Source organism: Stegodyphus dumicola, chromosome 7 (assembly GCF_044657685.1).
Source record: "Stegodyphus dumicola isolate Sdum_Otavi_A_Nest chromosome 7, ASM4465768v1".
NCBI lineage: Eukaryota > Metazoa > Arthropoda > Arachnida > Araneae > Eresidae > Stegodyphus > Stegodyphus dumicola.
In genome coordinates, this window is record NC_140774.1 from 152,103,534 (window position 1) to 152,247,712 (window position 144,179).

The window sequence follows — 144,179 nt, forward strand, 5'->3', positions numbered from 1 at the left end:
ATACAAAAAGCTCTACGAATGGCGGATGTAAAAGATTTAAAAAGCGCTCTAGTGTACACCATGAAATTCGAGGCAGCCCAGCAAGCCACTCGTCGAGACCGCTACCCAGTCAGAGCTGCTCAAGTCCAGGAGCCAGGGGATCAAGTCACCGCTCGTCTAGACGATTTAACTAGACAACTGAACGCCTTGAGACGGAATATTGGTGAGAAGAAACCGACCGTTAAGTGCTGGAACTGCGGTGCTGAAGGACACATACGACGAAACTGCAGAATACCCCAGGGTACGGATGTTAAGACCGCTTCTAACAAGCAGCAGGGAAACTAATTAGTGGCCATCTCGCGGGGCGGAGGTTGCCAGATAATGAAAAGCCCCAGTTTAAAGCGCTTCAGATTTCTGCAGTGAGAGGCGGCAGTAATGGACTTTTCATAATAGGACATATTAACGGAGTCCCCTGCAATATGACGATAGACACAGGAGCCAACGTTACCATCATCCGAAAAGATTTGGCTCAACAACTGGGAAGCAAACTTATCTGGACGCCGCCCTGCGTTACCCTACAGACTGTGTCCGGTGAGAAGATCGACATCAATGGGAAAGTAAATGTTAACATCACGTTTGGAAGTGCCGCTTACCATCACACGGCATATGTAGCAGAGATCACTGATTCTTGCATACTCGGATTGGACTTTCTAAGGAAATACAATTTTTCCTTGGACTTTAAAAATAACGAATTGCATTCTGCGTCTGAGGACATAACGTTATTTGGAATTAATAATGAAGAAGTTAAATCTGTCCACAGAATCATAGCACAAGACAATATCACAATACCGGCAAGAACAGAAATTTTACTCCCTGGATCTATAGCCGAAAACAGAGATTTCCGCTACGGCATCATAGAATATCCCAATAACTGTAAAAGCCCGAAAGGAGTACTAGTAGCCTCAACACTCGTCGACCTATCGAGAATGGTTATCCGGGTGAGAGTTGCCAATGTAACTGAGAAGGCGAGAGTTATTAAGAAAGGCGACGTGGTTGCAGCATGTACTCCAGTAACCAGCGTTGAAAGAAAGAGCAATATCCAAGAATCTGTGTCCTCATCAGAGAGCATTACATCGGAGTTATTGCAGAATGAGCAATTGAACGATGAAGAGAAGAATGCTGCCGATTGCGTCATCAAAGATCTTCAAGTTGTTTTCTCCTGCTCGTCTTCTGACGTGGGTCGAACTAGTTTGACACAACATAGAATAGATACCGGCGATCATCCCCCGATCAAGCAACATCCAAGACGTCTACCGTTTGCTAAACAGGAAGAGGTGCGAACACTGTTAAAAGATATGGAAGAAGGCGATGTCATCGAGCCTTCAGCGAGTCCATGGGCATCTCCCATCGTTCTCGTCAGAAAGAAAGACGGCTCAACAAGATTTTGCGTTGACTATCGCCGGTTGAATGAGGTTACGAAGAAAGACAGTTACCCTCTTCCTAGAATTGACGACATTCTAGACACTCTTTCTGGAAGCAAGTGGTTCTCAACACTTGATTTAAAGAGTGGGTATTGGCAGGTAGAAATACAGCCTGAAGACCGAGAAAAGACGGCATTTACTACGGGACAAGGGCTTTGGCAATTCAAGGTGATGCCGTTTGGACTGTGTAATGCGCCGGCAACATTCGAACGTCTTATGGAGACTGTTTTGAAAGGTCTTTCCTACGAAGCCTGCCTGATATACCTGGACGACATCATCATCGTCGGAAAGAGTTTTGAAGAACATTTAGAAAATCTTAGGAAGGTGCTTCAGAAACTGAAAGAAGCCAATCTGAAGCTGAGTCCCGCTAAATGCAAATTGTTCCGAAAGGAAGTGACTTACCTGGGACATGTCATCTCTGCAGAAGGTGTGCGCACGGATCCTGAAAAGGTATCAGCGGTTAAATCCTGGAAACGTCCTGAAAATGTCCATCAGCTGAGAAGCTTCCTAGGGCTTTGCACCTACTATAGGAGACTCGTGAAGGACTTTTCTTCTATCGCAAGACCTCTTCACAAGCTGACAGAGAGCAACCAAAAGTTCTTGTGGACAAAAGAATGCGAGGATGCATTTAACAACTTAAAGGAGGCTTTAACATCTGCTCCAATCCTGACGTATCCTCAGTTCGACCGACCATTTATTCTCAACACCGACGCGAGTAATGAAAGTGTTGGTGCTGTTTTGTCCCAAGAAATAGACGGCCAAGAACGTGTAGTGGCCTACTGGAGCAAGTGCCTGTCTAAACCGGAGAGGAATTATTGTGTCACCAGGAAAGAGTTGCTCGCCATAGTCAAAGCCGTAGAACAGTTCCATCACTATCTATATGGCAGAAAATTCCTGCTCCGCACCGATCATGCATCATTGACCTGGCTTTTAAATTTCAAGAATCCTGAGGGTCAAATAGCCAGGTGGATACAGAGACTCCAAGAATATGACATCACTATCCGTCATCGTAAGGGATCATCACACGGAAACGCCGACGCCCTGTCTAGAAGATCTTGCCAAGAAAGCTGCCGATATTGTTCCAGGGTGGAAGCGAAATACGAGCTGCTGACTCCGGTCGCAAGACAAATTACAACATGAACATCGGCTGATCGAGAACCGTGGAGTGATGATGAAGTCAGGAAAGACCAGCTGGAAGACCGCGACATTAAACCGATAATTGATTTAATGGAGTCATCAACCAGAAAACCTACCTGGCAGGACATTTCTATCTGTAGTCCTACAACCAAACAGTATTGGGCACTCTGGGATTCACATCACATTCGAAACGGCGTCTTATACCGGAAATTTGAATCGGATGATGGGAAGACGTTCCGATGGCAGCTGATACTTCCAAGATCCCGCATTCCTGATGTCCTTAAAGAACTACATAACAGCCCTACGGGAGGTCACTTTGGAATAATGAAGACCTTACAGAGAGTTCGTGAGCGCTTTTACTGGAATAATGCAAAGGATGACGTCCAAAAGTGGTGCCGATCCTGCGATGCCTGTGCAGGTCGGAAAGGACCGAAGAGACGCAGCCGAGGCAAGCTGCAACGTTACAACGTAGGGGCGCCTTTTGAACGTATCGCCTTTGACATCTTAGGACCTCTGCCACGAACTGCTGATGGCAACAAATACATACTCGTTGTCATTGATTACTTCACCAAGTGGCCTGAAGCGTACCCTGTTCCTGATCAAGAGCCTGTCACAGTAGCTGAGGTAATGATACAGCACTGGATTTCCAGGTTCGGAGTGCCTCTTCAGTTACATTCCGATCAGGGAAGGAATTTTACCTCGGCAGTAATCAAAGAACTATGCAAACTACTCGGCATTGACAAAACTCAAACGACGCCATTGCATCCCCAGTCGGACGGCATGGTAGAGAGGTTCAATCGAACCATCCTTAACAACCTCTCATTAGTGGTTTCCAGAAACCAACAGGACTGGGACAAGAAATTACCACTCTTTTTACTGGCTTACCGCAGTGCTGTCCACGAGACTACCGGCTATTCTCCATCACAAATGCTCTTCGGTCGTGATCTTCGTCTGCCTTGTGATCTATTGTTTGGCCGCCCTCCGGATGCTCCTTCATCGTCTGAGGAATATATTCAAGATCTCCAGGCCCGGTTTGAAGTGATGCACAACTTTGCACGAGAGCGAGTCAACTAGGCGACGGAGAAGATGAAGACCCGATACGACACAAGAGCTACTGAACATCAATTCCACGAAGGAGACAAGGTGTGGTTGTGGAATCCGACTCGACGGAAAGGACTTTGTCCGAAATTACAGTCACCTTGGGATGGCCCGTACACAGTCCTAAACAGGCTGAATGACGTCGTGGTTCGGATTCGTAAGTCTTCGAACTCTAAACCTAAAGTCGTTCATTACGACAGGTTAGCACATTACTATGGCCATAGTACATAATGTAAATAATTGTAAATAGTATAAGACCATGGTCCTTTTTGTTTATAAATGTGTATTTGATTTGATTTGTATTTAGTATTTGATTTGCATTTAGTATTTGATTTGTATTTAGTATTTGATTTGTATTTATTATTTGATAACATTTGATTTGTTCAAGTTAGTTATTGCATTTATTGTTTATATTGTTTGATATTGTAATGTAATGTTTATGCCTCAGTTGCATTTATGCCACAGTTGTAAATTTAGCTTCCTGTCCAGGGATTGTACTGCCCGGGACGTGCAGTCCTTGGGAAGGGGGCAGTGTTACGAATTTGTAATTTGGTATTTAAAAAGCTAATATTAGTTCAATTATAAATTAATTGGTTTTATTTCTCGCGCAGTTCAGCGCGTGACGAATATTAAAAGAAAGCTAAGCCGGAAAATTGAAAATACAAGAGCGCGTGCATTAAATAAATAAATATCTCTTTTTGATTTAGAGAAAGTACTGGAAAATTCTAGCGCGTGATTTTAAAATCTTATAAAAGGAGGAAAACATCTCAGTTTGTAGTAGTTGCTTAGTTTGTTGTTGTTTAAAAAAACTACTGTTGTTGATTGTAGCGAATTCGTGGATTAGCGTTCTTTAGCTGTTTTGAATTACGTTCTATTGAACATTTGAGTAGTTAAAAGAAAACTACTGTGAGATATTGTAATACTGCGTGATAATTTGAGAAAATTTAAGCATTTTTGTTGTGATAATAATAAATTTTTGTTCATTTTTTTTCATCGGACTTGTGCATTCATTTCATAACGAACCCGTACGCACGCAACAATATGTTTCATTTTAATTTGTCTAACAGTGCATTTAATAATTGTTACCATATATTGTGCTTAATAATTCGTTATTTAGATGTAATTTGTTTACATGTTGTAATTCTCAGTAATGTAAACTGAATTTTCCCGCTTAATTTGTTAACGTATATTCGCGCTTTTATTTCTTATTTAAAAAAATTAAATAAACAGCATTAAGGAATTGTAAAATTTCTTCAATGTTATTTGCAAACACTTGCTATATTTTTTACGTATGTCCGTGTTTCTTTGCGTATGTACGAATGTAACGTATGGTAAATTCTGAATTGTTTTTATTCCTTAAAAGTGTAACTAATATATCCTGAATTTCAGTCTTTTTCTGATCGAAAATTCGTACAGTTCCAAAGTGAAGTGCAGAATTTTATAAGTATAACATCTTACATTTTGAATGCAAACACTGCTTCACATTATTTCGTAATAATTATTTACATCTTCTCCATCTATCCTGTATCCATTTTTTCATCGGGTTATTTATCAATAATTCCTGGTAGAATTAGAAATATATTATTAGAAAAGGTTTTTCCTGTATCATCTGCAAGGAACAGAAATTTAAAGCGATGAATTATTGGAATGAATTTTAGCCAGCATTTGAAGTTATTTAGATTTCTGTTGCATTAAAAATTATTTAAAAGCTGCATAGAAATATTATTTTGAAATGCAAACATTTTAAGTGCCAAAATTAAAAGTATTTAAAAGGTAGCTATTGTCATTGATGATAGATTAATTGACTTGTCAAGGGAACCAAACCAAAACTTCAGTACATAAACAATATATTTTTTATTCTGGGGGGTGAACATTGTTATTAATGGTGATATAATCAAATAAATAACAAAGAATCTGCAAGTGAAACATATTTTACCATTTCTTTGAATTTAGATATTTTTCCGAATATTCCAAGCATTTAAAAGAAATATATTTTACATATTTTGTAACTGTGAATGTATTCGTAGTTCTGGAAGTTCTGAATATCTGCAGAAACACATATTTCGGTCTATGACTTAGCTGGCTTAGTTAAGTTAAGAAATAAATTTTTCCTTTAATATTAACAAATGATTATATATTAATAAAAAATTGGTACATTTGTAATTCCCCCCCAAAATTCTTTAAGAGTGGCAAATACGTACATAAATTTGATTCCTCCCCAGTATGTGTGACGAGTACGTTTCATTAGACTTCATGATTATTTTGTAACAGCTCTACTTATTGCCAAAATTGGGTCTTTATGCATATATATATGTATAATGCATACAACATACATGCAATTATGATAGCTGTTAATATATCATAATTGACTAAACACTACGAATACTGTTTCTCTTTCAAGACATGTACTCTCAAATGTTTTCATAACAACTTCTGTATTTATTTAGGAAAAATTCTACTGATAAAATACTACACACAGAAATATTTTTAAAATGGTGTTTAAGAATGCTGTTGATTTTTCAGAGACACAGTAACAATTTAACTGGTTATAACCTTAACAGAGCAGAGATGTCAAACAGAAAAAGAAATGCCATTAGAAATGCTCAAATGCCAAATTAAAATATTTGATCATAAAACAAATGCAATTACAGTTAACTTATTTTCGAACTTGAAGATTGATTATCAAGTATAAGTTAATGTTTAATAAAAGAATTTCATGAAAACAACCTAAATTTGAAGTACAATGAAAATAGCTTAGTACAATGATTTTGTCAATGTATTCTTTGTTTATTTATGGGAAATTAACAGAATGTAACCTATGTTATGAATATAAAGGTAATTTTTATTTTAAACTCTCGCTAATTAAATATAAAACAGTTACAAAAGTCTGAATATTTGGTGTAAAATTCGATTTTTCATTATTAAGATTAAATGCCTTTTCCACCGATTACTTTTCTTGATTTAATAAATCTCCTTTTGGTCTTTCTTACACCTTATCCGAGTTTCACCCACTTTGGTAATATATACTGTGTGAGAACTCTGGAAAACTTAAGCGACTTCTCGTTATGTTTTGGAAATTACAACAGAGGTTTGGAATAGATGTAAAAAAAAACCTTTTATAGACTCGGACAAATTAACAGAGTGCACAGCTTGTTCATACAGAATCAGCTAGCATTTATGGCGTAAATCAAAAGTAATGAAATGAATTCACCTCATTTGAATACACTCAAAATTAGCATCCTGGCAGGAAAATGGAAAGGAAGAAAGAAAAGCTAATTATCATAAAATAGCTGGTTAATAAAAATAAATGAGAACTCTACAACCTCAATTCACTATTTTAATTTAGCCATTTTCATTTATATATATATCGAAGTATGCATTTGTTTTGGTGTCAATAAACTTAATTCTTTCATTTTTTACCCGATTACATAACATCACATGCAACAGCTGTAAATATTAAAAACACATGCATATATCCAGCAGCATGTTAATTTCTTTTGAATATATGGTGTCTGTCATCTACAAAAGAAAACTGTAAATTCAAAATATAAGATGTGAACATAGGTCTTCTGTTGGATAATATAAGAAAGTCACACTTTCTGGTATTACTATTATTTTTTATTATTTGTAGGACCTAAGGTCCAACAAATAATAAAAAATAATAATTAAAAATTAAACATTGTGTAGAGAGTAAAAAGCATAACGCAGAAACTTGTTGAAAAATTAACATGTATATCACTTTGCCTGAATGTTATGGTCAGAATCCCATTCTGTATAATAATATATGCTTTTGACATTATTAGGTATTGCTAATTAAATTAACATTTAAATACTTCAATGAAATATTAAGAAAATGAGAAAAATTATGAATACTACTTACTATATGATATGAATTTTTTTAAAAGTGAGCTAATTAATAAACAAAGAGCAAAATATATAGTTCCATATTCCTTACGCTGAAGTCTACTTCATGCTGATTATATCATCATTAGTTATGAGGGCAGAACATTTGTGGTCTTCACCTTGCAAAATCATGAGGAACATTTTAATAATATAGGAAAATTTCATATAATGGCTAGTAGCTGAACTGAATGAAATGAGTATTTTAAATTCACTAGAAATTTAGGGTCGTGTAATGTTTAAATATTTCAAGTTTTGGAAGAAACTATTTAAAATGTCTTCTTTTTTGGAGGTGGGTTGCTTTAACTGCTTTTGGGCTACAGATTCCAGCCATATAATCTCATAAATAGGATTTAAAGATTAATTTTTTAACCCAGGCAGATCATATTTCTTCATATGAAATTATTGTTCAAAATTTATTCACTGCCCTACTTATTCATTACACACAGTATATTCATATACTAATTAATCATATATTAAAACAATATTCAAATACTAATAATTAAATCCTTAAAAAATGTTCCTCTATTAAAAGAAAAAACATTTTAAAATGTCCAATTGAGCAGTATTTATTTTAATTCAAAATATGTCACTCTTGTATTATTTTTCAAATTCGCTATTAATACATGAATTAAGTAAACTCAAGTATTATTTAGAATTGAGGATTAGTGATATGGGATGTTTAGAATGTTCAGGGTTTTATGGAAAAGTACTACTGAATGGTAAAAAGGTTTATTAAAATTCAAATACAGTAATTCAATGAAGTAATATACACATATAATTAATATACACAACAAACAATTAGTATGAAATGCATGACAGAGCAAGAATGAAAACATACATGAATTTACAATAACATAAGTTGCAAAATAAACAGAATACAGGAAAACTCGCATAAATTTACAATAATACGAAACAATTAAGTGTTATGAGTAATAATATTAGTCAAATTTTTCTTTATAGTTAAATCTTCATTTTCATTGCTCTTTTAATATCTTGTGTTGGTGGTTGGCCTGCACGCATTCTTTAAGCGATAATCTCTGTGGCACTTCATCAAACCCTAAATTGTTGAAACAAACATTATCAAATGCTAACTTGTAATGACATTAATACATGCATCATAACAAATACACAATGAATATTAAGGAAATGTTAATGTACCAATATTTCTTGTTTCAGTAGTATCAATTATTGAAATATCATAAAAGAGGAATTAGACATTTTTGATTAAACATTCAATTATACATCTATCAATTTCAGTGTTATAGTGTGGCACCAGGGTAACTATGCGAGACACACTAATCCCCTCGAAGATTTCTGATTTACAAAATAATTTTGGCAGTAACTTGTAAAGGCTAAATAATATTATCAAAAAGATACAATTCTTAAGTAATTATGTATATTTTGCAGAAATACTTTGGAACTGTTTGAGCTGGTATTCGTGAGAATCCTTAAGTAATTTTTTGAATGCAGAATAGTTTAACTGAGAAACAACAGAATGCAGCCAAATGATATCCCTAAGTATTATTTCATTTCACTTTCTAATGCATGCATAATAGCATTAATTAAGAATTTAATAAAAACATTAAAAATAATTACATGAAGCAAGATCTCTAAAATTTCAAAATTGCATATAAAAATCTAGTTTAATATCTGCAATACATTTTTAACTCATCATATTTTCATAAATTTAACTTTACAATCTAAGACTAATTACAATAAAGCATACTTTATGACACAAGAATATGAACTTCCAGATAATGTGTATCATTTAGTCTGAGATTAAAAACTATGCTAGGAAACATTCTGGAAAACCATATTTAATACGTTTTAAACTATTTTACTTTCCTAGATAATCTCATCAAAATTATTGAATATTCATCAATCTTTTGATCGTCAGTTTCTGTTACCTGCCAGCGAGGTAGAATGTATTCACCAAGACACAAAGAATATGTATTATATACCTGTAAAATATAGAAAATACAGTGGCTTTGCTCTGCGCGAGCATGCAACCTATAATTAACTTACTGCAGTTTCAGGATCTTATCCTAGACCAGTACTTTCGAGAACATTCTGGCATGTTATATAATCGCTAGTACACATACTGAATACGTGCCATTTTTCGTCAGACTGCTTTCTTCTACCGCTGTTACAAGACCTTGCAGCTGCTCCTCCCATCTTGTTCTTTCCTTTGTTAAAGCAGATATGACGTAAAGTCTAAATTTAAGCTTACTTAGTTTAAATCAATATTGAATATATAATTTTGAGAATTTCATCTAAAGGCAAAATGATCTGCTGAGAGAATTGAATAAAGATGTGGGATCTAAAAAGGTAAATCCTTCTTTGTCGTCATTTTGCAACCTTCTATCCAGCCATAACAATGCCTGGCCATACAATGATGTAGTTATATTGTCAAGCTTTGGTCATTCCTGTGCCTGCCAAAATATTACATATACACGTATGAAAATTATTAATATAAGCTACATAATGTAATATTAATAATTTTCATACGTGTATAATTTTCTAATGATTGTTTTGTCACAGTAATTACAATAAAAGTCTGAAATATTGCCATGTCTTGCAAAATATCAACTAAATCTGTACACAAGATAAGAAATATCAACTAAATCTATACACAAGAATTTTCCATTAAAAATTTCTGTACAGACCTGATAATCATTATATATTACTGCTCTTTGTATAATGTACTGAACTGTAAAGCTCCAGGTATACAAAACATTTCAAGACACTCGATATTTATTCTGTTGCAGAAGCAAACTGTTTATTTTCAATATATATAACAATAAGCAAAGATGATACGTGACAAATCTTTCAGTTCTATAATTTTTATATCTAATATTCAGTACACTATTATGCTAATAAGCAATCTTTATTCTCAAATCCTTGCATTATATGTTGGTGATTATGGGTGGTCTATTATTCATCTGTTTTCTTATCCGTCATGGCGACTACACTAAGTCTGTTAATCAAAGCTCAAATGTATGCCTGTCTCGTGTAATTTTAAAGAAGATTGAAATATTTAAGATATTTGAAGGAAAGATAGGTTAAATTACATAATAATTATACATACTTTGCCTGTGTGTTTAGAGTCAGACATAATATTCAACAACTAATATGCTTGAAAATGCCCAAGTGGGATTTGAATGGCTTCAATAACATATACTGGAAAATTAAATAAAAGTATTATAAAAATATTGCGCCCATTTGGATGGCTTAAATAATAGTTGTGTAATCAAAGAACATTTTAGGTTTGATACTAACTAATTAATTGTTTTTTTTTATTTTATCTCTTTGACCTTTAAAATGAAGAGGTAATGTTTCTAGTTGATATTATGTGAAAACCTGAAAAGCAAACAAAAACTACACTAAATCTAAAAATGTTTCCAAAGTTCACACATCTGCAAGAAACTAATAAGGGCAACAATGCCTGATTAACTGAATTTGTTGGCAGATGATGATTCAAATCTGAATATAGAAGACATGTAAACAGTATAAAAGCATATCAAATTTATATCAGTGTACGAGTCATCATATGTGTGAATGAGTGCATACTATAAATTAAGTACAAGTCTTACTCTGAACTATTTAGTATGCTTATACACTAATTTTTGCATTTTCTTAATTCATATTTTTAATTAGCATTATTACAAAATTAAATAATATCTGTAATAATTGTAACTGAAACAATTGTATTTGAAATTTCACCTCTTTCATAATAGCCACAATTTCCTAGTACATATTCATTAGCAAAGCATACAATTAAGTGCTTCACAGTATTATTAACAGTAAGGATGCTATCACACGTTAGTTTGTTTCGGAAGAATAACTGTTTGGCACAATTTTTCTGCTTTGTCACAACAGCCAATTATCATAGATCACTTTGGGGTTAACATGGGAAACTGGTTCCCCATTACAAACAAGCTGATAGTTGATTGATTGAAAACGAACAATTTGCAATTTTTTTAGAAAGGAAGGAAAACGTTGCATTTCTTTCTTTCAATAGTAAAACAGGCAGAAAAATTGTCCGAAACAAGTTGTTCATGTGAAACAAATGCCGTGTGATAAGGGTCTCAGACATCATTACTTACATCTAACATTTCACTTCCAGAAACAAGGGTCAAAATTTTTCAGCTGCCATTCACTGTGCCAATGCCTGAAATTAAAAAAATCATTTTATAAAAATCTTTAAAAGGATGATTCAAGTATTGAAAAATCTTAGATCATAACTTGGTCATACACACAAAATATATTATTTTTTATACCAATAAAATAATATGTTGTTCAGTGCTGAATGAATTATTTAACAATAGGAGAGGGTCAATGGTTGTGAAATCACATCATAATAATAAGAGAATTTATAAAAAATGAAATAAGGGGTTTTATTTAAATTTTATTATTTAGTTAAGAATAATTATCCTACTAACTTTAATTCATATATTCAACTCTGAAACACACTTTCTACAACTTATCTTTGGCTACTATAGTCTGTGTAGTCAGCTTGACAGATACAGTCAGCAAATGATGATTGACAGTCATAATTGTTATCTTGTCGTCCTGGTACATGTGCAGTACATGTACATGTTTTCCTACAACTTGCATGATTGCATACATACTTTTTCACAGCAGAAATATACAATTTTATGAAGAACTAATTTGCAATAATATATAGTATACATGAAAACAATCCAAGCATACTTTATATTAAAGTGCAATTTTATGTAATCATTGATGAAAATTACATACATCAAAATATACTTTATTGTTGACTTTACTATTACTTTAGGATTATTAAAAATCATCATCAATTCCTACATGCTGTACAATCATCTGCCTTTTAAAAATAGAACTTGTTACATTTAATATTTCAACAGGTTTTTCTATTCAATAGATATTTGATAATATAAGGAGTTAAGTAAATTTGAGCTAATTATATTTTATTTTTACCAATTCTTTACAGTTATACCACAATTCATTACATTATTTTATATTAACTTCAACCAAAACATTTCAGCATATTTTGAGATAAAAGACTCAAGTACCTTGCATCAGTTTTAGCTGTAATAAAATTACGCTAATAACTTTCTTCTTGAAGTTTCTCGAAAATGATGTTTCTTTTCGAAAAAATTAAAACAGTAAGGAAACAAATTTCTTAAAACATCTTTCTTAATGCTACATTATATAGAAATTTAGGAAATGTTAAAAAATGTTAATGAACTGTATATGTGTTAAAATACAATATATCACATATTGCACATATAACATATCAAATTTACTGAAATGGGAAAATATATACATACCTGAAAGCAATCTCGCAATAGCATTTGGTTTGAAGCTCGCGCTATCCACTGGAGCATCTGCATTTACGCTACTTCCTTTACCCATTTTGTGCACTCTTCAATCGAATTCAAACTTGATCGTATCGTTCAACTTTCCAGTTGTTGGAGCAGTACAGGAAAAAAATCTAATTTTACACAGTAATTACTTTACATTGCACATATACTTTACGAAGACTTAAACGCCGGATTTGTTTACAATCAGATGGCGGTACATCTACCACATACCGTATTTATCCTCTTTTCAAATCGCGCCAACATAATAATTACGCCAAATTTGTTTCTGGGCATGCGCAGTATGCGACATTCGTTTAACACTGTTCAACTCAATGTGCGGTTTGCCATTACGCGTCCGGGGTTCGAATCTCGGAGAACAAGCTAGCTAGATGGGCGTTTTTGTGGTTTTCCCCATGTGCAACATGTTTACGAGCCAGTTACCCTTAGGCATCCACACCCTTAGGCAGCTAGCCCTCGAATGCTTTTCTGTAATTAAATAAACCAAGCCAAACTAAACAGCCAGTAACTGTCTCTTATTACCTAACGTCAAAATAAAATTACATTTCTTTTCGTTTCATTTTATTGAATTATGCTTTTAAAAATTTTTCTTTAATTTATTCGCTTTTCATGTGTCTTATGAATTTATTTAAAGATATTTTAATTTTATTTTATTTATTAATATTTTACTTACCTTCCATATTTTATTTAATTTTATTATCTGTTCATGATTTATTATTTTATTTACCATATTTTTTTTAATTATGTTTTTCTTCAGCATTTCTAATGCTCGGCACACTGTACACTCACTTTTAATTTTAGACATTAAGTCCTGATCTAATCTTACTTATTCGAAAACATCATGTGTAGAAAACAATAATTTTTTATTGACACTTTCATTCTAAAAGACGAGCGGTATGTGACATTGCATCATGTGGAAAGAATACATGGAATATGGAGCACAGACGCTGCCGAACAACTCAATCAGAAGTTCCCCAAGGCAGCTATTGCAAGTGACGTGGAAAAAAATTGGAAGACATTAACATCGTGAGTTTTCTCGACATCTTTTTCTCAGATAATAGGGAAAAGGTAGAGGGAAAAAACAGCGCTTTCCAATAACTGTTAGCTGAGCAACTGTCGCCGGAAGGGATAGTTTGTTCTGAACGTACCTCTTTTGTTCTGAAAAGTTGCCACTTTTAATGGAAATGTCCAGTAACTATTTTGATTACATTCTGAACTGAATAAGTACTAAACGCTGCCTATCCTGGGTATCTTAAAGAATTTATTCAAAGACTTTCTAGTAAAACCAAAATTGCATTTTTTAATTACTTAACGGGACATGAGATAAGAGATTTCGTAGTAACAAGACATTAATGCCCTGGATAAAGAAAGGTAAATATTTTAAACAGTGTTTCTTCTCGGTTGCGTGGAATTGGAAATACAATAATAATAAATTTGGGAAGATATATGGTGAAATAAAAAAGCCAAAATGCCCCAACATGGTGGCCCCCGAGCGGTAAAGTCGCTGAACACTGGTAGCTCGGTCCGAGGTTCGAATCCCGCGAACGGGCTGGCTGCATGGGCGTTTCCGTGGTTTTCCCCATGTGTAACGTGTATACGAGCCAGTTTCCCATAGAAAGTCCTCCACGAAGGCATCCCCTCGTGTGCTTTGTCATAATTAAATACACCAACGCCCCAACACGGCGCCGAAAATTCGTTGTATGACTTAAGCGGAAAAGTACAGAGTATTAGGTTTTCCGAAACCAGGAAAAATAAAAAATCATCTGCGTCTTTGCTAGGGTTCGAAATGGTGACATGTGATTGTTCAATTTGGGCACCACAGTAGAGATCGTGTTAGGTTATTTGAATGCGACAAAGCACTCGTAGGCTATCTGCCTAACAAGAGAGTTGCTTTCGTGAAGGACTTCTTAGGGAAATTGGTTCGTACTCAAATTAGGCCATGGAAAATCCTCGAAAATCAACTAGGGAACCAGTATGTTCGCCTCCGAGATGTTCGAGTCTGTGGTGAAATACCAGTACTCATCAGGTTTTAACCGCTTGTTACCATGACGGCATGAATAGAAAAATGGTATAATTCATTATATTCTGCCAAACATACGGGAAGAATGGGGAGAAGCAGTGGAGCAACTGAATGCTGTGATAAATAATGGTGCACTATATTTTTATTTAAAGAAACACACTAAAGAACATTAGGGTTTTTTTTTAAGCAAGAAAAATAAAGAAACAGCAGTGTCTTCTCCTTGAGTCACAGAGCTGATTTCTCTCTCTAAGTGGGCATGTACTTTCAATTACACCACAACAGCATACATGGGGGAATAAGCTTACCAGCTAATGGTTAAAAATTCTGTCCTCTCTAAACTTCCAATGCCAGTTTTTCTATGAAATAATCTTTTAAATATAGAAGGGGAAAAAAGTTCGAATTCATACTAGGCAAAAAAAAGAGGTCATTTAAATGGCTTCCTTGCTAATCATTTCAGCGAAAGGCAAATACACAGCTTTCCCAAAAGTTCAAAATTTTATTTTCGTTCTTTTTTGAGCTGAAAAAGTACGTTACCTCCCAATCCATTCTAAAAAAGAAAAGAAAACAAAGGAGTAAAAAAAAAATTATTAAAGAAAAAGAACTCTTCTCGACTTAATCGTTTTGTTACTGGAATAAATCACCCGATGTGCAAGTACCTTCTCGACGACCTATCACGCTTGTCAAAGCTTTTTACTACCCAAGAATTTTTTCATTAAATATCACAAAAACATCGTTGGAGGAGAAAACACCAGCGAAAAGAAAATGGGAGACACAAAGGCAAATAAAAGTTTTTACGTATTGCTGGTGGTGACGTGCTTCGTCGCCAGTGCGAGGCAAAGTCGCTTGGCGAAGGCTCATTCTTCATCAAAATTGGGTTTCTGTGCTTTCTTGCAATTGGAGCAGGACACCATTGGGGATTGGAAAAGAAGCGAAATTTTCTCTTCGCCGTTTCCCAACTCATATTGTGTTGGCAAGAAATAAAGGTCATTGATGCCACCGTTACGGTGGAAAATTTCCAGCAACGCCCCTCCTTTTCGACGTGTGTATGTATCCCAGAGGTTCGCTTTAACCGTCACTAAAGTGAGAAATGTCGTTTACAATAGCGTCGCTCTCGTTTTCTATAGTCTTAGTCCTCCCGTGAGAGTTACCAGGCGAAGCAAAAACTAATAAAAAGTTTTTAAAAAAGATATTTTTGAAAATGGTGGAATAAGTTTGTAAAATGATCCTGCAGGGTAAAAAAAGGTACCCAGCAAAAAATGTTCCAGTTTTTGCGTAAGAAGTAAAATGTAGTGAACTCTCTTTAAGAAGACTCCTTCGTTCCTAATGTTTTTGGTCTTCTTGTGGAAGTGGTCATTTTAGAGAAGTGATGTTCAATATTTATGTTCATTTATATGTCCAGAAATGCTTATCTTTCAGCCGGGGGGGAGGAATAATTGCCATGAGAAAGCTCACTATGTAGTTATATGAAGGTAGAGGTAGAGGTAAAAAGAAGTATTAGAATTTCATAATTGCTTGTATAAGTGTGGTCTCACGGCACTAAGTGTTCAGCTCCGCCCCAGTTTTTGATGGAGATTCGACAGTCTGTCATTCTTCTTCCTTTACCATTAAATTGCTAGAGAAGACTTTCAGCTCGCCGGTACTCGAAACACCACCATCCCTCACAAACACTATGCACTTACAAACATTCAAGTTTTTCCTGGATTTGAACCCCGGTCCAGTTATACGGCGGCCATCATCGCTAACCATTATAATGATTAAGGCGGCTATAGTTACAGCGAGTCTTCTTTTCAGGTACATTTACGCACCCTGCGGTATCGGGGTATATTTGATATATTTACCTATCACGGTAAGCTTACATGCGACATCACTACACATTTATATTTATTGAAACAATATTCTATAAACAACACCTTTAAAAAATAGTTCTAGTCACGTTATCATTGGTAATTTTATTCTCTAATGCGGCCACCTCCAAAGAAACTAAAACCTGCAGTCGTCTTTGATCATTTTGCTTTTATTAACTTTGGTATAACAAATATTAAATAATGTATGAAATAAATTTAAAATAATTAGCTGCTTTTCAAAGAATTTTAAGTGTACTGCTGAGCTGACGCCACAGTCGGAGCTACCGTTGCAGACACCCCAGGAGGCAGAATTTATGGGCGGTAAAATTTTGAGAATTTAGGAAGATATTGGGCGGCATAAAAGCCGCAAATATTGCACTGGGAGGAAAAAAATATAGCGCCGGCTCTGTGTATAAGAACCCCAAATACCCGGACAAACTAGATATTCTGAAATTCCGGATAATTAAGTTGTATTTCTCTGTAGGATGACACGTATTTCTGAACGCAACGGAGATAATTTTATTTCTTCCTTTTCTGTGTTTTATTTTAACAAAGTTTACGCCGTTTGAAAAGGACTATATTTTTATGCTCAACGAAAGAAAATTTGCAATCTGAAAATTCCTGAATATAATGTAACATAGAGTTTCTTAAGCCGCGGGACCTGCAGCAACGGGTCGCAAAAAATTTTAGCAGTTTTGATATTTCTTTAACTTATTCTAATAATTTGACAATTACCAAATATTTTTACACAATGTATCTGAAATTAGATAAAGACAACACAGAAAAAGAAGAAAAAAAAACGAAAGCGTTCCGACGCATTCTTTTTATAATATAAACGTTCATTTTACTTGCTTTGCAAGTGACGCTGTCATTTCCTCTGTTACTTATTTAAAATTGTCACATTGTTCTGTGTCCTAAAATTATAAATTAAAGTTAATGACCTAAAACTGCTATAGTGTAATAAAGTGCAGGTGGGAAAGTTGACAGTTTCACTCACGCGTGTGTCGGATTTGCGCAATGCTTATGGGGTTCCCCAAAATTTCCGTAAATATTATGGGGTCCTGGGGTCGCGAAAAAGTCTCAGTGATAAAAAGGGGTCGGGACTGAAAAACGTTTAAGAAGCCCCTGATCTAACATATTACAAAAGAGTTCGCCGTGCCGTTATAAACATTTCAAGAAATTTTAAAACATAAAAACCTAAAATTTAAAAATCTGAAGTCTGATCATCATACTTAGATTCCATTTTAACCTCTAAGATAGCTTTAAACTAAAGAATTAAGTCAAGACTTTCAGTTTAAGAATTTATCCCCAGATATTTAAAATACACATCATAAAATCCTGTGTTTAAAAACAGCTTCTGAAATTGAGGAAATTAAACAGTAAAGAAGGAAAATTTGTTACAATATTATTCCAATCTAAGTAAACGCAGAGAGGAGATATTTGCGTTTATTTGATAAGGAAAATACTTAATTATCCAAGATACAGCTGTACAGGATTTTCACTGGTTCACGAAAAATTAAAAATGTAGAAAGAGTTCTTTAGAACAACAATCTCGAGTGATAAGAAAAGCAAAATTTGTTATGGTAATTATTTCATCACCGTTAGCGGCACGTGGAAACAGTTTCACTTGTTTCATACAGATAAGTGTTAATTATTCTAAGTATAGAATGAATTTGTCCTCCCGTTAGTAGTTTCTTTGTGCGCGAAGTTTCCGATAAATTTTCCTGCAAGTGAAGTAATAGTAACAGCATTTTGCAAAGACACAAAATTCGTGCTATGACAAAACAACATCTATTTTGAGGCGTTTACAAATCTTCAGGGAAAGCAAATCGAAGTGCATGAAAAAGTAATAAGTACCTGAAGTTACGCTCCATATTATGAAAAGAAGGAAAAACAAAAAAGAAAACCTGAAAGGTTTCAGATTTTAAATTACGTCCAAGGCGGCGGTTTTTAACATTTTTTGTGTTAACTAAATATCATGTTAATCGCACTTAAGCCATAAAATTCAGTTCAACAGCAATATCGCAAAATAATTTTAAATGGAGCCTATCTTTAGAATTTCCGATACACAGTCTCACGCGCTGGAGATAAAAATGTTTTTTCTATACACAGTTGCCATTATTCGGTTTGAAAACTTTGAGTTTGTTAATCAAAAATTCGTTAAATATTTACAAAATATGAAATCGATAATAAAACAAATTCCAAATTTCAAATTTGGGCTTCCAGATGCCCATATTCGCAGTAGGATTACGTCATTCAAAACTTGATTGCTCTAGTTACCGTTGTTTTATCACAGTGCGAAAGACATACATACATTTATGCAGATTCTTCATTATTTAATTTCTTTAAATATAACTTAGGGCGATAGGTGGCAACAGTTTGAAAAGTGAAACGGACATTCAGAGTGATTCGACACAAAATCGTAAAGCGAAGCCAAGTTTCTTAAATCTATTTTTTGCAGAAAATAGTTCTTATAGCTAAAAATTATATCTGAGTTTTGAGCAAAATAAAGAGTCTAATTTTCGTCTTTACTTTCACCTCTATTCTATATGGATATGATTATGGATGCCGCAGTGATATGCAGTCACTTAGCATCAAAATGTCAGAAAGAATAATATCCAAATTAAAAATTTTTGGCCCCTCAAAATGCTGTTTAGACTAACAATTTTTGAGAGGAAATAAAGGACACCTTCATAATAATGTACCGCCATAAAAGTCGCGGCACCTTTATGCAACTCAGCCCTCTCCAGCCAGTCCAAAACAGAAAATTTTACGAGGATGTCTTGGTATACATCCTTATAAGATCACTTTTGAACTTTAAGAATCAACCTTCATAACAGAGCGGGCACTTTCATATCCTGCACTGTTATGCAAGTAGGATTCTCATTTTCTTTATTGATTATAATCGAAAATTAAAACTTTGCTGTTTAACAGTGCGAAAGCATGGAGGAACCCAAGTTTCCTTCAAGTCCAGCTCTGATCTTCATTATAAGGGTGTTTCCACCTTCATGCCGAAACACTTTTGTGAAAATTTCTGTCTTGGTTAGAAGTAGCCAACTGGCATGGCATAAAGATGCCAGTCGGCCACTGGCTGGTCAGTAGACTTTATGACTGAGCTGTTATTGAAGCGGTCCCTAGAAAACTTAGGTTTCGCGCACTATCATTTGCCGGAGCTCATATATTACTTGACTAAGCACTTTGCCGTTTAGTTAATTTCTGCGGGTACTTATTCTTCTAACATCCAGTGCCTCCCTAAATTCTAAAAATTTTACCGCCGTTAAATTCTACTGCTCAGTGCCTCACCTAAATTTTAGAGCTAAATTTGCTGCTCGGTTCTTCTTTAAATTCTAAAAATTTTGCCGCCGTTAAATTCTGCTGCTCAGTGCCTCACCTAAATTTTAGAGCTAAATTTGTTGCTCGGTTCTTCTTTAAATTCTAAAAATTTTACAGCCGTTAAATTCTACTGCTCAGTGCCTCACCTAAATTTTAGAGCTAAATTTGTTGCTCGGTTCTTCTTTAAATTCTAAAAATTTTGCCGCTGTTAAATTCTACTGCTCAGTGCCTTACCTAAATTTTAGGGCTAAATTTGCTGCTCGATTCTTCTCTAAGTTCTAAAAATTTTGCCTCATTTAAATTCCGCAATACATGTGTTGCCTCATGCATTGCTTCGGCTCTGTATATTTATTAAAACTATTTATAGAATAAAAAAGTGGAAACATTTTACAATAAAAATACTTTTCTGAACAGCAATGGCGCTAAACCATGTTCCGTTATTATTCTGCTATAAGTCATTTCCGTTCAACTCCCACGTATTTTCTTCGGTTGCCGTTAGCAACGGGAACTGCGTTTGGTTGGACATCGTGATTGACCGCTTCCTCTTTCTGAGCCACTGCCCCTACTTTGTTTAAATAACGTCTAATGAAAGACACGTGAATGTCTCTTTAAGTCACATTAAATGCACGTTCCGGGGAACATTATTCCAAACCCCAGTATGAAACTTAACAGAGTGAAATATAACGGAAACTAATTGAAGTAATACAGCAAAAAGAAGTATCGTAACTGCATTCAACAACAGGAAAGAAGTTAATGAATTAAAAATAAAACATACCCAAACTTTTCTGTTTGATGGAAACCTTAAAATTAGAGATGAAATATTCTAATTCTCGAATCTTACTAATCTTGTAGAAAAAAAAAAAAAAAACCTGCTTTTCGAAAGTTTGAATCTTCAAATAATCTAAATAACCCTCCAATTTTCAAACAGTCTACGCTGTTGACAAAATTTTAATAAAAGGATTTTAACGGGACTCAAAGCCCCGTTAACGTATGATATTATCATTAATTAATGATATTATCATAAATTAGTATACACACTTATTATCAATAATTGGTTATGCATTACTTATTTAACTGTTGCATTTGTTGTATGTTCAGATAAAAATTTTAAGATGAGGGGACTGAAACTTCGAATCTTGAATCTTGAAGAAGATTCGAGATTCAAAAACTCTAATATTTTCATGATTTTTCCTCATTGGAATATTTCAAGTTCTTATCCAAAAACTGTCAAACCATTAAGCACGTTAACTCGAGAGTTTCAATTTTACTGGTGTTCAGTGGAAGCGATTATTAGAGAGACAGGGAGTTGCGGCATTGTTGGAATTTTAATACACAAGAATCACAAATTCTAATCTCTTACACAGGGTCGTTCCTAGCAGGGATGCAAGTACGCTGGCGGCGAAAATCAGGAGCGGCCGGACTCTCACGATACCACGACTAAATATTTTAAACTCATTGTAAGTACTTGTCATATGTAAGTACTTTTTATACAATTTGTCATATGTAAGTACTTAGTGAATATGAACTAAAATTTTATTAATCAAAGAACAGTTCTTTTTTTAATTTTTGGGGCGGCAATCCTAGAAAACGCAAGCAGCCAATGGTCTAGAAACAGCCCTGCTCATGCGACTCCTATGTTCCACAGTACAAGTGAAATTTTATGTACTTTTACATATATAATTTTGTGTGTGTGTGTGTCAAATCTTTTCAGTTCTCTGGACAAAAAATGTAGTGCTCCATATTTAGTTTTTATAAGAGCCAATTTTTAAAATCTCTTCTCCCCCTTTATGCTTGCTTTTGTTTAAAAAAAAATTTTGATGTGTACACCACATGACTTCTTTTTATGGAATAATACGCATTTTTTCTTGCATTTCATTTCAACTTATTGGATTGAATTAAATCTACTTCGCCGATACCGCATAAACCATAATCGAATAAATGCATTCTTTAAAATTCACTCTATTTGTTTACCATAGCGACACTATAGCGCTAGGTTCCCTTAACAGTATTATATTTCGTTCATATTATAACTCAGAATGCACAAAATTTGTATCATTTAAAGAATTATCTAATCGTTGCCACATGTTCTATCCAAATACTATAATAAAGCTAGAACGATGTATAAAAGAAATTAAGCAAACAAAACAAAAAAGAAACCGTTTTTCACAGACGATTGAGTATTTCTCATTCAATTAATTCAGATCTCACTTCGCGACAAGCCAAAAATACATAAAAACTCAAAATATCTGTATTAAAAATTCGAAGTAAATCTTAAACACGTATTTCCTCGAAAAAACTCCAGAAAGGATTAAGCTGATTTAATTCGCAATAATAAATGAAAGCTTTATCTTTCTTGTTGCGAAGCTAAATTTCTCTAGATTGGCAACAAATCCCTATCCTGCTGTTTCAAATGTAAACAAGCAATGGCCGCCATCAAAAAAAAATATTAGGTTTAGCGGCACTTAAACAACTTTAAAATTGTTGATAATTCGAAAAATATTGCATACAGATTTACTAAAGACATAAAAACCTTAATCGGAAGATAAGAACAACATAATTCAATCATTTTTAAAGAAAAAAAATTTACAATTTACAAACATATAAGAGTAAAGAAATTGAGATCACTGAGCTGGGTAACAGAAAGGATATATATATATAAATATATTTATATACGTTTGGTGCGGCCGATTGCAACCAAAATACGAGGTGCACATCTACATGTTATAGCAGTCCTATATACAAAATTTCAACGTTCTGAGGCTACTCGTTTTTGAGTTATCCGAGGTACGTATGCACGCACGTACGTACATACGTTCGTACAGACGCCACGAAAAATTCTCTTCAGAATTAATTTTAAAGCAGTTTTATAATTTTTTTGAAGGAAAAGAGTATTTTATTCTGTCCTTACGTACAGATATCACGCAAAAACATCGTTAAATTGCATTCGATAGCGGTCAAAATGAATATTTTCGTTTGAAATATGCTGCGTGAAACTTTTCGCGATTACAATACTTCCTTTTTACTTCGTACCGGGAAGTAAAAATGACAATGAAATATGCCAATCTCTTAAAAACAGTGACATAAGATATATGATGAAAATTTGTTGCCAAACACATATTTCTGAAAAAATAAAACAAGGTTTTTTTTTTTTTATTTTTATTTTTATTATTATTATTATTATTATTATTATTCAAGAAGAAAAATTTAATATTTGGGGAATTTTTTAAGCCTTTAAAGTGTTTCACATATTTTAATTTAAAAAAGGTTTTTAATGAAAATTCTTCTTTGATGTGTTATCTAAAATTTTCAATATTTTTTTCCTCTTCTGCCAGGTGTAAAATAAATTTCTCTATTGCAATGAAATTCACTAAAGAAAGATATAATGCACATTTTCCCTCAATTAGGTTCGCTTTCGTTTATTGAAATTACTGCAGAGCTCACTAGGGCTATCTGCCTAAGGAAAGGGAGCCTTCGTGGTGAATTTTCTAAGGAAAACTGGCCCCTTCAGGGATTTCGAACCTCGAACCAGTTCAGTGACTTTACCACTCAGCCGCTCGTGGGCCCGCTGATCTGGGAATCCAGCGTTACGACTCAAATCATTCCTTTAATCCTGGGATTCCCAACCCTTCTCTGGCATTGACCCCTTTTTAAAGAAATATTTCCTTTAAAATTTAGTATTTATTCGGCGTGTTATTGTGTCTTAAATATTTCCTTTATCGACGTCTTTACATTTTCTGCGTAATATACAGCATAAATATAATAGAAATAATTGCGCATAAATCAAGATAACACTTAGACTATGTAGATTGAAATGTATGAAAATTGAAAAATGTTGTTTTATTACATCTATGATTTAATATGTTTTTATTATCGCTATTTTCAATTTTACAAATATAAACAAGTTTTCAGAAACAAAATAACAAATTCTAACTGTACAAAAGTGCGATTTTAATGAATGTGATGGCTGCGCGTGATTTACAATTGCATTTTTTAAATATGTGGGATAGGACTTCGATCATAAATATTCAATCTCTTTCTTGACTTCCATAGTAAATTATTGAATAAATTAAAATCAGCTTTTACTAGATGATTTAATAACGTTGTTCAGTAACGAAGTTTTTACTTTTGGGATATTTCCCTCGGATGATTTTAAAGTCCAAAACTTAGCGTACAGATGTGTTTTGAATACGGTTTGTTCTTGAAAATTCTCCTTCAATGCAATCAACTCTTCTTGTATCGTAATAACAAAGCTAAGTATATCGTATTGACACTGAACATTCTGACGCGTTCAAATTTTCAATGTCTGAGAAACGAATATTAAAGACTTTTTCTAAATTTTTCGAATGACTTGTATGTAACTATGCAGTATCTTCTTAAGATTCTTCAGCGACTCGACAGCCCAAGAATTTCATTCCAGGCTCATCTGCTCCTGGCTACTACTAGTTTTCCAATTAGTGACCTTTAAGTCTCTCTCCAGACATGTCTAGCCATTTGAGTTTCAGTCTCTCTCTCTTTCGAGTGCCTGTTGGCTGGTATGTGAATATTTTTTAGTAGTTCTATTTTCGGGCATTCTGATCAGGTGACTAGTCCATCTTTGAGTGCAGGTAAAATTTAGGATGTCTAGACACCAGTATGTCCTGTAGATTTCTGCATTGATTCTTATCCAGACGCTGTCTGTTTTACCATGCTTCTCAAAATCTTTCTATCAAAGACTGCAAGTATTTCTTTATCCTTTTCAGCCCACCAGCGGCCGAGAGGTAACGTCGCTGAACACTGGTAGTTCGGTCCGAGGTTCGAATCCCGCGAACGGGTTGGCTGCATGGGCGTTTTCGTGGTTTTCCTCATGTGTAACGTGTATACGAGCCAGTTTCCCTTAAAAAGTCCTCCACGAAGGCATCCCTCCCTTAAGGCAGATAGCCCTCGAGTGCTTTGCCGTAATCTAATAAACCAAACTAAACCAAATTATCCTTTTCAATCAATGTCCAGGTTCCAGCGCCATGTGTCAAAACGGGTGTAATTAAACACTTGTGAATGCTATGAATATATTTATTACTGGAGGAGTTCAAACAACAAGAATCATCGTGATATTCATACATTTCTAGGACTAGTTTTGAAGGTTTAATATAGGACCTTCTTTAACCTTCTTCTTTCCATCATTTACACTTCTGCAGCTGGAAAGGTTTTCTATTTAAACCTTCGAAACTAGTCCTGAAATTTATGAATATTACTCTGATTATTGTTGCTTTAACTCTCCAATAATCGTTATTCGGAGTGTTATTTTAACTCAAACAATGAATACATATTAGCCAAATAGAATGTATGTTTTTTAAATTTTATTAATTGTGTCGCCATCACATCAAGCCCGGTTGCCTACTTTAAGAAAATAATTCTATCACGGTATTAAAAATGTCGGCTATCGACGGCCAGTCGGCCCCCAGGAGGACAGTACCAACCCCTTGTGAACCCCTGCTTTAGTTTTTATTAAACAGAATATACTTTAAAACCGAATTTTGTCTCCGTTTTAAAATTTTTCTGCGTTTCTGCGTTTATTTCCGATTCCACTGAAGAATGGGAAAAATTCCTTGAAAATAATTGCCATAAACTTGTTGCAAAGTCTCAGTCTGTAAAGGTACTTTTAACTATAAAAAGTACATCGAGTATAGTTAGTTTTATTAATTATATATAAAGCGACGTTAAAGGGGATAAGAAGGTCACCGCCCAGGGTTACGCACTGAATAATCTCCATTTTGTGTACTACTAAAAAGTATCTTTGACCAATTTTCTATCATGATTTCGCTATTTTATTATTTTAAGGAGGGCGTTGAAGAGGTTTTCCTCCAGGGCGCCAAATATAACAAATCTGGCGCCGATTGTATCAAGAAATGCATATGGTAGTGGTTTGATAGTGGGGCGGACTTCTAATTTTTTTATACATATAATAAAATCTACATATTAGTTTTCATTAGTATTTACTTAATAAATAGGATTCTGCTAAATATTCATTTATTGGAACTTTGAAATTCTTATTTCTAAAGCAAAAATTTCACAAAATTTGAAGCAGACATTATGAAGCAGTCAAGTTTAAGAGGATTTTTTGTTTAAGTATGACAAAGTACTCGAAAGCCATAGTGACTGGCTTATTAACAGTAACTGATCCGTCTTTAACTTACACTTAGAAAACACATATGTTTTATGGTTTCCTTACTCCGTGTTAGTAAACTTCAACATATCTGAATTCATATTTTTGTTGAAATGTTCAAGTGGTTTTACTCTTTGGCGACATCTAAATATTAGATTTCATTAAGAGTACATCTGAAGGCTTTATAAGTATGTGACAGAATTATAAACTTAAAAAACTGGGCATTAAAAACCAATGACTCAGTCTCTTTTCCGGTCCAAAAACTATAAAATTATATTTCCGTGGCTTAAAGTTTTTTACATCTTCTCTTAAAAAACACGAGCTGCAACCTTTGGAATAAAACGCAGAGTGCACTTTAACATTCAAAACATAAAGCTATCTTCCTCACGAAAGTGCAAATCAGCTCTGCAATCCTTTGTTTACGTCTTCAGAACGGCTATTTTGAGATTTTTATGACAGTCTGCTTGCTATGCACCGAACCCTAGAAATATTCTGACGTCATATACCACACTGTTTCAGTGTTTATAACTTCATATATTGCGTAAACTGTCACTTCTACTGTAAATCCACCATCTTCCCACACGTTGCGATAACGGCATGATAACTCCAACTCGGAAAATATCATTTCTGGGAATATGAGCATTTGATAAAGATACAGTCATGGTTACAAGTCTTGGAAAAGTAAATAGCAAAAAAATTGGGTATTTTTTACGGTGTGGCTGATAACTTCGAGTACTGTCCTTGAGAATTTAAAGCTCTGATAGTTCCAAAACAGGCTGTGACTTAAGGGTGTGTCTGACTGTTCGAAACTGTTCTACAAAAAGGCAAATTTCACGGGATGCACTGCAATCAAAATAATGAAATAATAAGCAAACTTAGATACATTCAAATCTAGTTTACTTGAAAAAGACGTTTTTTTCCTCCCTGCCTCAAATCTGAAAGAGAAAGAAAAACTGGGTTTTTGTTTTAAAAAGTTTTCGGTAATGACATACTGTGAAATCTCGATTCACGAATTCATTTCATCCCTGAAGGTCGTTCAGCATCCGAAATGTTCGTAAACCGAAGTTATTTTTTTCCGTAAGAATTAATGTTAAATGGATTAATCCCTTCCTGGACCACAGATATTTGTCTATTAAACTTTGCAACAGTACTTTGAGCACAAGTTTATAACCCAAAACCAATAGATATAATTAAATCTAAGAAATAAATAAACGCGTTATTAAACAGATAAAATTGACAAAAATTTAGTTTTATTGTGTTCATATGAAAAGAGTCGACTTATATGAAGAAGAGTTGACAAGTGAAAAGTGATAAACAAGAGAAAACGAAGAGGTGTTATTGTTTGAATCATACTTCACTTCCATAACAAAAACATCATGTAACTGTTTTTAGGAGGCATCTTCTTTCGCCTTTCCTTTTCTTCTAAGTGCTACTCTGCTTGAAACTCACTGAATGTCTGTTTCACTAAAAATTTCTACAGTATGGTTTGTTGTTGACCATGTTATAAGGTATTTTCTCCTTCTTTCCAGTATGCCTTCGTGGTGTAACGGTAGCACACCCTGGATCTCGCAAATAAGAGATCCAGGGTTCAAGACCCTGCAAGGGCACTGCACATTTTTCACATCTCCTGCTTCAGGATAGTCTAATGACTCTAGAGTGGCCCCCAAACAAAAAAGTGATGGGCGATAATTCGTCACCTCCAGGATTTAGCGATTGGGTACCCTAATTCCCAGTCGCTCTTTAAAAGGGAAAATATATAAGGTATTTTCTCCCTCCTTCCAGCATGAATTCGTGGTGTAACAGCAGCTCACTCAACACATCTTCGAGAGTTCCATGTTCGAATTATGGTGAAGGCATTATATATTTTTCACGTCTTCTTCTTCAAAAAAACCTACTAAATTGCATCAATTAACTATCGATGAACTTCCTATTCATTCTTTTGCAGTAAAATGTTTTTTAAAATGTTGCTAAAGTGATACGTGGTATTGTCACTGAAAATACTTTTGCTGCAATTGATTTATCATTGAAAATGCTTTTGCTGTAACTGCATGTTGTAGCATGCGATTGCTTTATCAGGTGTGCTATCGTTATGTGAAAATTTTGCATCTAAGCTCATTTTCCACGAATTTTACAAATTAGAGAACTAGGATTATCTTTCATACTTCCTCTTCTTCTGAAGACATTTTGCCACAATCGTCTTTTATTGCGGCTTCTGAACTTGTTGCCACCCTTACCTGTCGGGCTCATTTTGTCTGCTCACTTGTCCACGTCTTCACTGTTAATTTCCAACTCTATAGTTTTACCTATAAACAGAATATCATGGATAACTAAAAACATCCTAAATATCAAAGTCCGTACCTGCAAGTCCTACCTCATAAATTCCTCCAGGCCGAATTCGTGGTCCTATCGGTTATTTCCTACCAGGCATTTCTGTTCAGAGTTAAGCAGTGGAAAATATTAAAATGGTGTTTCCAAAAATCTCCTGAGTGTTAATTCTTTATCTCAGTTATCTGAATACATCTTTTAAAATTATATGTTATCTACTCAAGTGTTCGTAAATCGAGACACTATTAGTCATGTGAGGTGTTTTCTATTGAGATAATTTGTCCGTGGACCGAATTGTTTGAGAAGCTTTCGTGATCGAGACTCTACTGTACTTAATTAACTATTGGTAATTATGTATTAGTTATTTTTTTAATTAATTAAACGTAAATTTCTAAAGTCATTTATTCTTTTTCGGGTATACTGTTTGATACAAGTAATAGCAAAAGTAAACGAGTTTTGTGGTAATTTTTTATCGTTATTGCTATTATTGTAATTACATGACTGTATAATTTGGTAATTATGCGTAAAATTAACAGGAAGGCAAAAGAGCTCAGTATAATAATCACCAGTAATCAATATAATTTTCAAAATTTGCTAACATATTTATGACAATATGTCGCCTACTAAATTACATCAATGAACTTTCTATTCATTCGTTTGCAGTAAAATGGCCACATCCACTTTAGCCAGTCTTATTTCAGCCGAATTAAAAAAAAACTGTCCGCTTTCAGCTGCTTTTACATTCTTCCGAAGATTATTCAGCCCACCAGCGGCCGAGCGGTAAAGTCGCTGAACACTGGTAGTTCGGTCCGAGGTTCGAATCCCGCGAACGGGCTGGCTGCATGGGCGTTTTAGTGTCTTTCCCCATGTGTAACATGTATACGAGCCAGTTTTCCTTAGAACGTCCTCCACGAAAGGCATCCCTCCCCTTAGGCAGATAGCTCTAGTGTGCTTTGCCATAATTAAATACACCACACCGAAGATTATTCTCTGTTTTTGAATATAATAAAACCGTTCCATTCAACTAAGCCTTAAAAATTATTTAAGGGTATAAATTAAAGATTCGTTCGTGGGGGTGGGGAACTGTGAAAAAACCAACCGCATCTGAGATTACCCATGTGAGGTTTTTCCTAATCGGAGTATCTGAGGTGCCTGTAATAGTGGAATTTGGAATAAAGTTCCTGCGCACACAGGCCTACCCAACAGTATCAAAGTATCAATTCGTTCGTTTTGAAATTCAGAGGATAGTTCCTTTTCAAGTAGCACTATGAACTGTAAGAGGAACAATTTTATTTGATTCTAAAGCTGAATTAGAATATACGTAATATTTCATTGAGAGGAAGGTAGACATAAACATTTGTTACCTCCATGCTAAATCTACCCGAGTGTACCACAAGGGGTAAATCAATACTGTTACTAAGAAACAGGTGTCACGAACAGCCAAGCCTTAAAATAACCTGAGAATAATGTTTTAGCCGTGGTATCAAGTGAATTCCAATCAGCTTCTGCTAGCCAATAAATCTTTAAGTGTATTGGCTAGCAGAAGCTATCATCAATGGCTTTAAGTGAAATATAAGCTTCAGATATTTGAATTCAGTTTTTTAATGGCGTTATCTTGTTTGCTGTGTCAGATTTCTAGTACATTTGAAGTTCTGCGCTTTTCGCGATAAAAGTTCCATTGACAAATCACTGATTCCCATCTCGCTTCGTCGAAGTTTCCAGAAGGTACATGTGCTAAGGCAGCATTCATAAAAACATCCTCTCTTATTCCTTCAGCTTATCCGTTACTAAATATTAGTTTCTGTATTTTTTCTCAAACACATTTTAATAAAAATTTCTTGATCTATGGCTAAAGTAGGATCTTTACAGTTTTCCAGCTCTGTTTCGTTACTTTTGTTTGGGAACGGGAGGCATTCAAGATTAATGTGGTATAAATTTTTACAACCAGCTCAAATGGGAACGATTTAAGTGTCGTATAAGTTGGTAATATAGCTGCTGTTATGTTATCATGTTCTGTTTGCATTAGCAGATGCAAAGTTTTGATACCGCATACGAATGGGGAAATGCAGTAACGGAAATATGTTTATATCTTACAAATCATTCATCCACAAAGCTTAATAAATTTATAACCCTTCAATAAAATCTCCAAGCATATTCATAATGTTTTGTAACATGCCTAATACAATAGTTTAGGTCAGAGGTTCTCAACTTTTTGAGTAATGCTTAGCATCTAAACAAAAACTGAAAAACTTTAGTACCATCACTACAAAGTACTACTACCAGGACTCCTCTTGAACAAAGCTCAGATCACATAAATTTACAAGTGTTAGAGAAAAAATTCAATAAGGATGTTGGAGTTTTAATTTTTGAATAATATTAATAGTTAAAAATACTTTGCTTCTTTGTGTACCACCTATTTTTTTTTTTTTTTTTTTTTTTTTTTTTTTGTACCACCGGTTAAGAACTCCTGGTGTAAGTTATTTCTTTTAATTCAAAATCCAGTGCAGTTTCTTGCTTATCTTTGAACATATTCCTTATCAATAAAAGCGGCCTTGACGCCTTCAACAGAATCGTTTCCTTTCACGTCAACGCGCAAGTATCCTAAACCCCAGAGGATTTCTTCTCATATGGGAAAATGCTCAGCAGTTCATTCTTTCCTATTGTGTAAAAACGAAATCTTCTATGATGCCATTTCCTTTCTTTGCTCAATTTTTAATTTCCTTTGCTAATGAAAATTGTTTCCTCAGCGTTTCATTGGAGCTGTTGAGATAAACTTCTGATATCAATCATAACACAACAATCTCAGCCAGGCCTGAAGGCAGGTCTGGATTAACCATTAAGCAATACAAACACGTGCTTACAGTTAGTGCATCAAGTAAAGAGCGCATACAAAAGCTCCTAAGATTTGCAGGCAATAAGGAACCAAAAAATTTCCCATTTTGTTTTTACCAAGGAAGCTTAACCAAAAACCCAGAGAGGGAAAAACTAGCGCAATCATATGAAGAAGCAACAAAATCTTTCAAGTGCTTAAAACCTCTGAAAGTCTGAATCCTGTTCTACCTGAAGGAAAAATTAAGCACTAGCCTAGGAATCTCAAAGGGGTATTCAAATGTAATATGATGTCCGGTATGAGGTATCCACTAGGCAGTTTTCCAGCAACACACTATTGACAGAGAACGATTTCGACATTTTCTAAAACATCATCGTCTCGAAAACTTTTTAAATCCAATTGCTCTCTCTGTCTGATGGATCTCTATCTTCTACATCTGCTCCTGCAAGGATTGCATGATGGATTTGCAAGTTAATTATTAGAATAGTAAGGAGCAATGCTCAAGTAAATGTGATACATTTTTATGATAAAATCATATTTGTTCCCGTTAGCCTTTGTTGACTGAAAATTATTTGATATTAATAAGATAGCAATTAGACATGCTGTGGAAGAGGGAAAAATACTGCGAATTCTAGAAAAAAAAACTATTCAATTATATTTTCATTTCTATTTTGTTCGTTTCTACTTAGACAGCAACTGATGAATTGAAAGCTTTATGAACTTTCAGAGAGTAATTTGTCCTATCTAAATATTTGTTGTTTGTTTAATTGTGTGAATATTTTGCAGTGAGCAGCAGTGTGACTTAAAATTGCATCATCAGTACTCCAGGCCAGAAACATTTTAAGACTGCCTTTACTGTTCTTCACTGATATTAGAAGTGGCAACCCTATACTAGGTTTCATGACGTTTATATACATCGAAAGTGTCTAAATATGGAAGTGGATAGGCTTGCATTTCGATATTTGTACGGTACTAATGGAAGCAACTAGTACATTTTGTAACGGCGGGTGAGGAAGACAGCTGTTGTGAAGAGCTGTAATACGTTACAATATGCGCAATATGAGGAAGCAATTAGCTGTACTTCGGTACTGCAATGATAGATGCATTTCAAGGAGATAATATGAGAGTGATTTACAAAGCACACTCAGGCGGGTTATACATGACGGTTATGGACTTAAAAATTACTCACCCATAGACAGATAGTAATTATTGAAAATCACTATCTTGAAGCTATGAGGAAGAAACTAATGAATTTGCTCTAGAAATGCTGGCTTTGCTGACCCACAATGTCCGGCTCCATGCTGCTGTTGTGACACTGGAATTACTGTCTGAAATCTATCTATCAATAGAAATCTATCTATCAATATCCTCTATATATCCTAGACTTAGCGATATGTGATTTATAGGCGATATGTTTATTATTAAAAAGACAACTGTGTAAGAAGAGTTTATGAGATCTTTAGATGTCTCTTCAGATGAGGTAATCAAAAACGCTATGTCGTATCGTTAAAGAGGATGCCACAAGCAATATATTTCATGCTTTTGAAGTGTTTATGAAACACTGTGGGAGAAGAGACATTAAATGCGAAGAACTCAAATTTAGAAAAGAAAAATAATACAGGCACCTTTAGTCGTCTGATTCTGAGTAAGAGAATCAATCTTAAAACCTTTCAATCTTAAAACCTTTCAGTAATTTTATAAAATATATGTATATATATATATATATATAAAATATATGTATATATATACATATATATAACCGAAATGATAAAAAATTAAATCGAATGCAGATTTTTGGGAAACGTACACATTTTTTATCAATGTGAAATTTTATGTTTAAAGGCTTAAAAGATATGGAAATTGAAATACTAATACTTAATTTTACATTCATAATTTATATTACTTTGTAAAGAATTATGAAACTAACATATAAAGTATAAACTATGGACAGAATATTTTTCAAATCTTATATTTTATCTTATATGTTTGTAAGCAAAATAATAATAATATCAATAATAATTCGGTAAATATAAAGGATGCGTAAAATACCCTTATATGACTTAAGATATAATCGATAAGTGTCTATTTTTAATATTAAAGAGTGCGAAAGAGTTGAATCGAAGACAAATAACTGATAACCTACCTTACGGTATTAGTTGAAGTAGTTTCACTGATAAAATACCTAGAGATATCATGCTCTATTGACGTGTTTCCCCTTTGTATTACGTAGGCAAATCATTATTTTTTTAATCATACATACAAAATAGAAAATAACTCTTATTTGCTCAAATCGTTCGATGTTGGATGTTTATCTTGCGCATATATTTTAACAACTTTAATCTTAAGTACTCTTCATACTTATCTTTTCGACCTGTCTTATGATTTCTAGATACATAGCTATTTTTAAATTGTGAAAGTGCAAATTTGTCGTTTCTATACGCAATGCAAACTTTTGAATTTTTTTTTTTTAATATTTTGAAACAGATGAATAATTTATGCGGATTTAAACTCTATCGGAATGTGTACATACATTTAAATACACATCTACAGAAATCTGTGTTTTGTAACTTTTTAAATATGCAGACACTGCACAAGATATTACTAGCTCAGTGCACCTCAATAAGGTGAATGTCGTAACAGAATGAGTCACGTGGATTTTTGGTTTCTCAGTGTATGTGAAAGTTATCTTCAAATTTTATTGATTCTGGAAGCCTTAAAACCTTTTTTTTTGGTGTGTGGGGAGCTTTTAAAAAAGTTATAGTTTTTCATTTTTTTAAACAATCTCTATTATACTGAGAAAAATAAATGTTAAAAAAATATCGAAAATATCTCAATGTTGCAGTTTGGACTAATTTTTATTTCATATGCTTTTTTATGTTGAAATGAAAAGAAAGTCATTATCTCTTTACTACTTTACTCATTGAAACAGATCTGACTTTAGCTTATTTTAAATAACAATAACGACATAAATAAAAACTATTATTTAATTAAATTTTCTAGATATGCAACCCACTCAAGCATTTTTTTCGAAATAAATAATTTTTTAATACTGAGAATTAAAATGTAAAAAAGATCTGCAATCTGTTTTCATTTAAAATTACAGATTATTAAATTATAATTCATAATGAGCAAGACTTTAATTTTTTAAACAGTTCGAAAATTTATTTGTAAGTTGGTTAAGACGTTAAGACCATGGAATTGTCCTGCAAAAGAACTGACTTTTCTCACGTTTAAAAGTAAATGACTTTTTTAAATTTTATTTTATTTATTTATTTATTTATTTTAGAGCCTAAAAATTTCGTTTTCAATCATTTCGGCATCATTCGTTTCAATCATTCGGCTAATCAATTTCGTTTTGGCATTTTGCGTTGATTCGCTACAAGCGTTGTTTCACATTTCAGTGTGTTGCCACCAAATATTATCGCCCTGTATTGTATTTAAAGAAATTAAATAATGAAGAATCTGCATAAATGTATGTATGTTTCTCGCATTGTGGTAAAACAACGGTGCCTAAAGCCATATTTTGAATAATGTAAGCCTTCTCCGAATATGGGCATTTGGAAGCCCAAATTTGGAATTTGTTTTATTTTCTATTTCACATTTTGAAAAATTTTAACGAACTTTTGATTAGCAAATTCAAGGATTTCAAAGCGAGTAATGGCAATGTTGTACAGAGAAAACATTTTTATCTCCAGCGCGCAAGTATTGAAATTATTTTGATATGCTCAATTTAAAATTATTTTGCGATATTGCTCTTGAACTGAATTTTATAGTTTAAGTGTGAAGAACATAATTTTTAATAAATAAAGGTAACACACAAAATGTTAAAAAAGAATTCCTTTGGACGTAATTTAAAATCTGAAACCTTTCAGATTTTTTAAAAGTATTTTACATTTTTTTAATTTTTTATTATTTTAATTTCTATATTTCATCTATATGCTTGATAAACAATTCCAAAATTAATTATAAGGCGGTCAAGGCATAAATACCATGGAATAAGGTCATCATAAGAAATTATTTCTTCCTTGTTTAACAAGAATTTCATTCTTCTGCTTTTTATATTTTATTCATATACCAGATTACACTAAACTAATAATTTGGCTGCTGAATTCTTCAATTCTATATTATATTACGTAGTTACTGAATTGATAAATAATTCAGTTGAGTTAAATTGGTTATATTTCAGCAATTTAATTAACGTTTGTATTAAAATCAATAAGAATACTTTAGATTTTCTCTTTTTTAAATTTCTTTCAGAAACACAAGATCTGGATATAAAAGGTATAAGTTCGTATTTGGTACAACATATACCAAAACTAAAATAAAACGTGCAAAAGAGTGAAATATACATTTTTGTTTATACAATTTTGAGTCAAGAATGTTAAATAACAAAACTATTTTGTGAAATACTTTACATAGGACGTACTTTGCTTGAAGCATATGTAATATCTTAGCTAATTTGGAAGTCATTGAGAGCTAGAATATTGAAGAATTGTGTAGCGACTTATCGCAAAGTTCTAATCAGTAAGAGTCGAAAGAAGGGTTAAATTTACTCCCCCTTTATTCCAACACAAGTTAAAGGAATAGATGGCCCCTTCTAGGGCTTACAATAAGCCTCCACTTGAGCTTTAACTCAAGGTAGAAAATAGGAAACTAATCTAATACTAACTAAAATAAAACCAGCTCAAGCTGCACAGAATTAACTAACACAGTTGGCCCTTATTTGACATCACCGGCGGATTTTAGCAGGCAGGTAATAATACGGTCGAACAGTAAGATTTGACTATTAGCAATAACGTGGCCGGAAGGCAGAACACGCTCTACTAGGCTCTTCTACTGAAGTAGCGTCTAGGATTTAAATTTTATAGGATTTCTTCGACCTTCCGGCCTTTGTTGCTATAAATTTACACAGTCCCTAAGGTAATCGTACTTTAACCCGTAACAGGGGAGGCGAAAAAGTTGAACATAGCAGGGCACGTGCGATCTCAGAGACCGCGCATTATAATAAATTTTTAAAAATCGTCTAATTAAAATATCATCATGATATTTCACTTAGATGTTCTTTGAACATTTTACTCTGAAAACAAAATAGGATTTTACACTTTAAAGTGAAATTAAAGCTTTCCCAGAAAATTTCCCCATAGCCTCAAATTTTTCGATGAAAATCATATGCTGCACTAAATTCTATAAAACTAAAAATAAGAATGCATCTATTTTGAATTAACTATTTTATCTATATTAGTTAATATTCAAAGCAAATTTTAACCGCAGAAAATTGTATGTAGCACAATACAGAAAAATTTTGACAGTACCTAAAATATCAGTATCTCACTGATTTTCTGATAGTAAACAATTTAGTTTTCGTCTTCTTTAGCATATTCATTGCATAACTTTTGCGTGCATTCCAAACAAACAGGGTCTTGGCAAGGTAAACATAAATATACTGTTTTTCTTTTCTTGCTTGGGGGGCACAGACGACATGTTTTTCTTGATTTTAATTTTGCTTCTTTTGCGCACTGCTCCACATCCTTAGACTCAGCTTCTTTTCCTAAAATCCGCTTTATCGTCAGGCGCAATTCTCGATTTGTTCTTGGATTTTTCCCTCTCGTGTGTAGTAGTGGTTGGACTAATTCTCTCGCTAATTCTTTCGAAAGCACTATTCTGGTCATAACAGGGTTTTGGTTATAACCTTGGTGCAAAATGTATGCGTTTACTGTACTCATATCTACTAACCGGTAGAAAAGAGCCATAGGCCAACCCGTTGCTCTCCTACTACAGGAATGGACAGAACATTTTTCATCTAAAGCATCAACACCACCTTTGGTTCTGTTATAAAAACCAATTATTTCAGGTTTCTGTGTTTCCGAGTCTGTTTCTATTGAATGATGCAATGATGACATCAAAACCACTGCTCACATTTTTTGCAGAAATTTTCTTCACAGTCATCTTCTTCACTAAAATCACTTCCAACTTCGTCTAGAATTTTTTTCAGTTCTTCTGCATGACGTGGATCAGAAGGATAAATGAATGTCCGCGGACCTAACTTCAGAGCCATGTGTTCACTGCTGCCGAAAATTGTAACACTGAGAGGGAGGTGAGGTCTCACAGACCGCTCTAGAAGAATTTCAACAGATACACTTGCCAAAGCATACCGATAAGAAGGGGTCAGAAAGAAGGTCACGAAACGGGAAGCTAGGGGAAGAATCCATTCACTTGGACAAAGCATGCAATAGGGGTGATGGGAGGAACATGTGGCGCGGTCCGTCAGACCGCACGTCCCCTGCGTTACGGGTTAAAATATTTGAAAATCCACTAGGTAGATAAGCTATGCACGTCGTGCTGAGTAACTGTTCGTAGTGAGTAAACGGTAACATTGCTTTAGTAATTTGGTATAGTAATTGTATAGCATATCCATACCGATGAATGAGCGTAACGCTTGAAATAGAGGCCGCCATAGCCTTTTTACACAGTGAAGATGCAGTTACACGTATGATAAAATACATAATGATGAAATAAACTTGGAAATAAAATATATACAAGTCCTGAGTAATTTTAAAGTTCGCTTGTGTACGAAATGTAACGTGAATTTCTATTGGCAGTTGAACAACCAGTTTACGTCTTTGAATTACGCAAAATATGAAAAATCAAAGCAATAATGGCGTCATATTAACCGATGTTTCTAACTGTTTCATTTGGGTGCGCGTCACATTTTAGGTAAATTTTTTCAAAATGCTTGAAGAATTAATTCACTATTAGTCTGTCTAACATTTATTCATTGATGAATAACTGTATTCCTTACAAACCACGGTGAATCTGTAATAATACGGAAATGCTTATTTTGTAACTGTTAAAATTTGTGCTATTTGTTCTTGCTGTAGGGCCCAGGCGGATGCTGCGAAGAGTAAAATAGGTCGAATGGCTTGTAAATATAAAATTCTTTTTGTGCTAAGTTTAAGTTTCAACTTTTTTCTCAGTGTGAAATATATTGACATGAAGGTCTACTGAAGTGATCCACACTTCAGCTTAAATACTGGTTTCTACCTCATTTACATAATCCGTAATCTTAAAACCTCATTCTGGCAGGGAAACGTATATAGGAAACGAGAAAGTAAAGGAAATGTTTGTTCAAAAATAAAAATAACTGTAACAAAATTAAAATAAACCATACATATAATTTGCGACATCTACTACCTTGAGAAATGTTACAAGTAAGGACGAGAAGGAAAGGACTGTATAACAAATTGTTTCCCACGCTTTCAGTTTAGTACATGGCACCATGTCTACCTGTTCTTCTAACGACGAACAGGTGCTCGAAATTCTGTCACTTACTTTGTCGAAACCACTTACTTTGATCAAACCGCCTACTTTTATCGTACGCTTTGATCAAACCAGAATCTTTGAAATTGCCTGAATGGAGCGAAAATGGAATAAAACAGAAACGTCCACAAATGAATGGTCTAGTGTTGGGCCCCCTTGCAACTCAGAAAGTTCTGTTTAGAAATCCAAACAATAGTGTTAAAATTCTAATTCATTCTGAGTACTTTCCTTTGTACGTCTTCTAAAGAACCCTTTCCAGAAAGTGCATATCACAATAAGCCACTGACGTCAGTTGGTAAACTGAATTGTGCACGTTCAATTTCTGTTTACTCGTTTGACGTCATGAATTTTCTTTTGGACCATTTCCGATCGGAAGTTCTGCCAACGAAAACCTCATTAACGGAACGGAAATATTTTCCACGTGGGAATTAGTTTTTGCAAGCCGACATGAGAAACGGAACTCGATTAATAATCTAATTCCAGGAATAAAAGACTAAGAAAACTTAATTTGTATGTCAAAGATTAAACGTTGTTTACTACGGCAGGGATGGACGATATAAAGCACCAGAAAGTTACACTTAATATTCTGCTTCTTGTGGCCACTTTGTGACAAAGAATTTATTCATAAATTGGTCACCGTTAAAAAACATTTCAAAAGTGTAATTGGGGACGCTGTCAATTCCCAATTTATCGAGGAAACGAAGTTCATGGTTAAATCCAAACCATGGTTAATACAAATGTAGTTACAAAAACGGTGAAAAGAGGATTAATTTAGGTATTTTAATAAGAGTAACATACAGAGGAAGGAAAAAGAGGAAAAGAGCGAAATTACATGAAAGAAAACGAAACGATGAGAAAATAACGTGATTAGTTCCCTGTTATAATTAACAAAAAATGTTATAATTAAAGATACTATTAACAGATGCGATTACCAAAGATAAGATTAACCGAAAATGTTATTATTAAAGACGAGAAAGAAAAAAGGAGAATACGAAAAGAATACAATTAGTTCTGTATTTTAATAAACAGAAAAATATTACATTTAAAGATGCGGAAGAGAATACGAAAGAATGCGATTAGTTATCTGTTATAATTAACAGAAAATATAATGCGCAAAGAGACAGAAAGATATGATTAAGAGAAAATACGAAAGAAAACGTGAGAATACGAAAAGAATGCGATTAGTTCTCTCATATAATTAACAGGAAATATTATATGTGCATAGAAGAAAAGATTTGGTTATTAAAAATATAATTAAGAAAAAATATTATAATCAAACACACGAAAGATAAAATGAAAGTACGAAAAGAATGTGATTAGATTCTAATCATCACATTATAATTAACAAAAATTAATATATTATTTAGAATTATTCGCTTATATAGATGCAGGAATGTGAAAAATAAGAGAAACGCATAAGAGCTATCTACCTTTCCCTCCTTTCTTTTTTTTCTGTGGGGGAGGAGGAATAAATTAATAATTAAAAAAAAAAACAGTTTTAAGAATTCTTAAAATTTTTCTTCGACTTCCACCATTATAAAACTTAAGAAAAGGGGGGGAATACATAAAATTTTACATAGGTATTTGAGAGATTTCGTAGATCAGTGGCAAATGCTACGACTACTCAGAAAATATTAAAATGGTTTATAGGATATTATAAATCATGCAATTTCCACCAGTAATTAATTAAAACGAGCTAATAGCTATAAATGCTTTCAAAATATTCTCTATTAAAACTCACTTTAAAACAGACCTTCATTTAACATTCATTCAATGCTTCTCGATTAAACTGAACTCTCTTTTGCGAAAATTTTCGAAATACTCTACCTTAAATGTGAAATATCTTAGTTTGCGTGCAAATTGAATTCCATAACGATCTTCATAAATCATTATTATGCATGTTTAAATTTGATTTCGCAGTGTCTGGAAAATTGATTTCGCCTGTGCATTATCCAATAACAGCAATGGGTTTCATAATTCATTTACAAAGAAAGTTTTAAAATTAATAATCGCAAATGTTCAACATAGTACAGAAATGGGTTTAACGTTAGATAGCTAATAAAACATAATAACACAATTAATAACAATTAATACGTGTCTGCAAATTAGGAATTGGCAACACAGACATGATTTCCGCTTCGATATAATCTGAACATGATACAATATCTCGTGACTATTACTTCTCTAAGATGACTACTTTTGAAGGTTACTAATATTTTTGAAAACATCAACAAACATCGACTTTGGCGACATCCGACTCAAATTAACTGGAACTTACATTGTCATCTTATAGAAGATTTTAGCCCAAAGGGGCGTTAGTTCATAACTGCTATTAGTCCCGAAGCGGCATTTTGCGTTGAATCACTAAAAGTGCTTTATCACTTTTCAAATTGTTGCCACCAAATATTATCCCTCTGTATTATATTTAAAGAAATTAAATAATAAATGTAGGTATGTTTCTCGCATTGTAAAAAAACAACAGTATCTAGAGCCATCAATTTTTGAATAACGTAGTCCTTCTCCCGAATATAATCACCTGGCAGCCCGGACGTGGAATTTCGAATTTGTTTTGTTGTCTCTTTCATATTTTGGGAAGCTTTGACGGATTTTTGATTAGCAAACTCAATAATTTCAAAACGACCAACGGCAACATTGTACGGGAAAAAGCGTTTTTATCTACACCGCCCGAAGCTGTCTATCGTAAATTCTAAAGAATTCTTCTGTTTTTAAATATTTTTAGTCCAAAGGGACATTAGCTCAAATACTCTAGAAAAATGCATATGTGTCTAAACGGGGGGGGGGATGCTCCTTTGGGCGTAATATAAAATCTGAAAGATGTCAAATTTTTAATATTTTATTTTGTGATTGCTTTGAATAATTCTGACAAACACTATTTTTAAAAAGGTAATTTTGTTGTTGAAATCTCCTCTACCAGAATCTTTCCAAATTGTTTCGTTATATTATGTTATTCAATCAACCATATAACGTTCAAACTCCTCAACAAGTGTGCGAAAAATAAGGTTTTTTTTCTTTATGTGTTTTTTTGTATAGCCAATTTGTAGAGATTGCCATTCAACAAACTATTATGATTTTCTTAACAATTTCTTCAACAAAATAATAAGGCTTTAATTTCTTTCAAATTTAATCAATCTGTAATTATTTATTAAACTGAGGTTTATAAGGTATTTTTCCCGCCTTCTTAGCGTGCTTTGGTGGTGTAATGGTTTGCACGCTGGGTGAATATTCCAGAGGTCTGAGGTTCGATTCCCGACGAAGGCGTTACTCATTTTTCAAGCCTCTTGCTTCCAAATAACCTAATAACTCTACAAGTTTTTAAAAGTAATAAATATGCATTGTTTAAATATTTGTTTTAAACAATGCAGTCAATTGATATAAACTAAAATACTTTAATTATATACTTCAGTTGGATATTTTAATTTAATAAAATATCCAACTGGTAATTTCAATAAACATTAATTTAATATTAATTCTTATTAATTTAAACTTTCTTTTAAATTAATAAGACATATTTATAATTCCTATATTCTAAGTATCTGGTATAACTTTTTTTAATATTTTATCGAAAATAAATGAGCAAATAATTAAGATGGAGTAAGTGCTTTAAAAGTGCATGCAATATGCAGTGTATTTATATCATAACTGATTACGTATGGATCAGATGCTGATTATGATCTATGAGTTACAGATATAAACTGCTGATGTTACTGATATGGCAGTTAATATAATTAACACATATACTGTGAAAGGTTTATCCAGCCAGTTCACTGTCAAATCATTTTCAGTCATTTCGTTAAACAGAAAATATTCGGGATCCGTCGGCAGCTGCAGATAGTACCTTAAATGGACAATAACATCTCTTCATGTCTTGTTCTCAAATCCTCGCTAGGGTTCTGTCATTTGAAATCATAATCCTTTATTCTGTCGTAAGGGTGGATTCACTTTTTTGCCAGTTGACTATTGTTTAAAGAAACAAAAACCTTCTTAAAGATACCGAGGCATAAAGAAGACCACGCTTATGAAGAGAAATTTCTAACTGGATTTTTCTAACTTCTGAGAATGGGGTAGATTGGAATTTTCACGAAAAGAACAGACTTGTCACCAGATTCATTACACAGATTCCAAGAAACAGTTTCACAAAGGGAAAGAGAAAAAAATTGCAAAATTAGAATACCATAAAATATTTTTATCCGAACAGGAGACATACAAACACTTATACGCATAAATATGTATTGTAATCGCAAATAATGCAGTAATTAAAATGTACTTGTACTTTTTGCCCGCATAGACGATGTTAAAAATTATTGCAGTATAGCTATTAATAAACTACTACATTATTTCAAAGATAAAGTTCTACTTCAGGAGGAGAGATTGTTTAGTGTTTGTAAAGAAAATGATCGTCGGGATGTCGAGTAATGGGAAGTCGAATTTTCGGAAATGTACTGTATATGAAAGTGCCAGCACCTTTATGCTATAGCAACATTAAGCAAGTAAAATTTTGATTTTCTTTGCACAGTAGTAAACTAAAACTCTCCTTGCATAACGGTACTCTGGCGTAAAGATGCTCGCGCTTTTTTGAAAGCTTGGTTTTTTCCAAGTTAGAAATTGGTCTTTATAATGATGCTGGCACATTTATACTGGGGAACTTTATCAGGTTCTGTGTTCCTCCTTACTTGCTTTGGGAACATTAAATGTCCTGACTCGGAACAGGGAGCTTACTAAAGTTCAATGAATTTGGGAAGTAGACAAAACACACAGGAAGGGTATACGAAACCCCTTATTTTTCTCTCTTTACAATGATTTCCGGACTTCGGAATACAGAGACCAACCACTTGTGGTCTGAACGTAAGAATATAAAAATATTAACTAAACTCTAACTAGACTTAACTTTGGATTAATCAAACAAGTGCCTACTCCAAGATTGGCCATATATTTAGCAAAAAGCCGTATGTAGTACAGAGAACTGTTAACACTACGATACGTTTAAAATTATCAAGAGGATTAAACCTCTGGCCTTGAAGGCAACCAGCAACCGAGTAAAACTGCTATGGCAAGCGGCCTGCTCCTAATTACTCCTTCCTCTCTCTTGCTTGGCAAAAAGCCACAACTTAAGTACTTGGCGTTCGCAAGACAAATTTGCATAAATAAGTTAAAGCTTTTAATTCTGGCCGGAAGTAGAAAATAAGAAGTGATAGTAAAGATTTAAAATAAAATAAACGTTAGTAAAACTTAAGATCCTTACAACTTTTATAAAGGTTTTTATATTTTCGAGGAGTGGTCGTTACGACAGTAGACTATTATGAAGTGTTCCCATTAAGACAAGTAGCTGTTAGATAGTAGTTAAAACTATTAACTATTCAGGACATGTTCCATTCCACCCCTTCTCCTTTATGAAAAAATCTGATGTGTACACCACATGACTTCTTGCACGGAATATTAAATTATACGCCTTTTTTCTTGCATTTCATTTAAACTTATTGAAAGGAATTAGATCTACTTCATTGACAGCGCATGAGCCACAATAGAATAAATGCACTTTTTACAATTCATTCACTATATTTATCTATCATAGCGACAATCTGGCACTCACTTCAGAGCGTTACATCTCAATCATTTTATAGCTTAAAATGCACAAAAATTATAGCATCTGAAGAATTATCTCATCGTTGCAACATGTTCTATCCAAATGCTATAATAAATCTAAAATGATGTATAAAAGAAATTAAACATAAAAAAGAAACTTTACAGGCAATTCAGCGCCGCTTACGTAATGCGCATACGCCATTCGTAAGCATTCTCCTCTGTTCGAGAGAAACTGGCGACAATATTTGCTGTTAATACGAAACGCTTATTTCCTCGAATTTCATTAGACATATACTAGTTCTTATTCAATTAATTCAGTTCTCACTTCGCCTCTAGGCAAAAATACATAAAACTCCAAAATATCTTCATAAAAAATTGAAAAATATAGGGAAAAAAAAATAAAACACCAAATGCAGTTAAAACAATCAAAAAACAGTTTTTACAATTAAAATTAGCGTTTCTACGCAAAAACAACCGATTCGGCCAGCAGGCAATAAGGTAGATTTTTTGTTACCCAAAATTTAAAGTATAATAGTCCCACTTGGCAAAAAGACACTGAAGGTGCAGAAAACGACTTAATTCACTATTCTGCTAAGTTTCAAATGTAAACAAAGCCTTTCCAAAACAATTCTTCTAAATTTCAAATGTAAATAAATATAGCTGCTATGGTAAAAAAAAAAATTAGGCTTAGCCGCACTTAAACAACTTTTAAATTGTTGATAATTCTATTGCATGCAGATTAAATGAAGACATGAAAACCTTAACCGGAAGTTAAAATAACATAATGCAATCATTTTTAAAGCAAAATATGCGCAATTTAGCAATATATAAAAATAAAAATAATGAGCTCACTGAGCCAAGTTACAGAGTGGGTCTATATACATATACTTATATATGTATATAGACCCACTCTGTAACTTGGCTCACTGAACCTTTATACTCTTAGACGAAAAAAAAAAAAAAAAAAAAAAAAAGACTCACCAAGGAAGGAGTTATCCGAATGGGACGAAAATCGGTAGAAGTGATGTACATGTACAGAAAAATAAATGATTACAGTTTGAGAAAAATTGCATGATTTATTGAAGGGACAGAGCTTCACAAAGTAAAAAAGTCAGGAACGCGTTTGTCCACCTCTGGCCCTTATGCAAGCAGTTGTTCGGCTTGGCATTGATTAATAGAGATTGCGGATGTTCTCCTGAGGGATATCGTGCCAAATTCTGTCCAACTGGCGCGTTACACATACCGAGCTGATTGGAAGGCCCTGTCGATGATGCTCCAAACTTCGTCGACGTACCGCTGTGCTGTAAGGTTGCGACGGATGACAACCAAAGGGGTCCTACTATGAAAAGAAATGGCACCCCAGACCATCACTCCTGGTTGTCGGCCTGTCTGTCGGAAGACAGTCAGGTTGGTATCACACCGCTGTCCGGAACGTCTCCAGACTCGTCTTCGCTGGTCATCGGGGCTCAGTTCAAAGCGGGACTCATCACTGAAGACTATTCTACTCCATTCAGTGACATTGCAGTGCGAATGAGCCCGACACCACTGCAAAAGGTCTTGACGTTGTACGGAGGTCAATGCTAGTCGGCGCAAGTGGCGCCTTGACCTCAGCCGTCTTTCTGTGAGCCGTCTATGAATGGTTCTTGCGGTCACTGAAGCATTAGTTGCACGTACAATCGATGATAATGATGCATCTGGGGCTGTGAGTACCGCTCTGACGATTGCTCGGTCTTCACGTTCTGTCGTTTCTCTAGGCCTACCGCTTCCTTCTTAACGCTGTGTGCGGCCATGGTTCACCCATTTCTGCTGACAACATCGTCTGATAGTGGCATCGCTCCTACTCAAATGTCGAGTTATTCGCCGATAAAACCAACCGGCTTGAGCCCAACTACACGACCTCTCTCAAATTCTGACATCTGCGCATATCGTTCGCGCACCTGTATGCGAGGCATAGTTACTGTCTACCAGGGTACACGGAATGAAATTCATGAAAAATTTATGACCTGGAATCGTAATTTCTCCTCTTAAATATCCTACCAGATGCGCTGTAGCGACAACCGTTCACTCATTGGCAGCCAAAATGTAAAATTATGCAATTTCCGTCGAAACCTGCATGCATATGAATTTGTGTCCAATTTGCTTTATATCTTCAGGGTGCGTGGCCTTTTTTTTTTTTTTTTTTTTTTTTTCCTAAGAGTGTACTTTTGGTGCGGCCCGATTGCAGCCATAAAGGAAGGTGCACAACTACATATTATAGGAGTCCTATATACAAAATTTTAACGTTCTGAGGCTACTCTTTTTTTTTTTTTTTTTAGTTATGCGAGATACATACGTACATATATACAGAAGGCACAATAAAGAGTCCTTTATTTTTGCCTAACGTACAGATTTCACGCCAAAACAGCCTTTATTTGCATTCAATAGCAGTCAAAATGGATGTTTTGGATGAAATATGATACCCGGAATTTTTCGTGATTACAATACTTCCTTACAAGGAAGTAAAAAGGGCTAAAAAAGTGCATTACGAAAAGCTGAATGGTCAGATCGCAGTGATACCAATTGCTCAGTCACTGTGATTCAAGCGTAGCCTACGTATATCACGTAAGCCTCGGATTCAAGTCAAATTATTTGAGATTTTTATCACTGAATACAAAATACACATAGCTTGTTGAAGGCTGCAGATATTGAACATTAAACGATAAAATAAAGTAAAATAATAATAAAATTATGAACATTATAAAGTTTATATGGATTTTATGTTAATGAATTTCATTATAAAACGCAACAATAACCTTTTGTGTTAACAGCACTGCTAACTCGTCTGCTAATAAACAGCTGAGAAAGAATCTTGAACAAAAAAGCATTTTTAACTTACTTCATAGCAAGCCGTTCGTAACAACATTGGCATACGTGAAAACAATGCGCGATTTTGACAAATGAATAAGGAAATTTCATTCCATATGGAGCAGAAAATGCTGAAGTTACGGTATTAATGCCAGCAAAGATTAATAAAGTTTTAGATGTTAAAATATTACATTTTAGAATTATTTAAAAGGAACAATTTCATATTAAACTGAGAAAATTTTGAAAACGAAAATGAACTTTTTGATAAATTAACAAAACTTAACAGATTCGATTGCAAAGATATTTTTTTATCAAAATTTCTTAAGCTTATTCGATTGTTTAAATTACATAAACGAAATATATGTGATGTTTCACTTGATAATGAATTAAGAGCAGATCTATAAGTGATATTCAATTCAAATAAACATTTTTATAACTCATAATTAATAATAATAATGCATTCATTTTATAATACATTTTTATAATAATAGTTATTACAAGCTGTGTTCCAATAATAATTATTACAAGCCATATTCGGAAAGACATTATTAGTAATGAACGGTTTTAGCCTACTGCTAGTAAGGAGTTAATGCTCATAGGGAAAGGAGTTAATGAATTCGATTAGAAAAAAATCGTTTGTATGAAAAAAACTGGTACAATTTTTTGAAATTAAAACAATATATATATATTTATAGAATCGTGCTAGATCCTTTTCTTTAACTATCATTTTTAGCGTATCATTATTTTGCTGATTATTTACTTCCAGCTGAAGGTTTGACAGACGATCCTCAGTTGAACTTGAACAGTCAAATGGACTTTGATATACGGAAATATCTTTTGCAACCTGTATTTAAAAAAAAAAAATAAAAAATAAAAAAAAAAAACTGAAAGGTTTCAGATTTTAAATTGCTTCCAAAGGGGCTTTTTTTTTTTTTTTAACATTTTGTGTGTTTATTAATTAAATATCATGTTCTTCGCACCTAAACCATAAAATTCAATTCAAGAGCAATATCGCAAATTAATTTTAAATTGAGCATATCTTCAGAATTTCCGATGCACAGTCTCACGCGATGGAGATAAAAATCTTTTTTCTGTACAAAGTTGCCATTGCTCGCTTTGAAATCCTTGAGTTTGTTAATCGAAAATTCATTAAAGTTTTACAGAATATGAAATCGGTAATAAACCAAATTCCAAATTTCAGATTTGGGCTTCCAGATGCCGATATTCGCAGTAGGATTATTTCATTCAAAATTTGATGGCTCTAGGCACCGTTGTTTTATCACAATGCGAGAAACATACATATATTTATGCAGATTCTTCATTATTTAATTTTTTCAAATATAATGCAGAGTGATGATACTTGTTGGCAACAATTTTAAAAGTGAAACGGATATTTAGAGTGATTCAACACAAAATCGCAAAACGAAAACAATAGTCCCTCAGGAACAAAACCCCTTTGGACTAAAAAAAAAAGAAAGAAAGAAAGAAGTAGATTACAAATTTTTATCTCGTAATTACTCTTTTTTCATGCTACTTATTGAAAGAATTTTAGACAAGTGCCGATAAGATTGTTTTAGAAGTCTTAAAGTTGTGTTCCGCAAAACCCTAGAGTTCGAGGTCACTTCTCTGTAAGTTCTCAAATCAAAATAAAAAAGCTGACTACCACGTGGATTTCTACCACGTGGATTTGAAAGAAGCTGATTACCACGTGGATGTGAAAGAAGCTGATTACCACGTGGATTGCAAAATTAATTATCTAATTTAACAAATTAAATTATGTACTCGTTTTATTATTTAATAATATTATTATCAAAAACTAATGTGAAGTAAATCGTTTTTTATACGTGAAATGGGAAAAAATTAAGGATTTTCTTTTCATTTTCCATATTCGGAGCAAGCAACACTGGTATATTTTCCATGCCATTTTTAATAATTTTTTCATAAGCGTAGTAGTGATTTCACTAAGAAAAAAAAAATAGTTTTAGGAGTTCCAAAAAAGTTATCGTTCAAGACTTCCAAAAAATTTTTAGAAAAATTTTGTTTCAGAGTTCCACTAAAGGATATTATAGTTTTAAACTTTCCCGAGTTTCAAAATTTAAAGAAAATATCTACGAAATTTTTAATTGTTAACACATTTTATTTCAGGCTAAAACGAAAAGAATTGTTTGATAAGGTTGTAAAATTCCAATCTTTAAATTACAGCTAAAATTGAGGAACCTTAAGAACTGGTAAGCGAATAATCGCTCAGTTCAGAAGACAGAAAGCAGGACTTAAGAAGGGTTAAATACCCTTTACTATTCAAAATAAATTTAACAGTGGACTCCTTCTTGGAGTTTACAACAAACCCTCCACACGGGCTTGAACTCAGGAATACTAAGAAATAAAACTTAACTAAACTAAAAAGATATAGCAGAAGCTATCAAGATTCTAACAGATTTGGCCCCTTAACGCTAAACGGCGAAGCTATAAAGGGCCTAAAGTACGGCCGAACGTAATAATAACTTAAAAGAGAGTAGCGTAATGGGCGAACGCGTACTGTTCAGAATCTCTAGCTCTCTAGCGAAGTCAGTAGAACTTCAACTTTAAATACTTGCTTTTCCTTCATTTGCATTTAACCGCGCTTTCAAAAACACGTTCTGGTAGAAAATTGTAAGCTGAAATTAAGAAGTGACAGTAAAGTGGCTTAAACTAAACATTAACTGTTATAAACTTAGGATAAACTTTACAAGGTTATTTATGCGCTTGCTGAGCTTTCGGTTTACCAGTCTGTTCTCAGACTTACTCCTATTTACACAACATTTTTCGTCTCTTTAACTTTGTTTTTAGGTTCTTCTCTTTCTTCGCACTTAAAATTCATCAGTAAAATCAACAACTTTAAAAACAGTATCGTTTTAGAATTCCCGCTAGAGTGTTGTCATACATTTAAGAAAAACGTTATGTATGATACTTTTCTGAGAAATGCGTTTAATAACATCACATTTCTCAGGAAAACACTCAAGTCAGTTCTCTTTACACTTCAAGTCAGTCTTCTTTCTTCACACTTAAGCAAAATCCCAAAAGTAAGCAGCAGATATTTATAATTCTCGGTGGAGTGCTAAGTGTTGTCGTTAATTATTTTTTCAATCTTTTCTCGGTTCATAATATCAGTGTTCAATTTTCTCTGAAAGATGACTTATATTACAAGTTTTGTTTTTATATTATTAACTATTTTGCTTTTCAACTTTATTTATTAAACATCATTTTCTTCGCACTTACGTCCCATAAAATTCAACTGCAAAATCTCAAAATATTGAAAAACAGCGTATTTTTAGAATTCTTAGTAGAATGTTAAGTGTTGCCATAGATTTGTTTTATATTTGTTACATTATTTTTTTTAAAAATAATATATGGCAATAATATTTTCCATATATTATCCAACATATATATTCCAACATCCTTTTATTTCAAAAGTGATAAGGATAAATAAAGGAAGGATTGTGATTAATAGCAGCTCTGGTGCTAAGAAAAGGGCGAAAGAAGAGGAGAAAATCTTACATAAAAATATTTATACTAATTCCCCGCAACTCCGATATAACTTTTCACAAACATTTTTGTAAGAAATGAAAGTCTTTACACTATGAAGCACAATTATCCAAAATAATCCAATTTTAAAAGGTCTCTTGTTCTAAATTTAAAAATAAAAGGAGGAATAAATAATGATTGAAATGAAAGGAAAGGTATTATCAAAAGTTTTGATAATTCTGTTTTGATAAAGAATAAAGTTTTGATAATTTTGGTTTCCTTTAGATTTTACACGAAACACATCATCCATACGAGAGAACACGTCCTTTGTTACATTTCCATAACAACTCCAGTAATAGAGAAATCTGTACTTTAAGAAGTTCTTTGTCATTATTTTCTTATCAGTAGTTCTTTGTCAACAGTTTCTGACCTTTAACGCATAGCCAATGGCAGATGTCCTATGGCATTATATTTGCTGATGTAGGGCATCTGGTCCAATCAACTAGTCCAGTGCAATTGATAAAACCCAAGATAACACTTGGTCAAGAAGCGTTTCTAGTTTAACTAATCTGCACCGCCCAGCTCAAGCATTATTTCACATCCAGCGCTCATAGAAGCATCTATTTCACGACTGCCAGAACACAGCATACTAATCGAGGCATAAAGTGGAACTTGGTCAAGAAGCCTATTTTACACGTATTGGTAGCAGTCTGAAAACTCTGAGTTTATTTTTTCCAGACAATGGGTAACCAAGAATTTCTTTACTATCAGGTATGCTAGCGGTTACATTCACCTGAAGGCAGGTAAATAATTTTGAAAATCTTGTTTAGCTATAGTTTGATATTTGTGCTTCGGTATCAACAACTATTTTTCTTAAGTGCATTGCCTTATAAATGAATAACATATAACAAACTGGCTATTCAATGCCGTTAAGAATATAAAGATAAAAATTCTGGAGCGTTTGCAAAAATTATTTATGTACTTGTTTATTAGTCCAAAGGGGCAATTTTCCCAGAAGGACTATTAATTTCGTTTCGACATTTTGCATTGTTTTACTTTTCAAATTGTTGCCAACAAATATTATCGCCTTAAATAATGAAGAATCTGCATACATTTATATGTATGTATGTTTCTCGCATTGTGATAAAACAACGGTATCTAGAGCCATAAAAATTTGAATAACGTAATCTTTCACCGAATATGGGCATCTGGTAGCCCTAATTTGGATTTTGCAATTTGTTTTATTATCGATTTCATATTTTGTAAAACTTTAACGAATTTTTAAATTAACTATCTCAACGATTTCAAAGCCAGCAATGGCGATGTTGTCCAGAAAAAAAGCATTTTTATCTCCAGCGCGCGAGGCTGTGTATCGGAAATTCTAAAGATAGGCTCATTTTAAAATTTTTTTGCGATATTGCTGTTAAAGTGAATTTTTATGCTTTAAGTGCAAAGAACATGATATTTAATAAATAAAGATAACACGCAAAATGTTTAAAAATTTTTTAACGTAATTTAAAATTTGAAACCCTTTTAGATTTTTACTTCCTTGTACGAAGTAAAAAGGAAGTATTGTAATAGCGAAAAGTTTCAGGCAGCATAGTTCAACAAAAATATCCATTTTGACCGATATCGAATGCAATTTAATGATTTTTTTGCGTGATATCTGTACGTAAGGACAGAATAAAATACTCTTTTCCTTCAAAAAAATTATAAAACTGCTTTAAAATTAATTCTGAAGAGAATTTTTCGTGGCGTCTGTACGAACGTATGTACCTACGTGCGTACGTACGTCTCTCGCATAACTCAAAAACGAGTAGTCTCAGAACGTTGAAATTTTGTATATAGGACTGCTATAACATGTAGATGTGCACCTCGTATTTTGGTTGCAATCGGCCGCACCAAACGTATCTAAATATATTTATATATATATCCACTCTGTTACCCGGCTCAGTGATCTCAGTTTCTTTACTCTTATATGTTTGTAAATAGCACATTTTTCGCTTTAAAAATGATTGTATTATGTTGTTTTTATCTTCCGGTTAAGGTTTTTATGCCTTTAGTAAATCTGTATGCAATATTTTGAGAATTATCAACAATTTTAAAGTTGTCTAAGTGCCGCTAAGCCTTTTTTTAATGGCGGCCATTGATGTTTACATTTGAAACAGGAGACTAGTGGATTTGTTGCCAATCTAGAGAAACTTAGCTTCACAACAACAAAGATAACGCATTCATTTATTATTGCCAATTAAATCATGCTTAATCCTTTCTGGAATTTTTTCGAGGAAATAAGTGTTTAAGATTTACTTCGTAATTTTTAATATAGATATTTTGAGTTTTTATGTATTTTTGCCGTCTCGCGAAGTGAGAAAATTAATTAAATGAGAAATACTCAATCGTCTGTGAAAAACTGTTTCTTTTTTGTTTTGTTTGCTTAATTTCTTTTATACATCATTCTAGCTTTATTATAGTATTTGAATAGAACATGTGGCAACGATTAGATAATTCTATTCTTTAAATGATATAAATTTTGTGCATTATGAGTTATAATATGAACGAAATATATAAGTTAACTATTATATAATCATTGGATTATATAACAATTAACTTAGTTTCCGTTATATAATTATTATATAAGTTAACTGTTATATAATTATTAATACTGTTAAGTTAATCTAGCGCCAGAGTGTCGCTATGGTAAACAAATACTAGAGTGAATTTTAAAGAATGCATTTATTCTATTGTGGTTTATGCTCTGTCGGCGAAGTAGATTTAATTCAATCCGATAAGTTTAAATTAAATGCAAGAAAAAATACGTATAATTTAATATTCCAATACAAGGAAGTCATGTGGTGTACACATCAGATTTTTTTATTATTATTATTACTAAAGAGATGATGTTGTTTCGACTTGCGAAGCAAATCGGTGTGAAACTGTTGTCTCAGATATTTGAATAACCAGGTACACTTGTTATTCACATATCTGAGATGCCCTTGTTTTGTCTTCATTCCAATTTGTAAAAGAATGTTGATGTTTTCAGAGATCAATTATTTTACTAATATGTCACTATTGGTATTAATGAAAAGAAGTCTCACCTTTCTAACACTATACTATATTTTTTCAGTTTTAAGACTCACTCCTTTTTTTTTTTTGTGCAAATGTCACTGAAAATAATTAAATGCTGATATTTCGGAACTGCAGATGTTCCCACAAAACACTAATTTAAATAAATGTACAATTGTTGTTGAAATCCGTCTTATAATATATTTGCTAGATATGTTTAAAATTTCTTTTTCATTTGTTGAATTTGCTTGTAATGAAAGCGTTTTATCTCCTTTCCTTTGTTAATGATACTTAATTCAATTTCTTTTTGCCGAGTTAGAGCAAAAGTAAACGTTCAGTTTTGTGCGCCGAAAAATCCACCTTCTGAAACGCTGATTGCATTGCTTGTTTTTTCGTAGAAACTATGCTTTTAATTGTAAAATAATAATAATAATAATAATAATAATAATAATTGTATTAACTGTATTTTGTGCTTTATGTTTTTTTATATCTCTCAATTTTTAATATGGTTAATTTGAGTTTTGGGGTATTTTTGCCTTACCGTGAAGTGAGAACTGAATTAACTGAATGAGAAATATTGGAAATAATTTTAAATAAAATGCAAGAAAAAATACATATAACTTAATATTCCGTACAAAGAAGCCATGTGGTGTACACATTTTTTTTTTTTTTTTTTTTTTTTTTAAATTCTGAAATTTCGAGAATTCGAATTCCCCTTACCCTATAATGTTCAAATTTTGTCAGAACATATAGACATGTTTTGTCAATATAGTTAACTGCTCTGTTCACGGTACGAGATGAGCATTTGCATATGCAACAGATTTCGAGAGTAAAATGGCAAAATTTGTCTTAACTGTAAAACTTACCTATAGTTAATTGGCAAAATTCTTAGTTTCAGATCTGCAATGTGGTTTTCCGTTTTTAGTTTCATTTAAATGATAAATACTTATTTTCTTTACAACTGCCTCAGTGGTTACTGTTTTTATCTTTTATTAAAAGATAAAAATTTAAAAATCTATGTGTGATTTTGTAGTACTGTGGAAAGAGGTAGCACCTGAAACACCAGATTTTAAACATATGTACTCTTACATTCAAGCATATGAACACCGAAGCCAGAATATTTAATTTAGAATCTTTTTTATGTATCTTATATTTTGAGAGGATTTTATATTTAAAAATATTCATGAAGTTAGCGCTTTTAGCCCAAAAGGGAAATTTACCCAGAAGGGCTATTAATTTCGTTTCGCCATTTTGCGTCGAAAACTTTAAAAGGCTGTATCATTTTTCAATTCGTTGCCACCATATATGATCACCCTGTCTTATATTTAAAGAAATTAAGTAATGAAGAATCTGTATAAATGTTTCTCGCATTGTGATAAAACAACGGTACCTTGAGCCATCAAAATTTGAATAATGTAATCTTCCATGGAATATAGGTATGTGGAAGCCCTAATTGGAATTTGAAATTTTTGAAATTTGTTTTATTATCGATTTCAGATTTTGTAACACTTCAACGAATTTTTTATTAAAAAAACTAAACGATTTCTAAGCGAGCAATGGCAACACTGTACGGAAAAAAAATAAATAAATAAATAAAAAATAAATAAAAAACGTTCTTATCTCAAGCCCAATAGTGCGTTAGACCAAAAGAGCTATTTATTAGCCTCGCAACAGCATTTTGCATCGAATCACTATAAATGGCTGTATAACTTTTCAACTTGTTGCCGCCAATCGCCTTGTATTATATTTAAATAAGCTGAATAATGCAGAACCTGCATGCATGTTTGTATCTTTCTCGCATTATGAAAAAACATCGATACTTAGAGCCGCCAGATTTTGAATAACATAATCCTCCACCAGAATATGGGCACTTGGAAATCCGAATCTTGAATTTCGAATTTGTTTTATTATCTATTTTATATTTCTTAACCTTTAATGAATTTCGATTTATAAATTCAAAAGATTTCAAAGCGAGCAGTGGCAACAGATTGTACGGAATAAAATATTTTTAACTCCAGCTAGCGAGATTGATTCTCTATCGGAAATTCTAAAGATACGCTGTTTTTTAAATATTTTTAGCCGAAAGGAGCGTTAGCCCAAATGCTCTCAAAACCGTGTATGCGTAAATGAAAAAATAAATAAATAAAAGAGCTCCTTTGGGCCAAATATAAAATCTGAAACTTTCAGATTTTCATTTTATTTATTTATTTTTTCTTTAATTAATGCAACGAAACCTAGAGAATTTTTCTCAAAAAAACATCGAAAAAGATCAAGAAAGGAGCTTAATATTAATGTCATAGGGCATAGGATAGACTCGACTCATAGCCGAATTAACCATTAAACAAAATAAGCACATGCTTAGGGCATCAGGGAAAGGGGCACAACAATTTCCCATTGCCACTTCTACCTGCTGCTAAATCAAGACTCAGAGAAAAAAGAAAGAAGAAAAAATTAGTGAAAATGTATGTGAGGGCACCAAAATCTTATAAGTGCTTAGGTGTTCTAAAAGTCATAACCCGGTTCTGACTGGGCGGATTAAACATGGTGAATAGTAAAACAATTTTGTTCGAATTATTAGCATGGGCCCACTCGTACGTACATAAAAATAAGCATTTATTTTAAATATATAAATTCATTTTTGTTCTTTTCATCAAAATTAGAAAAAAAAATGCTCAATTCTTGTAACCTTATACAAGTATTTTTACCCATCAAATTATTCTAATTTTATTCAAATTTAAAAAACTATTCTTTGATAAGAGCTTATCAAAGAAAATCAAAATTTTATTTTAAAGAAATTCGATTTGAAGAATGGGGAATCTTTGCTAATTTTATCATACATATATAGAAGTAAATAATTTTTATTTGAAATAAATTTCGATTTTTTTTTTTCCCCCGAAGGGGAACGGTTTGCAAGTTCACATAGAGTGCTCCAATTTTTTATAACTTACGATAAAATCTGAGATATTTTTAATGCACTTTTATCAAGAATTATTTTAAATAGTGAATAGAATTTGACGATTAAACTATTTTGAATTAATCTGATTAACGTAATTTGATGATAAAAAATACTTTGGTAATATGAATTTATTAAAAATTATTTAAAAAATACTTTTTTCAACGACAAAAATGAATTCCTGTTTTTTCAAACAAAATCTTTGCGCATAAAATAATTAATTTTCCCGTGCTGTTGACTGCTCGAAAATAATGTTAAATTCTGGCTTTCATGTTCAATTCTTAAACACATATGTGTTTAAGAATTGAGTTATAAATTTTTCTGAACTTTTTGTAAGCAACACTTTATTAATAAATACCATTAATCCTTAAAAAAAGTGTTAAATTAAAAAGTTAAATATATTATCACAGGTTTTTAAAATTTCAACAATTATTTTCGTATTTATTAAATCCTGCTTTATGAAAATAAAATGTACTACTAAATGAATAATTGATTAAGTATTATGGCAATACATCGTTGATATATCTTCATTAATTCTTATTTCATGATGTCGTGACTAAATAATAATCATGCATTTCTATGTAATTGAGAACTTTTGAAAAATTATCAATATGCTCTGAGATACGCATATTATCATGCTTAAAAGCTCGTTTTTTCTAGTTAAACTAAGATTATGATTAGGAATTCTTTATTTAAAGGGAAAAAAAAAGTACTCGTAGTTCTGTAAATTGAACAAAGCAATTAAAAAATAGGCGGTGTTGCAGAAAAACATTGTCATGCAAACTGCAGTGTAATGTTTTAACCGTGACTCTTAAACTTCTTGGAGAACTGTAGTCTGCAGCGAGAAGTTCCTTTCGGTTTCACCCTTAAAAAAACGTTAGACAACACGCCCCCCTTTTTTTACCGACAACTTGCCTATTGTTGCAATCCACAATACACGAGCAAGTTACCATCTTTCCAAGTGCCTCAACCTAAGCACGTCCTAAAACTTCTCAAAGTTCTTTACAACTCTCACTGTTGGCAATGGTTCCAACAGAAGCAGAAAAAAAATATTCCCATTTGGGACTCGTTGACGTCACGCCAGACGTCATACAAGTTGAGTTAAGTTGTATTGCCACTTATCGGAGTAGACTTCAGTTGCCTCCACTACCTGCTAGAGAAGAACATGCAGAGGTGCGCTCCGCTACAAGTTGAAACGGTGAGAGAAAATTACTTTTTTGTTGTTAAAAATATGGAAAATTTAATTAATAACTTGTTAAAATTTTATGGTTGTTGTAAAAACTGAGGAGCTGTCTTATTTTGCATAATTTTATAGAAAATCTTTTCGATTGTCTATGACTATTAAAACACTTGACGGAATAATTATGGCGACGCCGTAAAAGAGAATGTCGTCTTACCAGTTTGGTTTCTTGGCGTTCAAGTGAAGAAGTTAGTTCTTTGGGACGAATAATTTGATAAAAATGGACACCTTTATATATATATATATGTATATAAAAATCTGATAATTTAATATTGGGATTTAATTTTTAAACGGCTCTACTTTTTAATTATGGAAAAACTTATGAGTAAGAAAATCGCACTTTACTGTCTTGTGAAATATTTTTTTTTTTAATTATTATTTTTTTATATATATATTCTTCTGATAGGTTACAATTCCATATTAACTAGACTACCATTTTATAATTTTTTTCATGCATGTTGCTCATTTGGATACGTTTTATTGAAATTTCATGCCTGCATGAAATGCATTATTTTCTTTGCTGTGCAAATGAATTCGTTGTGCTTCTTGTATTCTTAGCATTTTGTTAACTACAGAAGTTTCAGAAATTTTAATTGGCATGTAAGCTTTAGAGTTATTAATTATATTTCGCGTTTTTATGCTCTCTCCATTTTAAATAGGCCTCTGAAACCAAATTTTTTATTTCTTAATTGTATAATGTAATTCATCGCACCCTGCGTAAGTTCTGTTAAAATTTCCTTAAAAATTCCCTGTACACACATATATAAATTTTGCTCTTAAATGAAAGAAACTATGTATATCTTTAGCGTTTGTGTTTTATTAATTATTTTACATACCATAATTTTAAACTCGCCCGTCATGTAATCATGTAATAGTTATTGAAGTATAATACAAAAAAATATTACGTGTAATGGCAACAGTTGATATATGGAGTATTGTGTTTTGCCAGTGGTAAATAATAAGCTGTATGTAAAAGAAATACGATTTTTTCTTATCCAGGGTATAAAATATTATATCAGAGATTATATCACAGGGTATGAAATATTTGTTTCTTTAAGTCAATACCCCGCCTCTCCAAAGAGAAAAAAAAAGGGGGGGGCTAAATTTTGGATAATTTAGTCCATTTGTTGAATCTGCATATCCTAAGCATGCAGTTTACTAATCTTTTATTTTCGATTTAATTTCTCGTCCTATTTTAAAAAACTAAAGGCCAAGCTTTAATTGTTAACTTTTTAAACTACATTTAGCGTTTAGCGAAATTCAATTTAAATTTTCCATTTTTTTCATTCTAATCGAGTTATGATCTTAATTTTGTTATTAAAAAATTAAGAAATTAAGAATACGCGTTTTAAATTATAATCATTTTATTCATTTAATTGTTACATATTTGTTAGAATTCACTTTGGGAGACTTGAAGTACATAATTATGACGTGTGCAGAAGAGCTAGAAATTCATTGATGCGCGTCACTGTATCAATTCTTTGATGTATCAGGTCGAAGAATGTGTGCAAGGCCGGATTGAGAGCTTTAAGAAGCTTTAGAAAGATTTTTCTGTATAAAATCATAACCAGTAAACTAACTAAAATAATAACCAATAATAAGCTTAAAATTTTCAACCTTCTTTAACGATGTCCTAAACACGTGTGTATTTTTGTTTATTGTGTAAGCCAGCTCTGAATGTATGCTTAGATCCAGTGGAGTTTACGAGAATCAGTTAAAATAAATTGAGTGCCCTTGAGACAAAAGTAATGTTTTAAAATGACGGAATAAACTAAACAAACATAACGAGTTATACAATATTTTAAATGTTAATATTATTATTATTAATTACGTATATTGTTTTTAAATTACGCCTTGTTGTGTTAATGAATTCTAAAAAATAAATTAGTTATCTGATGTGGTGTGAATTGGCAGCAGCTCTTAGAGTTGACGATTTTCAATTCTCGTGTATGAGGAGAATTGGCCATATGCCAGGCCACGTGTATGATTCAAATGAACGGACGATATGGTATCCTCACGTAACGTGAGGTGGAAAGTTCGAAGATAAGGCTACGTAAATGCTTTTACATTAACTTAACCTAATCTAAGCCTTAATTCGTGTTAAAATTAATTCTTTAAAATGCCTTCATAATACGATAATGTGAAAGAAAACAAGCATAATAAGCAACGTTGTTTTTGTAGATAAAAAGAAAATATCGCATCTTCTTTAAATGTAAATAATAACCTTTGGCATTTCTGCTAGTATCAGCAGCCTGATGTCAATTATCTCAAACTGATCGGTTGGAGGGGGAAGATTTGAAGAGCTACGAATCCAGGCAATAAATAAATAAATAATTTGAGCAAGCTATAATTTTATTGCAAGAAATATTATGAAATGTTGATGTAATAGTAGAAATACGTTATAAAGTTTCATAATACTGCGTAAAATATCACATCAACGCATTGATGTCATTCTAAATGCGATTTGCAGTCTTTGACAATATATCGTCTTTTTTCCGTGGAATTTAAATCTCTAATAATAGCAGATTAGTCATAAACAGAGAAGACAGGCGTCTAGACAGAAATCATGGAAATGGTCATTAACAGCGTAATAAATGCGTTGTTTTATTTAAACCTGCATTGCAAACCATGAAACCTAGCATCAGATATGTGAGATTTACTCTGTCTATTCGACTGAGGTTTTTCAAATTAAGATACTTACCCTTATTATTATTGGAATTTATATCAGAAGCTTTGTAGGTGAGTTAGAAAAAAATATTTTCCGGAATTTACTTTTCTTTCGATATTTGTTTCTTGAAATGTTACTGAAAGTTTTAATTAAGTAAATCGTTATTATTTTTTGCTTAGTTATGGCGAATGTGTTGTAATTATATATAAATATTTGTTTACATATAATTTTTACAATAATTATATAATAATGTAAATGTTTGTATTTAAAAAGATATGTAAGTTATAACTTAAATAATTAGACGGCAATTTTCCAAACATGTGCATGAATGTCAAAATCTGAAAAATTCGGCATTTCTGTCAAGGAAGTCATACATGTTCAATAACCTTTGTTACGAAATATGTATTTTAAGATTAATCAATAAAACAAAAAAAGTATGGATTTGTGGTTTCTTTTAATTAAATGAAAATATAATAGTTTCTGTAATCCATTATTTTGAAGATTAGTCATAACTGCATAAACTTTACATTGTTTCTATTAAAATATTACGTAGCTTTCCAGTTTAACTGAACAGTCTTTATAATTGTTCATTGGATTGGCATGAACCCAGATTTGGGTCGAAGTTGAGTCAGCATTTACCTGCGTTTCCTGATATTGAAATTACATATTATTGGCTAATCAAAAGGTGACCCTGAAGGTGCTGGGAAATTGATTTGCTCGCGGGTTTGAACGAGATTAGGGCTTCCCAGCAAAGCAGAACTGGAAATCATGCTCTTTATTTAAGACATTGAAATGTTTCTCATTCCCATCTTACCCCACATCCATCCAAATGAAAAGAAAGAAGAGAGATAGGGGGATTTATAAAATAAGCTGTAAGTCTTAACTCATAACATCTCTAACTCATAACATAATTAATAAACTAAAAGGAGATAAATAACTTATTATATAGTTGCGTAGGAAAAGTAGATTAAAGAATTACCTTTACAAAATTCATCTACAATTTTATATGGCGAATATCAAAAGCGTAGGTCTCTCTTAATAAACTTATAAAGAAAATACCTTCTAATTTTGACAATGCAATTCGATTATTTGATTTCGTTATTTAGACGACCATTCTTTTATTATTCGTGGTATAATATTATAGATGAATTTATAATTTTTTAATCTATTTTTTCCATAAAACTGTATGATAAACTATTTTTCTCCTTTTAGTTCAAGTTTAGTATTTATTATTTGATGATTTTTTTAAAAAAACTTTATTTATGAAACTTATTATTTAAATTTTTTTTAGTCTCAATTACGCGAGTCCAATTATTCATTTGAAAAACCATTTTTGAACAGTAGTCATTGTTTTACTTACAACAGTTCTGTTACATCAAATGGTCGAAAAAATTCGAGAAATTTTTTAAATTGCCCAAAACAGGAATGTCATTAAAGATTTTATATAAACTTCATTTAAATGATTTTTTTCCCGTGCTATCCTGTTATGCAAACAGTAAAATTCTAAGAACAAAGATATATGCGAAAAATTGTTTCAACATTAAATTTTAAAAAAAAAATCTTAATAAGCCAGGGTATTCTTTTAAGAGTGGTTATGGTTTTTCCTGCAATATTGTTCGACAATCTATTAAGATTGTCGCTGTTGCCTTTTCAAATAGTCAAGCAAATCGTTGAGGAATTAGGAATCTGTTAGTACAAGCTCAGGAACAATATATCGAGATTATTTCATCAAGCCGTATCAGTGTTTTATGTATCTATTAGAAATTTATATTCATTGTTTTTAATTTGTGGCGTTAGCAAACCTTTCAGATAAATAATTGTTAAGAAGTAAGGTAAATTAAAATATTTTAGAATGTTTGTCTTTAAATGCTAAGACGTTAAATTCTAATTTAGTCGGGAAGTTATGCTTCTTAATTCAAATTTGTTTCACTTAAGATGTAAATATTGTGATAGATGCGTATAATGGTATTTAATTTTTAAAATAAAATAAAATGATCTCAGCAAATGAAAATTGGTGATTTGTCTTAGGTGAACTGGTGAAATCGTAGGTGAATTGTCTTATGATACAATGCGCATTGTGTGCTGTTCTGAGTCTACAGTACATCTTTATAAAAGTTCTTTTTAAAATGCCAATTTAAAATACAAATCCTAATTAATATTGCAAGAAACTACAGTTTGTACAAAAATGCTGAATGTTGCATGATTCAAAAGATATCTTAAAGCAGTATGAGAAATAGAATTATGCTTATTCTTGAAAAGATATGAGCCTGCATATTTCGTAATATTTTCTTCTCAGAATAAAATAAAATGTAGAAAATATATGAATTCTGTAACAACGACTTTTTCAGTTAAACCGAAACATTACAATTACCATGCAGTTATTTGCATATACCTGTTGCAATTCTATCATAGAAAATGATAAGCTAATTAAAAATGTCAGTCTAAAATAAGCACGATATTTTGATTAGATTAGCTTACGTTTTCAATATTTCGTGTCAGATTACATTGCGTTACGCTATAAGGCATTAATTAGTCACACGGCCTCACATATTTCTCTTTCTGATAGGTGTTGCCATTTCATGCGGTGTAAAATAGTTAATTTTTTCCCACTTAGATGTTTTGTCATTTCTGAGAGGTGTTGATTATTTTGCAAATTATTTGAAGAATTAAATGATTTGAAAGCAATGTATGTTCTTAATAATTCTTACTTTTATTTTATCTATTAATATGTCTACTGGATATAATTTACAGCAAAAATATATATTTTATAATCCAATTCTTTAAAACGAATCGATATTTCTTTAACATGTTGCATAGGATAATAAATGATGAATGCAACTAGTGCATATTTTATATTCCGAATACAATTTTTTTTTTTTTTTTTTTTTTTTTTTTTTTTTTACGTTATACATTTTTTTAGTTTAAAGTCTCCTATTTAATAGAGCACTGAGCCCTTTTAAAAAAAGACAAAAACTAAGATCAAGTTACAAGGTTAAAATGCACATACAGAACAAAAGATAATGCAGAACTGATGGCAGTGAGACGTATTTTTCATGTGAACCACTTTACAAAGGGTATCATTATTTAACCAGAGGGCGCATTATCATGAGAAACACATACTGGTTTATGCGTCATCATGAAAAGCGTAGCTCAGTGTTATGTGAAAAGATAAATAGGTCACGCGATATTTTATATTAATATTAAAAAGTAGTTTTTTGTGCTGCTGCGTTTTGGATTTCATTTCCTTGAAAATATTTTTTATGGAATTAGAAAGGTAAGATAACTGTTGCACGAATTGTGCTTGCGTTATCAGATAAAAACAGTCAACTGTGGGAAGTGTCTCGCCTTTTTAGCATCGTCTGTGCATCAAAATTTTCTTCAAGGCATTTGAAAAACGCTTAATTTTGTTAGAGGCAAGGTGTTTGATTACAATAATTATTTTTGAAGTTTCTTTTGAACAAATGTATGAGTCCTTATCGTCAAAAATCTTCAAAAAATAACCAGCTGCAAAATATCTCAGATAAGGTTGCAGAGGAAAGAATTTGCTGATAACTGGCATTTCTGAATTTTAGTCAAGATCAAAATTTATTCGGGATCATTTGGAACATACTGGTTGGATATGCATTTTTAACCGTGAGAGAGCAAACTTTGCAACAGACTTCTTTAAAACACTTGCAGCTTCTGTATCCCAGATGAACTTAGGGAAGGCCGTATCACGAACGAAATCAAAAGCTCGATTCGCATTGTCTTCTGAGTTTAAATATGTTGTTTCCCCTCCTTTGATAAGACAAGCCAGAGAACAGTTCTCTGTGAGCAGTTTCCAAGGCCAACCCAAACAAGTTTTATGTTTATTTTTTGTTGAGGTAAGGAAAAAAAAAATACCTGTTCAAAAAGTTGGCATTTATTTGAGCACCTCGGGCGTAATTTCCAGGGTGTTATGGCGGGGCCGGTTTTAGCTTACTGGGCCAGCTTGTTGGAAGAAGAGCCCGGGCAAAGCTCTGCCCAGCTCAAGGTCAAAGAGGTCAAGGTTTTGCAGGGCTACTTTATTATGGATGGTGAAGGGAAAAATTAGTTGCTCTGAAGAGGTTTTTTTCAAGATATCCTGCATGGTTGGGTTGCTGCTGGAAGATGGATGAAAGTTTTTCTAACTGTGTATGTGTGTGCCCAATTATGGAAAATTAAAGGTTGCTGTATAGGCCTCGCATAACCAGAATGGGGCCCTTCAACAGGTGCATCTACATTGCACAATCAAGATCTATTGCAATAGAATTGGTCTGTGAAATTTGAATGTTTTCGGAGCTGTTGCGCTTATTTTGAAGAGTAATAAATGGGTACAAAATCAAAACAATTTGTTAATTGCATCGAATCACATTTTACATGGACTTCTTTTTAGTATAATTAATGTTAGATTCTTAGCATTACATGAAGCAAAATGCAAAAGAATTCCTGCATTAAAATAGTTATTTCTAGATATATTTTTATTGCTAAATATTGGGCTTTTAAGGTTGTGCATTATGGACTTCTTTTTAGTATAATTAATGTTAGATTCTTAGCATTACATGAAGCAAAATGCAAAAGAATTCCTGCATTAAAATAGTTATTTCTAGATATATTTTTATTGCTAAATATTGGGCTTTTAAGGTTGTGCATTATAAACTTTTGAGTCTACACTTAAATTTTTTTGAGTTATTTGAAGAACTCTACTGTAGAAAGGTATACTTGCGGTGGAAAAGGATTGAATCCTGCATAAGAACAAATAAGAACTCGAGTTAATTAAAGTTTTATGTGCAGCAGAGAGATTATGCAGTGGTAAAAAATCCAAAAATAAGTACATACATTTTATCTTAAAATTCAGATAGGATTTTTGATAGAGCGATGCAGAAAATTCAGGTAGGATTTTTGATAGAGCGATGCAGATCATGGATTTCCTTTTCGTTGTCCTTCTGTGGCATAATAATGTGAATCCCCCCCCATACTATATTTAAAGAAGATAATATTCTTTGCGTCGGCAAATAATAAATGTTAAATGGTAGTTAGCATACGCTATTTTTTAAATTGGCACTTAAATATATTTTTTAAACTACTGTACATAATGCGTTTGATCAAATTGCAGAACCAGGATTCTGTCTTTTTTGTCTGCAAATTTTGTCATCACAAAGTAAGATGCCGCTAAGGGGTAGCCGTTATTTATCTATTCCTGCCTTGTTTCTTCTGACAAACAGACAACTAAAATCATTTTCGAAGTGGTCGACTTTTGTATTTTGAAAATTATCGCTTGCTGTTCCACTATTTTTATTCTTAATAATCAAAATCGTTATCATTGACGAATGAGGTTGGTAATTGGAATTAGAATCGGTTGGTAATTGGAATTAGAGCATTAGAGTGATAAATTACAGCCATATTTTGTTTTGAAAAGACTCTTCTTCTGGTTTTTTCTTGCATTAAGTAGGCTCTATTTTTTGGTTTGACTGTATCAAAGCATTAAAATGTAGGTACTTCTTGTTAAATCGGCCACAGAACGAGTCTTCGGCGTCATCACCCTATAAATTGGGCGGTTAAGGTTTCCAGTTATAGAGAATAAGCGCGATGGCCGCTTTAACATAGAAGCATGATACTATACTTAACTTTATTTATGAAGATGTTAAGTTGAAAAACATTAATAGTATCTTTCTATTTTTCAGAGGCCCCAGTTAGTACCAAACCCGGGAAGCCCGTTATCCCTTGAAACTTGGTGCATGGCTGACTTTGAGAGCTGGCTGTGCGATAACACTACACTTCTGAGAAGTGGATACAATAGTACTACACCTTCTTCCATAGAGAATACTTCAAAAATGGCAGGCTTCCACAGTTCTGTCCATGTTAATATCCCGTCACCTTCTTCGGGAGGGCCCACGGCAGCCGAAAGCCCAACACTGTATGACAGTCCTCCAGGAAAAGGTTATGTGGGACCTCCACCATACGTCCAGGTCAAACAAGAAGTGGAAGAAGGGGATTACCAGTGTCCAGGGTTGCGCATGGGCGCCATGGGGCCTAACGTAAACATTAAGAGGGAAGAGGAAGAAGGATTGTCCAATGAAAAGATGGAGCAATTGAGGAATTTGGCAGTGGAGCAAGCAGCGAAAGATATTCATGTTGCTTGTGGTATTCTTGGAATTTCTTCTGGTAAGTTAATATTTTTAAAATTTCAGTGACTTTTTATGTACTTTTACAGAATTTATGAATTTGTTTTGAGGGAACCATCTAATAACTGGTTGGGAATAAGTTTAATGACAGATCCGAAATCTTAAAGAATATTGCTGACCATATATCCAAATAGATTCATTTTAAAGCTGAGTAGACTGCAGGAAATTTTCTTGTTGCTTCGGGAAAGTGTAAATAAGCGATGGATTGACTTTATCAAAGATTATTTAATTTAAGTTGTTCAACAGGAAGTTTAGGAACAAAAACAGAGAACAAAATAAAAGGATTAGTTTTCTTAACAAAGGAATATAATCATGGATTTTACTTATTCATATTAATTACTTACTGATCATATAGCATAACTGCTAACTCTCTTGGTTTTACCGGGAGATTTGTGGTGATTCATCATATCTCCCGGTTTTCCGGTAAATCACCAAGTATCCCGGTTCTTGTACTTAAAATAGATCCCAGCCGTAAATAAAATTTATTAAATGAATGAAACTTAAATTAGGCAGATTGCATTCCCCAAGTGATTTTAAAAGCAATTTGTCTTATTAAATTTTATTTCATCTGGCATATTTTTATTACATTTTTATTGATCTTATTAATTTTTTCGTATAAAATTTCATTGGATTGAGTTGTCTTAATCTACTGTAGACATGTATAGGCTTTTGTATAAAGATTCAAGCAATGTTTAATCAGTTATTATATACTTAATTTTATTTTACTCCAATATATTGTACATTACTAAATTTATCCACACAAATACTATATGCATTATTTATTAATTTTATTTTCATCATATTTAAACTTATTTTGATAAATGAAATTTCGCTATTCGTGATTTTCTCAGTATAAAATTGTAAGAAAAATAAAATAAAATTGGCCAAAGAACTTCAAATTTATTATATCTTATTAAATGTTAACGTATTTTACATCAGAATTGTATTGCATGTAGTTCAGTAACCTGAACAAAGCATTAGAGTGAATTTAATTAAAAGTCAGTTTGGAGTTCATTTGAAGTGATATCGCTGCTCAGCACGAAAACATCCCGCTTTTTAAGATTTCAGGATTGACAGAGATATAGATGTTATAAATTGAAATAGTTAGCGATTGTTTGTAGATGTTACAAATTGCAAATTAGATAATCAAATAAAACTTTTGTCGTAAGTTTAATAAAATGCAACATAATTGTTATTTTATATTTGAATATAAAACTTATTCAGTTAAAACATTATTTTGTTTAACTATAATTAGTTCTACGAAGAGATTAAAGAACTTTGTTGGCATTTTGGAAAATCAGATCGTTATTGTTTTCTCATCTGAGGCATACTTATGTTCTCCTATGAATGGTTAAATTTCGCTTTTTAAAACGGGCTAATTTAATTAATAATTAATTAAGGAGTAGTTTGCTTTAATTTTAATCGTCTCATCTAATAAATAAAAAGGTTAGGCCTTAAATACAAAAAAAAAAAAAAAAAGGGAGTGGATTTTATTCCTGTAAAGAAAAAGTTAATTTCTACATTTTCATGCGTCATCGTCGAGCTAGTAAACATCCGGTTTCAGAAGTAGAAAAACCTCTAAACTTCTTCAAACTTGGTTCCACCCCACGTTTCGAATGGAAAAGATCAATTTTTTTGTGAAGTTTAAAGAAAAAAAAAAAATGTTATGTGCACGACCCAGTTCGAAAACAGAAGCTGCCTTGTTGTGGGCGCGAGTAGAAACAAGTCTTCGTTGAGAGATCACTGAACCCTAAATTGCTGCGATCGTTTGCCTTAAAAGTTTCTTTTACAGCTTACAGGTGGCATTAAGAAATTCTCTTTTAAAAAAGAGAATGAATAGAAAGGATATTTCATTATCTAACTGGGTATGCAAGTGGTGAATATTCTGTGTTTGAAAAATTTTTATGACTATAGATTAAGGAAGGAATAAAAATATATAAATTAATAAAAATAAAATAACAACAAATAAACACATTTTACTGATTAAGATGTTATAAATTATGTAAGAACTTCTGGGGGATATAAAATACGATATTTATTATGAGAAGCCAAGTTTAAAGATGTCTCATATCTACACCATTTCCTTAACATATTAACTTTTCAGAATCGAAAAATCGTTAATATTCAAAAAGATATTAATGCCAAGATATTGATATTAAAGATATTAGTATTTAATATTAAAGATATTAATGCTCACTTTCAGGGATAGTGAATCACTTACATCAGATATCGCATCTGTTAGCCTCTTTGTAATTTCATTTTTCTTTTCTATTAGTTGCAAAATTGGTCAGATGCGTTACCTTATAAATTTACTTTCACTCACATTAAAAAAAATTCGTTCGTCAGCTCTTAAAGATTCTGTTTTAGATTTTGATACATGGTGAATTTATAACTTCTTTTATCATGCATTGGCCAAATTAAAAAAAACATTTAATTTTTTGACATGAATTTTATGTCACAGAAAGAGAAATTAATAAATATATCAATGCTAGGTCCCTTAACAATTCTTTCAGTATTTCCTCTAAAATTAACCAAAAACCCTCTGTTGATGAATTAGATTTCCTTGAACCCTCTAATAGTCATTTAAATTTATTTATTTTAGTTTATGATGTGAATTCCAATTTTGTTTCTCCCAAAAAGTTATTTTTAATTTTTCTGTGTATCTGGCTTTAAGGAAAAGCTACAGTAATGTTTTTTTTTTTTTTTTTTTTTTTTTAACTTTTCTTTTCATTTGCTTAAATGATGTACTATTCCCAACAATGTGATGTAGATGTAGATAACTTTTTTGACTCATTGAAGACGAGGAATCTGTCTGAGGCTGCCTGAAAATGCAGAGATTTTTCTCACTAGCAAAACCAACATCAATTACATAAGTTAACTAATTCGAAAATTTAAATTAGCATCCTCATTTCCCACTTGCTGTAACATATTCGAAAAATTTTTGTAGAAAAAAGGTCTCTCAGTTACAAATTGCTTTTTGTAATTAAAAACACGATAAAAATTCTTTTAGATTTTGGGATATGATTCCATGGAGAAAATCTTTAAAAATCCAACCTGTACACTCAGATTTCCCAAGACTTTGTAATATGAAAAAAAAAGTTTTTAATAAATTCCAGGCTTGCTTGCCTCTAGGTCAAAGTTAAAAAATAAATGATTAAAAAAGAACAGCAAAAAATATATATCTCAAAATTTTCCACGATCTACTTTCTTTTTTTTCGCCGCTAGGGGAAAAGATCCCCAGGTTCTTCGCCTTTTCACAACTTTTTTATCACTTGCTGACGCAACTGTTACCTGGTTTCATGGTTTGGGGCAAAAAAGGGGGACAGACATAATCGTCCCACTCTTCTTACAAACTACATAAAGCACTCACAGCCAAAGAATTTCTCCTACCTTCCTCCTATCCCTAAATGTAGGTCAAATCACTCCGTTTAAGGTAGATCAAAAAATAAAATGGAATTTCAGCCTACGATTGCCTCAGATATTTAATGCAGTGGGTTTGGCCCCATAAAATAACCCACTGCCCAATAAATAAGCGACTAGATTAACAAAAGAAGCGCGGAAGAAAATAATGCCAATTCGATTATAAATTCGGCATCCAAGTAACGCCTGACGTACTGTTGTCAATAGCGAATTGCGCCATGGGATACGAAGGTTCAGTAGAACTGTATCTTTCCGCAGGACTATTTTCTTACGCTTCAGTTGGCGTTTTTGTGTACAGTTCTAGTTGGAGATTTTTATGAGTAGGTCAGATATTTGCATTTTTTTTTTAAATTGTGTACTTAAAGGTGAGGCATCCCAAATATGAAATGCTGAAAAGAATTGATGAATTTCGAATGTGTTCTGTAAAGGTCTGGCTCATTGTTCTGTTAGTTAATTTGTTTTATCCGGTCTGTTTCGTTCAAGGTTGGTTTGCCATTCTTTAAAACTGTTTATCTGCAGCACCTTTTTACATCAGGTATAACATAATTTCTTAAAAATATTAATGCTGCAATTATCTCAGATGTCTGCGTTATATAAATTTCGATACTCCATCAAACCCATTGGCTGAAAATAATATATATCGTGGTGATCACTCAGCGATCTTAATTTTCTTTATTGACTAATATTAAATATATTAATACTTGGGCATATAATAGGTACAGTCAATAATATATTTCAGTCACTATAACACTAACCATAGTAACTTATATCTAATTGATTACCAAGAATTCATAAATATCAATAGCCGAATGGATAAGACCTCTGAACGCTGCTGATCGACCAAACATTCTTGCCGAACTTGCTATATCGTAATTAGTTAACCGAAAAACAATAGAAATCAGTTAACTTTTTTAATGAAGAAACACAAATCATACTGGACCATTGACTTTCTAAAGAGATCCGCTAGTGGTAAATTGGCCAAAGGCACCGAACAATCTTGTTCTTGATTTTTAGCGTAAATCGCTGTCTGTAATGGTGCTTTGTTTTTCCTCTGATGTTATTGCATATACGAATGAACTTTATGCAGAATTTCATCCATGTAGGTATCAGCCTGTAATCGAGTAGCTCTTAGACCAATGAACAGTTGAGTTCGTCGCGGATTCGAACATTAGCTGAGACTCCCGGCAAATAGGCTCGGGCAGTGTTGATCCCACGTCCATTTGCTGCCATTTAGCTGCATGGATTTTTCTTTATTTTCTGTATGGGTAACGTGAATATAGACCAAATTCTTTCAAAAAGCCGTTATGAGCTTTTGGGAAGCTTTGCCGCAAGTAGCCTCAGTGAAAGTAATCTGCTTTTCATTACATAGTCCTGCAGTGTCTTGTCTTAAACTTTCTAGAGAAAATTGACTACCATTTACATAATTAATTTATTAAATTTCTGAAGGAAATCACATAGTTGTTTATTAGTTGCATATCTTTCTGAGGGAGATCAGAGTGTTGTCTACCAGTTTCAGTTCATAAATTAAACATTCACTGATCATGCATATGCGGCTGAATGTATTCCACTCTGAGTAAGAGCAAAACAGAACTGAATCCTTATCGACACAGAAGAAAGTCTTAAAAATTTTTATATTATATTCATCGAAACTTAATATCATTTCTCACTTTTTAACACTTGAATCATTTTGATTTCTAGAGCAATTCTGATGTACTAATTTCTATAATTTACGCATTTTTTCCGCCATGTCCTGCATTTTTAATTTAAACAAATGTTTAATTTTTTTCACGTGAACAAGAATGAGACATTTGTCAAAAAAGAATTGAACTGAGCGTAAAGCCGACATTTTTGTCGAAATCAGCAATTACAAGTAGGTATTACTTTTAGAAACTACAAATTGCTTTTTGTAATTGAAAACGTAGTTATCCACATTTCTAACGAATTTAATTAAGAAATATCACTCTGTATGTGCTATAGGATTCTTTCCCCTCTCACACTCTTAATTAAATCTACCTTTTTTCTTTCTTTCTACCTCGGAGATGTAACTCCATTTTAATTTTCTCTGTTGTTGGGGGAGTGGAAGTAGAAATTATCTTCAAGGTAATTAAAGTAGAACCAAGGAGATTCTGTTTTAATATTTAACAACCAACTGACGCCAAAAAATGGTCTATTTCAGCTGTACTTGTTGACAAGAGGAGAGGGAAATGGCGACATTAGACATACTATTCTTCATATGTTTTTCGGATATCATATTACAGAATAATTAATATATTAATCTAACTCTTCTTAAATACCTGAAGAAGAAAGTTTCTGTTCTCCGACATTATGTGGTAATTGAACGTATTCCCTCTAGATGTCGCTTTAATAAATATACCATTTTTTCTCTAGAGTTAATTTGTTAAAGTGAAGGAAAAAAAACTTACCTTCTGTATTCGAAATTCAGCAGCATTTTTATTTCGTTAAATTTATTGTCGAGTTACCTTTGTACTGCTAGTTAATTTGCAATGCATCTAATTAACAAAGAGATAACTATGTGTGACTATCATTCAATAGTTGTGAGATTTAGTCACCAAGTATAATTAAAAAAATTGCCCCTTAATTAAATGTACAGTATGCCATTTTTTTCTTAACAGTGCGAGAAAAATTTAAGTCTTTGGAGTAGGTACTAATGTTAAACTAAACTTTTTGTTGAAAATGAATTATTATTGTTCTCGTCAAAGTTGCATAGTCAGCCATTTGGCAAAGAGCAGTTTAAACGCGCTTTTCAGAACTGCTGTTAATGCAGTTTAGAGTTATTCATATAACGAGAGAAAAAATGTAAGAAATATGTATCTTAAAAGGAATAAAAAGATTTGAACATCTTAAAGTATAATTTGCGGGCTAGTCGGTAATCAGGACCTGCCGTGAAAATCACTATTGATGTCTTGTTTTGAGGTTTGAAATGCTTCATTCTCTGCGTTTGTTTTTATTCTTTCATTTTTCGGTCGATAGAAATTAAATTTTTTCCAGATTTTACGAAGGCACCCGTTAATTCTTTTCATTTTATATGATGGCAACTGGTGCATTAAGAATAAGCAGTGAATTACGAAGCTTTTTAAAGGACCATTATTAATTAATCAACAAAAATCGCTAAATTATAACTGTAGAAAAGTAGAATCTTTAGTTTAAGAACAGTGATATATTCCGTTAAGCCTAATGTTAATTCAAGAATCATTGTTGAGCGCTTTAGTAAGTGGGATTCCAAAGGAAGGAGGAGTGCAAAACATTATTCTTCCTTCGTTCACTATTCAAAGATCTTGATTTAAAATATTTTCTGTTCTCTGCTTTTAAGGAAACTCTTTATAAAGGACAATCTTAATTGAATATGTTACAAATATGATGAAATGAAATACATTTTAGCTTCCTCAATTCTTTATAGCAAAAGTTCTTCGCTTCTAAATGTACCATTACCTCGTGGCCAATGTCCTATGCAAAACCACAAATATCTCCCAGAGAACAATAGAAAATTATGAAAAAAAAAAAACTCTGCTATGGACACCCGTGTTTTATTTTAATGAGGTTGGACGGCTTTCTGTGGAGAAATTCGACGTATTTCACAGTCTGGGGAAATCCAGATGACGTAATTGGAAATAACGACCTAAAAACCAACGTTGAAGAAGTTCCCCAACGCGAGTGCCTTTTAAAAAAAATTTGCTTCCTCTGAGAAATAAATGAGGAAAAGTTTATCTTGGGCAGAAAATATGAGTCACTAGGTGGTAGGCTTCGGTGCTCATGCGTGACTGTCCAAGCAAGAGGTAATTAGCCATTTCTTAGACATGGATGACATTTATTTGAATTACATTTCCTGGCAGTGGTAAAACAGCCTTGAACTAGTGGAAAAGAGCTAGCTAGTTGGACATTTGCTTTGTTCTTTAACCATAAACATCGTTGATGGCATTGGTTTTGATGTACTGTCTATTAACATAGCCTTAATTAGAGTCATCATTATTTCGGAGTAATTAAAAACATATTTTAAATTATTGTGTCACATTTGAGCCAATTCAGAATCGACAAATAATGTACTTTGAAGTTAATAAAAGTCTTTACTCAATAAAAAGTATTGTTAGGTATATGCTAGAATTACTTGATAGTTAGTTGAAAGTAATACCTATACTAATTGAACAGCATTATTTTATGATGGTACATCCCTGGTTTGTTTAGCAGCTTTGGGTAAGGGGTACCTCAGCATGTCACAGGGATGCCGCCGCACCGAATAGTTAAGACTTTTTTTGGAACATCAAAAAGCATTTTTAGTGTCATCATGATTTTTTTATTTTTGGTTTACAGAAGAGAGTGCCGAAAAAAAGTTTAAACCCAGGCCGCCAGGTACAGTAAGGGCGGCCCTCAGTGTGCCAGCAGCAAAGTTTGAATTCCGTTAAAACTATTCGAAATGTGAAAGGTATGTGGAGGAGTCATGAGAGTTTCGAGGTCTCATGTCATCGAATCAGTTCGTTGCATTCTCGTGCCATCGCTTCAGATCATCAATAGTAAATCATGATAGAAATTACTTGAGGGCCACCTAGCATCAAGTCAAATCTTCGTGAAACCTAAACGCTGGAAATAATTTGGAAGGCTTGGGGAGAGTTATTTGGCGACTACAAGCCCTCTAGAATCTTTGTGAGGAATATAATAATGACACTCAGAACTAAAATGTATAATATTAATTATATGGAAAGCTTTATGATAGCACCACGGTCACTGTATGCCATGGAATGAAATCTTAATAGCATAATTATGTTATTAATGATGAAAATCATTGAGAAGGATTCACGAGAGTCAATTGGTAACCACCTGCTGCAGAGAGTCCTGAAGTAACATTGTTTTAAATTATTTCTGAAAACTCCTATGTGCTAAATAATCCTAATTTGATTATAACTAACTAAAGTCCTCTTCAACTATTTACTTGTTGATACAAATATTTCTCTTTGGGGATATTATCCTGTCACTGTCATGAAATATCACTCCAGAAAATGGCGAAATGATTCATTTTTCTGGTAAGTTTGCTGATTTCTTAAATTTTGATCAGCATCCTTGCAGTGTACAAGAATTCTATCATTCGATTTTAAGACTCTGTCGTAAACATTTATTCCTTAATTTAACTCTTAAGGCCACAGCATTAATTTCGTTCTTATTTTAGCCAAACGTATAAACATTATACTTCTTTCCAATGACAGTGCAGTATATTAACTAGCAGCTGCTTGGAGAAGTGTTTTAAAATTATCAATGGTTCGTAGATCCCCCATATTTATATGAAAAATCATGGTCAGGAAACAAAAATGTTACGGTTAATTTAAGATTCTGCTATAAATTTTCTCGTAAATCCATTTTTATTTGGTATGTAGTATTCTTTGCATAGTGGTAACCATTTTATGTTCAAAACAGGGAAAACTTTCATCTTTGCTTCAATGAGCCGTTCTTGGACATCCGACTTTTTTGGACATCGTCTGCTGACCCCATCCATATTAATGGGAATAGTCTTCGAAAACTCTCCGAGCTGCAGACGTAGGAAATTAGGCATGACGAGACTGACGTAATCACTATATGGACTGACTTGGATTCAGCAGCTGCGTTATAAAAAATTCCTCCCACCACGTAATTTTTACCACGAAACTCGACGGAAGTGAATGACAATTTTTTGTTTTCTTTTGGATTTGAGAGCGCCTTCCCGATCACGCAGTTAGACATCAAATAGCGTTGTAATTTGATGTTTTACCATAGACTATGAAGATGTTTTTCAGTGCGACGGTTTATTTTATCAAATTGCTAGACTGGTCTCTTGCATTTATTTCATGCTACAGCAGTTTTCTATGCAGATAGAGCCATAGCCCCCCCAAAAAAAACTTTAGATTATTTATGCTCTCGGTTTAAATATTCATTAATATTTGTCATGGTGATCTTCATAAATCGAATTCAGACTTATAGCAAATAAAGTCATCAATAATATTTCGCATTGCTGTTTACTTTTAAAATCAAAATAAGCCTACTTTTTTTTTAAATTCATAAGGGGCATTAATTAAAAAATCTCCATATTTAACTGTGTTAAGCGAAATGTGGACCATAATCTGTAACTACATTAAATAAAATAATTTATAATTATAATCCTTAAAAAAAGTTCTTCGCACCGGGATTTGCTAAAATCTCCATATTTAACTGTGTTAAGCGAAATGTGGACCATAATCTGTAACTACATTAAATAAAATAATTTATAATTATAATCCTTAAAAAAAGTTCTTCGCACCGGGATTTGCTAAAATCTCCATATTTAACTGTGTTAAGCGAAATGTGGACCATAATCTGTAACTACATTAAATAAAATAATTTATAATTATAATCCTTAAAAAAAGTTCTTCGCACCGGGATTTGCTATACCTGCTAATCCTAATTTTTTTTATTATAATGTTATAAAATTAAGATATAAAATTGTGATTTAATAAGCAAATATAATTCTAATTATTTTGAGCACTTTATCTGAATTGGCATTTAGCATTAAAGAAAAACTGCGCACCGCTATACAGGTAGAAATTTTATTTGATTTACTAATCAGACAGCAAATTAAAACCTTACTTGCAAAACGATGCCCTGGCTTAAAAGTGCCACTTGCATTTATACAAATACACGGTATCCGTACAAAAAAGTGCCACTTGCATTGCAGTATCCATACAGAAAAGTGCCAGCACGTTTTTATAGGTAGCTTACTTCTTTTAAATTCTAAAATAATGTTAAGATTTATAATTTAAAATTAGAAACTTAATCCGCATAAATCTTAATCATAATTAGAGGGCTTCAGCATAAACGTGCCTTTATTTCGCGGCCTTATTGCTTTAGCGTAAAGGTGAAAGGTGCTGGTACTTTTATACCAAAGAACTTTCATGAAAGCTCGCTATTGCGAACAATAGCTGAGTTGTATGAAGGTGCCGGCAGCTTTATGATAGGACATCGTAATGAGGTAGTCCCTGATTGACTACTTCAAGTATATATAATGTTGTTCCATTATTTACTTACCACAATAATAGTTTCTAACCCATATAATTAGACACAAACTAGGCAAAAAAAAAAGTCTAATTTTACATTCTGCTTTTTATTGTCGTCTTTCTTTATCACCTGCCAGCGTATCACAGGAAACATAACTGGACAGCCGTGATCGCGTGCGAAATTGGAGAGCGTTAATTTCCTAAATGTATACTCACGCGTTTCCGGTGTTCCTTTTGGCCTTCTGAATTGAATGTCACGGCAAGCCAAGTGTTGCTTGTCTCCTGTCCCTTGCTTTACCTCAAAGTCTGGTTATTGCAAAACTGTGCAGAGAAACAAACGTTTTTGGTTATCCGAATCCTGCAGCTGCTTTTGAAAGAACGTCCGCTGTATTGTGGGCGTCACTGTTCTATAATATCTATATGTGTATAGCTAGGAAATCTTCGATTTAACAGGTGTAATGCATGATTCATTTTTCATGAAAGTGAGATTGCATTGGAAAATTAAATCTGTATTATATATTTTTAAATTAAAATTTTTCATTTCTAATCACATTCTTGATTTCGACTAAAGGATTAATTAATCCTGCAAGCGGCCAAGCCGTATACAGACACTCAAAGACATTTGTAATGATATTGTTAAGTACAAAAATATGAATCTTGAAATATGACCAGACAGTTAAAGCACGTATATGTAGGAAAAGAGTGAAAGTACAAGTGAGAGGATCATTTTAGAATTATAAACAACAAAATACCGTGTACTCATGGCCTTTTGAAGAACTTTAGGGTATTAGGGCCAAACTCTTAAACGTTGTTCAAATCCGCGTTGATGAAGTGGTAAATGTAATTCCTTATGAAATACAAATACGTTTGTTTAATTTTTAAAGACGATTATTTACATAAACATGTTTTGCTTTTATAATATGATGTATAACTAACGTCATTGTTATTGGTATTTCAGATCCAGCAAACTGGAGTTTAGATGAGGCAAAATCATGGTTATTGTGGACCTTAAATCAGTACGGAATGTCTACGGACATATTACAGCATTTTGATATGGATGGACTTGGTTTAACGTCACTTTCAGAGGCATACTTCAGACAAAAAATTCCCAACGGTGGCGACATACTCTATGCGCAGTTGGAAATATGGAAGACGGGTAAGAAATTTGTGCATTTCTACCTAAAGAATAATAGACTGGCTTTGTTTTTCAGTAAAGGCAGTATGCTTTTCGTAAACCGATCCAGGACCGGCTTTAGGCTTGATAAGGCCCTAAGCTATTTGAGATATGGGACTCTTTATAGGTCCAAATATTATATGTCAATGCCAAGTATGATTTTCGGATACCTAGAGGTTTTTGAGGGTCTCCCAAGAAAGCGGGAGCCCTAAGCTATAGCTTGTGTACCTTATACGTAAATCCTGTACCGAACCGATCTTATATGTATGGTTTCCTCGCAATGAATGTCACAATTCAGAGCATGCGCAGAATATTGCGTTTTAAAGAACTTTACATATATAGTTTTATTTGAAACCAAACCCAGTCACACATTACATTTGCCTTTAAAGAGAAAGGAGGTAAAATTCCGCACAAAATAGGGGATTTAAAAATTTAGAATTTTTAGTTGAGAAGTAATAAGAATGTGTATAGTATAGTTTAATAATGAATACAGTATCAGCTTTATATTAAAAAAACAGAAAATCGTAGTCACATTCAGAAACTATACGAAGTACTGGAACAATAATTAAAAAAAAAAATAAGTAGATTAAGAAATTTACAAAGGAAAAAATTGAAAAAAAATTGTAATTTTAATGCCCATTACTCTACTTCTGTCAACATATGTTAGCAGTTGTGTAAATCTATTCCATTTCAGTAACTACAAGATGTTTAAGTTTTTTTTTTTTTTCCCTTCCTTTTCCTTCAAATTGTAAACAGGTGTGCAATTTAAAGTATTTGAGAATTTTTTATTTATTTATTTATTTATTATTATATATATTTTTCCCCCCAGTGAAACCCTCTAAAAAATACTCGGTGAAATATCGTTTGTAAAGGGGGAATTTTCTGGTATCCTAATGCTTTAAATCAAACATTCATCATGCCCTCTGACAGATTTAATATTTAGATTATTATCTGCGCTATGACTTTCTTCCCTTATTCGCCTAAATATCCAAATATGAGTCCTCTGTCTCCTTTCATGCCACAGACAATGTCGCTTTATAACTGTAACTGTAATTGGATCGGATCCTTTGTGAGTCGTTTTCGTTTTTATAATACACTTTTAAAGATCAAGGACCGTATCTGAGATGGCTACTTAATCTTCAATAAACTTGTGTATCTTGGCGCCATTTTTTTTCTCTCATTGCCTCTTTTCTGTCGTCTGCCTGTCTGCTTTGATTAATGCGAATCGTCTGAATTCGATAGACGTTGAAGCGAATTTATGTCGGCTTTTGTTCTTTATTTACCACTTTCTTCCCATAACGCTTACGTTGGGTGTCGAATATCAAACTAGAAGTACTCATATGTCTTCAAATAAATGCATGCATTGTATTAAAATGTTTTGTTTTCATTTTTTCCTCTTAAGATCTTCAAAATGATAGCTGCAAAAAAAGTGCGCAATGGGTTATCTTAATGTTTTCTTTGTACTCTGCTGTCTTGTTTGTTAGTGCAAAAGCATGGCTAATCTAAACATGGCGTTGTGAAATTTTAACTTTCCATAAAAAAATTAATTTTAAAGGATCAGCATGCAGTGTACTTTTTACATTAATCTAAGAAATATGTGAAAAACTGTGAAGACATCATAAAAGTAATGTAATCGTGTCACTTCGAAAAAATTGGAAGTGTATTGTAAGAAGAAAAAAAAAAAGTTTTGTATAAATAAAATTAATACTAAATAGTGAAAGAATTCCATTGGTTTCCCTTAATCAGGATATTATTTATTCATCTTCTGTATGATTTATGTGCTGAGAAGTATCTGGAATGTAATTTAAATCTTTTAAATATAAAATTTTTGTTATAATCTTTATAATCTCTGTGCATGCTCAAATTTCAAAACAAAAATTAGTGTCGAATAAAATTTGATGCACTAAATGATGTATGTTATTAGAACCTTGATAGCAATTAGATTTCGAAAAGTAGAATTTTCAATTACCTCTTAACAATTTGAAAAGGGAGGTGTTAATGAAGACTACGGTGTCTTGAGGGAAATGAGAGCATTTTTCGTGTGTCTTTTAACCAGATACAGAAACAGAATATTATTTCTGCAGTTTATTAGCTTTTTTCACTATCTGAACAACACCGCATGCGTTTCTTAAGTATACAATTATTTGTAGCAACATGCCAGAAACTGCTCAAAATAGTAATTATAGTTTAATTGTTAGTATAGTCCTAATAGTTTATTTGCATATTCCAGTGTCCTACTCTTGTTATCTTTTGCTCTTTCCTTGTCTGTATCTTTTCCATGAGTTTATACTGGTTTTTTGAGTCAGTACTTTAAAAGTATCTGGTTTGAAGAAACTGATAGTTTACATCGTTTCTCATCCTTCTTTATTTGCTTTGTTTGGATGACTTCGCTTATATGTTTAAATATTTAAGCATTAGAAATAATTTAAAGAAGACTGGTTGCTATTACCGTGAGCTGTCGTGATGTAAGTAGTTTTCATGTCCATCTAGCTACTGGTAGATCCTCATTTCGACTCCCGGCGAGTGTACAGCTGCTTTTGCATGGTTCCTACTACGGAAGCCCTAATGGACTCTATAGTAGCTGTAGAACTAAAATGTGGTGGACTATTTCTCATCAATACCTGGAATTCGTTTCGTGCCTTTCCCCAGTGAGGGAGAATATAAAAGAATTATTGCATTCTCCCTTGTGTGCTGTTGTGGTGTAAGTGGTAAGCAGATGAAGGCTATCGGAAATTCGGGAAATTTCCTGTGACGCCGATGATCATAGGTCCGCCTTGTCACCTGACATCGATTGTTTAACAGAAGATGAAATATTAGTCATAACTGTAGGATTTCATGCCCCCCTGAAAAAAAAAAAAAAAAAAAAAAAAACTCACTCAGTGGAAGGAAACGATTTACTGACACTTTAAGAAGCAGATATCGTGTTAAATTTCCCGCTTTAATCCTCATCGTCGTTAGTTCCTCGAAAATTTATAACTATTGGATCGAATTCTTTACTCCAAAGCGTATAAAAAGGGAGCAGTTTTCATATCTCGCCATCCGGACGACTTCATAATGCAAGCATTTTATCCTCATGCAATTCGGCGACTATTCACTTAAAGATTCTCACATAGGCGTCCCGCTTCTTGATGAAATGGTATAAACAAAACTTCATAAGGATGCGGGTGTCTTGTGTCTTGGCGAACAATGGCCAGCTTGCAAAAAGGTGCTGGCACTTCTATGCAAGTTTTCCGCGTCGGTCAGACCTTCCCTGTCCAAACCTGGTGGTTAGTATATTCAAGCTAGCAGTCAAAAGATCCTTGTTCGAATCTGGCCTAAGGCACACTTGAGTTTTCATATTCCTTGCTAAAAAAATCCTAATAATCTCCGCAGGGTTATACTTTCAAAATCATTCCTAGTTAACGTGGTACCAGGATCAGTTTCTTCGGCCATGAACCAACGTTGAATTTTTAATTGCATTTCAGGCTATCACAATCAAAAATCATTAAATTTCTTCCCCAAAATGTGATAAATTCTTAATCTTCTTCGAGACGTACGACGTAGATAATTGGTAGCTCAGTGTCTAGAATTAAGACGATTTTCGGTTTCATTATATTCATCTTACTTTCTTATTGAGCTTATGAAAAAGAAATAAATCAGAAATTATCAATAATTTTCAAAGAAGTGGTTTTCATTTCATGCAAAGCTACAATCTGTTTGTAGTTCCTTACAATATTAGTAGCTAAAATATACGATTCAAATCAATTCAAAGTCTATTCGCAGAATTTTAACGTAGCAGAATAGATATACAGGACGTATTATGGATTCTGTGAGAGGAAGTTTGCTATTGTTGAATTACAGCTAGGAAGTATATGAAAGGTTTTAAACCAATAACTAAGATGATTGTCGCAATTTGAAACAATTCTGTTGCAGAATTCGAAAGGAGTAATTCCAATTTTGTGAGGACTGTTTGTTCTACAAATTGTAGCTATTTATGAATTTCATGGTTCAATGCTCTAATAATGATTATGAACGTGCCATGAGAAGTCTTTCAAAGGATATCTTTGAAATAATCTACAGTTATCGTGCATTGTATGAATTTTAAGTATGGTGAGATTACCAAGAAGATGTAGGCAATATCGTTCATAGAAATTGCTGAAAAAACGCAAGCGTCTCTTGAATTCCAGAAGAAATGATTTATGTTTTCTATCTGCTGCGGATCTAGTTGGTCGTTGTAGCAAATGAACAGTGAAATTAATGAAAAATATTATTTTAGATAATTACATATGAAGGCGTTCCAGAAAGCGATGCAAGAAAAATTCGTCCTTTTTATCAGTATTACAGTCACACTGACAACGTTATCATAAAACATTGGAAATGATAATTCTTGTATTAAATTTACGTGTAGCCTTCTGTGAAATATTCCAGACGCGCAGTAAAAAGCTTGACAATAATGCAAATCGTATGCATCTAGTGGTTTTTCATAAGCTTAGAATCAGATTTTATGAGCGTTCGTTTTTGTGTATAAATTGCATATAACAGAAATCAAAATTATTTTGAATATTTAAATTAATTAATAATGTCTAAACAAAAATTAATGTCATGTATTTTGTACATATAATATCATTCTTTAATTTGATGTAAACGGTTTAAATAATAAAAATATACATTTTCGTTTAAATCTCTAATTTATCTCTGTGCATTTCCAGTTGTTTATTAAAATTTTGTGGAACATATATCTCAGCAGTTCACAAACGTAAGAGTTTCAAGGATCTTTTTATATGATGCAGTAACGATTAATTTTCGATGTATAATCACTGACTTCCGCCCTCCAGTGGCCGAGCGGTAAAATCCGAGAACACTGGTAGTTCGGTTCGATTTTCGAATCCTGCGAACGGGCGGTCTGCTTGGGCGTTTTCGTGTTTGTCCCGTGTGTAACGTTTTACTACGAGCCAGTTTCCCTTAGAATGTACTCCATGAAGGCATGCTTCCCTTCCGTGCTGTGCCTTAGGGCGAAACACGTAAATAATAATAATAATTATTATTATTATTGACTTCTGAAATATTTTAACATAGCTTTGGGAATGAAATTACATAACAGAACGATTTTGAGTTTAAAATCATTATCGCGGATATTTAATTTCTACCTCCTGGGCTCCAAGGGGTCCCCGGATTCTAACCGCAAATGTGTCTTTCCTTGCTTTAAATCCATCCTGAAAATCATTTAAACCATTCTGTAGAAAAAGTCATTAAAGCGGTAGTTTTGCAAATGTTCTGGTCCAAAAATGAATAGTTATATGCTGTAAAATATTCTAAAACGTCAGTTAAATGTACAGTTCAAACAATGGTTCAAAAATCTCCATAACCGGTAATTGAGAAGTTGTAGTACTCCTCACGCGAAGAATAATATTTTTTTCTGGGAATGCCGCCACCTCAAAGTTCGAAAGAAAAAAAAAATGCGAGGAAAGGAAAAGATGGAATAACGAAAAAAAATCAAAATTTTTACTGGGAGGTGTCCGTTGATATACCACAAGGATGAAGTCATCGTTATAGCTACCCCTTGGCCAATGACCTTGCTCAAAACTCGTGACTGCCGCTTGTCGAGAACACGCCCACACTCGCACGAATGGTTGCCACCGGAATTGTTTTGAGAACTTTCTAATGACGGCCTTACGGCTCGTTTTCTGTCTCCTGAATGGTGAAATCGTAAAAATTTATGTTAGTGACCGTTTTGATAAGCGCTTTTGATTTAAAAGAAAGAAAAAAAAAAAAAACATTCCCCGCTTTATTAAATATATGAGAATAAACAACACTGATATCTAATCAACAATAAATTGCCTTTGTGTACTAATAAACTATAATCGTTGGCAAAATTCGGGAAGTATTTTTTTTTTCTTTATATGTACTTTAAGAATACCTCAAGAATGATTTAAAAATTCGTTTATGAAAAGAATGCATGACGAAAATTAGGAAAATTTGAAAGCACTTCTGTCATCAGGCAAAAATCAATTTTTAATAAGTACTTAATTGAGAAACTATTGATCTAGATTTGTAAAATTAATTATTTAGCTTTCTTTTTCTGGGAGAGGAAGGGGATGGAATTTTAGGATCCACATTTTAAATTCGTAGAATGGAATTAGTTAGTTTAGTGATTTGTATTTAGGTGCGTTTCATTATTAGTTAACAGCAACGGTAATTGAATCGGAACAACGATAGGTCACAGTACATTCTGTTTTGATATTTGCGTACATTTTGTTCAGATGTTGTGCTTCTGTATCCATTATGAATCATCGTAAAGAATTTCTTGCAAAGACGCTTAGATTTTTTTAATTCTCAAAATTTTTGTTCCACAAGAATATTTAATAACATGAGATGCAATGTAAAGTATAATTTGAATTTAGAAAAGTAATTATGTTACGGATTTTATAGTGGTCAATACTTGTAACAAGTGCAAATCTTGATTGCATTAAGTGTACAAATGCATTAAGAATCTCAGAATTTTCAAATATGAGATTCGTGTATCAGTATTCCATATTTCAAAATAATGTTGTGAAATAAAATTATTAATTGCATTATGTGTATATAATTTCCCAGTTGCTATTGTAAATTTAGGTAATGATTTAAAACCCTCATCTTCTACTGTAATCATGTTCTACGGTAATTCTTTATTATAAAATATTGTGTAATGTATTCTTTTTTAAACTTTAACGTTAATTACAAAAAAAGCAAATGTGTATCATCATTTTAATTCATCTAAGCTTTACCGAAGTCATTCCATCGATAGTCATCCACTTATGTTTTTCATCCGTGAACCTTTAGACCATGACTGATATTTAAATGAAATACTTGTTTCTTGCAGCGGCAAGTCTCCAAAGGCAGAACAACCAACATCATCACCATCAACAACAACAGCAGCAGCAGCAACAACAACAGCAGCAGCAGCAACAACAACAACAGCAGCAAAATTTATTGACATTTCGGCCCGAAGACAGCATGCTGGACATGAGTGGCATCCTCGACCAATGGTCCTCCTACCACCCTCATCAGCGTATGTCACCCCCGGCTGGTTCCAGGGGTGGTGCTATGGTGGTAGCTCCAGACAGCAGTAGCTCAGTTGCTTCACCGGACGGCAGTCATGATTTCAGCAGTGAAGGAATGCAGAGTGATGGTAAGTTCGATTTTTGTGAATAACGCTATTTTTAAGTTGAAAAACCTTGGATCATGCTGTATTGAACTATTATCCTAGTGTCTTTTGCTTGGTTGATGGTAAAAGGAATAAAGAATGGTGCAAACGTTTCGCCTATGAAATTTGAGAAAATCGAAACTTTTTATTTCATTCTATACATTATAGTCGAGTACAGTTAGTTTATACAGCATTAAAAGCGTATATTGTAAGACTATTATTTAAATCCAGTTGCTAATTTCGAGCAGTTATCCTGGTAGCGTGCAGCATGCGTCCTGGTCTGCATAGTATTTAAAGTACGCTAACTATTACGCCAAACAGCTTAAATTGGTTAAGGCATGGATGATTGTAATGTCTCCATGCCTTGCAGATGCAGTACTGATACCTTGCATTATAATTTCAGAATTTCAAAAAATCTGTCCATCTACTCAAATTTGGATGTTATATCTTTAGCGGCTGTAATTTAAATTTGCCTGTGGTGCATATTAGGCAATATTCTTTGTGCCAAGATGGCGAAATGACATGGGTCCGCCAATCTTCTCCATAATGGATAATCAGTAAGTGAAGGATTATCGAAAAGTTTGCAGAATAACTTAACTAGAATGTTTAAAGTCTTAATTTAATCAGAAATATAATTCGAACTTTTAATACTATAGTTATTCCTTGATTAAAACTGCATATCGTAAAATATTTATCTCAGTAGCGTATTTTTCAACTCTTGCACCTGATAGCATTAGCATATGTAATTATTTATATTAAAATTCTGTTATCAAAATAGTTTTAAGAAATCGTGTGAGGATAAGCACATATATATATGAGATAAATGTTGGCAGCTGTCTTAATAACTGAGCCCATGCTGTGAGGCGTAGTTAAACAGACGCCATCTTAGTAAATTTTCCTTCGCTTTCCAATTCCGAAATTCCCCCTACTATAGGATACATCCCTGTCTACTTCCACTCAAGCGACTCCCTGGTATGTTGCAAAGAAGTAAAAAAAAAAAAACATTCCCCTTGCAATTATTGCACAAACAACCATTTGCCTGGCAGCATGTAATCAAATAAAGAAGCAGTGGAGAAAAGTAGAGTGAAAAATACAGCATCCACCAATAAAAATTCATGACTGGAAAGCGGCCAAACCAGTTGAGCGAAAGAATGTGGTCTTGCCTCGCGGGCGACTTTGCTGGGTCACTTACGGTCGCTCTTTCCGCGAAGAAAATAGAAATGGCAACCTGTCGTGCCTTCGAAGATAGAGTTTTCTGAGGAAAAGTGGTGTGGCATATAGCAGCAAGTTAATGTTCGCATTGCTGCAACTGATCAACAAAAAATTAAATTAAAATTATCATCAGGTTTTCAGGAGGGTTATACAACAGCAGTCAACCGCAGAATACACGCGTGTGGAAAGAGTGAACATCAGGTTGTTCCAAACTGTCAGTTTCCTTTTTTTAAAGTCTTGTAACATACCCGATTAATATCAAAACTTTCCCAACTACATTTCAAAAATCAAACCTGTTCTTCATGTTTTAGGAGTGGTACATCATCTCCAATATAATGATGCTGTTTCTCTAAAGGCTGGCTAATCAAGGCTTCAAAGGAGTAAAATAAAATAGTGCATTCTCCGATGCCTTGGGTACTTTAATAAAGTACATTGTAACTCGTCTTACATTCGTACAACATTAGTCATTTATGGCTTTTGTTTTCTGACCATCTTTCACTACAGCTATTGCATAGACCAAAAAAAAAAAAAAAAAAAATTCTGCATTTTTAAGCTGCATCATTATACTGCGAATAATTATAGATGTCGAAAACTTACAGCCATTTCTCAACATACTAGGTAAAAGAATGATACAAATGTTTCATGCCATTAAATTTCATTATGTAGATAAAATATTCCCCACAAATGTTGTCATATAAAAATTTTGTTGTTGGTGTTACAGAGAAGAATTGTGCGAAGTTATGCGAGGACAAATGAAGTGTTTTGTGGTATTCCTTAAGTTACGTTTTGAAACCTTAAATCTTTCGCTGCTGTTCATTTTTTACACAGATCCTGGCTCATTTTTAGATGATCCTGTATATGTCATTAATTATGTTCCTTGTATTTAATCTTTGCAAATTTCATGAATAGCTATTTTTACTATGCAATTTTACTGGAAGTTTGTGATGGACATGTGTGATCATTTGCTAACTATACTTTCTGTTCTGTTTCTTGAAATGGCTTTTAATTTGTGTCCCCGTGTTTGGCGTCATGCAACTCCTGGTTTTTTTTGGGGGGGGGATTAGACTTGTTTCGAAACGGCCAAATTTCATATTGCAGCAGTATGAATGCGCTGTTGAACTTCCCAAGTTTCAGTGAATTTCGAGTTGGTAAACATAAAATTGAATTTAAAAATTAACTTGTTGGTCAGTGAATTTTCCGAAGTTTCAGCTTTAACCCGTTTCAGCCGCCGAGTTAACTCGGCACTGAACAGGTTAAGTTAATTTGATGAAGTAATGCTTGCTCAAAATAAAGTTTCTAAAGCGGATCTTCATTAGTTATAAATTTAGTTTAGTATGCCATCTTTAACATAAAAACGTCTTCCCTCTTGCATTACTAGAGGTGGAGAGATACTGATCCACTAGGTAATCTGTGTATGAAACAACTGATCAGCATTTCCGAAAAACTAAGTTAATCATTATTTAGTTCAGCGTTGGGAAATGCCTTGTATGCATGTGTTCCATGTGTGTGTCTGTCAGTAGAATTTAGCTAATTTTTATAATAGTCGAAAATTTTACTAAGCACTCAAGATTATCTACCGAAATTTTGGGAGAATTACAGTCGACGTTAGTTATAACAACCACTCATCACAGCAATTGCTCTTTTTCAATGGCTTCCAAAAAATCTTTCAATTAATAAAAGTATATTAAACCCATTTCTGTTATAGCCACTCCCCTTCTTCTTTAGGCTGCAAAGGGTCATTATAACAACCCCTTATTACAGCCTAAGGAAATATTCTCATCTTAGAAAAAACCCTATTACTGTAGGTCCATCCTTCTCCTTTTATAAAGCTCTTTATCTTTAAGCTACAGGAGGTCGTTATCATGCGTGTCTACAGTAATAGGAGATTTTAGATTAAGTTTTTTTTTTTCATAAAAATCATTTAAAAAAATAAGTCAAATATAAGATAATAATTCAGCCATATATGAAGACAAATAATTGAACGGTATTTGAATTGCAGGTAGTAAGAAAGTAGTAGATTAAATAAAGGTATTAATATTTATGTGCAGTTAAAATGTAAAATACTTTCAGAACATTAGTCAGTCATATTAAAAATTTGATTTTATCTCTGCGTACATTAGGGAAATATGATACAGAGATTTTGATGTCTTGAGGCATGATTTTTTATATTGTATTGTCGTGCTGACAGGTTTTTTGGGAGGTACCTCTTTAATTCATTTAATTTGTAAAAAAAACTATACAAATATTGCAAGCAGTGTGGAGAAGTAACTTTCTCCCCACCTTTTTTTTTTTTTTTTAAGTAATGGCTCAGTTAAAAGTTAATCTCATGCAAAATTTGAAATCGAATTGCATTGCAACCGTAAATAATGTAGTTAGGGGAGAGAAAAAGTAAGTGAAAATTTTGCTGTCGCCTCCGTTGAAATTTAAAAAAAAAAAAAAAGAGAGAGAGAGAGAGAGAAAAAGGAAGGAAAGAAAAAAAAAAAAAAAAAAAAGAATCCCGCGAATCTTCTGAAGTTTCAGAAACACTTGAGACGTAACATATTGCTGTTGTTTTTATAAACTGAGCAGGGTGCCGTACCCGTAAAAAAAGTGTATGTTTTCCAGCTGTGTTGAGGAATATGACACACTTTATAACTTCTTATGTCTGTCTTACAAGCTTGTCCATGTATCTTTCGATAGGAAACTGCAGTGACTCTTCCTCCTCTGTTAGTTTGGGCGAAATTTTGAAACCAATTAAACTTATACCCCTTGAGGCGATTGGCCTGAATTATGGTGTCTAATAAGTGCACGTATTTCGATCGAATTTTCATCTCATTTTTATAACTTGTTTCCTTTCCGGAATTTCACCTTTCCCCGGATGAAATCCTTTTTCATGAATACTTGTAGGTATAAGTAAAGTAATGAAGCTAATGAAATGAAGCATTGCAAAAGATAATCAATCCTGGTTGAAAGTGCACTTAGGTGGATTTAGATTCACCTCGCATTGTTTTGACAAAGTTGATTTAAAATTCAATTTTTAAAATATGCGTGCTGACAGATACAGTTCTTCCCCTCGATACTGAAGAAAGTAACATTTAAGTTCCTGAACTAATAAAAATTTCCGTACAAAAGTGAATATTTATTAAAAAAAGGATACTTTCGGGAATAGTGAAAATTTTACTCTCTATTCTGTATTTTTCTTTTTTACTGATTTAATAAAACGCATGCATTTATATTCTTTATTCAGGAAAAAGTTATTTTAGGTTAACTTTTTCAGAGTTTATTATAGTAAACTAGTTCGGCGTTTCCAAAAGTTTTTTTTTTTTTTTTTTTTTTTATATATATATATATATATCTCGAAGCTAATGAAATCACTGTTCTGAGAGTGCATAATGCATAACAGGTGCGCTGTTGCTTTTGAAAAAAAAGCATTTAAAAGTTATGTGCAATTAAAAAAAAAAAGTTTTTCCCTCCTTTGTAATTCTTTACTGAATTTATATTTCTGTCTGAAAAAAATCCCTTTACCTTTTAAAAGGGGAAAGCTTCTGTTCGAAATCGCTTTAAGAGAAATTCAACAGATATACAGTTTTTACTTTCACATTATGAAATTAGCATGTACTGGTACTTGGGTGATTTAGTTTTAAAATATTGCAAACAGTGAAAAATCTTACTATTATTTTTATTTTACTCAAAAATTTATTACAGAGTTGTACTATTATTTTGTGAAATTTTCGCATTTTATTTAAGAATTGACAGGAATTAATTGCCGATAAATGAATATGTGGCTGAAACCGAAGCAAATAATTTTAAATAGATTGCGAGTTTTTTTTTTTTTTTTTTTTTTTAAATACATGCCGAATAAAATTTTTACTGTTTTATAGCGAAATTTGTAGTGAACTATAAATTTTTGTAATCCTATTATATAGGATTACAAAAATTGGAAAGTTGTGTTATTATTGTAGGCATATTAAAACCTCCCCGTTCCGAATTGTTGCTTTTCTCCTGTAATGTTTTAATTACTTCTTTAATTTATTCGTATATGAAACAGCAATTTAACAATTTAAAAGGATATTAACGAAAGAAAATAATAATTCAGCGTTTTTCTCCCTTTTTAAACAAATGATGCAAATAATTGCCCTCTTGTGGTAGAAGAAAATGAAAGACATAAAAGAAAACTTTTAGTGTTTATTTATTCTATTTGTAAAATGTCTTAAAATGATCACGGATATTTTTTCCTCCCTTTTTTATATATTTTGTTTTCTGATTTCATTTTAGTGCATTTTTAAAACCGGTCATTTAGTCGAGAAAATATAAAGAATTGTTTATGCCATTACATGCAAATTTGCTGTAAAATAGTTACGAATGTAGAAATTTAATATGTATATAAACTTCTAATACAGTAATCAAGTAATCATAGATTAGCGGAACAAAAATTGATATCATTTCATGTATTGCATCAACATACATACTGAGTTGGTAAAAAAGCTTCGTTAAATTCTCGGGTAAAAAACTTCGGTACGAGTGGCAAGTTTTCAACTTCTGTTTAGAAATCCCATTTTCTCTCCTTTTTATGTTAGGGGTTTCTTTCCTTCCCTCAGTCGTCAATTTTTTCTCAGGATTTAACGGGCATCTTATGACGTCCATATTACGTCAGAAGAAACTGTTCGTGATCCTCTTAACATTTCTTTGCGCTCCCTGCACAATATTTTACTTTTTATTTTCCCGGGGAGGGATGGTTGAAAAAAATATTCTCCGCATTTCTTTCTTGCGGTTTTTACTTTCATGTTACTATCTCTCTCCTCTGGTTCTTTGTGAAACTATTTGCAAGGTAGATTTGAAAAGTTGTTGAGCGTTGACCTAGTATTGAATGCATTGTCCTGTGGGAAAGATCACCTGATATGGGGGTAAAGCACTAGTTTTTAAATGCCGAGGGAAAAAATTAATTTTATTTATTTATTTATATTTACTGTAACAAATCGAAATAATTTAGTAGTTTTCTCATCGATTAAGCTTTAGATTTTGAAACCGCGTTTTGTATTTATTTATTTTTCTTTCCGTAACTTCTTAAATTAGAAAGGGCAGAACTTAAGTTCTAAAAAATTAAAAATGCCGAAGAATTAGAAGAGGTATTCGAAAGTGGCGAAGGGAAATAAATCAACAACTAAATAATACGAATTACAGAAAGTAATAAATAAATTATTAATAATAATAATTATTAATTCAGTAATATTATTTAATCATGCAAAGTAATAATTCAACTCTTAACTTTATAATTAAAATTAAGTTAAATGTGAAATAAAATATTTTTTTTACAAATTATGCTAATGCATCCTAAGAATGAACTGAAATAAAAAAAACAAATGAAGCGTGATTAAATTAATGGTAATGAGACATGGTTCTCTGATGGCAAAAGAAAAGGTTTGAATAACATTCTTCGCCGTCCGATTAAATTGCTTCCTTTTTTCTTACTTCAAATTCATTTTGTAGAAACCATTAGGCATTTTATTTCAGAGCAACAAATCTGGAAAATATGCCGGGATTCGAACTCCGAACTTCCCAAATGCTAGCTGGACGTGCTTCCAATTACACTACGAAGAGATTTTTTAAGGGAAAATTACCGGAAAAAATACGTAAAAAAAATACGTGGATGAAAAATATACCTTCAGTGTGGAAATAATACTCTGATTATGTTACCTATTTAATTTCTACCACCTTTTGCAATGTGAGCTTCCATTTTATCTTCTTAAGCAAAGACTCGAATAATTACATAAGCCGATTTCTGGTCTATCATAACAAACTTAATCAATAAGAATAATTAAAGAGGCTTTTGTGCCTCTTTAATTAATGATGAAAATTCATTTTAAAACGCAACTCGGCTTCAATTTTGCACACATGGTTTGCTTACCAACATCCTTGAACAGCCAAGCCTTTTTCCCTTGTCATTGATTGGCGTACGCCTCAATGCCCGTGACCCTTGCCGACCCCGCATTTTGACGTCAAGTGCATATGATGTCAGATCTAAATTTGCATCCCCCTTCGTTCCCATGCCGCTGGAAGGAGGAGGGAGAGGGAAGAAGTACCAGTGCTTTTCTCCACTTACCACATCTTGAAACCACTTGCTTTGCCAGCAGTGGAACTGAAACCATTATTCTTCTTTTTTGCAAATATCAAGCCATCCTTTGCCCCCTCCTCGCAGTTTTTCTTTATGCTCGACTGGTAATAGCGCCTACTGAGAGTGTGTGTGTTCAGAGTTGAGTTGTTCTGCCGCTGCTTCAGCTTGAGCCAATTTTGGCAGTTGTTTACGTTTTTATCGTACAAACAAATCGCCCTGTACTACTTGCCTTCTTAACGCGTCCCCCCCCCCATGAAATGAACATTGTTGTCCCAGAAGCTTAGTGTGGGGCTTATATAACTTGCCTTGAGCTGTTGATGGCTACTTCAACATAATAAAATGCGAACATAGAATAATGTACTTTCGCGCGTCTTTCTAGCATGAAAGCCTTTATGATAGTCTGTTTTAACGACTAAACTTTAAGCTATTCATTTAAAGCAATCGATTGTTCCTCTTTAGACTTTACCTTACCGCCTAAATTTCATACCAAGTTTCATATCCATTTCCTTTCCAGTTAAATTTCATATCCAGAACTAACTTTATTTATTTTGGTATAAATGGAATTAACCTCAAAATCAGATTTCCTGAACACTCTCAGCAATTGCTAGAAATTTCACTCTCATATCTTATTAGCTAGAAATATGCTGCAGATGTGTAAAATAATTTCACTGTTATGAATGATGGAATTGAATTTAGCTCATTCTTTGTACATTACAGTTCACTTCAGCTAGCATTAAATACCACAGAACATGACTTGGAATATATGTTTGTGTTTTTTCACTGAACAAGTGTAACATTACATACTTTTTTAAACTAGAGCAGTACCCGTATTTCATGTATTTGTAATTGGTACATTTATGTAACGGAAATTCGTGAATTCGAACAGAATTTTACATGTCGAAGAACCATCTGACTGTCTACTAGTTTTCTAACAATCTTCGATCTCTTAAAGTTCGAGTCCAAGCATCAAGTAGTCTAAATTTAATGTTAATTTATTCAGATATAATATATGTTGTTTACTTCTTCGTGTGTAGCTTTCATTCCTACCCCTTTTTTCGGGTAATGTATCCATTCTATAGAGATCAGTTGTAAACAAAATTTATTCACCATTTCTAATAAAATTAAATTAAAATGTTGCTCATATTTTATTTCCCCGTTAGTTCTTTCATTGCACTTACTTACGTACTTGTTTCTGTTGCAGATGAGATCAGCGATGAATCTTGTGACGTTGAGCGTTGCGGTGGGAGCCGTTCCAGCCCTTCTGGAGGGGGCCGCCCAGGATCTCACTCCCACATTCACCTCTGGCAATTCCTCAAGGAACTTCTCTGCCAGCCCCATCTATACGGCAGTTGCATTCGATGGTTGGATAGGCCGAAAGGTATTTTCAAGATTGAGGATTCTGTGCGTGTTGCTCGTCTCTGGGGTAAAAGGAAGAACAGGCCAGCTATGAACTATGATAAACTGAGTCGATCCATTCGCCAGTATTACAAGAAAGGAATCATGAAGAAGACGGAAAGGTCCCAGAGACTGGTCTATCAGTTCTGCCATCCTTATGGCCTCTAAAGATGTCGCGACCGAGCCGAAGTCTTGTTGTAGCTGGACTATGACAATGACTTGGTTGTCCGCATCATGTATTATAGTTTTTAATTTTCTGTAAATGTTTGTCATCGATTATTATTATTATTTGTATTCTTTAAATATATGTATAATGAATTCGATCCTTCCCGGACAAAAAGGGGCTGGTCCCTCAACGTTCGGGGCTTGATCGCTTCGCGAGGTATTGGGTTTGGGAAGGTATGATTCCCTATCACCCTTGGCCACAACCTCGTGAAGATCACACTTCGGATGAGTCGATTAATTTTCGTTGTATAATTACTTTTCATTGTTCTCACTCAATGTGGCTGAATTTATTGGGCTTCGCACTCAGCACAGTCCGGTGTCTGGTCGAGTCTGGTCTGTTCTCGGACTCCCGGACGGACTTTGCGATGTCCTGATGAACGTTGGTCCTATATATCAGTGATATATCACTTGTATGTTCTAAGAACACAACACCTGGAGGTGGTATTTAGCCTCCACATTTTTTTACGTATTTTTTTTCGTCTTTTTTTAAATGTTCATTCTTTTCTTGTGTGTTTATAGGCTTCGTCGGTCGTACCGCTCTTCATCTTTACCGCCTGGAGCGGTTCTGGTGCTTAAGAGGGGTGTACCGCGAGCCTCCTGGTATCCTTATGGCCCATGTATGTTCAGTCATATGCGGTGCCATTTTATTACATAGTAGTAATTCCTATTTTGGGTATCGGGAGCGCCTATATTACTTGCACACAATTAGTTGGCATAATAATTACATCTGAAATAATATCTGTACAAAATGCTTAGTGAATCAAAACGTAAAGCCTGCTAATTTGAGTTTTTTAAGCATATCCTCTGTACACCAGTATTGTAAATCATTTTGTTATTAAAAAAAAATTTAAAGTATTATTTGAATTGAAAAATGGTGTATCATTATTTAATTATTAATGTGTTAAACATCTCCAAATACATTTCACTTGCATTGAGTGCAAAGTTGAATTATGTGAAAAGTATTCAATTGTCTTATTATTCAAATGTTTAGCACTAGAAAAATGGTCGAAGGTTCTGGCAACCATAACACCAACCGTTTTTTAATCAAATATATTTTACCATTTTTGGTAAGTAAACAATGTATAATATGTGAAAAATGTCCTGAACTGTCTTATGAAGTCGATTGTAATGATTACATATTATTTTGCAACAGAGGATTGATTTCAAACCGCAGATGATATTTTTACATTGCCTCGTTTTATTGCATTACTTATAACAAGATATATTAAGGTATTTTATGTTGTTTTTAAAATAATATATTCATTGTAAAAAGCGAAATATATGAAATAACTTTAATCACACAGCAGTCGCACTAAAAATTAAATCAGAATTACTCAGTAAAATGTCTTAATGTATTCCAGACTAAACAATGGAAATATAAAGTACAGGTTACTAATTTTAACTTTTTTATTTTCATTTAAAAATAGTTTTATATTTAAAATATTTTATTGAATAATCGACGAAATTGAATAATTACTTCAAATTCTTTTAACAAATTAAAATTTCTTTTAAAAGTTAAGATTTCAGCATGGAATTTAATTAAATGTAGTGCACAGTGCATTAAAATATGCATATTAATAAACGTAACGTATATAAATCTTAAGATTTGATTTAAATAATGTTACAAAATGTTAACATGAATTCATTCATATGCTATGTGCATGTTTCATTATTGAAACAGAGCAAAATGATATGTAATTCAGTTATGTACTTTCTTGTCATCAAACTGTGAAGAAACTCTGTTAATGTGAATAAACAATAAATATATATTAAAGTAGAACTGATCTCAAAATGCCAGCGGTTCTGTTGGTAATATGGTTGCTCAATTCTGTTATTATCCTTGCTTTGTTTTTTTTCTTTGGAGCTTTGTATTTCTAATTAACCACTGGCTGATGGTCTAATTGTATTCTATATTCTGGATGAAATACTGGGTTGAAAAAAAGTAACTTTTATTGCTTTTGTTCAGTGTTGATAGTTTCTGTATGAGTACAAAGTGATTTCAATAAAGATTTTCAAAGTAGACAATTTTCTTGTTTTTATGAGTATCACAACACTGATTTCTTTTTTTTTAGGAAATACTGAGAAGCATTTATTATATTTACCAACATTAAATAACATTAAAAGAGCAGTGAGTGTATTTAGTAAACAGTCTACACAAAGGCACTTAATGCAGTATATAATTTAGATAAATCTCCAAACGTCAGTAATCAGATAAATCTCCAACATGCTCTTCCTGCTTGATGTGTTGTTCTTCCGTGATGTGTTTCAGCATGTCCTGTGGAATAGCATGTACTTACCAACTGACGGCTGGCTTCAGTTTTCAGTCGTCCACTAACGGTTTGAAAAGACTTTCTCAGATAATCCCATAGGAAGTAGTCCGGAATTGTCAAATCTGGGTAGCAGGATAGTCAGAGGAAGAAATCTGCGGATTTGAGAAGTTCGTTGCTGGACAGCGATACTTGTGCTTGCAGTTGCTCGACCCTTCTGGAATCAAATTGTATCCACCATCTGTTTTCAATTCTGGGAATCTTAAATTTTTTCGTAGCAGCACCCCGATAATTGTCTGACAGTGATCTCAAGGTCAGAGTCTACTATCTGAAAGCAATTGGTGGGCTTGAATTTATTTTTAAACTAAATTTAATTTAATTTACTAAGTAATTATTAAAAATACATAAAAGAGTAATAATAGTTATTCAAGAAAAGAATTGAAATTTATATTTATTTTTTGTCTCTCAAATCTACAGGTAGTTAATCTGGTTTTGTAATTCGAATTTACTGATAAGAAGATATTAAATTTTAGACTTATTTATTTCAAATAATTAGAATGTGTTTGAATTAAACAATAAATAACTTACATTTGTAACTTTAAATAGAGATTGTGAAAACTTCCTAAATGGGACAGACATGAGAATAATTAATGGAAACGTGTTTTTTTTTTCCTTCTATTTATCAAATTTCTGTTCGAAGTAGAAAAAATGCATATAGAAAACGTATATATATTTCTGTGTAAATATTTATGAATGTCATTATACGTTACTGCAACTTTCAGCTATGATATCTCAAATGTTAATTTTCAACTGCGGAGAAAAACTGTTCATTTATAAATATGCGTAAATAGCAGCTAAGCAATTAATTAAAGCGATTATTCTTATTGTGAAGGTATGAATCTTTTGAAGAGTACGAATAAAAGTTAATCAAATCTGTATTCTCAAATCTTAACATGAAATATATATCACAGCGTAAATGAACTCCATCCGTAGATTTTCACGGAAGTAACTTATATTCGTTTCCCCCCCCCAATGTAAATGATCTCAAATTGAATTCTATAATAATTAATTTGCGGAAAATGTATTCGCGGACCGTATAAAACTGCGGCCCGTGAGCCGCCAGTTTGAGACCATTGGTCTGTTACACAGCCTCTGTAATAGTGGAATAGTTAAGACCGCTGAATACTGAAAATTTGAACCGGCTTGCCGCATGTTTAATTTTCGTGCTTTTTCCTGTGTCTGACTTGAATATGAGGTATGTATCATTTGCCTTGTATACAGACACAACTTGTTTGACTGAAGGTTCCTACTACCGCAATACTCAGCTATAACTTTCAACGGTCCGTGGTATACAAATTGTCAGACTCGTAGCTTTCCACGGATTTCGGCTCGCCATACCCTCGCACATGCATTCTGACAACTCAAAGAATTAGGTACAATATGTACCCCTTGTATAGGCTTAAAAAGTTTTCTCGTTAAAATTTTAATATGTATTTTATTTTTATTTTAACTAGCTTACAAATTTCTTTTTCCAATACGGTTTTAAATACAAAATATATTTTATTAACACAGTTGATATATTAACGAAAGAAGATATTGCGTTAAAATTAATTTCCTAACGTGTAAGTGTGTCAAATCTTCAATTAAGTGAATGTTAATTTCCAAATGGTAGGTGACAGGCCGCGTGAATGTTAAAATATCGTAGTACCGTAATGTAACTTGATGACCGTAAAACTGGAAAGACTCAGACATCTGTAATGTCAAAAACCTTATAATTGTATAAAACTTTAGAATATACACTGAAAAGCCAAAGCATTATGACCACCTAATCAATTACGCGTTGCGCGACCTTTGACTTGCAGAACAGCTGCAACTCTCCTTGGCATGGAGAGCCGCAAGTTCTTGGTCAAAGACTGGGAATAGGTTGTACCAAATATCTAAGCAGCGGTCACGTCGAGATATTCTGACATGGTGGTGTTTGAGCTCAGACCTGCCGCTCCATGACATTCTAAATGTGCTCTGTCGGATTAAGATCCGGCGAGTTAGGTGGCCAGGACATTAATTTGAATCCATCCCTATGCTGCTCGAACCACTCCAACTCATTTCGAGCCTTGTGACATGGGGCGTTGTCCTACTGGAAGATTCCATTTCCAGTTAAGAAGACAGACGCCATGTAAGGGTACAAATGATCCGTAATTATGTTTAGATCAGTGTTTCCCAACCTTTTTTGTGCTATGGCCCTCCTAATCCTCTCTAAACTTTTTAAGCTCCCCCTAGCATATGCATAATTTTTAATATTTAAAAATTGAAATATTCACGAAAGAAACTTGAATGCTAGCTTTTAGGAAGAAATGACTACGGAATTTTGTGAGCAAACACAGTAAGTGAACTTTCAAAACATGGAGAACAGAAATTCAAGAAAAAACTCATTTTAATGAAAGTTTTTTATTTTAATTAGTATTAGTAATTTTTATTATTTAAATTTAGCGAGTTCCTTGCTCTTGATACTTGCTGCAAAGAAATTTTATGTCAGGTTCCAGTTTAGATAACTTGAGTCTCAAGTCTCCCGGTTTCATTATATCCAAACGATTTTTTTTTTTTTTTTTTTTTTTTTTTTTTTTCCAGCAGCAAATTATTTATGGCACTAAATCCGCATTCAGAAAAGTATGAAGATGGAAACGGTAACAATAGTTCTCTTGAAAATTTTCTTGCATTTGGATATCTGATTCTTGTTTCCTCACAGAGCTATGTCATCGCTCCTTTTATATTAAATAACGTTTTAATTGACTCATCATTTTGGATTTCTGCGAGGTCTTTTTACTGCATATTTGAAATATCAGCCAAATTCCACTAGCTTTGGCTGCATCATCCAAGTTGGAAAATCAATTTGTTTTAAGTTACAAAATCTTTTAAATCAGCCGATAAACCAGATAATCGACAATAACAAGTATAGCGGTATCACGTAACATTTTTAGAGCCAAAATGTTGTTCAAAATTTTTGTGGTAAATAGTATATGCCTGACATAATTCATCAAAGATAATGAAACGAAATATCTTCCCTTTGCATCATACGTTTTATTTGCTCTTTGAAGTTATTTATTTAATATATTTAATTTTTGAAAGATATCGGCTAAATAACTCACAATTGCCTTGTTATCATCCGTTAACGGATTTTTCATTTCAGGTTTGTCGCTTAAAAATAACTAAGAGTATCAAATAGTTCCATAAATCTTTCCAAGCAATTCCCTTTCGACAGCCTTCTTACTTCAGTGTGAAGTACAAATCTCATATAATCTTCATTTTGTTCTTCATAAAATAACTTGAAAAGACGTTCACATTTGGCCCTAGCTTTAATAGCATTGATACACTTTATAACTTCAGTACTTCATTCAGAACAGGCGAATTATTTTTAGCTACCAGGTTTTCTCTGTGAATAACACAATGCACAAGAAGCATTTCTGGATTCTCATCTTTTATTTATACGTTCGCGCTTCGCTAAGGAATTTTTATCACAAGGCCCATTGTGGACAAAATTGATAGAACACGAAAGTACTGTCTAATGCAGTAGAATGCCTATATAAAACACATAAGTATCCAAATATCTCATCTTTTATCAGTTTTAAGCAACCCTTTTTCTTATTCCGTGCTTTATTTTATTTTTCAACCATCATATTAGGAGCAATATCTGCAGTATAAGATGTATTATATTTTTTATTGGTATAATTTTTATATCTAAGTAATTTTTTAGCTTACTGTAAATATCTTTCGAGGTAGTGGTGCTTTCTAATGATTTACAGAACATTTCTTCGGCAAAAATCCCCTTTATGAATATATCTAACATAAGTTACAAACACGGCTTCACTGTTTCTCAAAGTTGGTTCATCCATTTGCACCGAAAATTTTCTTGTTTTCAGCTTTTCAACAAGTTGTATTTCAATATCCTCACGCATTTAATCTTTCTTCTGCAAACAGTATTGTTATTTAGTGTCATAGCTTTTAACGTCTTTGTCATGTTTTTCTAGAACAGTTTTAAATGCTGATATTGATGGGTTTGATTAAATTCTTCCCTATAGTACGGCTTTTCCCATAATAAGCGATGAGTAATGAAATTTGATAAATAGCCTCAAGAGCACGATTAACAGTTGCATTATGAGCAGTAAATAGACATTTTAATATTACTCTATTTTCAAAAATTTTCTTTAAAGTGTGAAAATAATTCGAATTTGAATTAATATCAGCATTATGTTTGACCGTTTATGGACCGGGTATGAAACCAAATTTTAAATATGCTTCCGAATACCGACGAACGTTTTTTCTTGCTTGCACCCCTCATTTCAGTAAGGGCTGAGAGAAATAAATATAAGATCAATATAAACAAAGCTGAAAGCAGCTGCTGTTACCATTCAAGGAAAGAATAATATACCGGTTTCCATTCCTACAATAAAAAATAAAATACATTCGTTCGCTGAAATGTGCGAGAAACGTCTGGAAAGCATAATGTCAGTTATTTAAATGCCTTTAAAAGCATTTAAATGTCCATGTCTACAGCGAGAATTCTTTATAAAATATTTAAAATGCACCGCAATTTAAAAACTTTTTTACGTATACATCACTTACATTTTCTTTTTTTTTGCGGAATAAAAAATGAAATTTCGAAAAATTTTGACTTCATGAAGCATATTTAGAACGTCCTTTGTCCCCTTAAATTCTGAACGAGTCCATTTTCGAATTGCCCCCCTTAACAGTCGCATTGCCCCCTTGTGGGGCGTGGGCCCCACATTGGGAAACACGGGTTTAGATAGTCCGTAACTTTCATGGTCTGTTCTACTACATCTAAGGGTTCCAGAGCCGCCCATGAGCCTGTGTGTGACTTGCGGTACAGAGGGAAGCAACTGTTAGCCTGGAAGACAACGTACGCTTACCCGACCATCGACGTGATGAATGAGAAATCGTGATACATCCGACTAGGCAACTGTCTTCCACTTATCCAGTCTCGATATTCCCGGGCATACTGTAGGCGTAATTGAGAATAACATTTGGTCAACAAAGGCATACGACTGGGGCGGCTGCTGCGCAATACCGTATCCAACAGTGTCCACTGAGCTGTGTCTTCCGAAACTTTCGCTCATGGACCTGCACTGCTGTCAGCTGAGTCATTGTCTGTCGCTGTTTTGCTGTAGCAAGCGAGACAGTTTCCGACATACTTTTTTTTTGCTAGCATTTATACCTGTCAGCATTATTCTGTGAGCTTTTTTCCTGTGTGCTTTTTTCCTGTGGGCATTTTTCCGGTCACCGTGGGCATCCAACACCTTGGCCTCTGGTTTCACTGTCGTTTATCCACTTTGCATAAATACTAATAATGGCAGATCGTGAACTACCTGTCAGTCGTGTAATTTCGGAGATACTCGTTCCGAGTCTTCGGGCTATTGCAATCTGTCCTCTATCAAATTCACTTAGATCAGCAGCCTTTCCCATCACCCGCAAAAGTAAGTGCAAGAATAATTCCTTACCTTTTCCAGCAGGAGTTAAATACCATTTCCACTTAATCACGTACCCTCCACGTCATCCAGATGAGTTCATTGAAAAATGTGAGTATGGTCATAATGTTTCGGCTCGTCACTGAATAAAGATAGATTACGAGTAAAATCCATCTTTACACTGTTTTTATATTTATGTTAATATGTTACAGTGTTTTTACATTTAATCGATACTGTGTTCTATAATCACTTCATGAAACTTAGGAGCGGATGGAACTATCGGGAAATTTCCCGACGCTTCGATGCCTGTAACATTGTTACCTCATATCGATGGTTTAAAAAAGATGAAACATTAATTGTAATCATAAATTCATGTAATAATCATAAATGTGCGTTCATGCAGTAAAAAAAGGTAAATTTACTAGGAAAATAAGAAAAAGACGGAGACGATTTAATCGAAAGGTAAACTAATGGTAATCGTATTAAACCCAAAGTTTTAACGCCGTCATTTATAGCTTGTAAATTCATAATTTTGGATCTAATTCTCTACTGCATTGCATAAAAGCAAATAATCTTGTCCCTCCAACCCGAATCATTTCTAACATGTATAAAGATGCCGGCATTCATGGAAGTTGGCAACTGTTGCCAAGATTAAGATCTTCACTTGGATGGCCCAACAACCTTGATGAGGGTTGCTTTTTTTTCATAATACCGAATTTCGTATGGATGGCGGCACATTTGCGGTTTTATAGCAGAATACCCGTATGTTCTCGCGAGCCACTATCAACTTGAAAAAGGTGCCGGAACCTTTCTGTTAAGTTTGCATTTGTTCGCCATGATTGAGACCTTTCACATCGGCAAGCCAGCAGCCTTGGTGGAGATTGATTATCTCGCGACAATTAATTTAATAATGGTACTGCCACCGTTATTTCATACTGCCTTGGCAAACGACATGTAATTTGAGAAAAGATTTTCTGATTAGATCAATCAAATCCATACCTAGTGAAGCCTCATATTAAATAATTAAATAAAATATATATTCTTAATTATTTGTCTCTAATATTTACGCACACCCCTCCTTAAAATTTTCTGTGAACCCCTACCCACGAGAATGTCTTTAGAAGGCAAAAACATTTCATTTAAAACCAACTCCAATGTATAATGAAGTTTAATCGATATTAAAATTTAACATTGATGGGCTTCATTTACGTTATGGATTATCACTTCATTTTTATATATACTAAATTATCTGCCTGCAGTCTGTGGCTTCATTTACAGTTTCATTCCAAGGCAGTTAAAGAATAAAAATCCTAACGCTTACAGATTTTACATTACGGGGCATTTTTTTTTAACATTTTGTGTGTTACCTTTAGTTATTAAATATCATATTCTTCGCAGTTAAACCATAAAATTCAATTTTGAAAATATTCATAAATTCCATAAAATTCAAATTTGAAAGAAAAAAAAAGAAATTACACTACCTACTCCGACTTCTAATTTTGCTTTGCATAGGGTTTTGTACATTAGCTAATTAGCTACATCAAAAAGGATTTTATTCATTAAAAAGGATGAGAAAGAACCTAATGCACCAAATACATGTAATTAAGCGGGACCTAAAACTGCGTTCGTTGGTTCTTACTTTTAGCATTTCCTCAAATTTACTATACTGTAAGAGGTAATTAAAATACCTCTCCGCTTAATTGATATTCATAAAACACTCGGAACGTTATTGGCGTAAGTGCTAATTGTTGGGACTGTAAAATAAGTCCGTGATGCAATAAAATTTATATAGAAGATTAAACAGAGCTTCTTATACTTCTATATTTTATTTTAAAATAATTTTATCAGCTGTTATCGTGAAAAGCTAGATAAAAGAACACATGTTTGACGTAAGTAACAGAACTGCTGTAACTTTATCACTCAAATTACAGCAGTTAGTTTCTAAAGATCACAAGAATCATCATCTAAAGAAAAAAAAGTATAATTTTATATCTCCCTAAAGGAAATTTTGTAACATCTTGATTTTTGTACATGAAAGTTATTTACTACACGTCAATGAACCATCCAAGTTTATTATATGAAATGGTTTATATGTTTTCCTTTTTCAAAAAGTTGTTCTCTTTCTTTCTTGATACGAATTGCTACAGCATGCTTCCTAAAGATAATTTTATAGTCAATTTTGAGTATTAAAAAAATTGCTGTTCATATTTCCGTCGATCTGAAATTTCTATTCTGAAAATTTTCGAGCTATGTTTTAAATAAAACCTTAAAGGGTTACCTTATAAATTAAGCGGGGGAACATAGCGTTTTTAAAAACAAATTGCAATTTGGAAACGCTTAACACCTCAAAGATTGTTTTAAAATAATCAAAAACTTAAGAGACCTTAAAAAAAATCATAAAAATTACACTAATCTCAATCTGATCTTCGTATTGCTACGATAATTTCATATTTCATAAAGTTACGATTAGATTCTATTTTATAATCTAAAACAGTTACACTATGTCTACTAATTTAAGAATTGACTGCAGAAATTAAAGTTACAGAAGTTAAATTCGCACATTTAAACAATGCTTATAATACTTTTTATACTCATAATACTGATGCTCGTAATACTTTCTATTAACGCTAGGGGAGAAAGTAGCTAGCTGTGATATTATTTCATCATGCTAAAATTCAGGGAGTTGAGACAAGCAGTACTAGCAAATTTCAAATTTGCTTGATTTACACTTGTTTGTGGATACCCATTATATTGAGTCATCGGGAAAGTTCTACACTTTTCGTAATCGTAGTGCGTTTTCTCTTAATTATTTTATTACTGCTCATAAGGAATGATCAAGCGAAGCAAATGTTTAAGTATGGTCTTTTCTGTTTACACTGTGTAATTCTAGCATGTCTTATACATAAGTTTTGTTTCAGTGACGTGCTAATAAAGGAGAATCCGGAAGTTCATTTTTGTCATGCTATGCTCTTTCATTGTAAAAAAGGAAACAAAATGCGAGTCAGATTACTACTAAAATTTGCGCTATATATATGGAAAAGGGCTGTTTCTGACGACACAGTTCGAAGGTTGTTTCAGAAGTTAAAGCTTGGAAATTTCAGCCTCGAGATGATGCTCGCTCTGGACGACCAATCTCTGTAAACAAGGACATGTTAACAGAAGTTATCTCTGAAAATCCTAGTTATACAGTTCGAGAACTATTCGATAGACTAAACTTTCTAAAAAGGGTCATTTGATCCAAAAAGGGCACAAAAATTGTACACGATCATTTGAAGAAGATTGGGTATAAGCAGCTACGATGTATGGGTAAAATTACTTTAACCGAGCAGAATATGCTTGCTTGAGTCTAGACACTTGATTCTTTGCTTAAAAAAAACCGAAGCTCCTTTTTTCAAAAGGCTCATTACAGAAAATGAGAAATGGATACTACTCAGTAACATTACAATTTCACTCATTCGGAGGCCCCATTACCTAGGCAATTAATCGTCCCTAACATGAATTAACAGCCATGCGCCGAGGATGGTCAATGTGAGCGCAGCCCTCACAGTTTGGCATTCCAGAGGTTCAGAACCCCTTCCATGTCTTACAAATTGAACGAAGGCACCTTTGCGACCCTGGCACCACTCCGGTCGAGTAACTAGATCTTATACGGTAATCCTACTGTAATGCAGTGAGCATGTGGGTGCGAACCAACCGAGAACTTGGCAGAACCAAACCCACTCAGACCACCACTACCATCCACCATGTAGCGCAGGACCACAGCCTCGTGAACGAACAAGACTACCAGTATGGGACTCATCCGAGCCTGAACTCGCCACCGAATATACGATGGGGTCTAGTCCTGTGGAAAGACTGATTCTGCGCCTTCATGGTTCAAACTACCCAAGTACAGATCATAGCCAGTACTTCCTAGAAATTCGCTTGAGTCATCCCCCGGGAGGGGGTCAGTAACGTTACAGGAAGAAGATCACGGATAAGCCAAAAGAACCTCCTTTAGTAACATCGAGATCGGGGCTTTTGTACGGTTAGATTACAAAGGAATAGTATACTATGAATTTTTATCACAAAATCAGATTATAAATTCTGAAAAATACTCTTTCCAAATGGCAATTTTAAAAGCAGAAATTGAAGCTAACAACTCAGAAACGCCCATTTGTTGAGGTTTTGATAATGCTTGCCCCCACATTTGGATGAATATCAGACAAAGACTTACTGAATATAGCTGGGATATTTTGTGATCACATATTCACTAAATTCTTGCCCTCTTCGATTTTAATCTCGTCATGCCACTTATTAAACATTAGCCACAAAATTATTTGAATTCCCTCTTTGAAGACTGCCAAACAGCACCTCAGCAACTTTTTATGAATAAATCTAGTGACTTTTTTAAAAAAAAAAGGAATTTCGAAGATGGAGAGAAAGTAAATCATAGAGCAAAATGGTGCGTGAAGCCATGAACTTTTTTTTTACTTTTTTGTACTGCTTCATTTGTATTTACCATAAAAAAACCGGAACATTATTAATTACAAAAGTCACCAATGGGTCCCGGGCCACTGCGACATAACAGGAAATCAACAGGCGCACAGACATGCAAAGGAAGGATGCTCTAATGCCTCAGCCAGCGCACCGCCTAACATACAGAACTACGTGTAGCAAAATTACATCGACAGTCATGAAGACCGTGGACGGTGCGTGGAGGTCAGATGCTGTTGGGAAAAGATAATAACAAGATCCATCCCTAACAATCAGCCTCGAGTTGTCTCAGCGGCCATCTTCAGATTGATCACGGGTCACGACTACCTTCTGAACCATCTCCATAAAATCACCATTATCAGCTCCCCCACAAGTCCTCTATGTCATCACTCAGGAGAAAGGAACGCTGATCATCTCCGCACCTTCAACGCTGAGGAGGTAGAAACCCGGGAAGATACAAAGGACCATTCCCACTGAGGTTTATCTGAGCTAAGGGGACAACTAACGTGGCCGACCCATCTCCAAAACCAGTTTTTCCAATAGGGCAGCAAGTTGAAATGTATATCATTTCGCAATGTATATCATGTAATTCAATCCCTTTTACTTGACCTAATTTAACGCTGAAAGGTAGGAGTACCGTTGATGCCGTCGCCGGTGGCAGTACTTATAGTGCACACTGGAGTCACATTTTCCATCACGACTCGAGGAATGATGCCAGAATGTTGTTAGTTTTCTAGTTAGTGTGTGAGGCTAATACCTGCTTACAATAGTAAATATTAGGTGGCCCCCTCATTTCTACATAACATAAGTTGAAAAATCTGAACTGCAAACATGGTGGAGCTGGTCGACATAGGAAACTGACTCCATTAGCTCAGATAAACCCCAATGGGAATGGCCCTTAATGGAAGAATGGGTACGGTTATATTGGATGGCGCATCGTCAAATGACTACCAAAGACGGACATTGACTGAAAAAGAATACAGATATATACAGTATAGTAGATATACAGATACCGTACCCTATACCTTCATGTACAATAAAAACAATATACAGGATGTCCCTTAAATGTTGCAACAAACTTCTGGGGAGGTTAGGGGCATCATAAGGATTAATAATTGCATAGGAACCCCTGCCCAGAAACGTCACTGTATGCCGCCATGGGTGCTGTACAGGAGAGCGCTAGTGGAAAATGAGGATTGCCTTATTCGAGTGGTAGGCACCGTACGAAGAGCATGGAACGCTATACGAACGGAGAGCTTGTGAACATGTGGCGGCATGATAGGCCGCCTGCTCATTTTGGACTGGATTTTCATAGCCATTTTACTTGATCATTCCCGCATCGATGGATTGGGCGTGGTGGAGAGGTTTCCTGGCCCTCACGCTTAATGGATTTATTGAGCCTTGATTTCTTTTGTGGGGCGCCATCAAAACTATCGCGTATTGTAATCCTGCTCTATCTGAAATGGATCTCGTGGCAAGAGTCAACTGCGCAGCTGCCACAGTCAAAGAAATTCCCGGTGTACCCCCCAAATACATGTTCGGCAATCAATGGTTCGTCGGTGTCAGGCATATTTGGAGTCTGATGTTGGAAACATCGAGCATCTGTTGTATCATTCAAGCTGTCGTACACCATTTGTATTCATGCCCAATAAATGTTTCAAATTAATCGCTCTCTTGTTTCCTTTCGCATCTTCTACCTCTGCCACCACTAACCCCTGACATCTCCGGACGTGGGTTCCTATGCAATTCTTATGATGCGCCCTACCTCCCCCAGAAGTTTGTCGCAACATTTACGGGACATTCTGTATATTGTTTTTTATTGTACATGAAGGTACAATAAAAACGGCACGGTATCTGTATCTGTGTGTGTGTGTGTGATTATGGCAAAGCCTCGAGGGCTATCTGCCTAAGGGGAGGGATGCCTTCGTGGAGGACTTTCTAAGGGAAACTGGCTCGTATACACGTTACACATGGGGAAAACCACGGAAACGCCCATGCAGCCAGCCCGTTCGCGGGATTCGAACCTCGGACCGAACTACCAGTGTTCAGCGACTTTACCGCTCGGCCGCTGGTGGGCGTATCTGTATCTGTATATAAACTGTATATATACTGTACTGTATATGACGGTACGGTATCTGTATATAAACTGTATATATACTGTACTGTATATGACGGTAAGACAGTATGTGCGATATATGACACCCTGCATATACTTTATTTAGAGTAAAGTATTGTATCTTTCACATACACAATACCATATACCTTAGTATACCGCAAATACATGTTTCAAAGGACCCTCATAAAGTTCTTAGTAGAAATTTCAATTTAAGAATGTGATACATGTGTTTCATTATATGAATATTTCAATCGTAGAATTTTAATGCTAGTGATAGTCTACTCTTATTATACAAATTTAATTTTTTCACCATACTTTAAAACATTACCTGCATTTTAAAAAAAAGTTAAAACACTTCATTTTCAAAATTACAAGAATTCAAACTCCGCAATATTAAATATAAGAACACATTATAGCCGCCCTGTTGGCATAGTAGTTGGAAAGCCGGCTGACATAGGCTTAGGTTCGAATCCAGCAGTTCCAGCATGGATGTTTGTAAGTCTAAAGTGTCTTTGCAGCACTACTTAAAGTAGTGTCAAGCCGAAGTCCCACCAAGAGATTGATGAAAGAGAAAAGAGAGATAGGAGACTTTGGGATCCGTCGCAGGGGAAGGACTGTCCTCTAAAACTGGGACGGGGCCGGTCAGATTCGTGCTTTCACCTATGAAGTGCTCAACGTTTATGACAACAACAGCCCTTGCCTCTTCGCTGCGATGAAATTTGTGAACTTGATCTGATGTTTCTGTGCGACAAGTAAGATAAGCCACAATTCACAAGATCATATTTTTATGTGAATTCAAAATTGATAAATTCAAAATTGCTCATTTTGAATAAATAACACTTTTTTTCCCAACAATACTTTAATATAGCTGCAGATTTTAACTTTTTTTATAAAGAAAAGAATCTTTAAGTGGTTTCTGGTGTGCAATTGATTCTAAGCATTAAAAAGCACTGAGCTCATAAAAGGCAAACCAGAGGCTAGTTAATATGTCAGATATTAACTAGATTAATATGTCTAATCAGAATACACTGCAACGAAATATCTCATGTCAGCAAAACTGTCTGGTCAACAGGCTCTATTTTATCTCTGCAAGCGATATCCCCATTTATCCGGCAGCCAGATCTGCATTCCTCTCCAGTGCGAGATACCCCACGCATTCTTTTTTTACCACCTCATATCCTAACATACAACTTACAAATGCTACTGAAAAAAAGAAATAATTTTCGAACATAAACTATTTAAAAAATAAAGATAGAATAAGTCGGGAGAAAAGGTCGTGAAACTATGCGTCATATAAACGAGTTATTTTAACTATTAGCACGAATATGAAGGGGAAACTATATCAACGGTGCTTTATTATATCTGAGTACATCTTCAGTTTTAGTTATATCCTTTCAGAATACTGCACGAAAGCATCTCATATGACAATAATCAATTTTGTGCAGTATTATAACACACTAACAGAAGACTATATCTTCCGTTGTTAAAATATTTAAAATATCTGACAGGTATGTTGAACTCGAATCTTGTATTCTCAACTTACGTACAAGATTAGGCATCTATATATTGAGATGGTGAAAATAGCGAACTGTGTTTGAATTAACTAATAATATTCCCAGTTTTCCAAAACCATTAGGGAAATTAGTTTCGGTGATTCTGAACATATCAACTAATTTCCTTTTCCAAGAAAGCCGTCAAAATTTCATGACTTGAAGCAGTTTCCAGACGCGAGTTACGCCCTTTCGTGACCACAGATTATAGCAGTAGCAACCTGATTTTTCTCAAGCACTCATTACCTGACTCACCAATTTTATAGTTAATTCTTATTCGCTGGAAATTTTTAATGCAATGCTTATGAGGAAACTCCCATTTGTTAAAAGGTAATTAAATATAAAACTGCCCAGAAATAATTAAAAGAAAGGAAAGAAAATCCCCTTCTGAATTACTTTCCTATTAAACAATACTAAAATATAACTCCACATGAGGATAAATACGTTGCCTCATTTAGAAATCACTTCAGGAAATGAAATGAGTCATCAAGGCAAAACATTTTATTTCATGTTTAGAAACGATAAATAGGAAGCAGTACGCTGAAAATAAGAACCAGAACGAAGAATCTTAATGAAGATTCTTATCTGAATCAGAATTTATAGGAAACAGAATTTAAAGTTGATGTGAAAATAAGTTAATAAAGAATAATGGAAATGATGTGGTGATAATGTTCATCCTATATGACGGCGCACAAAATATCGTATCCTTTGTTTTGTTTCTTACACACTTACTTATTACTGAAATACTACTAAATGAATGCAGAGTTAATTGTCCGAACTTGGTAAATGAATTTTGTCTAGAATGTTTCAATGTGTCCATCATTTTGTTTCACAACCACTTGCAAATAATCTTTGCATCGAGCACAATCCTCCGGCACACGTTTTTCGAAACTGCACGGTACAACTGCATTATAAAAGCTCTAAGATATGCTGCATTTGCAATTTCCCCGCAAATAACTTTCTTTCAAAAAAAAAAAAAAAAAAAAAAATCACATAAATTAACATTAGGATTATGCGGGGAGCCACTGTTTCCCACCTTCGTAACATTCAAATGTTTAATGTTACATTACAATACGCCAGAGAGAAAGACAACCTTCACCCACACCATCGAGTAGCCCCAACATGGTCCTAGGTAGTACGCCCAGAATGTTACATTTCAAACACATTAAACATCTCTTGAAGAAAATCAAGAACAATATTTACACGGTGTGGGTGGGTTCCGTCTTGCACCAGTATGTAAAAGTATACTTCCACTGAGTGTCCACTGAGTATATAAAAGTATACTTCTTACCATTTTTATATGTATGGATACTTGATAGATGCCGTCGGTTCTTCTCTAAAACAAAGCCACTGTCTTCCAATTTGCTGACCCAATCCCATTTGATGCCAAAGTATGCACAGAAATGTCTTTATGTCGCCACAAACTCATCTTTCCTTCGAAAAAACATTACAAGTTTCACCTTCTGTTCAATCGAAACACCCGGAATCCGAGTCGTGTGAGGGCATTGAGGATTTTTTGTGTCTCCTATCTAAAATAAATTTAACGTCTCTCTACAAGTGGCGTCTGAAATTAATGTGGTGGGCATAATTCGTTTCCTTCTCCCCAGTTCTTCTTTCAGCTGTCATTAATTATCGATTAAAATAGCTAATAAAATCTTAAATAAACTTTTCTTCTTCCAAAATTCCATAATTTGCAAGGAAGTTGAGAATCCTATACACACAATATATTAACCCTCTTTTGATTATATGAGGTGTTCATTTGTTTACAAGAAGTATTTTTTATGTATTTTTATTTATTTATTTATGTGAAGCGTTCTTATTATATACACATACTGTAAAACAAAGAAGGTATTAAGCAAGTTTTATTAGTGACCTGAATCGAAAATGTAGTTAATGGATTCGACAAAGTTCAACCAGTTGACCAACCAAAGTTTCTTAAAGTTCTTGGCACTATAGTTCACCAATGTAGTTATGATTTATTATAATTCACTTGCATACATATATTTTGAGAAAAAAAGAATATAAGAAAAGAGTAATGCAGGATTAAAATAATATTCAGTAACTAAAGAAATCTAATCTAAAAATGATTTTTACATTGCGCGTTTTTCATGTCTTCTGCAACAAAAAACTCATGATTCTACAGTGGCATCGGAACTAGATGGTGGTGGACAATAATTCGTCACCATTACGATTTGTAGATTGGACCGCCTAATCCCCAGTCTCCCTTTAAAAGGGGGAGTGTATAAAGTATTTTCTTCCGCCTTCCAGCATGCGTTCGTGGTGTAATGGTAACACACTCGGAGCATATTCGAGACGTCCATGTTCGAGTCTCTGGTCTTGGTGCAAAAAAACCTCATGACTCTACAACCTTAACGAATTCTTTGATGTGACAGTAAAATCTGAATGCTTTAATGTCATCTTTTTTTATTTCTTTCCCTTCCCATAATATATTTTTTACAAAATACTGAACACTTCCAGAGATTCATCTCTGGAGGTGATCTCATTGAGAGTCTGACAGCGTTTTGCTCATTAAGCATAGCAAATAACATATCGCTACATGCATTACTACATTTATTATCAGTTCTGAGATCTTTGTTCTGAGTTACGTGAGATAAATTCTGTATGCATGGTCTGTAGTTTGTATGCTTCAAAGACGCATAAACTTAGTTATTCAACATACTTTGCTTTTAAGGAATTCCAAACGAATAAGAAGGCTTGCCGTAAAATGTAGACAAAACGAAGTTGTATCGCTTCTTTTAAACGCCTTAAACGTTCCATTTTCAGTCATTATTTTTCATTATTTCAGTTAATCTGTTCGATTCAATCGATCTGAACTCGCATTTATTCAAAACTGAAAAAGCATTCAAAATCGGTTGAAATGGAACTTAGAAGTCTGTCATAATTTGATCAGTAAAATATTTACAATCACAACTAAGTATCTACTTTTCTGAAATAGAAATAAGATTCTTTTTCGTTTCATTGGTTAGTGATGATTTGCCAATCAAACATGATGTAAGTGACGTGATGAAGCTATGACACTCAGATTAAAGGAAATAATTTGCCTAGGATTTGAGCATTGAGGTTTATCATTTCTAAACCCTTACCTTTAAAAACAAAATAAATAAAATAAAATAAAGCAGAACACATTAAAAGTCGTAAATTTTATTTTTGAAAAATTTTCATAAATAAAACTTGATTTTTTTAAAATTAAAATTAACAAAAAATTAAAAACATTAGAATTAATCCTAAATATTCACCATTCCGAATGCAAAAGATTCCAAAGATCTCAAATCTTTAATATTAAAAAAAGGACTAATAATAAGAAGGGAAAAGAAAAAAGTGCATTTTCTTATATTTGAAATTTTTAATAAAGTAAAAAATTGAGAACTGCATTTAATGGAAAACAAATTTATGAATATAGACTAAAAAAGGAAAAAAGAAATAAATGAAAGAAAGGGGAGGAAAAAAATTTAAAAGGCTTAGATTTTAACAGTCGCTCAAAGGGATTGTTTAAAATTTAATAAAATTTACTAGTAGAACTTATCAATAGAAGCGGCCCAGGTGGAATAGAGAAACATTTTATAGCATATTAGATGAAACTACATTTAAACTAACAGGGGAACGGTCTATATCTTGAACATATTTGAAAACTGAAAAAATATTGCTGAGTGCGTACAGGTACGGAATAGACTAAACGCAGGTAGGTCTGATGATAGGTTCATAAAATTTATTTCTATCAGACGAAATACTTCAGAGATCTGAAACTTTCGACAGAAATAGTAGAACAACTCTTCATAATATCATAGAGCACAATCAGCAGTTACACTTCAAATTACTATGAACGTCGGCCGCCGAGATATTTCTAATACTTTCCGAATCACAAAATTACTGTAAGGCAAGATGATGTTCAAATTACGATTCCAGCTAATTTAGTGATCAATTACATTTATTCGATTGCATTTATTCATACCTACTATAGTGATGCAGAGACCGGACCAAAATGTTGCCAAATGGTCGCCAAGTGTGTCAACTTCTGGCAATTTCTAGCCAAATTTGGTGATAAAATTTAGTTGCGAATTCCGTTGCCAGCTTGGTAATATCTCGAGAAATTACCGAGATACCCATCTACTCAATGTTAAATGGACTTCCCCCTGCCTTTTTACTTTTCCGGCATAGCTTGTCTCTCTTAGATTTTCGTGTTACATTAAGAGCTTATCACACATGGCTACAGTCCCTGCTAGACGGGACTTTTCCGAAAAACGAGATTCTGATAGCACTGGTTTAAACAGGAGGATTCCTAGAAAAAAGAGCCCCGCCTGAAGCGAAGTCCCGCCTAGCTACGGAAACTATGTTGCGGCTACACGGGATTTTTTCAAACCTCACCGTAAATGTCTCGGCTGGATCTCAGTTTCGGGTAGAGACAACCAATCAGACGAAAGTTCTGCTTCTGAAGCCTCACGTGATCCAAATCTGAGCGATAATCGATTAGTGTTTGGAGTTCAAGTCTTTTTAGTAAGTGAAAATGGTAACCTAGCTACGTGGGTTTCCTGGAATTGTGCGGGTTCCGAGAATTATCTCTTTCGACGTCAAGTCCCACGTAGCCGAAACATAATGTGATTGGGACCTCATGCAAAAGAAGTACAGCAGTTTCAAGTACACAAAATCATCTATCTATGTACAAAATTCGTAATAATATGTAACGCCATTCTATAAACATGTGTAGATTTATCGACGCAGGATACGTGAAAAATGTGCTATGCCCTCGCCGGGATTCGAGCAACGAACCACCCGATTTCCCGATCCTGTTTAAGGTGTAGTTGTGGAAGGGATTTCTCTCAAGAGTTGACAATTCCAATTCCAGCTAGAAAATTAAACGCAAATCGTTCAGGATCGCCAAGAGGTGATTTTAGTGCGCCAGGCTCATTGAAATTGCAGCATTCTCTTTTTCCTTCTTGTGAATGGGTTTGTTAGACACACATAAAATATTTCTAAAGTTTTTGAGTTAAAATGTTTAACGCAGAATTCCAAAGATTCGAAATGACAGAAAAGGGGGAAAATTCAGACTGAAGTGCTTCATCGCTTAAAGCAGACTATTGTTCAAATAGTCAAAATTTTCGAAGTCTAAGGTTTGTCTAAAACAAATTAATTATGCTATTCAAGTCCCTTGAGGGATTAAAACTGTGACCAGTTTTCCAAAAATCGTTATCGTTCTAAAATTACAAATTATTGTAATCTGAAAAATTCAGTCTATAATCTAATACCTCAAAGAAGAATTTATCATGAAAAATTTCAAAAATTAACAAATATTAAAAAAATTTTTAATGTAAAGGAACATAAAACTAAAATCATAAAAAAATTCTGTATTCATTTAATACATATTTCGATATTCATTTATTCATTTTCCCTTTTATTTAGCGCAACAAATGAAAACAGAAGCATTTTTAATAGTTGCAAACCAAGGCTTCAAATGTTCACAAAAAATTTCAGTTGAATTAGGTTATAAAAAAATAAAGATTTAAATTAATCAGCAACAGACTAATCAAACTTGAAAATGGGATCCAATGTTTTCTGTTTTGCAGAATGACAATAGTCTGAGAACCAATTTATTTCAAACAATGCTTTTATTTTATTTTTTTTTTTAATCGCTCAGTTTGTTTAGCAATTGCAGATGAATTAAATCTGAAAGCTAAACTAAGCTTTACGCTAAGTCAAAGCCACAGCTAGGCAATTTCTGAAACCTGATGCAATTTCTGCGTGTCCAAAATTCTGCTGCCCGTTGAATTCTGCTGCTCCTAAATTGAATCTCTAAAACTTTTCTCGCCCCTAATTTCTGCTCCTTAAAAAGTGCCTCCTTAAAATTCTACATATTTTGCTGCCCAATTTTTTTCATTTTTTGCTCATTTAAATTTAAAAAATATTCCGCCCCTAAATTCTGCTGTCTAGTGTGGGCGCACGTTACTACAGGCTCTGGTGCCGTGCTTCCGTTAAGCAGTATGTCGCGTGAAAAATATATATATTTCGCGTAATGGCAACACCTGCCTATGTCTACTTTTAAATTCTTTCCGTTATTGTCATCCGTCTCTTTTTCAGGATGGGATTTTAAATATTAAATAAAGAGAGCACAGCTCTTTCCTGGTATAATAATAACTAGTAATAAAGGCTGAGAATTAAATAAATGTATGATTACTTCAAATTATTATAAAAATATAGTGGCATTACAAGAGACGAGAGACCATCAATAGAGCAGCTACACCATAATTTAGACTTTCAGCTTTTGTGCTCTATTGATGGAAACTATTTACCATGCGCTATTAGCGGCGTATATTTGAAATAAAATTTTACACAGTTACAATGGTTGTACAAATATACATATGACTTACAGAAACAGATTATTCAGGTCTTGTGGTGTTTACATAGATGGCAATGTTTACAATAAAGTTCATAACGTAGTATTTAGAGAATTGTTACATATGTTGAAAATTTTGTGTTTACAGATATATAATTGTGAAGAATAACCATACTATATAATATAAAATATCTTTATACATTAAAAAAAAATTGGACGTATATAATTTAAGATTAATTAAGCCAAATCAAAAAAGAATAAGGAAAACACTAAATATCGAATAAACTCTAAATAAATTTACAAAAATGTAAAATGTAGACTACCATAAATATTATAGATATGCTAAAGTAAATAATAATCATAATAATAAATAGGTAAATTAAATTAAATATTAGTTATATTACAAAACTATCAAAATTATCTGTTTATAAAGGAGTTAAGTAGACAGGAAGACATATAAGATATACATAGAGGAGTATGTATACATAAGGAGATATGAATAGAGGAGTATGTTATGAATAATGAATAATACTAAGCCTTATTAGTAATCGGATAAAGAGAAGTTATTTACATTTTAAAGAAGTCAGAACAGTAAAGAAATAGTATTAAGAATATAGGTAAGGATATAGTAATGTGATTAATGATCATTCAAAGTTAAATTGTAACTAATACAGCATTATAACTAAATTATTGCATTATAAAAGAAGTATAAGTAAATGTAATAGTAGCAATATTATTGTTTGCTGGGATTGCTTATTGATTGCCTGCCATATTACACTTTATACATATAAATAATTATTTTAAAATATATATAAAGATTAAAGTAGTAAGATATCTTACATTATAATCTTATAGTTATGAATAATCTTATAGTTATGAGAAGAGAAGTATCAGGTTACAAGGTATTTCTCCCACCTGCCTAGCATACCTTCGTAGTGTAGTGGTCTGCACGCTGGGCGCGTATTTCAGAGGTCCATGGTTCGATTTCCGGTGAGGGCCTTGCTCATTTTTCATCACTCGTGCTTAAAAAAAATCCTAATGAGTCTACAAGGTAAATATTATAACTGATAGAAGAAAAGGAGTATTTTAAATTTATTGAAGAGCAGATATTGAAGGTAAGTGTTAAGAGAAGAAGGTGAATAGATAGTAAATTGAAAAGTGAGACTTGGGAAAGATGATTAATATTGAACCACTGTTATTAAATGTTGAAATATTACAGCTATAAATCTTGATAACTAAAACGCAGAGGTAACAATAATACTAATACACATAATAAAAAATTATAATATTGATAATTAAATGTAAATGATGTAAATGATTAACAGAATTGCTATAGTGGCATTACAGTAAAATATTTAAATTCTGGTCACGCTCCAGTATTTCCATTTAGCACACATTAAAAAAAAAAAAAAAAAAAAAAAAAGCATTTAATGCTATTTCGTTTAGCGTTGCTTCTATGGAAAGTATCCTAAGCATTAACCAAGGTTTTAGTGTTCAATTCTGTTAAATAAAACAAAGATTAAAAGCAGCACTAAAAGCTGCTACTGTCTGCATGAAACCTTCACTTAACAGTAGTTTGCAAAAAAATTCATACCGTCCCTCGCTTTGAATACTAAGAGGATTATGTTATGAAAGCGAAAGTGTAGTTACCAGAGGTAATAATAGTACAGTAAAACAGAAATATGGGAAGTGTACACAGTTAAGAATAAAAAGTTCATTATAGGTATGCATATTAATCATAAGACCGAACAAAAAAAGTATTTTCATTTAATTCGCTGCGACCTAAAGTAATCCAGTTGGTCCTTCCACCAATCACGATTCCCGACAGGGTAAGGTAAAGGTAGAAAATGACCTTCGAAGTGGTAGAATTTTGTTTTATTTTATTCTTTTAAGTTCTTGAGAGAGAGACGTGGTTTTCGGAGTAAGGAATGTAGCTTTATAAGAAAAAAATGGCTTCAGATCGCAAACAAATACGAACGGAATTTCTATATCTATTTCCCTCTGGGCTGTTTCTGGAACGGCATTTTCTCAAACTTTTTATCCTGAAGCAATTCTTAAAATATTTTTCAGATCGTACCAAATTCTTGCATAAAAAAATTACATCTGTGGAATTAGTTCCCAAACTTCTAGGGGAGGCTTCCGGAGCAACATAGACGAACAACTATTTTCTAAAACGTCATAAAGAATTTTATATCTACTGAACACGGCAGAGCATTTATTAACAATAAACGCCCAAAATTTATTTTTGTATCCCAAAAGTGTTAATTGCGAAGACGTTAATTCAAATATAACTGATATAATGTAGATCTAACGTAGGTTTTGATATAACTGATATAATATAGATATAACGTAGATTAGATATAACTGCTATAACGCAGGGTTTGATTTAGAACTATGAGCTTTATTTTGATGTCAGAAGTATCTATAGTGAATTCTGTTCAAAAGCTTTAGGTTCTTATCTTCCTTGTGTTATGTTATTATATATTTATCTTCTACAATTACCTTCCACACACTGTGACAATTATTACCAGCGCTCGAAGCGAAAGATCTTCGATTATCTTCCGCACGAACTCTTATAGACTTAGTTCGCAGCGAACTGACATAGAAAAACGTTTACAGCTTTATATTCCGTATTTAATTAACCGTTTAACAAACCAAGCGATTTAAAAGTAATAAACGTATCTCTGAATAATTTAAATCTCTTTTTTATTTAATATCATATATATAATAGGTATAATTATATATATCACACATATATTATAATGTACAACTACTTTATAATTATGAACAACAGCAGCCTTATTACTATTAATAAAAGATGATTCTAAAGCCAATTGCGTAACTCTATAATAAATCGTTAAAAACATCTAATGATTTTAATGACTGCAATTAATGTAATTTTACTCGGACCGTTAAAGAGTATAGTTTCATAAAAATATTCGATTATTTTAAAATGAAGCCAAAAGTATTGCTTTTTTGACTACGCTAATTTAAGGGAACGTGATACTCCCAAATACCAATTTTTCAATTTTTTGCTAAAAAATTTACTTAATTACTGAAGAGAAATTTTGAACAATCTGACGATAATAAATGTTATAAAAAGACTTTTAAAAATTTTGACAGCCATTTAAATGCCACATCCCCTCAATGTTTATCTTTTTTTACTTCTTAATTTTTTCAGTAACTTATTAAAAATCATTGGGAAAAGGGGAATGTACATAATTAAATATTACTGTAACTATCAGCACACCCAATTTCTATTAAGAACTGATTTAATAATTAACACAATAACACACCGAATAAATACTAATTCCTAAGTCAAACAACAAAAATCAGCGTTATATTTTCAAAATTTTTGTTGTTTGACTTCGGAATTTTCTGATTTAATGTTTATATGTATAAACTGATAATGTTTATAGGCGTAAACTAAATCGTTTATGTGTGTAATCTGATTTATTTAAATAGTAAGTAAAGTGTAAAGTTTGGGAATTTTTTTTTTTTTTTTTTTTTTTCACTTTTGAACCGGCAGGTTTATATATATATATTCAGATCAGCAAATATTTCTGTGTGTATTATCTGTGAAATTTGCTATGCTTGTTAAAAAATTGAAATTATTTGTGATAAGATACGAACAGAAAGATGTGGGGTAATGAAAGTGATTAAGTTCCTGACTGTAGCGTAATTGAAAATCGTGCTGAACACAAATAATACATTCTTTAATTAATAAAAATTCACCTAAGTTAATTAAAAATACAATTTATATCCGAGACCAAATGGCTGAAAGAAGAGAAGAAATCACATATGCTGCTGAGCTGTTTTAAATGAAATGTTTTATGTCTGTTGAAATTTTAGATTTTGCTTTTGAAAAAATGAATAAAAAGACAAATTAATATTATTAATATTGATAATAAATGTTTTAGAATATATTATAATTAATTCATATATTAAAATTATTTTGGAAATGTTTTACAAAACAAAAACAGGTAAAGAAAACTCGTACTTGCATTTTATTATCTATTTTGCAATATTTCTGGCCATATATGGTTTTAATTAAAAGCTTATAATTTATGTTCGTATTAACCAGTTGAATACTGCTAGGTTTTATTTTATACATACATATATTGAAATTTACTAATTACATTTTTAGGAATTTGAATTGATTTAATGACCATTTAGATAATTTACTTTCTTTAAACTGCGTTTTCTCAGTTTGTATTTTGTTTGCTTTTATTTAAAGGCCTAAAAGTTATATAAATATGAAATAAATTCTTTAATATTTGTACTGCTTGTTTAAAATTATAAAATTGATATTAATAAGGATGGGTTTACCAAAATTCTTAAAAGAAAAATTATTGGAAATGAAAATGCGATTGAGATCATATTTTTTTCAAACTTTTAACATGAAAATGTGCTTTTATTTTTTTATCAGAAACTTATTATTTGCAAAATCGATCATTGAAGTTATTAAGAATAATCTAATAAATACAATAAAAAAATTTGAGAGAGAACATTGAAAATTGTAGAAGTAAAAGACATTTTAATTGTTAAATTTTTCTTCAAAAAATTTAAATTAAAAAAAAAGTTACCTTCAAAATTTTGTTTTCAGCTTAAAATCATTTTGTCTTACAAAATTATTTAATAATTTTCATAAAAAAACAGATGAAAATTCTTAAATAAATAAAATCATTCAAAAGGTACCGAGTCCCCTTAATCAATCACTCCAAAGATTCTAGACTTTAGACGTAATAGAAATTATACAAAAGCTGTAGCGAATGCAGTAACTCATTGCATAATTTCTCTTTAGTATGACATTTGATCTTAATTATTCTCCGGAAAACCATAGCATAAAGAAAAATGTTTACAAGCCTTTTGTAGTGCACAAAAGTATCTTATTGTTTAACAACTGAATACGGAATATGAAATACAAATCAGTTTATTTCCTTCAGACACCTCTCAGCTATATTTTTATTACTGTATTTTATTACTGTATTTGTTTTACTGAGACTAAAATACATACACTTTTAGGTTTTAAATACGTAATGTCTGTTCAAATAAAATCTGATACATAAAAAAATAAACTTTCTAAACATTCGCCTATGTAAAAAAAATAAAGAGCAAAGTCAATTACCTTATTTTTCAAGTATCCGGATAATTTGTGATCCCAGTAAGTACGAATATTAGGGACTTAGCTCTACAATAAATAAATAACCAGTAATAACGTTGTTCGGAATAATAATTTTGGTTCGTTCTGCTTCGGACTTCATAGCTGCGAGTTCTGATTCATATTTACTAAATGATCAGAAAATAAAGGTTGCAAATGCTATTTGCCGTGTGTTACATCTATGTTTTAAAATAATAATAGAAGCACTCCAATATGTGTGTATTAAACGCATGGAGGGCGGGAAGAGGGTACTCTGACATAAGCTAATAATATCACATAGTCATTTTACGCGAGACTGAGCAACAACAGAGCCTGTAACTTTGTTATACAAAAATTTCTGTAACACGAAATGTTGCGTATGTTCTTTCCAACGAAATCTTCAGTTTAAATTTGATATTGTGTTACTGAATAATCGAATATAACATCAGTAGTAAATGTAAAACCTGTAGTCCAGGAAATTGAAAATGTTTTCTAGTTACTTCACCATTCTGCGAGAAGAATATTTTTGCTTCTTGAAGAAGTAAGATCCGCGCAAACCTGTGAAGTGACTACAAGAGAGTTGGTTGCTACAGGGCTTTCACTTACACTGGTGTGCAAAAATTAAGGACGAGACGGTTTTTTTCAATATAACTTTGTACAAAAGCTTTCCAAATCAACACATTTAATACCGTAAATAATACTCAAAACGCAATGCTCTCCGAAGTTCCGGTAGACATGTAGGAGGAGGGTGACGGGCAGCAACTCGTCGGCCAAGCATGTCCCACACGTGCTCTACTGGATTCAAGTCCGGTGAGAATGCTGGCCAGTCCATACGGGTGATATCCTCGGATTGAAGGCATTCGCTTCGATGTTTGCACGGTGAGGACGGGCGTTGTCATCCATAAACACAAATTGTGCGCCCATGGCGGCCCGAAACAAACGTACATGTTCCAGAATGACGTCCCGATAGATTTGGCTTGTCATGGTTCCAATTTGAACATGCAGGTCAGTTCTGGAACTCAGAATAATTCCACCCCAAACGAGCATTCCTGCCCCACCGTAACGGTGTCGTTCATTGATGTTTTCTTGGTGGTAACGGGTACTTGGAGCTCTCCATATGAAAGTCCGGCGAGAATCAGACTGCAAGCTAAACCTGGACTCGTCGAAAAACATTACACAAGCCCACTGTTGCAGTGTCCACAATGAATGCTCTCTACTCCAGGCTAACTGCAGGTGACAGTGAGTTGCAGTAAGTGGAACGGATCTGACAGGTCTACGAGCATATAGACCAATCTGCCCTAAGCGTCTGTACACAGTCTGCCTTGAAATTGTCGTACCAATGGCTGAAGAGAACTGACGAGACAGGTCTGAGGCTGTGCTCCGCCTGTTTCTTTTGGCAGTAATTGCCAAATACCGGTCCACATTCGGCGTTGTAACTCTGGGGCGACCTGTGCTGTAACGTCTACTCACGTTACCATCATCTTGGAATCGTTGCCAAAGCCTGGAGATGACACTCTGGGCAATTCCAAGTTCGTCTGATACTTCCAGTTGGGTACGCCCACATTCCAGATGGCCGATAATTCTACCATGTAAAAAATCATCCAAATGCGTCCTTTGTGTCATAACTATTCGGTTATTGCACTGCAATGCTTATAAAGCACCTGCGAACAATTTTACTTCTTTGCCTGTATTCCTTATATATCACTCTCTTACACTCTCGTCATTGTGACGTACCATCGGTGTCATCTGGTTACTTCCTGAAATTTGCATATGATTCTTGAAGATGTGTGTAGTGATTTTACAGGTGATATATTTATTTTAGAGTTCGATTTCCGCGTGACTCCGAATTATCCTTAATTTATGGACATGAGTGTATTTAAGGAAATTAAATAATTTTAATTTTTTTTTCACCACTTTTTTTCACACAAAAGATTTTCTTTCTCACCACTTTTATTATTATTATTATTATTGATGTTATTACTACCATCTTGCTGTCTCAGTTTACATTTCAAACAACCATTTTATACTATTTTTGAGTGGACATTTTTTTTAGGCAAACATTTATTTTCATTTCTAAATAAGAAGTTTATGTAAATTACAGTTTTTACTTTCCAGTAAATAGTTTTCTATAATGCATTTTTACGTTCCCTTTCGAAATAAATGGATTTAGGTTTCTCGCATTGTGATAAAACAACGGTACCTACAGCCATCAAATTTTCAATAACGTAATCCTCCACCGAATATGGAAATCTGTATGCCCTAATTTGGAATTTGTTTTATTATCGATTTCATATTTTGTAACACCTTAACGAATTTTTGATTAACAAACTCAACGATTTCAAAGCGAGCAATGGCAACACTGTACGGGAAAAAAAACGGGTGGGAATTATCTCCAGCGCGCGAGACTGTGTTTCGGAAATTCTAAAGATATACTCATTTTAAAATTATTTTGCGATGTTGCTGTTGAATTGAATTTTATGGTTTAAGTGCAAAGAACATGATATTTAATAAGGAAAGGTAACACACAAAACGTTAAAATAACGCCCCTTTAGCGCAGTGTAAAATCTGAAAGCTTTCAGATTTTTAATATATTTTTTTATTTTAATTTAAATATGAATGACTTGCGACTGAAAAATAATTTTATATTTATCTATTGGCGAAATACTAAACAATGATATTATTATTGTTGGAATTAAAATATTTTTGTATTTTGCTTATCAGAAATAAAAATATTTATTCTTATTAGCTCTACAGTTTCCGTTGAAATAAGACAGTAATATTGGAACGTATCGCAGCAAATATCCCAAATTATTTGGCCAACCGATGAATACCAAATTATTTTGACATAAGATTGTTTTGCACTCGCTAATTTTTTTTTTTTTTTTTCTCCTAGGCAGAATTAAAACTCTAGCTTAAGTGCTAAAGAAAGGGATATAAAAGAAGGCATACTGGTGAATTCAGAAAGAATTTTAATTTTTCTGTTCCGTTCTTATATTGCGGTTCAATTAGTGGGGGGATGAGTGGATTTCTCGAGGTGATATTTCAAAGATTAGGTTTTATTTTATTTCATTTAGTTATTTACTTTATTAATTATTTTACTTTATTTATTATTCTTATTATTATTCTATATTTATTATTTCACTTTTTTTATTATTCTTAGTTATTTACTTTATTAATTTATTTTATTTATTCTTAGTTATTTTCTTTAATATTGTTGTCTTTCGGTAAGGCGAAGTGTACAAGAATTGCATGCTATAAAAATCACTGTAATTTTCATTTTTCAATGAAAAGTGTAGAAATACGTAATTACGCGGATATTTTAATCTGCTTGAAATTTAAACAAAAGATTTTCTTTTTCACCACTTTTATTATTATTATTATTATTGATGTTATTACTACCATCTTGCTGTCTCAGTTTACATTTCAAAGAACCATTTTATACTATTTTTGAGTGGACATTTTTTTTAGGCAAACATTTATTTTCATTTCTAAATAAGAAGTTTATGTAAATTACAGTTTTTACTTTCCAGTAAATAGTTTTCTATAATGCATTTTTACGTTCCCTTTCGAAATAAATATTTACCATTACTGAGATATGCACATCCTGTTTTCAATTAAATCCTTTCTGTTTTCGTATAAACCCTCTTATAGTTAGTCCTTTTTTTATGAAAAGAGATTTATGGCATTTTTTTCTTTGAACCCTAAAACCATTCGTCAATGTTTTGTTGAATGACTCTATTCTATTATCCATTTTAAGGTGCTTAGCATAACTTTCTCTTAAGTAAATAACACTGCAAATGATCTAACCAAATCTAGTTCTCTTTACTTGATGTACCTTTTGTGTTCAGTGACTCTGAAACTTTTATATTTCCGCAGCTTATCTTCATACTTGTGCAGCCATGTTGAAAACCATTTCTTTTTGTAATGATGTGCTGCAAGTTTCTTAAAAATTCGTAGAATTATATTATTCTCTGCACATCATTTTTTGCCAATAATCCTGAAAGGGCGTTTCACGGGATGACAGAATAAAGGACATTTTCACTCGTATCATAATTATGATATTATAGTATTATTATTTGCAGTTTTTTAAAATCTGCTTTAACCCGTTTGTGAATAGATTTGATATATGTCAGTGATAGAATTATAACTGACATATATCAGAATTTTACTGTTTGGAATTATGGTACCTTAATCTCTGTCTCAAACTTTATGAGCACAGAGAAATCATAAGATTATAATTTTTCTGTTTAATTTACTGTTTGTTTAATACACACATACATATATATATCTATAAGATTTAAGAAATTACGTTAATTATTAGTAATAAATTTCCTAATACTTGCGCTAAAGCTGCAAAGTAATAAAATAATAATTTATTTTCTAGTAGGATAATGAATATATTATTTCCTTTGAAAAGGAGTAGTTAAAATTCTATTGAAATGAATTTACTCATAAGCATATTCGAAATGGAATTATTAAAATGGAATAATTAAAAGCGAAAGTGCAACCAACAAATTAAGTAATTATCGTCGTTGACCGGAAATTAGTTGACTTTTCCAAGGGAAAAATTAAATTCTGATCAATCAACAATAATTAATATATGCGAAAGTGTTTCGTCTTTTTCTCAAGTAAGAATCGGGACTAAAAAGGCTGTTTAGTAAGATTGAGTTCAAATTATTCAAATTTCTAGTTAAAAATCAGTAAAAAATTGCCGGTTCCCTCAAACTTTAAATGCAATCTGCAAATCGGAATACATAATTCTTATAAAAATGAGTTTCATTTTCTTACTCTAGAAGATTGCTTCCCGACATTTTCACATTTGATCATAATAAAATATTGCAAACTTTGGCAAAACAATTAAACAAGGAAGAACGAGTTTACAAAAAATATATGTTCATAAGACTAAAATGAAACATTAATAATGAATGAAAAAAGAAAATTTACATAATGTACACTGCGCAGATAAAAAAATGAGACAGTTCTATATCTCCCGTTCTACTGGGCCGATTGACAATATTCAAATTGCGTTTCTCGAGAGTACGACTTACGATATATATTAGATTTATATATAGCGCTATTCTAACATAGGTATTTTGACACAAAATCGGACTTTTTATGAAATAACATACCAATTTTTTTTACATATTTCGATTCTACGACTCAAATTATGCCAGACCACCAAGTTTTGTAAAAATGGTGCGAGTAGTTTTAAAAAAATTAGCTCTCCAAATTTTACCTCCTCAATGTTAATTGAATTTGGCATATATTTATTAATATCTCTTTTTTTATTAAAATTTTTTGATTCTTCCTTTCACATTTCGAAATGTAGGTTCATTCCAAATAAAATTCAGCCATTGTGTTTTATTTTTAAAATTTCTACTTTTAAAAGATTTTTATAAATTTTTCGAAAATAATTTTGAAGGAAAGAAGAAAATTAGGGAGAAATGTAAGCAAAAATTTGAAGGGGAATTTGGCTGTCAAAAATACCAAGGTATTTCGAAACGTTGGATGCTTTTGAATATACTTTCAGAATACTTCAAATAATTTGGGTGTTCAAAGAGAAAACACTTGGACGCGTACACCAGCAAATATCATCAATTGAGCTAACGGAAAAGACAAAAACGATATCATGCCAGATTAAAGTGAAGAGCGACTGGTTTTCGACTATTCATGAGTATAAATTTAAATTACGTTATAGAACATCATATCATCATAAACGGAGAATCCCATGAATTTCTTAGTCAAATTATTTGAATATTCAGGAATTTATCCACTGATGTATATGGATGTCACCTAAAGACGTTTGCCCTCTTGATGAAAACAGTCTTTCCTTTCATCTCATGCCTTATACCAAAGGACCACCTGACTAAATACTGATAAAATGGATTGAATTGGATTATTAAGTTACGGCAAAGCAGGGCTATCTGCCTAAAAGGAGGGAGGCCTTCGTGAAGAAATTTCTAAGAGAAACCAGCTGACATATCCTTTACAATGAGAAAACTACAAAAACGCCCGTGCAACCAACCCGTTCGCCGGGATTCGAACCCCAGAGCTAACTACCAGTGTTCAACGACTTTACCGCTCGGCCGTTTGTGTGCCTTTACGAAATGGAAGGCGAGAACTTTATTTAAAAATGAATGTCAGAAATACCAAGGTGTTTCGAAAAGTTGGATGCTTTTTAATACACTTGCAGAATGCCTGAAGAAAAACAGCAAGCCTTTAAGAAGAAAAAAATAAATTTTTGCACAAAATTTAGTATTATTTTTTTAATTTAAAACTTTTTAATCTTATAATATTTGATTCTTGCAATTTCAAAAATAAAATATTTGACTAAAATATGAATAACATTTTAAGAAACTAAATGTACGATGATAAAATTGAGTAAAGCAATGAGCACAACGTTAAAGCTATTTAAAGCAATATATGTAAGTCATCCTAAGTTAAAATGTCGGTTATACATCTTTCTCATTTATATATCTTTTCTGAATGGAACATTGAAATGCGTGTGAACTGTGCTTTACTGTATTTTCTCTTTTGATATATTCAGTTTTCAGATGCACCGTAGTCTGGGACATAAAGTATTCTTCCGAAAGAACCGCAATTCAAATAAAAAAATGAAATCCTGGAAAATTTATATTAATAAATATATTTAAAATGCTCAGTTCGAATGAATAAATAGAAAATTTTAAAACAATTATCTGAAGAGACAATGCGACACAAACAATTAAAATAAAAGTATAAAAATTTAAAAATTACCTAAAATAATAACTATGACTAAAAAAATAAATTGAAAAAACATAAACGATGCACCTTTTATTTAAACTACGCAGTTCGAATGGGTAAATAGAAAATTTTAAAACAGTTATTCGAAAGAAACCATGCAATTTAAACAATTAAAATGAAATTCGAAAAAGAAAAAATTACTTAAAATAATAACAATTATAATTAAAAATATAATATGAAGAACATTATTTGAAAAAAGGAACGATTGTTGCTTTTTTTCCGGTTACGGGAAAATGAAATAGGTTGTCATATATTAAGAAGTTCGCCAAGTGGCACAAACTGAAAGAAAAGCACCAACATAAATTTGTGAATTTCTCCGTAAATTTCGCACCAAATTTTACAAAATTGCATATTTAGGCATCATTTGAGTTGTACAATCGAAATATAGAAAAACATTGGTATGTTATTTCAGAAAAAGTCCGATTTCGTGTCAAAATAACTATGTTAGAATAGAGCTATATATATTCTAAGTCGCGCTTTCGAGACATGAAGAATGCAGTTTGAATTTCGTCAGTCGGCAGTTTGAATTTCGTCAGCTGTGAAACTAATACAGTGTCCGTTATTTTCTTCGCACTCAGAGTGGAACTTGGAATTCGAACCGGGATAGAGAATGGAGAGGAAAAGAGAGAGAGAGAGCGTAGGCGAGAACGTGTTGGATGCTATTTTTAGAATACGGGAAAAAGAAGTGGCGTGTGGTACATCTGAAAGCTGTTGAGTGGAGTAGTCTTCTGGTAAATTTTATGTTTAAACTAATCAAACAAAAGAAATTAATTCATTTATGGCTAATTGTCTTTTTTTAAAGGAATAAAAGAAAAGTAAAAGAAATTTTCACTACTCAAGAGCTGCTGAGCAGACTTAGAAATTAGAAATAGCCCTATTTTGTTAGTAACAGCAAGAAAGAAATGCCAGAACAAACGATTTTCACATTATATACAGTAACTACAGTAATTACAATATTTGCAAATCCTTTAACTGATAGTCAGCCAACATATTCCAGAATATGTGCTAATTCCGGCTGCTCTAAAAGGCGGCCGCCTTTTAAAGGTTTAGGAATAAATTAGCACATCCCTGTTAGCTAAATGATTTAGATTGAGTATATAAAACCTGCTCTTTTAGAAGTAGAATTTTGTGCTGTATCTGTACAAATGAATCCAAGTTCTAACTTTAATTTGCAATTGTCCTTTAAAGTTCTACTTTAATTTGATTATTTCTCCTTTTTCTATTAAAAATAGTAACTGCTTACAATAAATCGTTCTAAACTGCCTCATTTCAAATTTAATGCATAGCATGTAACTCTTGCATAACTCTTAGCTATAACCGGTAATTACGGTTACAGCTAAGAGTTATGCGGCCGGTTGAAAACTATTTAAAAGGCCGAAGAAAGAGAGCATCTGCTGTCAGTCAGCTAGTTGCTGTTGTTGCTATTGTTGCAGGTTCAGCGTGAAATCGGATTAGCTTCCATTTTAGATACGCTTTGCACTCCGTTGTGTTTAACGTTGTTAGTAATTTGAAATGTAACTACTGATGCCCCTACAAGCTCTATAAAATGTAATAAAAATAAATCGACGTATAGTATCAAAGTTCCTTTTTATAAAAGTAGAAGAGATCGTATTCAAAACCTCTTTTCTCGCTGTCTCTTTAATGCAATTTATAGATCGGACAATCACTTCCATGCGAAAGGAATCTGAAACAAGAATTTCGAGCATCTTCAAAAGATAGGAGAAACAAAATCAGAAATATAGATGAAATCGAAAAATAAATAAATGCAAAAAGGGAATCTGGATCTTATTCTCTTTTTTTTTTTTTTTTTTTCGAAGTCGAAACACGATTTGTATTGAGAAATACTATATTACAAATGCTCTAAAAAACAACACTGCTTATGCAACTCGAAGCACTGATATATCCTAAATATTTCTGCGTCAGTTCTCGAAGGTAAAATGCTTTTATTCATTGAACAAAATAAAATGAAAACTCTGTCTTTTCGTCTATATTCAATAAAACATTTCCTTTTATATTGAATAAAGCAATATGTAGAATTTCAACGATAAATACGCAAAACTATCTCTAGCGTAAAAGCTTAGCGTCTTAAATCAAATATCGGTATGCTTAAAGCGGTATAGGATTGTCTTCGACTGCGAAAAGGATATAGGCGGGCTCGAACCGGGAAAATTCAGCGAATTTATTCTTAAGTAGGCTTCATTCTACCGAAATTCTGATAAGCCGTTTGAAATCCCGTCGAGATCAAGAACAAACCAAGATCTATGTTAGACCTTGCTGGTTATGACTTATGTCTAAGGCAGAAATTTCTCTGATTAGTTTGGGTTTCAGAAAATTACAGATTTTCTGGCGAATTTCGAATACATTTTCTTGTAATTTTTTAATTTCTGTTGTACCTGTTAAATTATGCTTATATTTAAATAATTTTTGTGCTACGTTTCGTTATAAACAAAGACATGCTGTAAAGTTGTCTTTTTCCAAGATCCGAGCCAAAATTTTGAATTTTCGTATTTCGCTGCTGTACGAGAAAAAATTGTTTCAGTTATCCGTCACTGTGCAATCAGCGCTGATTCCTGTTTAAAAACGTGCCATTATTTTTACTATTATTTACGTGTTCCACCCTAAGGCACTACACGGAAGGGAGAGATGCCTTTATGGAGGAATTTCTAAGGGAACTGGCTTGTACACTTGGAGAAAACCAACGGCATCGGAAATTCTAAACATAAACTGCTATGAAGCTTTTAAAAATTTTGTGGTTTCTTTGTTGAACTGTATGTGATATAAGTGCGAAGAAAGCGATGCTTAATAATAAAGCTAGAAAGAGCCCCCCTCCCCAAAAAAATGAGAAAAAAAAATCTGAAAGGTTTTAGATTTAAATTACGTCCAAAGAAGATTTAATTTAACGTTTTGGGTGTTACCTTTATTTATTAAATATCATGTTCTACGTACTGAAACTATTAAATTCAGTTCAACAGCAATATCGTAAATTAATTTTAAGATGAGCATATCTTTAGAATTTCCGATACAGTCTCGTGCGCTGGAGACAAATTTTTTTTTCTCCCCGAACACCCGAACAGTGTTGCCATTGCTCGCTTTGATATCGTTTAGTTTTTTAATCAAAACTTCGTTGAAGCGTTACAAAATCTGAAATCGATAATAAAACAAATTTCAAATTCACATTAGGGTTTCTACATGCCCATATTCCATAAAAGATTACGTTATTCAGATTTTGATGGCTCTAGGTACCGTTGTTTTATCACAATGCGAGAATCATATATGCATTTATGCTGATTCTTCATTATTTAATTTCTTTAAATATAAGACAGGGCGATAATATATGGTGGCAACGATTTGAAAAGTAATACAGCCTTTTAAAGCTTTTGACGCAAAATGCGAAAACGGAATTAATAATCCTTTAGGGCAAATTGCCCCTTTGGACTAATAACTCAGATAAACTGACTTGATTTCAAGAATTCTATACATATATATATGTAATAATAAAATTTCATAATCAAGAATACACTTAAAATTCTAATGTAATGTATGTTCTTTTCATTTTTTAATGGCGACGGTCTCTTATTTTGAAAGTACGTAGAATTAAATCCACAGCCCCGTGGTCAAGTTGTTTTTCCCGCCTTTTCTACACGTACAGTTATAGAATATTCTGGAAATATTTAAAGCGAACTGGATTGGCTGACGAGGCTAACGTCATTTCTTTGAAGCTCCGCCTTTCCAGAGGCTATAAAAGGACTCGCAAAGGAATATCGGGTCTTTTCTTTAATGTAACAATGCAGTAAACTTCATACAAAAAGTTATTAGTAATTCTTTTTATTTACTCTGGAAATTTTAATTTGTGTAACTGCTATTTCTCCTGACCAGTAATAAATGGATCCTGTTTTTTAACTTATCGTCTGATAATTTAAGCTACGACTACATCTATATTTCTTCACCAATCTATTTATTCCGGACAAAAGCTGGTACATCATATATATATGAATTTTTTTAAATATCGTATTTAGAAATTGTATATATACTACACACTTCAGAAGGGAAAAAATACACCACGCATTTCCTTCACTTCCGGTTTTCAAGCGATAAAATTAGTAGGAAAACATATAAGTAGACATTTGAAGCAAAGAGCAGCAACGGGCGGCAAAATGTTGGCAGTAGTGAAGCGGAAGAGAAAATACAACTTGTTCAAGATGAAATCCCCGCTCAGAATTATTTAGTTTTGGAATTTTAGTATTAGTATAAGAACTAATTATTTATTGAATTATTTTAATCTATAATTTATTTCGATTGGTTAATAATAAGTTTCGGTTTTGAATGCAGGCTCGATGTAAGTGCCTGTATCATTAGCGTTAGAAAAGTATCATGTCTCCTGGATTAATTTTGAAATGTTGCAGTTAGAGCTATTTTATAACAAGCAGTTACTACATTCAAATAGGAGAAACAACGAAATTAAAATGGAGAGTTAAAGAGCTAATGTAAAGAAAATTTAAAATTTTGATTTATATATTTTTTATCTTACTTACATACACACATCCGCATAGGAACTGGGACTATTCGCCGTGGCCGTTTCGCCGTCGGGACGTTTCGTTGTTAAGACATATTTTCCTTTGCACGATTGTATCGCATCTTACCGTATTATATTAAGTTGATTTAGCTTAATAATTTAGTTTAATAATTTAATTAAATTTAATATGCATTTTATATAAAATTTTTCTGTGTACAATTTTATATAAATACATCGTTACGCATGACATATTAATTTTAAAAGTGTAATGTGCTGACAAACTTCAAAAATAATTTCTTTCTCAATTCAGATTTCATAAAAATGTCAATTTCCTATTTGCAGAGTGATTTCTGTGAATTAGCCGATTCTTATTTCGAGAAATTTCGACGAATCATGATAAATAGTACACCAGCATAATTTTAAGGTCATAATTATATCAGGGGTTTAGCCCCAGTTCTCTTTGATACTGACATAATTCTCTAACTATGAGTAATTTCTTTATATCTCATACTTGTAAACAACTATATATATTGTAAGCAACCTTTATTACGTATACAAAAGTTAAACAGAATTATTAAACTAAATAAATTTAATGCGAGCATAATACGGTCATGTAAAGAAAAATACATCTTGACGGCAAAACGCCCTGACGGCGAAACGGCCACGATGAAATGGCGACGGCGAAAGGTCATACACCCTCTGCATATGCTTCCAGAGGCAGATTAAGTATTCATCTTTATTTTAAAAAACATGTTGTGGCCACGAACAAATTGGCACACTACTCTTGCGAATTTCAAAATTTTTACATTTTTTATAACTTTGTAGTAAGAAGACACAGCAGCAAGCAGCAGCCCAGCTAGACCGAAGTATAGAAAGCAAGTAAATTATGTTCAGGATGAAATCTTAATTCAGAATGAGTTAGTTTCGGTTCGCAATGCATTTGTTTGGATAATTAATAATGCTGTAAAATTATGATTGGCTGTTTGAGTTTTCTGGTGTAAACAGAAATAAATCACAAATTTGTGTTGAACTGTTAGAGATCATGGGAATTCTCGGACCTGTAGAGAAGTGTTATTATGCAACTTAATAAAGTAATCGAAGGTGGTGTATTTAATTACGGCAAAGCACACTAGGGCTATCTGCCAAAGGGGAGGGATGCCTTTCGTGGAGGACTTTCTAAGGGAAACTGGCTCGTATACACATTACACATGGGGAAAACTACGAAAACACCCATGCAGCCAGCCCGTTCGCGGGATTCAAACCTCGGACCGAACTACCAGTGTTCAGCGACTTTACCGCTCGGCCGCTGGTGGGCAGTTATCGAAGGAAAGTTTTCCAATTTTCACTACTAACTATTGACTAAGCCTGTGGATATAATTTTGGAATTTCTAACAGCCTGTCGAAAATATTTTTAAGAGGTAAAGCTGTATAAAGGTTTTAGTTGTAGCAGTTTATTTCATGTATGCTCAATTTTTTTTTAATAGTGTGTATTACTGGTAGGTTATCGTTAATGATCCAGGTGTAATTGTGCTCTTTGTTGACTAAATTATGAATTAATGTGCATATCTTTTTGAGCGTTTTTGCAAAAGATGTAATTAATATTTTTCCTGTAATTGTTGGTACCGTTGGCAATAAATCTGAATTAAAAAGGAACTTTATGAAATTTAGGAAGTGCATGTAGATTAGCCAATCTGTTGCAACTTAAAAAAAAGTGAAATTCTCAGTTTTTTTTTTAAATTTTTATTTATTTATTTATTTATTTATTTTATTTTATTTTTGGGGGGGGGAAATGCTAAATATTTTTGATCAGTGGTAGTCTCTTGCAACTTGATGTGCTTGTAGGTAAAGGTGCTACTTAGTTCATTCTCCAATATCTGATCATAAAAGTTGCATAGAATGCTAACGTCATTGCTAGCTTTACCTATTTTTGTGACCGTAAAATGCTGTTTTAATTCTTGGATTTGTTGTTTCATTTGAGTCCATTGTAAATTGCCAAGAAATATATTTTTTCTATTGCTTTTAAATATTACTTAAAAATTACGACTTTGCAAATTGCAATTTATGCAGACTTCAAATTGCAATTCTCAGTTTTCTTTATTGCATTTCTTAGTTTTACTTTGAAATATAATAGAGTATTCCCATTTCATTCGATATATGTATATAGTCTGATAGGTACCTAGGTAGATAGACAGAGATAGCTAGATAGAACACTACGGATTAAGTCAAAAGGGAATACCATTTCGGCCAACGTTAAAACAGTATCCAAAGAACTAAAGAAATAATAACTAACTTCTTGATAAATTAAAATTCATGACGTAAAACTCTATTATTTCAGAAAACTAATAGCCCCTGCGTTCGATTTGTTTCCAAAGATAAACACCAAAGCCTGAAATATATTTAATATAAGAAAGTATTATTTGCCAGACGATTTCAACCAAAAGTCAACAATTTCGGTTAACAACCCTTTCCAATGACTCTCATATTTCTCTAGTTTTAATTTCTGCAGAAGTCGGCACTAAAGGTTTTCTCGTCCAAACCTGTTTAAAAGCGTCAATCACACATTTTCTTATCTCGCAGCTGCAGTGTTTCGTTGCCAGGGCAACGCTTGTTTGTTGAAACTGCAACTCGGGTGGTTGTGTAACTTTCGAGGAGTTAACTGCAACCGCGATATTTTTAATCTCTTTTTTTTTTTCTTTTTTACTTTTCGAAGTCGTCCAAAGCAAACAAACCGCACGTCTAACCGAAATGTACATGTAATAAAGCTACATTTCGCTCGACTGATAAAAATGCATCTTAATTCGTGATAGTATCTCTTAAGAAAGAAATGAAAGTGAAAAACATTAATCGTAGCCACTACTACAGATAGCAGACTTTACTTAAGTACGTGTAAGCTAAAGTTTTCGACAAAATTATGAAAATTTTGTAACGACTACAGTGTTTCAGTTATTTTCATTAATTGAGGGAAAAAAAAAATACCTGAAGCAGTATGACTACCGCTAGTACTTTTTACCAGATCCAGTAGCTTTTTGCTAGTTGTTTCCTCCTTCCGAGTAATAATCTATCTGTACTGTTCGAGTATGTAAGTATGTATATTTCTTGGACTGCAGAAAAAAGGCAGAGCTTATAATTCGCCAAGTTTTTTAACATACTTAGTCCTCCACCCGAACATGTGCACCTCGAAGTCCGAATTTTGAATTTCAATTTTTTATTAGCCCAAAGGGGCGTTAGCTCTGGAGGATGATTAGTCTCGAAACGGCATTTTGCGCCAAATCACTGTAAAAGTCTGAATCACTTTCCAAATTATTGCCACCAAATATTATCGCCTTGTATTATTTAAAGAAATTAAATAATGAAGAATCTGCATGAATACATGTATATTTCTCGAATTGTGGAAAAACGACGGTACCTACAGCAGTCAAATTTTGAATAACGTAATCCTTCACCCGAACATGTTCACCTGGAAATTCTAATTTTGAATTTGTTTTATTATTTATTTCATATTTTGTAAAACTTAAACGAATTTTTTATTAATAAACTCAACGATTCCAAAGTGAGCAATGACAACGCTACACGAAAAAAACATTTTTAATCTCCAGCGTGCGAGACTGTCGATCGGAAATTCTAAAAGATATGCTGTCTTCATATATTTTGTGATGTTGCTGATGAATTGAATTTGATGTGTATTACGGGTGCTGAATTGAATTTGACGTGCGATGAGTATGATATTTAATAAATAAAGGTAACACACAAAATGTTAAAAAAAGCCCCTTTGCGCGTAATATAAAATCTGAAACCTTTCAGATTTTCTTTTCCTTTATTTCTTTTATGCTTTAAATTTTAATCAACAAACTCAGCGATTTCATAGCAATGTGTTACCACTCTGCAAAGTCTAAGATATGCTTGAAATTTAATTAGTGATTTCAGCAATTTAAAAGCAACTGTAGTTCTACAAAATGTAAGATATTTGTCTCTCAAATTTAACCAGTAAACTCAGTGATTAAGAAACATGTTACCACCACTCGAAATAAATTTTGCACTGTATGCGCCAGTAATAGAATCTGTCTGATACTGATTAACAAAACCAGTACACGTATTTCTTCATCTCTGTTCTGTTATAATTAATTACTAGATGGACTAGTAAAATTACATTAGCTGGGCTTATTGAAATCATTGAATACTTTTTTCTTTTCAATACTAATCATTTTAGGGCTGCTGGTGATCTAGTATGTCAAAGCAACATTTCGACTCTCTGTAGAGTATATTGGGTTATAACAGTGGTATGAGGGCGAGCGTTTTCCTGTTGGAAAACACCCCCTTGAATGTTGTTCATGAATGGCAGCAGAACATGTTTAATTAACAAACTGACGTACAAATTTGCAGTCAGGGTGCGTGGATAACCATAAGAGTGCTCCTGCTGTCATACAAAATTGCTCCCCAGACCATAACTCCAGGGCCCACCAGCGGCTGAGCGGTAAAGACGCTGAACACTGGTAGTTCGGTCCGAGGTTCGAATCCCGCAAACGGGCTGGCTGCATGGGCGTTTTCGTGGTTTTCCCCATCTGTAACATTTATATTAGCCAGTTCCCTTAGAAAGTCCTCCACGAAGGCATCCCTCCCTTTAGGCAGATAGCCCTCGTGTGCTTTGCCATAACTGAATAATCCTAATCCTATTCCATAACTCCAGGTGTAGGTCCAGTATGTCTAGGCCGCAGCAGGAGCTCACCTGTCTGCCTTCTAACCAACACACAGCCATAACTGGCGCCAAAATCGGTTTTCATCAGAAAACACAACACAACTCCACTCCGTCCTTCAGTGAGCTGTAGTTTGACATCATGGACGAAGGAAGAGGTTTGGATTCAGTGGCGTCTGGCTTGGAGCTGTCCTTCAAGTAACCCATTTGTAACAGTTCGTTGTGTCACTGTGGTGCCAACTGCAGCTTGAATTTCTACTGCAGACGCAGTCCGATGCGCCACAGCCATAGTCCGAACACTGCGGGTCTTCCCACTCACAATTGCCACACTCCAGCCGCCCGGAGCCCGGTCTTGTTGAGCCAGTACCTTCGCTTGACCACTGCTGCCAATAATCATGCACAGTGGGTACATTCTTGCCAAGTCTTTCTGCAATATCGCGGAAAGCGAAACCATCATCTCGTAGCCCTCTTAAACGACCTCGTTTAAACTTATTGAGCTGTTGAAAATGGCTTCTTTTCGTCTTCTTCTTCGTCTGCATTCTTGACAAACATCAACACACTATGTCAAATATCAACGACAAAAACACTCAAGAACTTTACAGCGCGTATATAAAGCAAACTTGATTAACATGTTCAGAGCGGCGGTGCTACTAGCGCCACAATTATGCGCCTAGCTCGAAATTTGGCTAAACGTCATCTTTTAGATGTATAAATATGCCTACCAAATTTCGTTTATCTAGCAGGCCACGTCCTCCGTCACTATCACTATCACTATTTGACCACCCCGATACCATCCAAAATGTGTTTGCCTTATCTAATTTGGTTGCTGCATTTTGCTTTGTTTAAAATGCATGAAATTCCTGATTTTTCACACTTGCCTGATAGTAGATGAAAGCAAATCCACGAATCTTACTATGGCGAGGAGCACATGATTGCGTCGCTTATTGGCATTGCCCTTGGGCATCTTATAAGTGACAGTTTATAATTCTTTCTTAATAATATAAACTGTCACTAAGATAATTAATATTTATATTTATTATAGTGACAGTTTATATTATTAATCCAAAGAGGAAATTCGCCCTGAAGGACTATTAATTTCGTTTTGGCATTCTGCGTTGAAAACTATAAACGGCGAATCACTTTTCAAATTGTTGCCACCAAATATTATCGCCTTGTATTATTTTTAAAGAAATTACTCGTAAATAATGAATAATCTGCATGAATGTATGTATGTTTCTCGCACTGTGATAAAACAACGGTACCTAGAGCCATCAAAATTTGAATAACGTAATCTTCCATAGAATATGGGCATGTGGAAGCCCCAATTTGAATTTGAAATTTGTTTTGTTATCTATTTCATATTTTGTAACACTTCAACGAGTTTTTGATTAAAAAACTAAACAGTTTCAAAGCGAGTAATGGCAACATTGTAGGGAAAAAAAGATTTTTATTTCCAGCGCGCGAGGCTCTACATCGGAAATTCTAAACATATGCCCATTTTAAAATTATTTTGCGATATTACTGTTGAACTGAATTTAATGGTTTGAGTACGTAGAACATGATATTTAGTAAATAAAGGAAACACATAAAACGTTAAAAAAACGCCCCTATGGATGTAATTTAAAATCTGAAACCTTTCAGATTTTTTTTAATATTTATTATTTATTTCTTTATTTATTACTGTCACTTATGTACAGTTTAAATTCGATAACCAGTTCCTTCAGTTTTGAAGAGGATACCTCGAGGGACGGGTACAAGGCTTCCCACCCCTTTTCGTACCACCAAGACATTCGGGAGAAATTTTTGGTCACCGTTATATTTTGCGCTCCTCCATGTTTCTAAGACACACTACACTTACAAACATCCATGCCTTCTCTGGGATTCAGGCCCGCGCCCAATAATACGGCGTTCTTGTTTTCTGTTTTATGAACTTAATGTAACAGTGCGATGCAGAGGCTCCTGAAAATTAAATGGGAGGAAAATGTTGTTCCAATATCAAACTACAATTTGTTTTGAAACACTAATCCTATGTTATCCAAAATTTAGGCTTTCAAAATTTAATGCATTTTATTTTATTGAGCATAAGAAATGGAACATTTACATTAATTTATATTTCCGTTAAATAAGTTTGTTATTGTTATATCTTCGCAGATAATTCCTTACAGATAATTCTCACTGATATTTCTTATATTTTACATATATTAATTTTATGAATTTTATTACTCCATATATTAATTTTCTTAATCTTATTCACATATATTAATTTTGCTCAATATATTAATTTTATGAATCTTATTCACATACATTAGTTTTATGAATTTATTTTAGGTTCAAAAATATTTTTTGGCAAATAAAGCAGAAATTTGGCAAGTGACTAGTGTAAAAGAATTTTTGCGATTTTTTAAATATTTATTTATTTATTTTCTTTGAAAATTATTTTTGAAATTTTTTCCAAATGAAAAGGGTTTTCGGATTTTCTAGAAACCGTTTCCTAGTAAATATTTTGTAATTTGTCTTTAATTTATTTATTAATTTATTTATTACAGCTAATTTTATTCATTTGTTTACCCATATTTATTATTGGTACTGTTGTTGTTATTAATAGCAATAGTAAGAAAATCAGCAATAAAATTAGTAGTAGCGATTTTTCATTTTATATTTTATTTAATTACCAATATTTGCAGTAGCAATTAATAGCAGTAATAGTAGGGATGGCAAAGTTAATGATAATAGGTGTAGTTATATTATATATTTTTAAATAGATACAGTTGTTGGCCATCTGCACTCAAGCAGTAAAATAGATGAACGCTGCCATTTTTAACAGGAGTTTAATATCGTCTCGTGTATAAAGCAAATGTGATACAGTTTCCTTTAAAAAGTCCTTCCCAAAGGCATCCATCGGTTAAGCCAATTGTTCCCCCCTTGCTCTACCCTAATTCAAGCCATGACACTACAGCTGAAAATTTATAATGTTTTTGCATAGTTATCCGTTTTAGTGAATCCTTTTCAAGCAAACTATATCAATGTAATTCAAAATAAGACGTTTGGGCTTTTCTGTACCATCTCCCGTTTCTTTCGTAATAAACAAAAATTTCAGAAATAATTTCTTTTTGTTTAAATACTATTTGGGTAAACGTAGTACTAAATTTTTTTTCAATTCTACTTTTGTTTTCTTCCATAAAGTATCATTTTTTGCATAGAAACTTACTGACACCACCAAAAATTAAAATTTATATTCGAATGTTTAATTTCCTCTTGTTTTCTTTCATTTCAAAGCATTTCTGGGAAATTTTTTAGTGTGTAACTGTGTTTTGGAAGATTGGCACATTTCTCCGTTGACCTAGACACCGACATTGAACTCGTAACTTGCTGCAGTTATGAAGCGACCCAGAGAGATAGATGACCTACAGTCAACCGTCAAGGTCATATCGCATCCTTGGCTACGATTAGAACGACTCTCTTGCAAGCGATCGCACTTGCTTTCGAAGATTATCCTTTCAGCCTGCAGGCGATGCTTTGCCCTGCAGAATGAGCGAGTTCGAAATAAAATAATAATAATAATAATAATAAATAAATACAAAAAATATAAAAACTCGCAGTTTTAGTGTCGCTGGAAGATTTTTTTTCTCCCTTCTCTTCTCATGGCAGAAAACTAGCTGTCGTTAGGCCAGCTTTGAGCCTCATCGTAACCGTAACTTTATTTTTTGTCGAAAAAGTTTTCCAGAAAGACTTAGTTTTTGAAATTCTCGGATATCATTTGTAGACTATAAGAGGATGAATTCTGAATGCAAATAAACATAAACTGCTTAACTTTTCAAACTTGTTTTGCAAAGTGTAGTTTCTTCCATGTTGTTTACTGTGTTTCTTCAGTATAATGTGGATTGTTGGAAACTAATGTTATAAGTTTACAAGCGTTATACGGAATGTTAATTTCCAATGAAAAAGCAAAATATTTACATGGTGTAAGAAAAAATTTACGGACTTTAATATTTCACAGCATTCTTCAAAACTCATTTTTATAGTTATACTGAAAGTTAGTTTTTAGGGAAAAGTAAAATATTTACATGATGTAAGAAAAAATTACGTGTATCACCATTTAATAGTTATCTTCAAAATCATTTTTATACATTTCAGTAAAGCAGAATATTTCATAATGCAAGATATTTTTTAAATATTATTATATAGACATTTAATATTCATCTCCTAAAACCATTTTTATGCACTTTTTGATAAAAATTATAATAATTATTTAATGTTCACCTTGGTTCTCAAAAGTGGATTTACATAATATAAGAAAAGCAGTATTTAATAGTTTAAGAAAATACTGCAGTAAGTAGTATAGTAAAATCTCACTTAAGCGGCACCCAATTAACTGATAATTTGAAAATAGTCTCTAAATTTAAATTTGAAATTTAGGCCTCGGAGACTAGAAAATATATAACAAGCTAACAATCTGGCAACACTCTCGTATTTCTGTGTTGCATGCCCACGTGGCTCCACAATGCGACTTCGTCTTCCACAATCCTCTCAATTTGTGAATTTTGATGTTAGTGTCCATGATTTTTAGAAACAATTCATATTGGCATGTTGACTTTGTCTCTTGTTTGGAAAGATGTTGTGGTGTAGTGGCTGAAACAGCTACGCTTTTAACAGTATGCAGAAGGAGTGATAGTTCTAGAGGGCCCAAAACTTTGCTAACTCATGGTGTCGTTACCTGGGCTGGACTCCGGGAGGCTAAGAATTCCTTCACTCGTACATAACAAAGGTGTCCACATTCTGATCTGATGAAAAGGCTTCTTTTATCCCTTTTTCTGTTGGAGTGACCTTCGATGACGAAATGAGAATCATTAACAAAAGGTACCTCGTTGTAACAGGATTTCTCCTCTGGTATGAAAGAGGTACCATTGGATTCGGAAATCAGTCACCCTGGGCAAACTAGACAAAGAAAATCTATGTGACCTTATCACAATGAAGAGAACACTACTTTACGTTGCTTTTGAGCTAAATTGTAGCCTATGACCACTTTCCTAGATAAGAAGTCGAGTGACAAAGATTCTTGTTGTTTTAAAATATGTCCGGTCCCTTGGCCGATTTACATAATCAGAGAAAATTAGTTAATGAAGATGAGATAGACACTTGGGGGAATGTTCACATAAACACGCTGTTCCCGTCACACTCTGCCAAGCTGACTGCAAATAACCAAGCATTTACTGGGATAGGAGAAAGATGCTGAGAAAGAGGGGAAGGATGAAGACGAAAACGACATAAAGTGTAAGAGGGTTGCGCGAAAGGAAGCTGAAAAAGAACGGCAGACTTCTATAAGATTTGCTGATTAATACCGTTATTACAATTTACGACCTACCCTCAGCAGCGCGCATTGAAAGAACCTCGAATTTTCATTTTCGAGATATATGATTGATTGACTTATCAGGACTTGTATTCCTCTTTACTTGCCTTGGAAACATGAACTGTCCTGACTCGGAACAGGGAGCTTACTCAAGCTATGTTCAATAAATTGTGAAGTAGACAATACACACAGGAAGGGTATACGAAACCCTTTATTTTTCTATCTTTACAGAAATTTCTGGAACTTCGGAATACAGAGACCAACCACTTGTGGTCTGAACGTAAGAATATTAAGAATATAAAACTACTAACTAAAACTCTAACTAAACTAAATTTGGATTAATATACAAGTGCCTAACTTTAAGATTGGCCGTTATTTAACAAAATCCGTATGTAGTACAGAGAGCTGCTAAAACTACGATACGTTTAAAATTATCAAGAGGATTAAACCTCTGGCCTTGAAGGCAACCAGCAACCGAGTAAAACTACTATGGCAAGCGGCTTGCTTCTAATAACTCCTTCCTCTCTCTTGCTTGGCAAAAAGCCACAACTTAAGTACTTGGCGTTAGCAAGACAAATTTGCATAAATAAGTTAAAGCTTTTAATTCTGGTCTGAAGTAGAAAATAAGAAGTGATAGTAAAGATTTAAAATAAAATAAACGTTAGTAAAACTTAGGATCCTTACAGACTTACGCGAAAACCTTCCCCCCCCCAAAGAACTGGTTTCCTAGCTAGAAAGCTAGGAGCTAGGAGAGACAAAGAAAGCTAGGAAGGACACAGCTTTAAACGAAACATTTTCATTTCAATTGTCAAAAGGACCCTCGCAGCTAGTCGGGACATCGATTCCAATGTAACATGTTTCAGCTAAGAACTCTCCGATGGTATGAGAAGAAGAAGCTCGTTTTTTTTGGAAAAGTTTCTTTTAGCCTCACGCGTCATTAGTTGTGATAATCTCATAATGTTCA

The 144,179-nt window shown here is 33.1% G+C and overlaps 1 protein-coding gene across 2 annotated transcripts; it reads left to right on the forward strand.

Annotated features, from left to right (window-relative positions):
• Positions 1-51,444: 51,444 nt before the first annotated feature.
• Positions 51,445-96,538, forward strand: LOC118197891 (SAM pointed domain-containing Ets transcription factor-like). 2 transcript variants are annotated; one of them, XM_035369448.2, is made up of 5 exons: positions 51,445-51,489; positions 66,324-66,804; positions 78,213-78,410; positions 85,267-85,575; positions 94,095-96,538. In XM_035369448.2, exons 1-5 carry the CDS (start codon positions 51,460-51,462, stop codon positions 94,454-94,456), a joined length of 1,380 nt encoding a protein of 459 aa, XP_035225339.1. In that variant the 5' UTR covers positions 51,445-51,459; the 3' UTR covers positions 94,457-96,538. The 2 variants fall into 2 exon arrangements, with proteins under 2 accessions (XP_035225339.1, XP_035225338.1); XM_035369447.2 differs by lacking the exon at positions 51,445-51,489 and adding an exon at positions 57,844-57,932.
• The last annotated feature ends 47,641 nt before the right edge of the window (positions 96,539-144,179 follow it).

Coding starts and splice junctions, on each gene's coding strand:
- LOC118197891 (XM_035369447.2), top strand. CDS start 57,900: ATGCAGAGGTGCGCTCCGCTACAAGTTGAAACG. Junction 57,933..66,323: donor CTCCGCTACAAGTTGAAACG/GTGAGAGAAAAT, acceptor TCTATTTTTCAG/AGGCCCCAGTTAGTACCAAA. Junction 66,805..78,212: donor TATTCTTGGAATTTCTTCTG/GTAAGTTAATAT, acceptor TTGGTATTTCAG/ATCCAGCAAACTGGAGTTTA.